Here is a 128,425-nt window from a genome sequence, read left to right as displayed (position 1 = left end):
CCCCCTGCTGTGCTCTTTGCTTCAGCGTGAGCTAGGAGGCAGGTTTCAACCCAACCCCCCCGCCCCGTGTGAAATTTTCAACCCCCCCCCCAATTTCAACCCCTCCCTTTTTTTTCTGGCTACAGCCCTGCACACAGCCTATTCTTTGAGAACATAGAAATGCTGCAACACTCTTTAACAACCACCATGGCGGGCTGACTACACAAGCCATTGGAAATTCACACAAGCCTGTGGACCATTTAGACAGAAATGAGAAAACCATGAAAATGATGAAAATCTGGCTGCCAGTATTTTTACAAAAGTAGATAAAGAGCAACACTCAGAAAAGGGGGCATTCCAGACAGGAAACAGTCAAGGCCAGCTAACACCTCCCAACAAAGGATTCCCCCATCAGGAAGAAGCCATGCTTTGAGCCTGCAAGGCTATTCAATGCTAATCAAGGTGGCCAATTGCAACATTCATACTTGCCTCAAACAGGCATGGCCATACAGCCCGAAAAACTCCATGTAATCCATGTTCTCATCCTTAGGAGGAGGAAAAAGAAGAACCAAAAAAGGAGGAAAAGAAGTAGAAGAGGGAGGGGAGGAGGAAGGATGAAGAGAGGAAGATGTAAAACAAGAAAAAGGAAAGAGGAAAAACAAAAAGAAGAAAAGAAAGACAAGAAGGAGGAAAAGGAGGAGAGGGAGAGGAGGAGAGGGGGGAAATGGGGAGAGGAGGAAGAAAAAAAGAGGAGCAGGGAGGGAAAGGAAAAGAAGAAGAAGGGAGGAGGAAGGATGTGGAGAGGAGGAGGAAGAACAAGGGGGACTGAGGAGGAAAAGGAGGGAGAGGAGAGGAGGAAGAGACAATGGGAGGAGGAGGAGGAGCAAGGAAAAAGTAGAAGAGGGCGAGGAAAAGGAAGAAGAGAGGAGGAGGAAGAACAAGAGGAAGGGAAGAGGAAGAACAAGAAAAGAGGAGGAGAAGATGGAGAAGGAAGAGAAGGATGAACAAGAAAAAGAGAGGAGGAGGAGGAGGAGTGAGGAGGAGGAGGACAATGAGGAAGAGCAAGTTGTGTTATTTGTTTCCTGCTTCTCCTCACCACATAATTAAACTTCAGTAGATTTTTATTTAACCAGAATTCAGTAAACTGGAATTCTCCAGCAACTTAGTATTCACATTAGCACTTTGAGATCAAGGGTTGTTTCCGAAGACAGACCCAGCCACAAGAGAAACAAGATGAATGAACTTATCCCATTCCAGATTGGCAACTTGAGGTCTTCAAATGTTGTTGAGTTGCAGCTCTCATCATTTCTTGCTTTGGCTTATGCTGATAACATCTGAATAGCCAGATGTTTCCTCATCCTGCCCTAAAGGGTCAAGTTTACAAGCTTGGGAAGCTCAATTAATCCAGCTGGTGTCATTAAAAATTGAAGCAACTGTGCAGCCTTTTAATAGCTTCACTTGATTTAACTTGGGTAGAGATGGCCTGTCCCAAATGATCCATGTTCTGCTAATGCCATACTTCCTATACTCTTGCACTTTGTTTTACATTGCACGGTCTTTAAAAACAGGTTTAAAACCGCAAGTAGGGTTCCTGTTTAATCATTGGAAGGGGGGGGGGAGTTAGCCCATCTTTTGATCTTTGTGTAAGGCTTTCTTGGACTACTGCCAGGTTTCATTCAGCATTTAAGACGACATCACCTGAAATATCACTGTCTCCTCTATGTACCTATCCAGAATTTAAGATTTTCTTCAGAGGTGCTATTAAATTGCACAAATTCATATATATATATATATATTGGCTAGTTAAAAATCCAGTTCTGTTTTTACTGTGGAGTAAATCTATGATGATTCAACTCAGCTTAGGGTTGCATCTACACTGTAGAATTAATGCAGTTTGACACTACTTTCATTGTCACAGCTCAATGCTATGGAAACCTTAGAGTTGTAGTCTGGTGGAGCATCACTACTCTATGGCAGAGAAGGTTAAAGACCCTGTAAAACTACAGCTCTCACCATTCCATAGCATTGAGTCATTATAGTCAAAAGTGTCAAACTGCATTAATTTTACAGTGTATATGCACCCTATGTCTTCCCCCATCTTTTTTATTACCTTGGAAGAAAAATTCACACACACCTTTTGAGTTTTCTCACCCACACACTTTGCTATTTTGCAGCCTCATAACTGATTTAATTATCATCGTTAACATTTGGTGTACAGAAGACACTTGAACACAGTGAATGTGCAAAATACTTTTTTCGTTGTGGCACAAAAATTAAATAAAGCAAAGTGCACTGTGCTTCATATCCCTTCTTTTGATGTGTTCTATTTGTATCTAAATTGTTTTTTTGCTTGTGTTATGATATGCAATGTGCAAATCTCATGAACAACCAAAACAAAACCAATGTTGTTTTTTTCTCAAAGTGCTCATTGTAGGACTTGCAATATGTGGCTTTCAGGCAAGTAGCAGACTAGGCACTATACAACATATAAACAAAAACCCAAAATATCTTACACACTGTAGCATATTGAAATGAGAGTAAGAGATGGAACAGTAGCAAAAGAAAGACCACCCTCACAATAGCCTTATTGTTTAACCCTTCCACTCCACATACCAGCAGTTCACAAACATTTTTGGCCATGGAACCCTTCAGAAGATTTTTTTTTCTCTTTCCCACGGAACCCTAACTTCATCCCTAAGTCTAGTGAACCCACAAAGTTCTCCCTTCTTTCATCTACTTCTATTACCTGGGTGTTTTGTATAATGTAGTAAGTCTTGAAATAAAGAAAAAAAAACATTTAAAATGTGATGACAGATCTTTATTTTAGTACCAGAAAACATTGGACAAACATGTTTGCAGAGAAAAAGTTACTTTTCAAGGAAAACAGTATATCCAGACAAAACCGGCTAGCTGGTAGCTAGTTAGAACTCCCAACTTTGAAACCCAATGAGAATGTGTATTCAATTTACTGCCAAAAATGATAAAAACTCTGCAGCACCATTGGGGGTTGCGATGAACCCTTTGATTGCATTCCTGTATTCATGTTTGTCAATATTGCTATGGTCAAGCAATAAAGCCTTTGTAGTAAGAATCCAACTTATGGCTTCCTCCTTACATGGCTACATTAGGCAGCCCCTACATTGGTGCTCCTTCATGAACAGCTTCAGGCCTGAGGCTGTTAGGAATGGTGGGAGTTGATGTCCAAAACAGCTGGAGGGCCCAAGTTGGTCCATGCCTGGTTCAGAGACAGCCTTCCTTGTGTTGATGCTGCAGCCATTGAATAACTGCATTTATCCACTGACAGAGATCTGTCAGAGGGGGAGCAGAGTAAAACCTAACAACAACAGAAGCCATTGAAATCCATAAGCATATGGACAATTTCAACAAAAAGGAGGAAACCATGAAAATGAACAAAATCTGGCTACTTTAAAATTATAACAGTAAAACAGTACTCAAACACAAGGGAAATCCAGAGGGGAAACAATCAGGGACAGCTAATCAGCTCTCAACAAAAGATTCCCCCAAGGACATAAGGCATGCCTCAACATTGGCAGTCTTTAGGAGGAGTCTGAAAACGTGGTTGTTCCAGTGTGCCTTCCCAGAATAAGGAAAATTCTCAGCAATATGTCCTCAGAATGTACTTTACTACTGGTTTAGAATTGACTGTGCTCCCTCATCTGTTAAAACCTTATATCAGATATATCCTACCTTGTTCGTGCCTAGTGGTTATTTATTTTTTAAAAAAATTAAACTATTACATTTGGCCTGGCCATAGGTTTTTAAATCCTTGTGTGTTGCTGTTTATTGGTTATTGTTTATATGTGATTTATATTAATTGTATTGTATTTATTGCTTTTTGTTTTTATTGATGTGTTGCTGGGCTTGGCCTCATGCAAACCACTCTGAGTCCCTTGGGGAGATGGTGATGGGGTATAAATAAAGTTTTTATTATTATTATTATTATTATTATTATTATTATTATTATTATTAACAAGCCACACCTAAAAACTGCCAGGCCATCAAATGCTAATCAAGGTGGCCAATTGAAACATTCACACCTACCTCCAACAGACAAGAGTTCTTTCTCCCAGCCTGGACTTTCCACAGATATATAAACCAAGTTTTCCTGAGAAGCCATTGAAATACACAAGCATGTGGACAATTTCAACAGAAAGGAGGAAACCATGAAAATGAACAATTATTTATTTATTTATTTATTTATTTACTTTACTTTACTTATATACCACCGTTCTCAGCCCGAAGGCGCCTCACAGTGGTTCACAACCAGTAAAAACAGCAATAATTCAATGCAGAATATAACAACCATTAACAACTTAACACATTACCCAAACAATAAACACAATAACCGATCACAATCGTCTCATTAACAAAAACATAATCCAGATTCGTCATCCATTGTTCCATTCCTATGTTCATTACCAATCATTACACTAGTTATTCGAACGCCTGCTTGAACAGCCAGGTCTTCACTTTTTTGCGGAATACCATTAGAGATCTGGCTACCAATATTTAAAAAAAAACTCTAAAATTACAACAGAAAAACAACAGGGAGGAAATAATCAGGGACATCTAATCACCTCTCAACAAAAGATTGCTCCAGGCACTGCCAGGCAATCAAATGCTAATCAAGGTGGTCAATTGAAACATTCACACCTAGCTCCAGCAGACAAGAGTCCTTTGTCTCACCCTGGTCATTCCACAGATATATAAACCAATTGTCCTAGTTCCAACAGATCTCACTACCTCTGAGGATGCTTGCCATAGATGCAGGCGAAACGTCAGGAGAGAATGCCTCTAGAACATGGCCATACAGCCTGAAAAAACCTACAACAACCCAAGTTTTCCTAGTTTCCAATAGACCTCACAACCTCTGAGGATGTTTGCCATAGATGCAGGCGAAACGTCAGGAGAGAATGCCTCTAGACCATGGCCATATAGCCTGAAAAAACCTACAACAACGCAAGTTTTCCTAGTTTCCAACAGACCTCACAACCTCTGAGGAGGTTTGCCATAGATGCAGGCGAAACGTCAGGAGAGAATGCTTCTAGAACATGGCCATATAACCTGAAAAACCTATAATAAATAATAATAGCTTATTAACCATCCCAGCCATGAAACCCGCTTCGTAGGGAATGGCACAGGACTAACTACTCCATGTAAAGCGGAGGAAAACACTTCCCTCCAAGCCCTTCTTGGAGGACTTCTTCTCAGAGCTTCCCGAGGCCAGCCTTTCAAGGTGGCACGCGCACGGACCCACTTCCGCCGGAAGTGCCCCTCTCCTGGAGTTCCGCCTCCACTCTCAGTCCCTCACGCGCTCGACGGAAGGAAGGAAGGAAGGAGCTCCCTGAGAGGCTGCCATGCTCCGTGAGGCGCCGCAAAGCTTGCTGGTGGCCAGGATGCTGCTTTTTCTGAGGGACGACGAGGAGGAGGAGGAAGGGGAGGAAGAAGGCAAAGGCCCCGGGGAGAGCGGCCACAGCATCCTCTGCTTCTGCAGCCGGGCCTTCGTCGAGTGAGTCGGGAAAACCTTGGCGTTTCCTTCGCCCGCATGGCTCTCTAATCGCGGCCTGTATTATGCACTCTTCATAGCGCTTTCATTCCGCTTTCCATGGTGACATTCTGTGGAATCCTGGGATTTGCAGTTTAGGAACTACAAGCCTCAGAATGTCACAGGAGGTTGCCATGGTAATTAAAGTGAAATAACGGCAGTATAACCATGCAGTGTGGAAAGTTGACTCTACAGTAAAGGACCGTGGTAGTTGAAGTGGAATTCGAATTCCTAGTGTGAAAATATCCTGGCTGGCGACTAATAAAATAATTTTGGTATAAAATAAGAAAATCCTATCGGTAGCTATTGGAGGATCTGCTGCATGTATATACAGCATGTCATGTTTACTGTTGTCTCCCTTCAGGTTTTTTTTTTTGTTGTTGTTGTTGTTGTGTCAGGAGTGACTTGAGAAACTGCAAGTTGCTTCTGGTGTGAGAGAATTGGCCGTCTGTAAGGACATTGCCCAGGGGACACCTGGATGTTTTGATGTTTTTACCATCCATGTGGGAGGCTTCTCTCATGTCCCCGCATGAGGAGCTGGAGCTGATGGAGGGAGCTCATCCGCGCTCTCCCCGGATTCAAACCTGCAACCTGTCGGTCTTCAGTCCTGCTGGCACAGGGGTTTAACCCACTGCGCCACCGGGGGCTCCTCCCTTCAGGTCACTTGTTGATTTATTGTAAGCCTATGCATTTCATAATATTTACTCACATAGAATCTAGCGGGTGAGCTTGTTTGTTTAGATCTGGCTTAAATTCCACTGGTTCCAATGGAAGTTCAGTTCAGCTACATCTGAATCCAAGATTGTGTATGAGATTTATTTTAATTGCTTCGTAGTAGTATTTTGCTTCGTATTGTAACTGTTATTGCTTGTATTGATGTATTGTGGGCTCGGCCTCATGTAAGCCACACCAAGTCCCTTGGGAGATGGTAGCGGGGTATAAATAAAGTCTTTTATTATATTATTATTATAAGATAAAATAGGAAATTGTATTTTAGGATCTGTGCCTTGCTAGCTTGCTTTGGAATAAAAACCTGGAGTTTACCTTCTCTTTTGAGGCTCTCTTGTCTCTTAGGCGATCCCTCAATGGTCCTCCTAGTGCAGTGTCTTGGCGGTGGGTCCGTAGATGGCTGTGGAGCCATATTCTTGATCCGCATGTTCTCCTGCAGTGAGGGGGAAGGTGGTCTCAATCAGGGTTGACTTGACGCGCCTTCCTCTTGGCACATTTCACCCTTTGACCCTCCATCTGTGCCTCTTTGAATTCTGCATCACTGCTGGTCACAGCTGACATCCAGTTAGAGCACTAAAGGGCCAGGGCTTCCCAGTTCTCAGTGTCTATGCCACAGTTTTTAAGGTTGGCTTTAAACCCACCTTTAAATCTTTTTTCTTTCCACCAACATTACATTTCCCGTTCTTGAGTTCCGCATATAGTAACTGCTTTGGGAGATGCTGATCGGGCATTCAAACAATGTGGCCAGTCCAGCCTTGATAGCATAGCGGCATCACTTCAGTGCTGATGTTATTTGCTTCTTCCAACACGCTGGCATTTGTCTGCCTGTCTTCCCAAGAGATTTGCAGGGTTTTAAAGAGGCAATGCTGATGGGATTGTTCCAGGAGTTGAGTGTGACGTCTGTAGATAGTCCACGTTTAGCAGGCATTAGGAGGACAATAGCTTTATAAACAAGCACCTGGTATCTCTATGGATGTCCTGGTCCTTAAACACTGTGCTTCATTTGGGAAAATGCTGCACTCGCAGAGCTCAGGCGATATTGTATTTCAGTGTTAGTGTTGATTTTTTGTGGAGAGGTGCCTGCCAAGATAGCGGATATGGTCAACATTTTCTAATGTTCCACCATTAAGCTGTATTTCTGGCATTGCAGAGGGATTGACTGGTGAGGAATTTGGAGGGAAATGGTGGTGTTGCCAGTCCATGACCTATACTGGTTGCTGAACTGTAGTGAGTTTCTGAGAGAGAAAGAAACAGATGTAGCAAGTGGCCACATATATCCATCTGTTACAATGCTTGGCATCAGATAATTTTTTTAAAAAAACTCTGTTATAAAGGATGTCACAACTTATCAGCAAGGCATCTCTATCTGCACTTGTCTGACGGACTGTGACACATTTACCAAAGGTTTTATGTGTTCTCCAAAGTTTGGGTAGTTATAGTACTTGTGAGAAGGTTTTGCTTCATGTTTATTTAAGTGATGGTGACTTAGCCTTCAGATATTCTAACTCACAGATTTATCTGGCACTTTCTCTGTATCTTTATGGTATTGGAATTTTTAAAATTCTAAATGATGTCAATCTCTTCTTAGTGTTTGTTTTGGAATTGAAGTTACTAGTAGGACATTATTTTCCTGTTTAGTGACAGCATTTACTCATTTTCTAAATTTAGCAGTCCTTTTTTTTTTCTTTAGAAAAGACACATTATAGAGTATTTGTTCCAAAGAATATTCATGTGAGTGGTGTAGTGAAGAACTAAGAGAATGCTAAGATGACAGTCTAAAAAATATATAACACTAGTGTGGAGAAGACTAGCATTTCATTACTGTATGGCATTTATACAAGTATATTTCCATTTTCTTCCAGGGATCGAAAACTATACAAGTTAGGTTTAAAAGGATTTTATGTCAAAGGGGAGGAAGACAGCACAGGTAAGTTGTTCCTGGGATTTAAAATACATATTTTTGCAGCCATATGATCTGTTACTGTAGCACCACTATACTTATAATAAATAATAATAAATAAAAAATTATTTATAGACTGCCTCCCTTTCCGAGGGGACTCTTTTCATATATGTTTTTACATGTATATTTTTAAATCCTCTATGTGACAGATTTAAATCCAATATGGTGTTTTTGTTAGTGTTAGGAATTTCATTCTCAGTCCCTTGCTTTTATAAAAAGCATGTCTTGCAGTTCCCCTCTAGAGCAAAGAAAGTAGAAGCTCAGTATTTGATACTATCCTTGCAATTATTTCCGATTGATGCCCAAGATTTTTTGAAATATTTAGTTTAAAAATAATTAAGTTAATCTGGAAAATGCTCTTGTATTCATTATGCATTTATTGTATATTGGCATGCTTAAATGAGATTTTTTTCAAACTTTTTAAAAACGAATACTACAGATTGCTTTCTGAGGAAAAAAAATCCTGGTATTGTTTGTCTGCTCCAAAAACTTCCCATAGATTAAAATTTATATTAAAATGTAACTCCATCATTTTTTATTAACAGGGGAAGATCAAGTATCTGAAGATGAGGAAAAAGAGCAAAAACATGATATTAATACTGCTGATTTACCATCAAACAGCCATGTCCCTGAGGTTGAAGACATTGAATTAGACTCAGAAACTGAACTTATGAAGAGTATGGGTTTGCCTTTACAATTTGGTGGAACAGCAGTCCATAAGACTATTGTGGTAAAAACTCAGCTTATTTTTATGCTGCTATATGTCTGTGGTATTTTTACATTTTTGAAGTTAAAAATAACCTGAGCAGTTAACAAAACAAGGCCTGAGAGATCCTCTGTATTCTTATTATGCTTAATTTTGATGATCTTATGAACTCACACTGAATTTTTGCACAGGCAACCCAGAGAGAAAAATGTCCCGCCCCCCTAAAATTTGTGGAATGGCTTTTACAACTTTCATGTGAGTTCATAAATTCTGTATGTCAGCTTCTGACATGACAGAGAAAATATAGATATTTCCCCCTTGAGCTAATGTGGAGTTAAAAAATGAAAGACTACTGAGATTTTTTTTTTCAAATGCAATATCCTTTAAGATATTCTGAATGAGGGTGAAATGGTGGGTTGATTTGATGACAGTTAAGAATTAATAAATAAACGCCATTTCAAAAGCCTCACAAGATTTAGTTTGTCATGGTTTTTACTGGCTAAATTAATCTCTCACTTCAAAAGGCCTGAAACCTTTCTAAATATCATAAAATAAGCTTTGAAAATCTATTCTAGAGAATTTAGAACATTTTTATTTATTTATTATTTACAGTATTATTTCTTACCCCTGGGGGAACTCAAAGCGGTTTACATACAGTAGAAATAATGGCAAATTTCAATGTCTTAGAAACGTAAACCAAATCACGAATCAACACCATGTAACTGAACATGAAAAGAATAGGACAAATCACTATAAAATAAGAAAAAATGAAATTTAGAACATGAAATATAAGAGTTAAAAACATATAATACACACATTAAAATAGGATTGGTATATTGTGCTACTCAATAAACAACAGAAACCATTCTTTGTCACATTTTGTTATTATTAAAGGAGTCTTCTATTCTTTCCTTTAAATAAATTGATACTATTTCTTAAAGAGCCCTGATTCAGTGTTACTTCCAGTGGGAATCATATAACCCTCCAAATGTTGTTGGGCCATAGCTCTCAGCCTTATTCCCTAGTGGCCAGGGCTGCTGTTTTTGAAATTTGTGATTTCCGTCCCTATTGTGCAATGACATCTGAAATTAAATGCTTGAATGGAAACATAGCTAAGAAGGAAATCATACTGGGCTGCTCAATTAAGATTGTATCAAGTTTCAGATGATGAGACTCACATGATATTGTGATCACCTGTTTGTTTTACAATCTAGCAATACTGTGAACCTCTATGACAGTGGTTCTCAACCTGTGGGGGCCCAATATTTTGGCTTACAACTCCCAGAAATCCCAGACAGTTTACCAGCTGTTAGGATTTCTGGGAGTTAAAGGCTACATCATCTGGGGACCCACAGGTTGAGAACCACTGCTGTATGAAATGAATGAAGCAGATATGTTGTATCAGAGCTTATTATGTTCTGTGTACAAATTCGTGTATTAATCTTTTTCAGGAATCTGGGAATACTTATAAAAGGGGTAACAAAGTAATGAAGAGGAAGAAGAAGAAGAACATGCTGCAAAAAGATATTCTTGAAATAATGAAGGATACTTTGGAAGAGGATTATGAGATTGAAGACAGCCACTCTCTAGCTGATGACCCATCCTTAATTAACAAGGAAGTTGATGAACAATGTGAAGATGGAGAAGTCAAACTCGATGAGCTGAATGAAAAATGGGAAACATATTGGGGCGAGTATGGAGAAGGACTTCTTTGGAAAAGTTGGCAGGAAAAGCAGGAGGATGTAGATTCTGAACTTTTATCTATTAGCGTACCCTGGGATAATCCTGAAATGAAGGAAAAATGGCAACAGCATTATAATGAACTGTACTGGTATTACTGGGAACAGTTTCAGTACTGGGCAAATCAAGGTTGGACTGTTGATGTGGCACATAGTAGTCTAGAAATAAATAAAAGTAACGTGGAAACAAAGGAAGAAAAAACACAGAATACTGAAATAGATAATGAGTGCAGAGAAGTTCTGGACTCAAATTTCTGTTCTCGTCCTTCTGTTGCTAGCTGCGAATGTAATCCCATTCTAAATGACAGTCAGTGTAATATTGACATTCTTACAGAGATCAATAAAATAAATTTGAACTCAGAAGAAGCAGAAGATAGCAAATTGGAAAGCATGGTTGATAGCAAAGATAGTCAAGGACTCTGTTTAACAAGCATGGAAAGGCATTGTCCTTGTGATTCAGACCAGTCTAAGAAATCTGATGAGGGACCAAAAGAAGAAAATACAACTTCTGAATATGGATGTTCAAACCAAGCAGGTTGGTATATCAGTGTCAAACTTTCCCTTATACCCGTTCATATACCTTTGAGGTTTTCCCTCAGATGAAAAGCCAACTCTATGGAAATGCACTGTTTCCTTGTGAAAGATTCATTCAGGCCAGAGATGACGACAGGTCACATCTTAGTGACAGCAATGAGAAAATTTGCTTGAAGCTCTGATACATTAAATGTATTGCTTCAACTAGGACTTGATAGGTGAATGCAGGAGGTGGAATTACCATGTAGTGACCAATTGATTGGATTAGACCATAGAGTTTTCAAGCAGGAAAAAGCTTAGAAATAATGTTTCTGTGGCCCTATCAACACTACCGTTATAATGCAGATTAACTGCATTGAACTGAATTATATGACCCTATAATGTAGTTCAGTCTGCATTATAATGTCAGTGTAGATGAGGTCTATGATTATTTCTCAAACAAAATACACTATCATGTTCTGTTTCCACTTCAGCTTCACTGGCACATTCCACAGGAGGTGGGGGATCATCGCACAGTAACAGTGATGGTGATGAACAGCCACCTGAACAGAAACCTATCAGATTAAAAAGAAGGCAGGTTATCAGTTTCACCATATGTTTTTAATATCTGGGTTTTTGTACAGTTCTGTACCATTTTAATATTTATATGTCTAACAATGTTGCTATTCTCATGTTCAGCCAGTAACATAGGTATTATGCTGAAAGCTCTTTTCTCCCATGGCATGCCTATTGACTCTGTTTGTAAAGAAAATAATTTACTTTCATTTAAAAGACTACAGCATGTTTTAAGTTCATAATTTATACTCTGTATCATTAAAAGGATAATCAAAACTGTTACAAAGGCTTGCTTTTTGAGATAAAAGGATCTGTGGCCATTTCATTGAAGATCAGAAGAACATTATCTGAGAAGATGTTAAAGATGATACTGAAGAACTTGAAGAGAGTTTTAAATACATTTAGCTTTGTATAATTATTTAATTATAAATTAAATATATAATTTAATATAATTATATATTATTGTTTACATTTAATTCAAAGAATGAATTAGGCAATGAAATTTACTGGGTTTTTTTCTCTCATCTTGCTATGAATTGTAATGCAAGGGTTGTGGTTTCTTTCAAGCCATGAATTAGATGCTGAAGAAGATCCTCAGGCAGATCCTGATGAAGTTTTTGGTCTCTTGGGGCTCAAGCGTGGCACAGGACAAAGGTGGAGTGAAGTTTCTCTATTTTTCTTAAACTGTGCTTTCACTAAAAAAAAAAATCATTGTTTTTAATGTATCATTTAACCTTTTCCTATGTGTGGAAATGAAATTGATGTTCAGTTTCTCCAGAAAAAAATTGATAATATTTACATTTTTCTTAGCTTATAAAAAAGCATTATATGTGCAGAGATATGTTGGTTCAGTGTAAACAAGAATTACGCACTTACAGTAGTTTGTAGAGATGGGATTAAGGATTGAATTGGGATGAAAGTCACCCCTTTTGGGAAAACAGTATTGGTACAAAGCTTATTAAATCATAAATATATCAAAGCACACCTAGCACTGTGACTTGGGATGCATGCTGATGTTTTTGTGATCCCCAACTACTCCGACCTTTTAAATAGATACGTTTTTCTATCTGTTGAGGGTCCTTGCCTCTTGTCAGCTAATTCTGGATTCTGTTTAGAGTTACCTTTATCAACTGCCAGTCATAAGAGTACTCGGCTCATGACAGCAATTAAACCAGAGAAGCCAAGTTAACATCAGTATTCTACTTAAGCATCCTTAAGTATTGGGATTCAGAATATTTATTTGGTACTCTAGTTATTATAGTCATTTCTAAATATATAAACATAACGTTTCTCTTAGAAAGAAAGACAAACTGAACACTTAGCTTAATTCAATTCAATTGCATTTCCTGTAGGGCGTCATGCATTACAGATAACCACATCACATGGATTTCTTGATGCTCACTGTCATAAGCATATTTCATAGGGAGATTAGCTCTCTATTTTTCTCTGTCTTGGTAATAATAAACACATGTAGAAACACAATCTTTTGGAGGCTTTAAAACAGAGGTTAGATGGCCATCTGTCGGGGATGCATGACTGTGCTTTTCTTGCATGGCAGGGGTAAAAACTGGATAGCCCATACCGTCTCTTCCAATTCTATGATTCTATAATCTTTCTAAACCATTTAACATAGCCTTTTATCCATCCTCATCATCATTAAGTTACTGATAATTCCATAATTCCTGCCAAGACACCATAAAGACATTTCATACAGGACTGTCACTTGTACCTATATAGAGTTTGGTCCCTTAGATTCTCCTTAACCATTTTAATGTATATATTGTATACCTTCAAGTGTCCATTATCATCAGAGGTTTTCAGTGTTTTTCTCCTTGTTAATCTTAACGGTATTTATTGTTATACAATCAGGTATCCATTCTTAGGATACCTTAACTTGCATAAATCAGCATTTTTGGCTTCCATTTTCTGGAAGTTTGAGTTTATTCATTAGAAAGAGTACAGTCTCATAAAACTGCTGCCCTCATTGGATACTGCAGGACATCCGTATTTTTGACTGTCTGAAAACTCAGATTGTTAGCTATCCAGTCAAAATAGCAGAGGAACACACTACTGTTATCTCTACCCAATTAGAACACATTTCTTTTCAATAAGCATACCTGGAGTCCAATAGAAATTGTTACTACCTCAACTCATGCACCTCAGAGGAGGTTCATTCCTGGATCAGGCTATTTTTGTCTTGAGTGCAATTGTGGAGATGTTTCTTATTTACTTTCTATCATTTATCCCCAGACTATAGCCATACCTAAATGATCCTGAATAATGTAGACAGACTCTCACTGATCTAATTGCCTGAATTAGTTATTTTGCCATAACTTAGTATCTCCTTTAAAGTTTAAGATTAAACCAAAAAGTTATTAACAAAATATGGCTTCCCCAAAACTGTAATGTCTTCGAAATCTAACTTCTCAACAGATTGTCCAAGGAGAGCGAGCATTGCATCATTTGTCAAAACTTGAAGTGGCCTCTAATTGTTATTTCTGAATTTTGGCATTTTTAGCAGCCTGGAGAGTTCTGAGACAGAAAAATGGGTTTTGAACCTGACCTAGTTAATTACTCCAATCTAAAACTAAAGATGGGTCCTGAAAAAACTATTACTTGGACCTGTTTTTGTGGAGACTCCCAAATGTAGAACACAGTACTGCTAAATGTCAATTAAATCTTTCCCCCTAAATATGTACAAATTGTTTCCCATATTGAAATGTTGTGTGTGCCTTTTTCAGATACAGAGAAATTCCTGGTTTCAGTGAAAGAAGAGTGACTCATTTCAATAGAAACATGAAATTTAAATCAAAGTTATTGGATATGCGCAGAACTATCAAGACCAAAAACAAGCATATCTTTTTTACAGAAGAACCTGAAGTGGGAGCATTTAAGAAAAGTAAAACTTTGAATAAGGTAATGGTTGCTTTTCTGTCATAAAAATAGACTCGATAGGAGACAGTGTAGCAAGCTTTCTTTTTCCTATTGTTTTCTAGACAGCTCTTTCATGGTGTCATATATTTGCTAACTTTCATGTTTCCCTGTACCTGCAAACAATTCACTTTGTAGCATATATTGTCTGAGATGACAGACATCCGTGTGTCTTATGGTTCTTAAATAGCATTGGTTTCATACTGCTTTGGTATTTACATAAAATGTATATTCTACCCTTTTTTGGCACCCATATCTCATGGCAGTTGACATTTTAAATCAGTTATGAATTAAAATACCTCCCTCCCCAATAAGAAAAAGTATAATTAAAAAACACAGTAGGTAAAACATAAAATATTACAAAATGTACCTACACAATTAAAAATGTCTCTCTAAATGGGAAACATTTAGCCATATGGTGTTATACCATAATAGAGCATGCAATCTGAGCATATTAAGCATTAATAGTCCCACAAAACAATTACAGATAGGGTGTCTGCAGTCATTGCATTCCTGTTCCAGAGGGGATACATACATACATACATAAATGAAAGTATTGCTGTGAGAAAATGACTCTACTTCCCAGTCACTACTTCTGATAATCAGGATATGAACTTTGTTTGAATCTTACACTGGTTCTGCAGAAGAGGGCAGTATTGGTCACTCCAAAGTTGGCAAACATATTTAAGAAAGTACTTTAAGGCAGTGCTTCCATGCCCTTGAACTACATTTTTTAAATTTCCTGTAAGCTCTGTAGTTGTTACTAGTTGCCATCAAATCATTTTCAGTATATGACAATTGCCTATCATCAATAGCCGCAGTTTACATCTTGCAGACTCAGGACTTTGGCTTTTCTGATTGATATCTACTGAAATGTGATCTTTCCATTTTCCTACTTCCTTGTACTTATCAAGCATTACTGTATTATCATATCCAAAGTACAACAGTCTCGATTTAGCCATGTTGGCCTCTAGGGTTTGATTTTCTCTAGAACCCATTTCTTTTTAGCAGTTCATGATGTCTGTGGCACTCTTCTCTAGCATGTTTCAGAGGAGTCGATATTCCTTCTATCAGCTTTTTTCACTGTCCAGCCTTCATAATCATACATAGAAATTGAACCATTATAACTTTAGTATTCAGTGATATATCTTTACTCTTCAGAATCTCATTTAATTATAACTACTCTTCCAAATCCTAGCAAGTTTCCCAATTTCTTGGCCATCTCTTCCATGACTTTCTTCAGTAATCATTCCAAGTCTTTGCAATTTTATGCTAATGATATGGTGTTATTAGAATGTTATATTACTTATGCCCCTTCCTCCAATGTTCACACTTCCTTCTTCTTGGTCTAACTCTACTTACGGCATGGTATGTGTACAAGTTATTGGTCAGTGTACAAGTTATTCAGATAGGGTGATAAAATGCAGCTCTCGCCTTGTGAACCCTTGTGAACTAATCTGTTTTTCTGTATTCTGTCCTGATTACACATTGTTATTAGTAGTACAAATTACATATCAGGACACAAATCAGTTCCATTTCTTTAACGGTGATGCATAGTTTTTCATGATCTACACCAGTGGTTCCCAATCTTTGGTCCGCCAGTTATTTTGAACTCATTTTCTCAGAAACCCAGCCAGCTTGCCAGCTGTTGGGAATTGTGGGAGCTGAAGTTCAAAACACCTGGAGGACAAAAGGTTGGGAACCACTGATCTACACAATAAAGGCTTTGCATGTTAATGACTTTACAGCCTTTTAGTTATGACTGGGTGACTTGGAAGGTGCTGAACAGACTGTGCTCTGGCAGCACAAGATGCAGAGCCAACCTTAAGAAATGGGGCCACAAAGTGGAGTCTACAACATGCGAGTGTGGAGAAGAGCAAACCACAGAACACCTATTACAATGCAGTCTGAGCCCTGCCACATGCACAATGGAGGACCTTCTTATAGCAACACCAGAGGCACTCCATGTGACCAGCTTCTGGTCAAAGGACATTTAGTATGATGCCAAGTTCTTAAACTTTGTGTTTGTTTTCTTGAAAACAATACAACTGTGCTCTTGGTCTGCTTCTGATACGATAAATAAAATAGATGAGTCCAGTTGCAGGATTCATGACAGCACTACTGTTGCCCTCTGCTGTATCCCAATAGGCTATTGAGTACCCTCTGCCATCTTCCACTCTTTTTTGGATTGTCTTCTCATAGGGGTTATGTGGTAAAAAGAGGTTATGTGTGACTTCCGGCACAGTAGCAACAAATGTTAGCTATGGATCCACTGCAGTTGTCTCTGAAAGATCCTTTGCCAGTATCACCACCATTCTGCCCACTCCTGTTGCTGCCCTTTGGCTCGCTAACAAATTTAATCTGATTTGTCAAAGAAGAATGCAGCCTTCCCAATACAGAAAGGTAGTGCCATTAGCAAATACTCTCTGTGGACTGGATGCTAATGTCTCAGGGACCAGCACTGAAGTTTAGATCACCACTTTGAGTAATTCTACTCTAAGGTAGGAGCTCAATAAGAACTAGCTCACCAATTCCTAACTGTTGACTTTTGTAAGAAAATAGAGAAATATGTGTGTGAAAACATTTTGAAGAGAGTTACTAGAATCCTGAACAGGGACAACATTTTGTTATAGGTCTCACTTATAAACATATAAGCATACATCCATGATCAAAGGTGATTTGATATGGTTTTTTTTAATATGACTGTATCATGCACATGACCTGATACTTTTAATCCGTTTGCATTGAAAAAAACATGCAAGATATATATCCAAGAACCACATACAAAACCATTATTTTCCTTGTGTTGTCATTGCTGTGTATATCAGGCTTCTAGTACAAACCATTATGTCAAACTGTCAGAAGCACTATAATAACAATTTTCCAACAATTTGGAGATACAGTAAACTATTGTCATACTGAAAATGGGAAGAAGTGATCCATTTGATGTGAGGGTGGTGCACATGAGTGCTTGCGTAGTCCTGATTGCAAGAGTATAGTTTACATTTTAAAAGTTCTTTGATAACAAAATTAACTTTGTATTATTTGAAAATTGAAGTAGCAGCGAGAAAGTGTTTTCTGTATTTTGTATTTTTTGTTCAAATGTGGGTTTCAAAATGCTTGGTCCTCTAGGTTGAAAGGTTCTTGAAGCAAGTAGATGAACCTCTGGAAGAGACATCTCAAGACCAAACAATTCATGCTTCCTCCAGCAGTGATTCAGAAGAACAGGAAAATGCTCTTTGCTCACAAAATAATCCAGATGTCCAAAACTGTGAACTGCTGCTCCCTGATTCTAATTCCACTAGACATAGAAGGAACAGCATTGAAGAGGAGAAGCTGATAATAGCAGCAAGGGACTGTAATTCTGAGGTGCCTGTTGAAGAGGTGGAAAAAGAAACATGTCCTTTGGGAAGAGAACTGGTTCCCCTGGATATTCCAGACTATCTCCAGATGGAAACAGAAGGTGAGAGATAAGGTATTAAAATAAATTATGTGTTTTATTCATACTCATAAAAACATACATTTTGGGAAGCAAAAATTGTTGTTTATATTTGTTGTGACGTATTGTGACAGTCATTGTATTGTGACAGTCCAAGGCAGTCATCCAAAATTACTTGATGTACTGAAAGTGAAGAAAGAAGATATATTTGTTGAAGAAAAGATAAAAATGGGAATTTTTCTAGATGAAGTTTATCTGTCCGAACATATCTCCCCCTGTTAACCACCTCGGAGATTAAGATCTTCTGGGTTGCACCTTATTGTTTTTTAGTATATATTTATTTTAATTCAATGGATTTTAAGCCTAATGTTGTATGTGTTTAAGGCACTGGATAAATGCCATATATTAGCCACCTTGAGCCCCCCTTTGGGTAGAGAAAGGCAGAGTATAAATAAAGTAAATTAATAAATAAGTGTATTAAGGTATTCCAAAAGTGATGGTCTTCTGGGGCATTGGGTTTTTCTCCATGCAGGTGAAGTAAAACCTATAAAAAAGAAGAAAAACAGAAAAAAGAAAAACAGAAATATACCATCCCTGCCCCCTGAAATAGCTGCCGACCCAGAATTGGCTAAATACTGGGCACAGAGATACAGGCTGTTTTCTCGGTTTGATGAGGGGATTCACTTAGACAGAGGTAAGTTCATTATAGTAATAGCCATACCTATGAATTAAAAGCTATATTATCTTGAAGTGATTAATAAGTTTGGCAATCAAGTATTTATAGGCATACATTGTTGAGTGGTACTACAGTCATTGGCCATGTTAACACATCACAGCAGCTAAGATTGTATTAGTTTACTGTGATTTAGCAGTACCCTAATGCATGTTGCCTATGTGATCCCTCTAGGCTCGAGGTAAAACTAAACAAGAAGGTGTAACTTATTCTGATATCTGACCCTGGGATTCTGAAACATTCCCCCAAACTGATTGCAAACTCTAACAACCCTTGGTTTGTTCGTGAGCAACAAACCAGGATCCATTCACACATTATTAAACTTCAGCTCCCATCAGCTTTTAGCCAGCATAGCCAGTGGTGAAGAATGATGGGATCTGAGTTAAGAAAAGTATATCAAGGAGCATCTATCTATCTCACATCCTAGGCTGTACATTTTGTAATATTCCACATCAGCATATTGATTTATTTTTGTTCAGATGCATTTCTTTTTGTAATTTAAAAATCTGACAAACTGGTTGTTTTTTTAAATCAGAGGGATGGTTTTCTGTTACACCTGAGAAAATTGCAGAGCACATTGCAGACCGCGTAATGCAGTCCTTCAAGTCTGACGTCATAGTGGATGCATTTTGTGGTGTGGGAGGAAATTCAATTCAGTTTGCCCTGGCAGGAAAAAGAGGTAAATGTTTTCCTTTTTCCCCCTCTTCGTGTGTGTGTGTCAGGAGCAATTTGAGAAGCTGTGAGTCGCTTCTGGTGTGAGAGAATTGGCCATCTGCAAGGACATTGGCTAGGGGACGCCCGGATGTTTTACCATCCTGTGGGAGGCTTCTCTCATGTCCTCGTATAGGAAGCTGGAGCTGACAGACGGGAGCTCACCCCGCTCCCCAGATTTGAACCGCCAACCTTTTGGTCAGCAGTCCTGCCAGCACAAGGGTTTAACCCATTGCGCCACTGAGAGCTCCTATTTTACTAGATATGTTGTGAATATTGTTGTCAATATTTTACTAGGTATGCTGTGACTATTGAAAAAGCTTGGATTATAGTTAAGAATTGTTACTACATAAATTGTTTTTTAAAATTAAATCTCCCTAAATTTAGCTTTGAATTTACATTGTAAATTGGTAAGATAACTATTCATATACAGAGAAAACGCAATGGTTAAAGCTAAGTAAGTTTCATTTGTCTTTAGAATAAGCATTAATTTTTCACTACATACCCTTTCTGTCTCTATCTATCTGTGCTTAAAATGCTTTGTTTTTCAGTAATTGCTATTGATATTGATCCTGTGAAGATCCGTCTCGCACACAATAATGCGGAAGTGTATGGAGTGGCTGACCAAATAGAATTCATATGTGGGGATTTCATGAAGCTTGCATCCCGTTTAAAAGGCGACGTTGTGTTTCTGAGTCCTCCGTGGGGTGGTCCTGAATATACCACTGCAGAAGTTTTTGATGTTAAAACAATGATTTGTCCTGATGGATATCCTTTTCCAAGTTGAGCAGTAACTGGTAATTTTTTACAAAATGAAGTTTAACGTTATATATCAGGTATGGGCCAACTTCGGCCCTCCAGTTGTTAGGAATTGGGGAGTTGAAGTCCAAAACATCTGGAGGACTGAAGCTGGCCCACACCTAATATGTATATTATGTATCCTGGGAATTGTTCTTGGTTTGGAATTCCAGGGTGCCAAGGTATTTTGAAAAAAATAGTTTTGGCTTCTTTTTTTCATTGTTACTGGAAACATAAAAAAAAATCTTAAATGAGATCAGATTTAAGATTTGGATAGTTGAAAGTATTAAGGTGCAGGCATACAGGTATTTTTCATTTTCAGCCTCCTATTAGAGACTGTCTCTCATAACAAAGTTACAGATCATGTTTTATAAAATAAGTTCTTTTCATTCTTAAGATATTTTATTATAATTTACAGAGATACAGTATACGATTATGAATAAACTCTGAGGCAAGTTGTCTTCTTTGGCAAATGAATCTTAGGCTACCTGGGAAGTTAAAGATATTTTGAAGATGTAATGAACAAGGGCCCCCTGGTGGTGCAGCGGGTTAAACCACTGAGCTGCTGAACTTGTTGACCAAAAGGTTGGCAGTTTAAATCCAGGGAGCAGGGTGATCTCCTGTTATTAGGCCCAGCTTCTGCCAACCTAGCAGTTCAAAAACATGCAAATGTTAGTAGATCAATAGGCACCGCTTCTGCAGGAAGGTAACAGCGCTCCATGCAGTCATGCTGGCCACATGACCTTGGGGGTGTCTATGGACAATGCTGGTTATTCAGCTTAGAAATTGAGATTAACATAACCCCCCCCCCCCCCCCCCAGAGTCGGACACGACTAGACTTAATGTCAGGGGAAACCTTTACTTTACCTTATGAACAAGTATTCAAATATCACCTTAAAATTCCAAAATACAGAACACTTCCAGTCCCAAGTATTTCAGAAAAGGGATATTCACTCTGTATATACCATATTAATAATTATTCTCTCTGGGTTCGTAATTATGAATTTTTGTGGAGTCATTGTGCACATAAGTCCCCATGTTTTTGTCATGCACCCAATATCATTGGACCAACAGGAACTTGATGGAGTAACATGAGGCCAGCATTTTAAATGGGTCCCTATTCCTGTGTTATTTAAAATACTGAAGCAATATGTATTTTTTGTCTTCCTTAACCTCTCTATACATTCGAAGTTTTCAAGCTGTCACAAAAGATTACCAACAACATTGTGTATTTTCTTCCCCGCAATGCAGACATAGATCAGGTAAGTTGTAATTTAAGGTGTAGTGTAGCACAGCGATTACAAGACTAATTCTTTAGTTCAAAACTCATTTCTGCCTGCTGGTCTTAATTTAGAGATAGATATAGCTGTGACAAACCTCCAACAGTTTGTATATACTAAAGTATTTTAAAGGTTTATTGATTTGGAAAGTATTTTTTTATTAAAATGAAATTCCATAACATTCTGATATATGAAAGATCTCATGGCAATTTGCCATTTTGTGATTGTGTATCTTGATGTGTTAATACCCTTTCTAATCAGAGATGAGAAAACCTTTGAATAGTTCTGATTTAGATCACAAAGGAGATACAGTAACACTGTATATTGTGCAAGTATGGTTTAAATAAATATTGATTCACATGCCTACATACATTAATTTGGAATGGGTCGTCTTATGGTCTTGAAAATGTGCATACTCACAGAACCACAGTTGCTGGTTCATATGAAGAATAAAAACACTCTTATCAGGATGCTGGAGGGATTAAAGACAGTGAATGTTATGATAAGTAGCAGGGGAACAAAAATAGTTTTCCTTTTAAATTCTAAGAGGTCTATGGACTAAATATAATCTGGTCCCCATAGGAGCAGCATGGTCCATCCATGTATGGAAGCATATCGCTAATTTCCACCTATGGCACTCTATGCTGTTAATCGGAATGAGACATTTTATGTGTTTCTCTGTGCCCATATACTGTAAGCTACATTCTGAAGCAAAGGAAAGAAGTGGAAATCTTCTATTCCCCCTTCAAAACTATTGCCCACTTGCATATAAATGGTTGGCAGTGGGGAACAGGTCCCTTTAACCTCTATGTATAGACAGTGTGACAGTAGTGAACTAGATTGTACCTAAATATGTCTGTAATTATAAACTCTACATTAGCATGATATTTGTATGTTTAAAAATGTACATTAATTTTTGTACTCTCTACTTAAATAAGATAAATAACTGAATGGAAATATATTGCAATGGACAGGAACTGAGTAAACGCAGAGAGCATTTGTTTTAAAAATTGTGCAATATAGTTATTCCCCTGATTCACTGTCAAAGTTCAGTAAACTTTGGAGAAATGTAGTTGCAAAAAAAAGCCAGTCTATAATTGGGTCTTGGCTCATTTTCACGTACACAGGAGCTGAAACTGCTGAGGCATGATTTTGCAGGCTATAGATAAGATAGCAATTTCTTAAACAGTATTTTGCCTCCCTGCCATCTTATTGGAGAACTCTTCTTTTATCTAGCAAGAATCTGAATAGCTGGAATGAGAAGAACTCATGACTTTTCAATGTCCACTTAAAAGTTTATAGCAAGGATGGCAGCCTACAGCAGTCAGCTTAATATCACTGGCTCCTCTACCCAATCTTAGACTTCTTATGCAGTTATCAGTTCAGGTCCTCTCACCAGAAGACTTATAGATGAAGAGAAAACAGGTTGAAAAGAGAAGATGGTCTGAAATAGGGGCGGGGGACTTGGGTATGTCAGGAGCAACTTGAGAAACTGCAAGTCACTTCTAGTGTAAGAGAATTGGCTGTCTGCAAGGACATTGCTCAGAGGACGCCCAGATGTTTGATTTTTTTTTTTACCATCCTGAGGGAGGCTTGTCTCATGCCCCACATGTGAAGCTAGAGATGAGACAGGGGCTCACCCCACTCCTCGGATTCAAATCGCCAACCTGTCGGTCTGCAGACCTGCCGGCGCAAGGGTTTAACCCATTGCGCCACTGGGGGCTCCTAGAAATAGAGTGAAAGTTAAGAAGTTGACTCACTTATTTTACTCTGGCACTTTCAGCTGCCTAGTTCATTCCTATCAATCCAAGTCTTTCCATGGGCTGTGATTATCTTAGGTATGAATTAGATCTTTGGTGAATATAAATTTATAACTAAACTTTCCAATCCATATCTCTATGGTATTTCTCTTAGAAACTCCATGGGTGTGCATTATCTTCATATAATAATGTAATTTTGCTGCCTTTATAACCAGCTTCTGATTTGTGGTTCCCAGTTTGTTTTCTTTTTTGTTCAATTTTTTTTCTTTTAAAAACATTTTATTTTATTTTTGAACACATTTTAAAAGAAAGGGAGCTTTTGGGTGTCTAATTTCACTTTGGCATACAAGAGGTTTGTCTCTTCAATGATTAATCCTACTTTACTTCCTCCCTTTTTACAGTAAGTGAAGAGTTTTTATTAATAGCTTAAAAATAGGGGAAGTGAAGTCTGTTTGGACTAGTGTTTTTGCAGCTGAAGTTTCAAAAGAAAACAGAAAGAAAATAGAGACAGTTTGATATACAATATGTAGGAACTGATCACTGATTTAAATATAGCAGTCAGCATAAACCATCCTTGATCTTTTCAAGACCTGCGTGTACTGATGCTACCAGGTACTATCAGTGCTGGCAAGGTAAATAAAGTCGCATTGTGGTTGTGGAATATAGTATCTGGTCTAACCAGTTCAATTCTTAAATAGAAATGTTAGTAGAGTTTGTTTAGGCAAGACTTGTGGTTCTTTCTCCATGACTTTAATGACAAATACATATGTAATCTTTTATTTGAATAAATCAGCCTTACTATCACTGATTAAAAACTAAACAATCAGTCATCAAATTAAATATTTTATGCTAATATGAACACAATATGAAAATACCTTTCCATGATTTCTTTTTAACTAAACTGCCCTAGAAATAATTATTGAATGGCAGCTTGTAGATTGTAAGACCATCCCAATGACTATTTCTTATTTTGTGGGGGAAAAGATGATATCTTTTCAAAGATAACTTTTCCATTATAAGAATGTTACATTATAAGGATGTTTACTTAATCAGCAAGTGCCTTGTATGTACATGATGAACATACATGACTGAGGAAATGTGGCTCCTTCTGTCATGCCCAGGGCTTTAAATAGACTGCAACAGTTTTGAATTGAAGCTGGAAGTTACTACCCTAAGACGGCTGCAAATCTGGACAACTGTAAAAGTAATAAAGTATATCAATGAGATATCATATTGTTACATGCTACTAATTGCAATAGCTATAGATTGTCTCTATTACAAGCGTCAGCACTACTGGAGGAGTTTTAGCATGCTTACCAAGGGAAGACTGGACTATATAGACTATTGGTCTGATCCAGCAAATAGGTTATTGATGGGGAATTCAAATATTAATCAACGGAGACCTTGTGGACAATGACGGTAATTGAGCAGGGAGAGAGGAGCATTTTTAAGGGCCAATATATTCTTTTGCACCTACAGGTAGTCCCCAAGTTTCGAACAAGATAGGTTCTGTAGGTTTGTTCTTAGAATCATAGAGTTGGAAGAGACCTTGTGTGCCATTCAGTCCAACCCGCTGCCAAGAAGCAGGAAAATGGCATTCAAAGCACCCCTGACAGATGGCCATCCAGCTTCTGTTTAAAAACCTTCAAAGAAGGAGCCTCCACCACCACCTCTTAAGTTGAATTTGTTTGTAAGTTGGAACAGGAGCATATTTTAAGTGTAAATCCAAGCAAAAATATATCTGCTTTAGCTATGGATAGCATAAGGAAGGGTTATCATCCGGTGGTGTTTTTTTTCTTTTTCTGTCTATGTCCCTGTTCAGAAAATTTCACCTCACTTTCTATCTCTGTGATAATTGGATTTTGAAAAGATTATTGTAGGTTGATGTGGAAATAAAGATTGGTGATAAAGCTTCACTGGCGGCACCATTTCCTCATGATTACTCTTCCAGGAGTGAGTTTCCGTTCCTCGGAGTAGATTTCTCTCACTTCCTGTTGTCTCACCCCCGTTCTTAACTGTGAGTTGGATGTTTGTAACTCAGAGACTGCCTGTATTATACTGCTGGTGGAAAGAGTAACATGAACTGTAAAAAACTTTGCTCACCAAACAGTAAACACTAATTTAGGATGTTGTTTATTATTACAGCTGTGCCTTTCTCTCAAATATAGCATAATATGGCGATATTACATTGGAATTCAAAATATATATTTGTGTTTATGTGTGCATTTTTTACTTTTTAGGTGGCTTCCTTAGCTGGACCAGGAGGCAAAGTTGAAATAGAACAAAATTTTCTGAACAACAGGTTGAAGACCATAACTGCTTATTTTGGAAACCTGATCAGAGAAAATGCATCATAATGGGTTTGGGTAAATGAATGACTTATCAAGGCAAAATTGATGGTCCGAAATTTCTGAATTTTATCCCTTCATCTGATTCTAAAATCAATGGCTGTCTTTTTTTTTTTTAAGAAGAGATCATTTGGAATATCTGTTGCAGTGCCAATAAAATGTTTTATAATAAAACATATTTTCTGTGGTGTTCGGTGAAGTGACAAAGACATAAATAGACTTTAGTTTATATAGAAAGTCTGTATTTTGAAATGTTTCTTAAATTGAGAGACTGACCTTTCTATGCCAACAATAGGTACTTTAGATTCTGATTTTGGCTTTTTAAAAAAGTTGAATATATTAATATTAAATACTAGTTTTGTCTATTTTAAAAAGTAGAATATGTTTCAGTAGAGTGGAATTCACGAGAGATTGAGATTAAAGGAAAGAGAATACTTATTAACTGAAGGGAGAAGCAAGAGCTGGAAAAGTTGAAATTACAAAAACTGAGAAAAAATGAAAATACACAAATAACAGTTGAAAAGGAAGACGGGAGTAGGGAAGAACGTCGATGGCTAAAGAAGAGGATTTTCTTAAACATTACCCCTTTTTCTGGATATATTTGATTTGCTGATTCTAAAAATGACACCAGGTTTCTCCTATCATTTCTAGTTTTTGAGATACAGAACATATACCATCTACCAGCTCACCCATAGAAAATCATGTTAACTATGTATAATAAACTAGAAGTGGTGCGGTCTATCCAATGCGACTTTCTGAATCAGTGCCCCAAATAACCCAAGGAACAGGCCTAAAAGCCAAGGCACCAAGAAAAGAAATGTTGGGCTGTGTAATCAAACTGCAAAAGTTGAACTCTAAAATGTGGAAGGCCAGTTGTACTTACTGGAGTGTCAGCCATTTTGCTCCAGTGACTCTGATTAGCATGTTGCTGTTCTCAACTGAGTGAAAATTCTTGGGAGTAATGTAATCTGGCATTTGGGGAGCAAAGTTAACAGTTAACGAAGAGATCAATTATTGTATATTGATGGTTATGTCCATCTTCCTTTCCAAAAACAAATTCAGAGAGTGGCTGCCAACAGCAACTTTTGCCAAAAAGACTGATGAGAAATCGAATGACTTTTTGATTAGCATGATCAGGGCAATTCCATTGTTCACAGAAGTGCAATATATATATATATATTTCACACTTCAAGGGATACATCCCCCCCCCCCCAAAACCAAGGTGGATTGAACATGTAGAAGAAAAGCTCCCAAACATTTAATGTTGGTGACACTTTTTAGACTTGGATCATTTTGTGATACAGTAATTCAGTTTTACTAGCAAACCAGAGGTTAAACCAAACCCGTATAAAGAGTTACAGACACATACATACATTGTCATAGTGAAATGTATGGGGACATAACATATCTCATGAAAATCTGTTTTAAAAATATGTGATTTGTGAGATAATGTGCATTTTCAAAATAGTTGTCATTTGTTGTTACATTCATGTGACACACCTGCTGGAATGTAGAATATGGTGGTAAGAGGGAAATTAGAAACCAAATATGAAGTAGAAATTAATTAGATGGTTCGGCTGGAGGAAATGCCAAACTTAAACCCAGAATAGAATCACTTCTTAGCGTATGGGTGATCTTTCAGCAGCATTATAATGCAGTTCAATTTGAAGCAATAATGATCCAGAAATAGATGCCTTTTTTGTAATGCTTCCTTCCTTTAGTAAACATCTGCTCAGTTCTCCCATCCGAGCAGGAATAAGGTTAAAAGGGGGAGTGTTGTCATAACACTGCCTTGTACAACCACATGGCACTAATTGGCTCCTACTGCAATTCTATGCTTGTGAAAGTCAAGGAAGTTACCTACTGACCATTATTACAAGTCATCATGTGAGTTTTAAACAACTGCATTGCTGTGTAATATTGGTATTAATCTTCATTGAACTTTGTCCTTCTGAAGATATGGAATTAGTAGACACTGCTAGATTTTATTGGCCTGAGAATTAAATATTGGCGGAGCCCAATATTTATTTTTGGGTTAGAAAACAACAGTGGTTTTGTTTTCTGAGTTCTAGCTTTTCATATGGTTTATAAAATAATGTTATACAAAATAGTGTTGCACAAAAATATTTAGATTAACTAAGCTATTGGGATAATAATTATCATCAACTAATCAGCTAAGGCACAAATGTAGATGTCTGTTGTGAACCCTCCAGGTTTATTAGTAAAGGTTTAATAGATTTAATGGATTTTCTAATTTGGGGGAGGAGCTGATACAGATTGGAAACAAGGCCATTCTGCTTGAGAAAACATCTCCATTGGGCTTCTTCCTTCCTCTTGTCACTTGCCAGCAGCTATTCCCTAGGACTGGAACAGAGAGAGAAAGATGGGAAGCCAGGCATTGGGTCTGTTGAGAGAAGAGCTCCACTTGGCTTCTTTCCCTGAACTGCATCAATTAGAAAGAATTTCATGTAAACGTCACAACCGGTGCCTAAGTTTATTTGCTTTCTATCATCGTCATTCTTTTTTGTTTTCCTTTTGTGTTTTGTCTTTGAAGCCTACAGGAAGGGGCTCTCTGTTGCATTTTTTAATCTTACGTAATCCACTCTGGGAAGCTTTTCAGCTGAAGGCTAGTCTGAATATGCAGTATGTAGAAAAGACATTTAAACAAGCAGAAGGGAAAACTGCCCAGTAGGTAGATAGTAGTTATTAAAACAGCCTGATGAGTCATGCATCTGACTTTGTTAGATAAATACAACAGGATATCCTGACACGACAGTCCAGCTTTTCTTTAGCTTCTTCACTCTCCAATCTGATCATGTGGATGGAAAACTATTGTGGTAAGGAAGGAGGCAACTTTTCCTACCAGACTCCCAACATATTTTTGGAAAGAAGAAAGTCATATTTGCAAGGCATTACAATATATAAATATACCCCAAATGCCTTAGATATGTTTTTCATTTAAGCTGGTTTTATAACTATATCAAATATTTAGAAAAGAACAGCACACTGATATTTCTCTTAACTAATATCAAAGTAAAACAGTGTAGCTGGGCACATTATACCAGATCTAACAGGGAAAACAAGGTGCACGTGGTATTCCTACAAAAAGAACAGCATGCTTATTTGTGTGCAAGAATCACAAAGTTATTTAGATGTTTCAACTCTTTCTGTCATCAGAGTAGTAAAGGGCTAGTGCAGCGGGTTAAACTGCTAAGCTGCAAAACTTGCTGATCAGAAGGCTGGTGGTTCTAATTCACGGACAGGGTGAGCTCCCATTAGCCCCAGCTTCTGCCAACCTAGCAGTTCAAAAACATGCAAATGTGAGTAGATTAATAGGTACTGCTACTGCAGCAAGGTAACTGTGCTCCATGAAGTCATGCTGGCCACATGACCTTGGAGGTGTCTACGGACAATGCCAGGTCTTCGGCTTAGAAATGGAGATGAGCACCACCCCACAAAGTCAGATATGACTAAACTTAATGTCAAGGGGACACCTTTACCTTTAGGTATCTAGCTTTTATACTATGCACTTCTGGTTTGAAGTTAAGATTATTTCAATGCTATTGAACACCGTAAATCAGGCCCGTAGCCAGGATTTCGATTCGGGGGGGGGGGGGGCTGAGTCTGAGTGAAAGAGGGTCTACACTAGCAAACCTTTTGTATCGTTACCTCAATACCCCCATGCATATGGGATATATTGAGTATGGTGATCAGATCATGATATGAATAAACATAACAGTTTAAATAATGCACCAGTAAGGCCTTTTCGCGAATCACCATGAGAATTTCGAGGGGGGGGGGCTGATTTCCAGAATCATCATCTTATATGTGCTCTTAAGATCATTCAGATAGTGGTTTTCTATTCATTATAGTATCATGATGAGTGATCAATATACAAACAAGATCAGCACAAGAGGAAGTATTGTATGTATTCCCATGATATCTGTTACAATGTTAACACCATGTAGTCCACTCTGCTACATGATGTTTGACATAACAAAGGGATTATTTTCTGAATGTGCTTGCTACATTGTCAGCTATTTTGGGTCATTTAAATTTTGTTAGTATTGATGTGTTGTTGTATTCGGGCATTGAATCATTGCTTTTTATGTTTGGAACCCATCCTGAGTCCCTCCAGGAAGATATAGTGGAATATAAAGTTTATTATTATTATTATGTAACAAATAATCTAGCAATTTCAATTTTAGATTTACTATTTGTATGTGCCTCCTTTGTGAATGGATGTGCTTCATCTTAAGTTGATCTTTTTGGTCTTTGGTCAACCATTTTTAAAAAAGGAAGTGCTCCTTTCCCATCCAAATGTCTATTTGCTGCAATTATAACTTCTTTACTTGATTTGTTTTTCATAATTTTGGGTATGTCCAACATAGCTATTTTTTCCCTTTTTTTTTCTCCTGAAACTGAGAAGACCAGAGTCATAAAAAGGCCAATTGCCACACATGAAGCAGTGTGTAGAGGTGAAGCAGGGGGAGAACACAAATGGCAAGATACAGCATCTCTTTGGGGAGATGGTTAGCGGGGTATAAAAATAAAGTTATTATAATATTATTATTAAACTAAAGACACAAGCAAATCAAGAAACAATAGAGTGATGTTGTTTTAGCAAAATATTACATGGAAGGAAAAGATATCCTTGGTCAGTTCTAAGGAAGTTCATAATTGTATGTGTTTCCTTAAAAACTGGATGAATACACATTTGACCGTCCTCTGAAAGGCATGTTTATATGTATTTCCATAAACTAATAACTTTTTTTAAATGCCATTATTAATTCCATAATAAATTTGTCAGGAGGATACAATGAAAAAGAGGAGAAAGAGAATAAGGAAGAAGAAAAAGAAAGAAGAATGCTGCATGTGCTTAGGCTGGGAGCACACAAAACTTCATGGGAATGCAGTTGATTCTAGGGGTAGCATGTGGATGAGATAAATGATGAATGAGGGAAAACATGAATGGTGAGCTATGATAAATACATGAAGCTGAGAGAAGATTCCCAATTGTTCTTTAAGGTGATTAAAATGCATCTATTATTATTGGTTTATTTGTTTGTTTGTTTACAGTATTTGTATTCTGCCCTTCTCACCCTGAAGGATGTCAACAACTTAAATCAAGAAATAGTTTTCTAAGATCTACAGAGACACTCGCTGGAACACCTCAGTAAGCAAGAGTCCAAAAGTGGCAGGCTCAAACCCAGAACCTCAACCAATGGCTGATACCAAATGAGAGACTCCCCCCTGGGCACACAATAGACTGGGCAACTTGGAAGGCGCTGAACAGACTGCGCTCTGGCACCACGAGATGCAGAGCCAATCTTAAGAAATGGGGCTACAAAGTAGAATCCACGACATGCGAGTGCGGAGAAGAGCAAACCACTGACCATCTGCTGCAATGTAACCTGAGCCCTGCTACAGGCACAATGGAGGACCTTCTTGTGGCAACACCAGAGGCACTCTTAAGTGGCCAGATACTGGTCAAAGGACATTTAATCAACTACCAAGTTTGCAAACTTCGTGGTTTTTTTATCTGTTTGTTTGTTTTGTTCTGTTAGAAATGTAATACAATGGTCTGGTTGTCCTGACACGATAAATAAATACCCTGACGGGGATTCAGGGCAGATCACAGAACACATATACGGCAACCATTCAATGTTCTTATACACTGACAAGACAGACAACAGTACGGATTTAGGTATATAGGCTTTTCCCATCTACGGCGTCTTGGAGGTTGTACTTCATTCCAACCACGGGGGGGGGGAGTGCTGTCACTCCATCCTCCATGCCGAAGAGCTCTGTTCATAGACTTCCTCCTTTTGATCAAATTGCTGGCATTTTCTGGTATTTCCTTATGGTGCCATTAAAATACCTCCCCGCTTAAGCAGTAACTATTTATCGACACACAGCTGTTTTCGATCTGCTAGGTGGGCTGTGAACTGGGCTGAAGGTTGGGTGCTCACCCCCGACCCAGGCTTCAAACTTTTGATTGGCAAGATTTATTGCAGCTGGTAGTTAATCTGCTGTGCTAATACCCGGCTTGATTCCATCCTAAGGCTGTACCTATTCCAAGTTAAGCCCCATCAGATGCCACTTATTTGAGCATGAGAGAAGATTAAACAAAGGTTCAACTTTCTCACTGACTCATAAATGTAGAACTTTGAATGATAACTAGATTAGGTCCAGGAAGTATTTTGAACATTTATCTCACCTCATAATACTGTAATCAATATGCAGGTCTTTATTTATTAGAGGTCTGGAAAATCTCTTTGGTTTACTTAGTTGGTTAGTTTCTAACATTTACTTTGGTTTCCCGTAATATCAGTCATCTATTATATTTTCATCATTTAGTCCACTTTAATCACCAACAACAGTCCTTTCCTTATACAAGAATACACCTCAAGAAACCAGTTCTGGAATGTTTGATTGACAGCTCTTAGTAGCAACCTACTGAAGAAAAATAAATGCACTTCCTTATTCCACAAGTCAAAAGATATCCAGGCTAAGATTTCATGTATGGCAGTTTGCTTTCCAAATAACTTGATCCTAAATACGAATGCTACCACACAACAATTAAATATCTACCTTTCTAAAATAATTTATGAATGAGCACCAAGTAATAGTAATTGATCAGATTAGCTTTACAGTGTTTGGTTCAAATCTCAGATTGATTATCAATGAGCAGTAGCTTTCCATCTCTCAGGTTATAGCAATGGGGCAAGAAGAAGAGAGTATGCTTCTCGAAAAGAGGCAAATAAGAAATAAAATTATTATTATTATTATTATTATTAAATAAGAATTCTTCCTCCTGTTGAACATTAAGAAATGCTGTTTAAATATCTGAAGAAAAGGAAAAGATAGTATTCTGCAGAGCTCAGGTAGATTTGACACTGAGTTTCAAATTTTCCTTCATTTAACATCATATATAGATCAGATTATAATAAAACACAATACTGAAATCCAAATAATTTCATTATATTCTGAAAAAATCAATCAAAATAATTATTAAAAATTGTTCTAATAATAAATAAGCAATGAACATTTAAAAACCTAGAGTTTAAAAAAATCACAGGATGAAAGAGGCCATTGTTGAAGTCCTATCTGAACGGAATGTCAACAGAAGGGCAACAAGGTGGATCAAGCCTATCCCAGCTCTCTTTGGAAGAGTTTGGTCACCAAGAAGGCTTCTTTTTGTATATGCATTTTATAGCTCTCTGAAATAATAGAATGAAAAGATAAGTCTCTCCTGGAGAACTCAAACTAAGCGTGGGCGAATATGGGAGAATATTCCACTGTTCACATAGTCTGGATCAATGTTGAATCAGTGGAATACATCCAACTATTTTCCTGTAGCTAGCTAGATGCACTGTTAGGGTGCAGGTTTCAGCAGATGTGGGTTGCAGTGAGTCCAACTACTCAAAATACCTGGATACTTCTCCACTGTTCCCTCTTCTCTCCAGTGGCACAAACATGTTGAATAGACTATATTATGTGAAAAGTGAGTTGCATAAATTGAATAATATAAAAAGAACAATCCTAATCTTTATTTCAAGAAAGCTAGAATGCATCTGCACTGTAGAATTAATGCAGTTTGACATCACTTTAACTGCTATATCTCAAGGGTATGGAATCCTGAGAGTTGTTGTTTATTGAATACCAGAACTCTGGAAGAGACTGTGTAAAACTACAACTCCCGTGATTTCATGGCATTGAGCCATGGCAATTAAAGTGGCAATCAAAATGCAATAATTCTACAATGTAAACTCATGACTCTGCACTTTGTATGTTTTTAATCAGTTTAAATGTTTTATATGTTTCTATGTTTTAACTATTTTATAATTTAATATGATATGTTTATTTTTATATGCATGATGCAGCATTGAATTTTGGCCATCATTTGTAAGCCACTCTTAGTCCCCTTCAGGGTGAGAAGAGTTGGGTATAAATATAGTAAAGAAAGAAAGAAACACACCCCTAATGTGATGTAATAGTTTGAGTGTTAGCCTAGGGGACTGGGAGACCAGGGTTCAAATCCTTAATCAGCCATGGAAACCCACTGTGGGAGGCTTTAAGCCTCAAAGGAAGACAATGACAAACCTTTAGAAAGAAATTTTGTCCAAAAAAACCCCAAGGATAGACTTGCCTCGGGGTCCCCGTCCAAAACAATCTGAAGACACATATCATTAGTTCAAAGATTCAGCCCCAATTCAGTCTAATTTCAACATTAGACATACATGTCCCACAAAGGACATCAAGGTGGCTGGTCTCTTAAGTTCAAACCTTGTTTCTTATCTCTTACTGTAACACAACAGGAGTAATTACGTTTTTAATATTATTTTATTCTCCCTGAAACAAACATTTGGCACAACTGGCCTATATTAGGCAGAAAGCTGTTCCTGCTAAGGCCAAACCTGCAAGAACTCTTGATGGAGGATGACTGTAATAAAGATCAATGTACACAATGTCTGTAAGGACATTGTGTACAGTGGGGGTTGAGAAGGGCGGGGTAGAAGCACTCCAAATAAATAAATAAATAAATAAATAAATAAGGAATGATTAGCATGTAATGTAAGAAGAAACTGAGAATTTATTCTGATGGATCAAATGTTTATACACATACACAAACATACACACATAGAGAGAGCTGGGAGTTGATTTTAGTAATGAGGAGAACCATTCCGTTGATATCCAACAACTGATCATTTGTGATCTGGAGGTTCCATTGCCAGCATTTTCTAGATCTGTACTTTATTAATATATCTAATCATTAAGAATACTTCCAAGTTAGTGACCATTAATGCCATATGTTAAATACTTACACCATGAAGTAGCTTTTTTGTCTGAAACAATTGCCATTCATCCTTATCTACACAACTGTTGCTATCGTCATATAATTCCAAAAGCAAACCTTTCTTTATCCCAAGTCATACTCATTGATTCATCCCCAGGAAAGTTTCTTTTCTATTCTTCAGCTTTACAATCTTAATTATATTTGCTTTCCTTGTAAAACAACACGATTGATGCTATTTTATATATAGCTAGGGAATAGAAATGGAAATAACATAATTTCCCCAAGGCTACAGGATTTGGGTTACTAGTGAGTGTTTTTAGGACAATTGAAATACCGAAGACCTTCAGTCTAAAGCAGTCTTAACTGAGAGTAACTGCTAGTGAACTCAGGCCTTCATTGACAAGTTTTTTTAAACGTGTGCAATCAGAGACACAAACTGCAGCTCCTGAGAGCGAGAAAGAAGGCACAGTATCAAATAAATACGGTGCTTGCACCCTAGCACTGGAATACCCCATTCACCCAGCACCACACCAGAGTCCAGTGATCCAATAAAACAATGTTTATTAAAGAAAACATATAAAATGGGGAAAGGGCAAATACAAAAGAGACAGGTTAGAAAATGCAATACACAAAAGAAGCCAAAGTTCAGTAGCAGTAATTCAAAATGCCAGGTTAAACACCAAAACCAAGGAATCTAAAATCACAGAAAAAATTCAAAAGTATATCCAGGAACATGAAAACAGAAGCCTCTCCAAGGTAAATTCTCCAAAGGTGCATAGGCATAAACAGGAACACGAAACAGGAATACTGACAATACAGGAACCATGAACTTAGAATCATGACCAGGAGACTGATCCCCATTAGCAACGTTGTTTCCTCTGAAAGGCCTGAAATCAGACCACTTAATTTAAGCCCGCCAAGACACACATGACATCATGCCTAACACATCTGGGGTTCAAGGTCTTAACTCGAATCCTCTGAGAATATCTAGTTTGCCTGCTTTTCACACCCTGTGTTCTCGGGTCTAATCTACACTCCCTTGAAAACTTCTCGGCTTTCCAAGGTCTTTTCTCAGGGGAACTGGTACTTTCAATTTCCCCTGTTGCCTGGGAATGAGGTAAAGAATTCAAAACATCAGCCTCGTTTTCCTGCAATTCCACCCCCCTCAAACACTCATAGACTCCCATAATCCCTCTCATCCTCTGAACATTCAGAAAAATCCTCTGATGCTTGCCAGACTACAATATACGGTAGTTGTTCATTTTTAAAAAATGAAATGCAAAAATAATAGCAGTGGTGGGACATGGTTGGTTGAAATTTGACCAAATAAAACAATCAATAAAACAATTTGGAAACTTAGTGGTGCCAGGCAATTTTTTTTTAAGCTGAGAGGCTTCTGAAAAATTATTTTTAAAAGGAAGGGGAAGATTTGAATGAGCATGTACTATTATTAGACTTTTATTATGTTTAATGTACTTTTCAAACAGTATTATTAATAATTTCATTCCTTTTTATTGGTGAGGGTATATTGTAACAATATTGTACTTGCTTCAATTTTTAACCTGAGTCCAGGTTTTGGAGGAAAGACTTAGTCAGCAGAAGAGAGAAGTTGATTTGCTAGCAAGTAACAACAAAAATCCAGAAAATGTATAGATGTATTAGAGAGGACTGTACATGGTATGTAAGATATTAGATACTAGATACAACTGTGCAGCTCAAAAATGTTTTTTTTAATCACTTGGATTTCTCCATTACATAGCTAGGGATGAGAAGCTAGAGTGTTGCAGTTAAACTATCTGATGAACATGAAAAAATACATTGAAATAATTAATGCCGCAATCCCAGGTGTACACCTTGATTTTGATGCAATGTGTATCAAATTTACTTTGCTTTAATATTGATCTTTTGATTGAATTTTTGTTTAATTTTTAATTGCATTAAGATGATTTCAGCTGCCTTTGATTTTTATTTGTTGAAACTCATCTTGTGTCCAGTGTTTGGAGAAAGGTGAGGCAACAAATTAAATAAACAAATAAAATACTGAATGAGGAAGCCTTTGTTGTTTTTGTGTGCCTTTGAGTTGTGGCTACCCCTGAGGTTTCTTGGCAACATTGGTTCAGAGGAGGTACACCTTTGTCTTCTAAAGCTTAGAGTAGTACTAAACCAAGCTCACCCAGTGAATTTATATGGCCTTCCTTCTGAGAAATATGTGTGTGGGACCAGCATCAATAAATCAATCTGCATGAGTGAGAAGGGAAACTGGAGTTGGAGTCAGCTGGCCAAGTAGTAGTTTGCCCTTGGTTACTGGAAAGAAACTGGTGTTGGGGTCAGCTGGCTGAATAGTAGGTCGCCCTTGGTTACTGAAGGAATCTGAAGTTGGAGTCAGCTGGCCAGTTAGTAGACTGCCCTTAGTTACTGGAAAGAAGCTGGTGTTGGGGTCGGTTGGCTGGCTGGTTGACTAGTAGATAAACCTTGATGACTGGAGGTAAATTTTGTTACTGGAAGGAAACCGGTATGAGATTGAGCTGGCTGATTAATAGATTAATTCTTGGTTATTGCAGGGAAACAGGAGTCTGAGTCAGATGGTTGATTAGTATATTGTTCTTGGTTATTGAAGGGAAAAAGGATAGTTCTACACTGACCCTTTATTCCAGGGCCAATATGGAGTATCAAATTCCAAATAAGGTCTGAGTTGGTTTTGAAACCAGCCTTTTGTCCCTGTTGCTGGGGAGGCAGAGAAGCATTTTCCCCATTGAGTGGTGCCGAACCCAGTTCAGTACCCAATATGACCCCACTTACCACCCCCTCCTGTTCGTGTAGTAGTGGTGGCCAGCAGACGGTGACGTGACTGGTGTCTGTCACTCATTACGTGAAGTAACGTTGGTTGGACATGATAGGGGAGGGAGAGATAGAATTGCTCACTCCTTCACCCTTTCTCCAGTCAACCTGGCCAACATCACTCCAAGAAACAAGCAATGGGCACCAGCCATTTTGCTCCTGCTAGCCACCATTACTATGAAAACAGAAGGGGATGTGAGTGGCATCCCGTATGCCTGGGCTACTGGAGCTGTGTAAATAATTGCAACAAGTTCCATCTTGGAACTGGCCCAACTACTTGGGGCCAGTATGTGGGGTTGCCTTTGAAGACAATAGTACAACAGGTGGCAGCTGTTGCTAACTGGAGTGGCGTAGAGGGAGCAGACAACTCCCCTGCTACGTTAGCTCCACTGGCTGCCGATTTGCTTTTGATCACAATTCAAAGTGCTGGCTTTAGCCTATAAAGCCCTGAACGGTTCTGGCCCACCTTACTTGTCCAAACGCACATGACCCTAAGAACCAGGAGGGACATTAAGATTTCCTGGGCAGGCCCTGCTCTCTGTTCCACCTCCTTCGCAGGTGCAGCTGGTGGGATGAGAGACAGGGCCTTCTCAGTGGTGGCCCTTCCTAGTCATGTGAGATTAGCCTCCTCCCTCCTGGCATTCAGAAAATAACTAAAATTTTGGCTTTGGAACCAGGTGTTCGGAGACTAACTACAATGGAATGGACAGGTGTTCAAAGATTAACTACAAAGGCTTCGAAATGGAGATGAGCACCAACCCCCAGAGTCAGACACGACTGGACTTAATGTCAGCAGCAAACTTTGCCTTAACCTAACTGGACTGGCTCATGGACTCTGATAATGGACTATGTGATTGTTTTAACTCCTATTTTAATTGTATTTATATGCTACTGTTTTATGTTTAATGACAGAATGTTTAATGTATTTATAATCTATATGTTTATGTTTCAATGTGGCACCGAATTATACCAAGCTGTAAGCCGCTCTGCGTCCCCCTTTGGGTGAGAAGGGCTGGACAGAAATAAGGTAAATAAATAAATACTTGCACAGGCCCAAAGTCACAGCTTGCTCCAGATTATTGAGGAGACGTAGTTTTGTTTTGTTAACGTAGTTTGCAGCCTTGGCCAGTGTTAGCCCAAATCAACTCCTTGCATTGTGCAGCTGCCAAGGAGCTGATTCACACTCACACAGCCTTCGGGATAATGGGTCAGCATAGATCTGCCTACTTTTACAGCTTTGTGTTGATCAGTGACTATAATAAAGTTTTGTATTGTATTGTACTGACTGGTTAGTTAGATACATTCTGGGTTACTGAAAAAAAATAAGAGTTATAGTTTGCCACCGGCATTATTGGGCAGAGAAGGCTAAAGACATTGTAAAATGACAAGTCCCATGATTCCATAGCATTGAGCCAAGGCAAAGTGGTGCCAAACTGCATTCATTCTACAGTGTAGATGCAGTCTTTGAAACAAAACAACAAAGTCCTGGGGTGCTTGTTATTCCAAGCTGGGTTCGAAAGTGGAGGAAAAGTCTGTCTTCCTTGGTAGCTTGTTCTTGCGATGCATCTACACCAATGTCTCTCAACCTGTGGGGTCCCTAGGTGTTTTGGCCTACAACTCCCAAAAATCTCAGCCAGTTTGCCAGCTGTTAGGATTTCTGGCCAAAGCATCTGGGGACACATAGGTTGAAAACCACTGATCTAGGGCCCTTCCACACAGCCTTATATCCCAGAATATCAAGGCAGAAAATCCCACAATATCTGCTTTGAACTGGGTTATCTGAGTCCACACTCAGATAATGTGGGAATTTCTCCCTTGATATTCTGGGATATAGGGCTCTCTGGAAGGGCCCCTACACTGTCAAATTCATGCAGTTTAACATTACCTTAACAGCCATGGCTCAAGGCTATGGAATCCCAGCTGTTGCAATTTCACAAGATCATTACCTTTCTCAATCAAAGATTGACCGTGCTTCACTAAACTAACATTCCCAGGATTCCATAGTACTGAGCCATGTGGAGCCCCCAGTGGTGCAGCGGGTTAAATCGCTGAGCTGCTGAACTTGTTGATTTAAAGGTCGCAGGTTTGAATCTGGGAAGCAGTGTGAGCTCCCGCTGTTAGCCCCAGCTCCCCCAACCTAGCAGTTCGAAAACATGCTAATGTGAGTAGATCAATAGGTACCACTTCGGTGGGATGCTAATGGTGCTCCATGCAGTCATACCAGCCACATGACCTAGGAGGCGTCTACAGACAACACTGGCTCTTCGGCTTAGAAATGAAGATGAGCACCAACCCCCCCCCCCCCCAGAAGTGGACACGACTGGACTTAATGTCATGGGAAAAACTTTACCTTTATCTGAGCTGTGGCAGTTGCAGTGGTATCATAGAATCTTAGAGTTGAAGAGACCTTGTGGGCCATCCAGTTCAACCCCCAGCGAAGAGTAGGACAATCATGTTCAAAGCACCCCCAACAGATGGCCATCCAGCCTCTGTTTAAAAGCCTCCATAGAAGGAACCTCCACCACACTTCGGGGTAGAGAATTCCACTGCTGAACAGTTCTCACAGTGAGAAAGTTCTTCCTAATATTCAGGTGGAATCTCCTTTCCTGTAGTTTGAAGCCATTGCTCTGCATCCTAGTCTCCAAGGCAATAGAAAACAAGCTTGCTCCCTCCTCCCTATGACATCCCCTCACATATTTATACATGGCTAATATCATGTCTCCTCTCAGTCTACTCTTCTGCAAGCTAAACATGCCCAGCTCTTTAAGCCACTCCTCATAGGCTTGTTCTCCAGATGAATGATCATTTTAGTTGCTCTCCTCTGGATACATTACAGCTTGTCAATATCTCTCTTCAATGGTGGTGCCCAAACTGCATTAACTCTGTAGTGTAGATGCACCCTAAGTTTCTGAAGGGAAACTGGAGTTAGGATGGGTCTTTTGGTGACTGTAGCCCATGCATAGACAAACTTCGACCCGCCAAGTGTTTTGGACTTCAACTCCCACCATTCCTAACAGCCAGTTACTTACTTAGGCGATCCCTCATGTCTGAATGGGATTGTCTTCCAAGATCAGTGTACTGGCAGTGGGTCCATAGGTGACTGTGGAGCCGTATTCTTGACCTGCATGTTCTCCTGCAGTGAGGGCATTGGTTTCCTGATCAGGGCTGGCTTGATGCACCTTCCACTTGGTACATTTATCTCTTTTGTCCTCCATTCGTGCCTCTTCAAATACTACAGCACTGCTGATCACAGCTGACCCCCAGTTGGAGTGCTCAAGGGCCAGGGCTTCCCAGTTCTCAGTGTCTATGCCAGAGTTTTAAGGTTGGCTTTGCGCCCATCTTTAAATCTCTTTTCCTGTCCTCCAACATTCTGTTTTCCGTTCTTGAGTTTGGAGTATAGCAACTGCTTTGGGAGATGGTGGTTGGGCATCCGGACAACGTGGCTGGTCCAGCAGAGTTGATGGCGGAGGACCATCGCTTCAATGCTGATGGTCTTTGCTTCTTCCGGCATGCTGACATTTGTCCGTTTGTCTTCCCAAGAGATTTGCAGAATTTTTCGGAGGCAACGCTGATTGAATTGTTCTAGGAGTTGCATGTGGCATCTGTCGACAGTCCAGGTTTCGCAGGTGTATAGCAGGGTTGGGAGGACAATAGCTTTATAAATAAACACCTTGGTATCCCTACGGATGTCCTGGTCCTCATTCGGAAAAATGCTGCACTCGCAAAGCTCAGGCAGTGCTGAATTTCAGTGTCAATGTTGACTTTTGTGGAGATGTGGCCGCCAAGGTAGCTGAAATGGTCCACATTTGCTAATGTTACACCATTAAGCTGTATTTCTGGCATTGGGGAGGGATTGGCTGGGGATTGGAGAGGGAGAGGCTGTTAAGAATGGTGGGAGTTGAAATCCAAAACACCTGGAGGGCCGAAGTTTGCCCAGGCCTGCTGTAGCCAGTCGCTTAGGTGTCTTGTCTTGGTTGCAACGTGACAATGCTTCCCTTATCTTAAGGAACAAGGAAGGTACGTGGTTCTATTTATCTTGAAACTAACCCCTGGCTAATAGATTACCGTAATTGCTAAGTCCTCTGCTCGCTGCCCAACCTCTCCGCTTGGTGATCAGAAGAGAGAGGCTGGGTTTGCTCAGTCGGGTTTTCCCCGGCGGAGTTACTCCGCTTTCTGTGCGGACGAGAGCGCTCCCTTTTCGACCTCCCCCCTCCTCCTCCCCTCCTGGTTGCCTTCCAGAAGAAGAGAACTATGCAAATCTCCCAGGACCAGGAAGTCCACCTCGGGGGCCTCAGCCTCAGCCGCCGCCACTGAAGCAACAGCCGGAGCCTGAGAAAGTCGCCCAAGTTCCTCTCTGCGCTGCTTGCCGCCGGGGTTTCGCTTCCTCTGCTGTTTGGAGAGACCCAACGTAGGCTTGCTCTTGCAAAGGACGAGTTGGGGTGCTCGGAGGGCCCATCAAGCCACCTTCGGGAAAGTAAGTCTCTCGTTTTGCCTCTTTGGGAAAGTTGGGGAGGGAAAGGGAGGGGCGGCGTGTATCTTCTGCGTCTCCCAAATGATATTGATTTAGGGTGCATCTGATCTACCCCAGGCATGGGCCAACTTTGGCCCTCCAGGGGTTTTGGACCCCAACTCCCGCAATTCCTAACAGCCTACGGCTGTTAGGAATTGCGGGAGTTGGAGTCCAAAACCCCTGGAGGGCCAAAGTTGGGCCCATGCCTGATCTACACCAAATGAATGCAGTTAAACACCACTCTAACTTACTACCTTGTGTTTTTATAATGCCTTTGCCCTTAGAATAATAGAATCAAAGAGTTGGAAGAGACCTCATGGGCCATCCAGTCCAACCCCCTGCCAAGAAGCAGGAATATTGCCTTCAAATCACCCCTGACAGATGGCCATCCAGCCTCTGTTTAAAAGCTTCCAAAGAAGGAGCCTCCACCACACTCCGGGGCAGAGAGTTCCACTGCTGAATGGCTCTCACAGTCAGGAAGTTCTTCCTCATGTTCAGATGGAATCTCCTTTCTTGTAGTTTGAAGCCATTGTTTCCCGTCCTAGTCTCCAGGGAAGCAGAAAACAAGCTTGCTCCCTCCTCCCTGTGGCTTCCTCTTACATATTTATACATGGCTATCATGTCTCCTCTCAGCCTTCTCTTCTTCAGGCTAAACATTCCCAGCTCCTTAAGCTGCTCCTCATAGGGCTTGTTCTCCAGACCTTTGATTATTTTAGTCGCCCTCCTCTGGACACATTCCAGCTTGTCAATATCTCTCTTGAATTGTGGTGCCCAGAATTGGACACAATATTCCAGATGTGGTCTAACCAAAGCAGAATAGAGGGGTAGCATGACTTCCCTAGATCTAGACACTATGCTCCTGTTGATGCAGGCCAAGATCCCATTGGCTTTTTTTTGCCGCCACATCACATTGTTGGCTCATGTTTAACTTGTTGTCCATGAGGACTCCAAGATCTTTTTCACACGTACTGCTCTCGAGCCAGGCATTGTCCCCCATTCTGTATCTTTGCATTTTGTTTTTTTCTGCCAAAGTGGAGTATCTTGCATTTGTCACTGTTGAACTTCATTTTGTTAGTTTTGGCCCATCTCTCTAATCTGTCAAGATTGTTTTGAATCCTGCTCCTGTCCTCTGGAGTATTGGCTATCCCTCCCAATTTGGTGTCATCTGCAAACTTGATGATCCTGCCTTCTAACCCTTCATCTAAGTCATTAATAAAGATGTTGAACAGGACCGGGCCCAGGACGGAACCCTGCGGCACTCCTTCTCTTTGCCAAGAGGAGAGCCATGGCACTTAATGGGTTGTCAAACTTAAAAGTGTGCCAAACTTAAAGGGGTGTCAAACTGCATTCATTCTACAGTGCAGATGCATCCTTCCTTAAGGCATCCTGCTTATTTCACACTCACCCCACCCCCATTTTTATTTTATTTTACCTAAGATGAAAGGAAACTAAACACAAAAACAAAGCCAGGGTAGTGTTTCTTTTTGCTATTATTGTTTTGTCCTTTTCCCTCCACCGCTTCCGGGCAAAAAGCCCAATTTCAAACCCAGCTCCCACCTGGCGCTGGAAGGACTTCGTTGTTTTAGTTCAAAGGCTGCATCTATACCTGTGGTTCTCAACCTTCCTAATGCCGTGACCCCTTAATATTTATTTATTTATTTATTTATTTATTTATTTATGACATTTATATGCTGCCCTTCTCACCCCGAAGGGGACTCAGAGCGACTCACAAGTCATATGTACATAAAACATACTACATTATTAGCATAGTACCAATACATCATTCATAATATTAGTATTATATAATATACTAGCTGCCCCCTGACACATGTTGCTGTAGCCCAGTTTGTTGATCTGGAAAATAAAGTAATGAGAAAGTTTTGATTTCTAATATAGGTAATTTCTTTATGCTTGTGTGTAAACAGTATTTCTTGCTGTTTCCTTGTCAGTGTTGATGTGGAGAGTGTCTGTTTTACCTACTCTGGAACACGCAACATATGATTGTCCTTCTTTAGGAGTCCCTTTCAAATCTATGATACTATATCTGTGTGTGAGTGTGAATCATATCAGGAGGACTTTGATTACTTTTTTTGCCCTAGTGAAGGGAGTTGGACTGGATGGCCTTGAGTACTTTCTGTGTGTCATGGGGATTCTGTGTGGGAAGTTTGGCCCAATTCTGTCGTTGGTGGGGTTCAGAACACTCTTTGATTGTAGGTGAACTATAATTCCCAGTAACTACAACTCCCAAATGTCAAGGTCTATTTCCCCCAAACTCTGTGTTTATATTTGGGCATATGGAATATTTGTGCTAAGTTTGGTTCAGATCCATCATTGTTTGAGTCCATGGTAGTCTCTGGATGTAGGTGAACTACAACTCCCAAACTCACGGTCAATGCTCACCAAATCCTTCTAGTGTTTTCTGTTGGTCATGGGAGTCCTGTATGCCCGGTTGGTTCAATTCTGTCATGCTATTTGATTGTAGGTGAACTATAAATCCCAGCAATTACAACTCCCTATCTATCTATCTATCTATCTATCTATCTATCTATCTATCTCTATGGCTGGATGGCTCTTTGTCAGGAGGACTTTGATTACATTTTCTTGCCCTAGTGAAGGGAGTTGGATTGGGTGGCCTTAAGTATTTTCTGTTGGTCATGGGGGTTCTGTGTGGGAAGTTTGCCCCGATTCTGTCATTCGTGAGGTTCAGAATGCTCTTTGATTGTAGGTGAACTGTGAATCCCAGTGGCTACAACTCCTAAATGTCAATGTCTATTTTCCCCAAACTCCATCTGTGTTCATATTTGGGCGTATTGAGTGCTTGTGCCAAGTTTGGTCCAGATCCATCATTGTTTGAGTCCACAGTGCTCTCTGGATGTAGGTGAACTACAACTCCCAAACTCAAGGTCAGTGCCCACCAAACCCTTCCAGTATTTTCTGTTGGTCATGGGAGTTCTTTGTGCCAAGTTTGGTTCAATTCCATTGTTGATGGAATTCAGAATGCTCTTTGATTGTAGGCGAACTATAAATCCCAGCAACTACAACTCCCAAATGGCATAATCAATCCCAAATGGCATAATCAAATAACAAAAATAGGCTTGACATTTGGGAGTTGTAGTTACTTTGATTTATAGTTCACCCACAATCAAAGAGCATTACAGGACCAGTACCTATTGTTCTACTCACGTTTGCATGTTTTCGAACTACTAAGTTGGCAGAAGCTGGACCTAACAGTGGGAGCTCCCCCCCCCCCCCCGGATTCAAACTGCCAACCTTCTGGTCAGCAGATTCTGCAGCTTGGTAGTTTATCCCCTTGGACCACTGAGTTATACAGCTTGACCCCTGCTTTAACTGCTATGGTGCAGTGCTATGGAAACATGGGAGCTGTAGTTTGATGAGGCACCAGCACTCTTATGCAGAGAAGGTTACAGACCTTGTAGAACTAAAACTCCCAGAATTCCATAGTGTTAAGCCATGGCAGTTAAAGTGGTGTCAAATTTAAATCTTTTTACTGTGTACATCAGGCATGGGCAAACTTTGACCCTCCAGATGTTTTGGACTTCAGCTCCCAGAAATCCCAGCCAGTTTACTGGCTGTTAGGAATTGTGAGAACTGAAGTCCAAAACACCTGGAAGGCCGAAGTTTGCCTGTGCCGGGTGTAGATTCACTCTTAATTTCTTCTTAGCTCTGAGTTTTCTGGGATGGTGTTGCACATATCCCTTTCTCTCACCTTCTACCTCTACTTCACAGGCTTTTATTGCAAAATGCTAATGTTCAACTTTACAAGTGGGAGATAGGAATCTCTCTCTCTCTTATTAGCTGGTTTTATCAAGCTCTGAAACCTGATAACTCACCCTCCTTTAGCATCCCATCTTTTCTTAATTTTTTTAAAGCAGTCTGAGCTAAACCAAGTAGAGAGCACATTTTTTAAAAAGAGGAAGTGTGACAATATGTGAACAGTTCATGTGTCTGACCCATAAAGGCATTATATGGCATTATCAGAATGCCATATAAACCACAATGTGCTACTTTAAAAAATGAAATCCTTGTTATTTTCAGTAGCTGACTTTTCCTTCAACCTCCTGGAAGGGTCATTGATCTAGTCCAGCCTCCCAAGGTTGAGGATTTGTTTTTTTAAAACCTATTGTTTTCAGTGCTTTGTAAGTATCTGGCTCACATTTTCCAGTCTTCCTGTTAAGATCAGAAAGCTTGACCAATGTTGACAATTTGTCACTTTTAAAGACAACCTTGTAAACACAGATAGTGATAGGCTTCTGCTTATCCATTCATTCAGACTTTGTCAGAAGCACAAATAACCCACCCAGATGCAGGTCTAGCTTCAACATTTTTAATAATACCATGTTCAATACACATGCTGTACAGATAACAAGAACATTGAATAAAGTTTGTGACTGCAGTTCTTCAGTGCCATGGAGTTGTATTTTAACAAGGTCTTTAGCCTTCTCTGCCAAAGAGTGCTGTTGCCTCATTTTTTTAAACATTTGGACACAGCAGTTAACCTGCATTAATTCAGCAGTATAGATGTTCCCTAAGAATAGCATTAAATGATCGATTAGACCAGTGTTTCTCAACCTGGGGGTCAGGATCCCTGGGTGGGTCGCAAGGTGGTGTCAGAGGGGTCACCAAAGACCATAAGCGCGCTTGGTGGGGACGCGAGACAGGGCCTTCTCCGTGGTGGCCCCCCGCCTCTGGAACGCCCTCCCGAAAGATCTCAGACAAGCCCCTACACTGGCAGTCTTCAGAAAGAATTTGAAAACCTGGCTGTTCCAATGTGCCTTTTCAGATTAGGAATCTCCCACTACCAAATCCCAGAAGCACACTGCACACCGCACTTATATCATAATCCCACACCCCTCTGATACATCAGCACTTTTAACCTTGTACCCCTACTCCGGCCGACTCAGTTTTTAATAATGTCTTGTCGTATTGCTATTGTTATTGTTTTTCTGCTTAACTGTTTTTATTTGCTAGATATTGTATTGTTGTATTGTGTTGGGCTTCGGCCTATTGTGAGCCGCATCGAATCCTTCGGGAGATGCTAGCGGGGTACAAATAAAGTTATAATAATAATAATAAGAAGAAGAAGAAAACACAATATTTTCTGTTGGGTATGTGGGTTCTATGTGGAAAGTTTATTGTTGGTGGGGTTCAGAATGCTCTTTGATTGTAGGTGAACTATAAATCCCAGCAACTACAGTTCCCAAATGGCAAGGTCTATTTTCCCCATACTCTACCAGTGTTCAAATTTGGGCACATTGAGTATTTGTGCCAAGTTTGGTCCAGATCTATCATTGTTTGAGTCCATAGTTCTCTCTGGATGTAGGTGAACTTCAACTCCCAGACTCAAATCAATGCCCACTAAACCCTTCCAGTATTTTCTCTTGGTTGTGGGAGTTCTGTGTGCCAAGTTTGGTTCAATTCCATCGTTGGAGTTTAGAATGCTCTGATTGTAGGTTAACTATAAAGCCCAGCAACTACAACTCCCAAATGACAAAATCAATCCCCCTCAACCCCACAAGTATTCATGTGGGCGTATTGGATATGTGTGCCACATTTCGTCCAGTGAATGAAAATACATCTTGCATATCAGATATTTACAATACGATTCATAGTAGCAAAATTACAATTATGAAGTAGCCACAAAAATAATTTTGTGGTTGGGGGTGGGGTTCACCACAACATGAGAAACTGTATTAAGGGATCGCGACATTAGGAAGGGTGAGAACCTCTGGATAACACCAAGTTAAAAATCGTAGTGTTGGAAGGCACTGCAGGGGTCATCCAGTCCAGCCCCTAGCCATGCAGTAATAGACAACCAATCCACTCATGAGAGATGGCTATCCAACATCTCTTTAAAGATCTCCAACAAAGGAGAGATGGCCATTGTTTGGGGAAGTCTATTCCTACTGTTGATAAGTTCTTACAGTAAAGAAGCTCTTCCTAACGTTTACATGGAATCTCTTCTCTTCTAATTTGAATCCATTGGATTGTTTCTAGTCTCTAAAAACATACTCACTCCACTCCCTTTTATCCATACAATAAAATAGGTAATACACTTATTATAATACACTTTCTTTATATTCCGCCCTAGGGGACTAAGAGCGGATTGCAGCTTTTACATAAGACAGGCAAACATTCAGTGCCTTTACAATCATATATAATGAGACACACAAACAAAAACAAAGGCAGCGGCTTCTCCTTTCATTTCCGGCTTCTGGAGGCGGTGCTTATCTTTGGCTCTGAGGAGGTGCTTTCTCCACTTTCAATCTGAGGAGCCTGCATTGTCACCTCCTGATTGTATGGCCGGCAAGATTGCTTGGAGTATCACTTTGTATTTTCCTGCCGAAGCTGTACCTATTTATCTACTCACATTTGCATGTTTTTGAACTGCTAGGTTGGCAGGAACTGGAGGTGACAGACAGGAGCTCACCCTGTGTCATGGATTCGAACTGCCAACCTTTAAGTCAGCAGTTCAGCCAACCTTCAGGTCAAGAGTTCAGCAGCACAAGGGTTTAACCCATTGCGCCACCGCAGCATTATGCTACCGTGGTAAAGATTTCTGAGAGGAGGTGACTTGCCCAAAATCATTCTGTGAGTTCATGACTGAATGGGGACTAAATCCCCCATGTCACAAGTCTAACTTCTACATCAGATGTGTTGTTTGTTTGTTTGTTTGTTTGTAAACAGTTATCTAGATACATAGATTTTTCCAAATTGTCTCAGCATTCTGAAGTGAATGCGATTTAAATGATTAATCAGAATGTATTGTTGAGCAGATGCATTGTGGGATAATTGAATTGCTTGGTTTATTCTTAATTTCCCAACTGTCAAAAAGCAATTTCTAAAACCCACTTCCTCTCTACTTAGCCACCCAAATGGAAACAAAGAAAGTTTGAAGCAGAGTTGGCACTTGACCATCACCTCCTCCTTCTTGTTTTCGTCTTCTGTTTTTTTGTTTTGTTTTTTGAGGTTTATTTTGACAACTGCTGCCTTGGGAAGTCACACTTACATAGAGGTGTTGACCAAAGCAGAAGAATTATAGAAGTTGTAATCCAATATCTGCAAGCCAGCCACCTTTGCTCTAAGACAGAGTTTCTCAAACTGTGATCCTAGTAATGTTATGGACTTCAGCTTCCACGGTTCCTAAGAGCTGGTAAACTGGCTGGGATTTCTGGGAGCTGAAGTCCAAAATAATTGGAGGAGCACAGTTTGAGAAACGCTGCTCTGTCTAAAGAATGAAAACAGGGAAATAATTAGGTGCATTTACACTGTATAATAAATGCAGTTTGACACCACTATAACTACCATGACTCAATGCTGTGGAATCCTGAATCTGAAGTTTTATAACGATCTTTTGTCTTCCCTGCCAAATACTTCCTCACCAAACTGCAGCACTGCATCATAGCACTTAAAGTTGTGTCAAGCTGCTTTATTTCTGAGTTATGGTGACTTTAAGGCAAACCAATCCCAGAATTTTCTTAGCAAGAATTGTTCAGAGTGGGTTTGCCTTCCTCTGAGGTTATGAGGGTCTGACTTGTCCAAGGTCACCCAATGGGGTTCTGTGTCTGAGCAAGGATTTGAACCTTGGTCTCTAGAATCATAGTCCAGTGTTCACACTGCCTCAGTTGTAATTTTATATTACTTTAAGCAAGACCCACTCAACTCAGTGGAATTTACTTCCGAGCAGACATGTATAGGATTGCATGGTTAATTTAATTCCCAGGTATCTCAGAAGCAAAATTGTCAGAACCACAGATTCCATTGGAATTATCTGGACTAATTGTATATAAATTTGTCTAGCTCATAATAATTTGGCTGTGTTAGAAAGGGGTGCTACTTTCCTCATAGTTTTCTTCAACTTGGCCTGTTAAATAAGATTTTCAGTATCTGTGGTCCCACCAAGAAGCCCCCGATGGTGCAATGGGTTAAACCCTTGTGCCAGCAGAACTGCTGACAGAAAGGTAGGCCGTTTGAATCTGGGGAGTGGGGTGAGCTCCTGTCTGTCAGCTCCAGCTTCTCATGCAGGAACTTGAGAGAAGCCTCCCACAGGATGGTAAAATATCTGGGTGTCCCCTGGGCAATATTCTTGCAGACAGCCAATTATTTCACACCAGAAGCGACTTGCAGTTTCTCAAGTCGCTCCTGACACGTAAAAGAAAACCCAAGAGACCACCCAAAGAAAAGAGCTTTATAGTGTTTATTGTGTATCTTCTAGTTGTTTCTGAGTTATGGCGTTCCTAAGGCAAGCCTTTTATGTAGCTTTCTTGCCCTGATTTGTTCAAGCGGGGTTGCTTTTGCCTGTCTCTGAGTCCGAGAGAGTGTGACTTCTACAAGGTCACAAACTGGTTTTCCATGACTGAGTAGACCATAATTTCCATAGTTTCCATGCACAAACCACTATATATGGCACACCAGCAATATAGTTGCATGCAGAAATATTTAATTTTGTCTGCTTATTCTTCATATTTCAAACAGAACAGATTTCTGTGAATTGTGTGACCAGACAGCTTACTTTTTCTTTAGAAAATGTTTTTTTTAATTAACTCAATTTTTCCTTTCTTTTCTTTTCTTTATCCATAAACAGCTTTTGTACAATCATGATCTTTCATCCCCATCTCAATTTTTCATGTTACTAGTTGCTAGTCTTTGGGGAGAAGGATTGTTAAACGAATAATTAGCTTTCTTTCATGAATCATGCCCTAAGATGTGTAGGATGAGTCGGACTAAACAACAGTTTTCAAGCAATGTGATAAATCAAATGCATGTGATGTCTGGCTGAACACATGTATATGCAAATAACTGTACAGCCTCAGAGAACTAATATATAAGCACAGTCTTTTTGCATGTGTGTGTGAATCATAGAATCATAGAGTGGAAGAGACCTCATGGCCCATCCAGTCCAACCCCCTGCCAAGAAGCAAGAAAATTGCATTCAAAGCATGCTGACAGATGGCCATCCAGCCTCTGCTTAAAAACCTTTAAAGAAGGAACTTCTACTTTGGGTGTGAAAAAGAATGTGGCACCCCTGAGGGGTATCCATACAATACCTCTTTAAAGACATCCAAGAAAGAAGGTCTTACGTTGACTAATGGCAACCCTGTGGATTTCATAAAGTTTTCTTGAGCAAGGAATACTCAGGACTGGCTTCACCAGTTCCTTTCTCTGAAATATAATCTATAGCAGGGGTCCTCAAACTTTTTAAACGGAGGGCCAGGTCATAGTCCCTCAAACTGTTGGAGGGCCGGATTACAATTTGAAAAAAATCATGAATGAATTCCTAAGCACACTGCACATATTTTATTTGTAATGCAAAAAACACTTAAAAGCAATACAATAATTAAAATAAAGAACAATTTTAACAAATATAAACTGATTAGTATTTCAATGGGAAGTGTGGGCCTGTTTTTGGCTGATGAGATAGGATTGTTGTTGTTGTTAAGTGCTTTCGAGTCATTTCACACTTAGGTTGACCATGAGTGAGGGCTGGCTAAATGATCTTGGAGGGCCGTATTCGGCCTCCGGGCCTTAGTTTGAGGACCCCTGATCTATAGCACCTGGTGTTCATTGTTGGTCTCCCATACAAGTACTAATTAGGGATTGACCCTGCTTAGCTTCAAAAATCAGATAGGATCTGATGTCCTTAGATCTTTAGAAAGCTTCCACAAATATAACAGACAGCCTAATTTGTCTAAGAAACTGTAACGCTTCTCCATGGCTAGAGTAGGTGGCCCTGGGTAATTGTTTTCACAGTTTCTCTTACTGACGTTTCATTATAATATGTCAATGCCAGAAGACTATTCAGTGTTTTACATCAGTGCTGCTGAAAGTAGTGGTCCTTGGACCTGTGGTGAGGTTTCAGGAAGGAAAGATGAGTTGAAACCCAAGGGCAGATTTTGAAGGATGGAATGTTTGTCCACTATATCGGATAGTTTCTGATAGTTTTCTTTGAACTTTTTTGATAATAAGATGCACTAAAGATTGGCTTACAATACAAAAAATAATAGCTTTTGGTTCTGATACCTCTTTAAATGTTACCATCATTTTGCTTAAATTAATGTTGCCGTTTTCTTTCTTTGGCTATAATGTCAACAGGGTCATTAAAGCCCAAACACAACTTGAGAAGATATTTGAGAGAATATTTATTCCCAAATAAAGCTCTAGTTCTGGGGTCTTATTATAGGTTCCACTGACAAGGAAGATCAGAATGTTTTTTTTATTAGAATACTACTTTTCTCGGTTGTGGCATCATAAAATTCCTCCCTGAGGCAAGTTTCCTAGATCTACTCACTTGGCTGTTACACAGAAATGGAAAGATGTTCATTTCATTAAGCCTTGTGTGTTTATACAAGCATTTTTGTTACGGTTGTTTGTAAAATCTGGGGATTTTTAAAATTGCTGGCTTAGTTTCACAGTACAGTGGGCTCTTGGCGTCCACTGGATAGCTTCAGGACCTCTGTACAAAAGTCAGTGGATGTTCATTCATTATATATGATGATGTAGTAAAACACTGTATCTTAAAAAAAATGCCAACACCAAGTTTTGCTTTTGCTTTTTATTTTTTTTAAATGATTATACCCATTGATATGGAGGGTTGGCTGTATTTGATTGGAAATATTGTATGTTATTATATGCCACTTGGAGAACTGTAATGCCAAAGAGCATAAATAAAAATAGTAACCATAATCAATATATGCTTATGACCTTATATCTTAGCATTGTCTACTCCAGTAAATTAACCATAGATTCTGATAGGTTAAACACCATCAAGAACTCACATACAGTTAGATTTATGTGGTAGATTTCTTGTACAGTAAGAAAAAACCACCTTGTTATAATGAATACTTTCCTTTGAAACTTTATTTATTTATTTACTGCATATCTATGCCGCCTTTCTCAGCCCGAAGGCGACTCAAGGCAGTTTACACTGGCATGATTCGATGCTACAATGAACATAAACAAAATTAAAACAAAATTAAAACAAAATTAAAAACTATTAACACACATCATAAAAACCCTGTAGAAAGCATTAAAAGTATAAAACACCAGTAACTTCCTATTAGCTCATTTTCCAAAGACATTGTCAAGCCGTTCCATGTTCATTCTTTCCTGGGTTCCATATTCATCCATTACATCGCATTTTCAAAGGCTTGTTCAAAAAGCCAGGTTTTTAATTTTTTCGGAATGTCAGTAGGGAGGGGGCTGATCTAATATCCCTAAGGAGGGAGTTCTTATAGCTGAGGAGCCATCACTGAGAAGGCCCTGGATTCATATTTGGAAGTGTGTTTGTAATAGGAAATTGCCAACTACATGCATTGCATCATCTAGTTTATGAGAACTAATGTTAGTTATTGGTAGCAAATAATGCAACAGATGGTATACAGCAGAGAAGCTGAGTCCTTTTGCAGAAGCTTTCCAGCAACTGTCACCACCCTAAATGACTAATTCCACCCAGACTGGACAGCTATCTCCCTGTGGTGGGCTATATTTGTGGACAGGAGTAGTGGTTAGCAAAGTTCTGCTGTTCCCCTTATACATGTGACAGAATGGAGTGAAGAAAAAAATATCCTAGAAATGCTAATGGGATATATAATACCTGACTATTAGTTCATACGCCTACTATGTTGATGGCCAGCATGCTGCTCTTTAGATACGCTGGTAGATTACACCATTCATTTGCCTTGATGGATTCAGTGTTGGTTGAACCAGTTATTTCTAATGATGTACCATTTCATGGTGGATTTTGTGATTAGAATGACAAGGTTTGATGCACAGTCAAAGAAGGAGGGAAACAGGTACATCTTCAAAGAGGCCTCATCATTATTCCCTCATTTTTTTTCTCTATTCTTCTGGCTCTGTGATTCAAGCATTTCTCCCTAATGCTAGTAACCTGGTTTCTAGTCCAGTTGCTTGTCTTCCTTCCATATGTTTGTTTCTAATATCATATCCAAAAGATGGGTTTGCTTTGTGGAGAACACATTCTTCTCTTTTCTTACCCACTGTGTAGCATTTTCCTACACAATTTTAATGATATTTTTGAAGTTGTCTCTTGTGATATTAGTGCTGAAGTTTCTAATGCATATGGCTCCTTTCCCTCTAGCTTGCAAAAAGCTTGTTCTGCTCACACAGACACTTAATAGCCATGCATCTTGAGCACTGTTGCAAAGCAGTGAATGTGTGAAATCAGACCTGTCTGGGATCTACTTTGATGCAATGCTATCAATTCCTGGGAGCACACTTGCATATTCTTAATATCCTATGGCATACCCCTTGTCGCCAAGGAATTATTGGTGTCCCATGTATGTATGTATGTATGTATGTATGTATGTGTATATATATATATATATATATATATATATATATATATATATATATATATAGTTAAGGAGGGACAGTCTTAGTGATTGGTAAGTGGCAGTGAAGGTGTAAGAATGTTTACAGGAGTCAGCTGTTTTGTTTGCTGCCATGAGTTCTTTGAACACTAGTGCTGGAGTAGCAGGTTGTTTTTTGTGTGTGTGTGTGTGTGTCAGGAGCGTTGCTTCTGTTGTGAGAGAATTGGCCGTCTGCAAGGACGTTGCCCAGGGGACGCCCGGATGATTTGATGTTTTATCCTTTTGGGAGGCTTCTTTCATGTCCCCACATAAGGAGCTGGAGCTGATAGAGGGAGCTCATCCACCTCTCCCCGGATTCGAACCTGCGACCTGTCAGTCTTCAGCCCTGCCGGCACAGGGGTTTAACCCACTGCGCCACCTGGGGCTCCAGAGTAGCAGGTGGGGAAGTGGAACTATAGAATGCCCATAGTTTGAATCAGAATACTCGGAGTTAAAATATTATTTAGCCATAAATGCTGAACATTATTATTTGCAATCTACTATGGATTTAATATTTGAGTTTTTAAAATAAGCTTTGATTCTCTTCTTTGCTAGTCCTCTACCAGTCTGCAGGGTAATCTGTTATGCTGCAGTATTTTGTGTTCCTCCAATTTAGAGTCTAAAGCAGGGGTGGTAAACATGTGGCTCTGCAGATGTTGTTGAACTGGGCTGGTTATAATCTATGCAATAAGGTGCAAAATGAGAAGTTCCAGATACATCTGGCAGACTGGCACACGTCTTCTGTGGTTTATGTGTGATTGACAATGGACAAACCTTGGATCATGACTCTGGACTTTTTAATTGAATGTTTTAATTTTGATGTTTTAACTAATGCTTACATGTGATTTTATTACAATTGTTGTTGGCATCTAATGAGCCGCCCTGAATCCCCCTCCCAGGATGGGAAAGACAGGATATGAATGTCTGAAATAAAAAAAAAATGGCTGCCTTTCACCTTATTGTAAATTAACATGTGTGACTTCCCACTACTAAAAACTATATTCATATAGTATGACCTCCATATTCATGGGAGATATATTCCTGTACTTACCGAAGAAACAGTAAACCATGGGAAATTGTGAACCCTATTGAAATGAACAACTTCAATCAGAAGTTGCCATAGAGTCACCCCAGAGGACCTAGAAAATTCCTAGAGAGGGTGCATTTTGTCACATACTGGTAGCTGAAACCAGAAGTGTTAGTTCCATGGGTAATGGGTACTATACTGCTATCCATCTGTCAGTGCAATGTGAAGGGGAACTTATATGGCTAATGAATTCAGAAATTGTTTTAACTGCTGTCAACTACACTTATTAAGATACATCTGTCATGAAACATATTTTCTTGGGCAGGGGAGGAATGCTGCATGCAGATTGTTCCATATCTCTGGAACCCTCTTTAAAAAGCACAATTTCCTGCACTGATGCAGTCGCAACAAAATTAGAAATTTTTCTGTGAGACCTGAAGCACAAATGACATGGCTATGAATCCTGTATGAATAGGGCTAATCAAAGCCAAACTCCATGGAAAAATTACACAAAACCAAATCGACATGGAACTTTCCCTTTACTTCTTGAAATGAATGGCGCTAGATCAATAAAATATGGGAGTTTTCAGTGTCTTCTGAATTGTTCATCAGGTAAGACAGTATAAATATGAGAGAAGGGGAAAAGAGTTCAGAAGTTTAAAAACCTCTGATCTTGTGTGTTGGCTATTGTGTGTTTCTGTAACTGTAAGAGTGAAAGTATATACTCAGTGTTGTTAAGATATCTATTTATGATTACTGGGTCTTCATCTCCATTCTAAAAGGCTGACAGTGATACAAGAAAAAACACTTTTTGTAACACTTCAGTCATCCTAATTAAGGTATTATTGAATTCTGATTATTATTATTATTATTATTATTATTATTACTGACCTATGGGCCCCTTATCCATTTTGTTGTTGTTTTTTGGAAGGGGGGGGGGTTAAGTGAGGAAATAGAACAAGGAAGCAGTCCTTGGATTTTCCTCTGCAATGTAAGAATTGATTTTTCTGTGCCAGCAGCTACTAGGAGCAAGAGGACTTTAGCTCATCAGTAGACTAATACATATATGATTTGAATGAGGAACAAACACCCTAGATTCAATGTCGCAAAAACATGGCAGGTACCCTAAAGCCATAAAATGGTATCCCAGTCTGATACCAAGACCACTTTGAACACATCTGATTGTGGAAGCGAAGTGGGGGTGACCCTTTGTTAATTCTTAGACAGAATAGGTAATACCATGAAATAAAGGTGTGAATAAAAAGGTGTCCTGTCTGAAAGCCTGGACTACCAGTCAGAAAAGGCAAAGTTGGGCTAGAGCCTGTGGGTCCCCAGGTATTTTGGCCTTCAACTTCCAGAAATCTTAACAGTTGGTAAACTGGCTGGGATTTATGGGAGTTGTAGGCCAAAACACCTGGGGATCCACAGGTTGAGAGCCACTGGGTTAGATGAACTAAATGCATAAGATTTTAGACATAGCATCTTAGGAAGTTGCCATGTAGTGATGTTTAACTTGAAATAATGCTGACATGAACCCACCTCAGTTGATTCTCCCAAATATTTTTCTCCAATAATAATGGGGATGGGAGGTAGTTTGGTGCTAATTTGTGGGTGGGGGGAAATTCATCCAAATGTTCAGGTATAGATCAGTACTGATTTTACTAGAGCCTTCGTCTAACTCTGCTTTCTGGAAGACTTTCTCTGATGCTGAGAAAGCATGACTGGTCCAATCTCAGCCTGTGGGTTTAATAGCCAAATGGGTATTTGAACAGTGGTGTCCCAGTGTCCTATAGTACACTGGCTTTTATAGAAATGGGAGACTGTCAATGAATACTTGATGCTGTAGGCTATATTTCAGAGGAAGGAACTGGCAAAATCACCTGGTACATGACCAAGGAGGGCACATTTTCCCATCCATTATCACTGAAACTTTCTTAAATATGGTATGAAGATTCTTATAAGCACAATGTACATTTGGAGTGTCCTTCATGTGTTCAGTGTAACTTCCTCACATGTAAATATGCATATGCTAGTTTTTAGGGAAACTTTATTATTTCCGGAAAGCTCAAGTGAAAACCTGTGTCTTAAATATTAATGTAGGAGCCCCCGGAGGCACAATGGATTAAACCCTTGTGCCAGCAGAACTGAAGACTGACAGGTTGGAGGTTCAAATCCAGGAAGAGTTTGGATGAGCTCCCTCTGTCAGTTCCAGGTCCCCATGCAGAGACATGAGAGAAGCCTCCTACAAGGATGGTAAAACATCAAAACATCTGTGTGTCCCCTAGGCAATGTCCTTACAGACGGCCAATTCTCTCACACCAGAAGTGACCTGCAGTTTTTCAAGTTGCTCCTGACATGAAAAAATAAAAATATTAGTGATTTAGTGTTTGATAATTTAGTGCACTTCTTCTGATTGGTAACTCTTGAGGAGGCCCAACTACATAGGGATCTCAGTGGCCCAATCATTTATTGGTTGGGGGGGAGTGGTTTGACACTTCTAGGTTTAGGATACATGAATAAATATGTAGTTGGGTTTTTTTTATATTAAATCTATAAGAGTCAAAACTATGCCCTAGAGACTCACTATGTTGGGGTTATTTTTCTTTCTCTATGTGTATTGTGTAAACTCCATGCTCATTAAACTCTATTGTTGAGTAGCTATTTCATTAAGGATTCCCTCCTTTGCTTGGTATGAATCATCTTCTACCAGGCAATTACCTTTGCGTCCCAAAATAGTGATGGGCCTTTGAGCCTGACCCAGAACATCTGATTCATGACATCACAACTCACGTCTTAATATTTCCTCTGTGAAAGAATGCAACATTTTCCCCCATGGGGAAGTACCAGCAGAAAGGAGAGGTGTTGCCTAAAGCTATAACAGAAGCAAAAAAAATGCTGTTGTGTGTACTGACTGAGAGTAAGATGAACTGCCTGGGGTGGATTGGTAATTTTTGTGCAACTGAAACTTTCCCTATTAGTATGCAGTCTTGAATATTACACATTCTTTGATCTGCCTTCTGGATGAGAATTTCTCTCCTGGAATAATGTTTTCAAGTGTCCATTATAATAATGGATGTCCTTTATTTGAGGGCCAGAAGGCTTTTGCCTTTAAGACTATGTCCCCTAGTTTAGCATGGGACACTTGGCATTAATCTTGTCCCCAGTTTTAATTTGATCTTCTGAGTAGAACCATAGTATATGTGTCATATCTTCTTGTACAGCTGTGTAGTCCTATATTTGTGCTAGGCAATACAGTAAGTGAGTGAGTTGTTTTCTTTTAGGACATGTGAACTTGCTTTGTGTTGAAAAGATGTATCTCTATATCTTCAACTGGCCCCTTTAAATGCTTTACTTTATATAGTAGCTTCTACCTGCTAAGCATGTGCTTGCTATGGAATCAAACCAATGCAGAGCACCTTTTTAGGAGAACTTGATGTAAGTATTTATGTTTTTTTACATCTTATGCTTCATATGTTCATTATACATGGGAATATTTATCTTTTGGAATGTTTTCTAGCCACCTGTGTATATTCCCTGTAGGTCCACTTCATCGTTGCAATTTCATACTTTTCCACCTGAGGAATATTTAATTTTGGAGAACTTGATGCCCATTGCATTCTGTGATTTTCATATTTTTCCACCTGAGGAAGACTTAATATAGTCGAAACCGGTCTGGGATCTGGAAATCTTCTTTGTGGAAATCCTCTACAAGGAAGCAGACACTCCATATAACAGTTTCATTAGATAATGATCTTTTCATAGATTTTTGGATTTATAAATGTCTACTTACAAGAAAGTAAGGAATCCACACCCTTAAGGAGAAATCTTCTCTAAAGTATTTATGGTTATAAACTTGTGACTTTTTTTGAATGATCTTTACACTGCTCTCCAGAAGGGAATCGTTGTGACAATATTCTATGTTTACAACAGCTTTATGTTCTTTGTATATATGTCAATTATTGTAGCATATAAGTTGTAAAAAATGATTACTATTGTGATTGGTGTACTATTGTTTGTAGTGGCTTTGTGTCTTTGTGATTCATGAAATCCATTTTCTGTTTACATAGATTAGAAACAGGACCTTTATGATCTTGATTCTGTCCTGTTCTGGTAAATCCAAAAACCTCTGGAAATGCCGGAGACAGAATGCAGTGCTTTCTGTATGCAAATAAATATACTTTAGCAATCATCTGTATTCACACTCATGTGATGATTATCCTACTGAGTGTGAAAGAAAAGTCTCCTAGTCCACTTTAAGCATGCCTTATCATTAGAGATGGGAGCAAATATTTCTGTCTCCTGACTTGAAGCTTAAAGCATTTAGGTGTAGATTTGCTGGTGTAAGAAAATCTCAGTGAAAAGACATGGCTGTGTTTCAGATAAGGAGGGGAGAATGTAATTCATAATTTGGAAAGAAAGAAAGAAAGAAAGAAAGGTATTAAGAGATACCTATATTTGTAGCTCAATCAAGTTAGTTGTTAGAAACTAAAATGATATGTGTGACCAGTATTTTAGCTGACAAAAAAGTATGCAGATGTAACCAAGTGAATGTTCTTTGTGTCATGGACTGATACTTTAGGGCAGGAGTGGAAAAACTGTCACTCTCCAGTAGTTGGACCTCAACTCCCAGTAGACCTAGACAATGTGGAAAGCTGCTGTCACTCCTTGAACTGCTCTCAGAAGGCAATCAGCTATGAAAAGAGGAAGCGAGTAGTAGTTTCCATAGATGTATCCAATTCTGTCACAGGCCAGCACATATTCTGTGTTACTTGCCCTGTTGTGATCTTACTTTCTTCTAGCATATAGAGAAGATGTATGGGCTGCCAAAAGTTGAACAGAAGCAGTTTGACTCTAAAACATAAAAAGGTAGTGTTCTTTATAGATGTTCTTTTCCTGGTTTTGTGTGTGTAGAGCTTTCCCAAAGTGAAAAAGACTATGTGGGCAGAGGTTTTTGTACTGCTTCATTTTTCCATCTCCACAATGTTTTGCTTAAACTACCCCCTTAGATCCTACCCCCATTTATGGTTTATTCCAGTGTTGGAGACAAGAAGGAAGAGAAGGAAGCAACTTATTTCAGAGAAGTATAAAGAGAACAGACATGTGAATGGCAGCCACATTGTGTCTAGCTCAATGTGACATGAGCAGATAGTTGCCCAATTGCCTGCTAACCTCTTTTCCCTTCCCCTTACTTTTTCCATGGTTTCTTCATCTGTCTCTTTTTGCTACATTTGCAGTTTTCGGTCTTCAGAAAGTTTCACTTCACTCCTCTTTAAAAGTGCAAGCTCTCTTCAGAGAAAACAACCCATAATGCCCAAAGTCTTCCTCTTTTGGGGGGGGGGGGTGCAATAAACTGATCATACTACCAGGAATTACTGGGAAGAGTGGAAAGGAAAAAAATAAGAACCCAAGAACTGCTGAATTAAGCAAAGGGTATTTGAAATTCACAATGAACATTTTAGTTGTGATGCTAGAAGTCACAAGACGTTGTGTCATGTCAGGCATTGGTTTCCGTCCTGGAGCAAAACCGTCCTAGGACGCTAAAAGCACCCTGTCTGATGAAGATGTAAATCTTGCCTTAATCAGGCATTCTGAAAGGCATGGTTTTCTAGCAATGTTAACTAAACTCTAGAGCAGAATTCATACAAATAGGCATCAGAAACACACAGTGGGTCCTCTGCATCCACTGGGCTTTGGTTCCAGGACCTACAGTGGATACCAAAATCAGCAGATGCTAAATTCCCATGATAAAAAAATGACATATTAAAATAGTGTCCCTAATATAAAATATTGGACAACTCAAATGAGTGCTGGAGAGACCTGAGGACCTGAAATGATGAGATACGATAGCAGCTGTGCATATCTACACCAGTACAATACTAGGAAAATTAAGGTTTGCTCTTTGGAATTTCATGGGTGAATATTATCAGGGCTGGTTTAATCCATGAATATGCCCATAGATATGGAGCACTGGTGATATTATTGTTATTTCTTACCTGCCTCTCTCCATGAATTGAGGCAGGAAACAGCAGGATATTAAAACGAACATCAGTGCAAACCACATAACACCTAAACCAATTAAAACATCAATTTAAAAGAATATATGAGATCGACACATTTAAACAATCAGTATGTGTGGATAGGCCAAACTCCACATTTTCTATAAATTAAAACACACAGGTACAGTATTACCAAGCATCATAATCATCATTGGCTATCACTTGTGGTCGAATATGATTGTCTTCCAAGTGTAGGGTCTTGGTAATGGGTCCGTAGGTGACTGTAGAAACCTATTATTGATCCACATGTTCCTTAACAATGAGGACATCAATTTCCAGATGGAAGGGTTGACTTGATGCGCCTTCCTCCTGGCATGAATTCCACAACACTGCTGGTCACAGCTGATTTCCATTTAGAGAGCTGTAGGGCCAGGGCTCTAGGGCCAGGGCTGTGTCTATGCCACAGTTTTTAAGGTTAACTTTAAGCCCATATTTAAATCTCTTTTCCTGTCCACCAACATTCCATTTTCTGTTCTTGAGTTGGGAGTATAGTAATTGCTTTGGGAGACAGTGATCGGGCACTCGGACAATGTGGCCAGTCCAGCAAAGTTGATGGCGGAAGATTATCACTTCAGTCTGGTGATATTTGCTTCTTCAAGAATACTGACATTTGTCCACCTGTCTTCCCAAGACATTTGCAGGATTTTTTAGTGGTAGCGCTGATGGAATTGTTTCAGGAGTTGAGTGTGATGTCTGTAGACAGTCCATGTTTTGTAGGCGTATAGCAGGGTTGGCAGGACAATAGCTTTATAAGCAAGCATCTTGGTATCCCTACAAATATCCCAATCCTCAAACACTCTTTGCTTTGTTCAAAAAAATGTTGCACTTGTAGAGCTCAGATGGCATTGTATTTTGGTGTCGATGTTGACTTTTGTGGAGAGGTGGCTGTCAAGGCAACAGAAATGGTCAACATTGTCTAACGTTGCACCATTAAACTGTATTTCTGGTATTGCAGAGGGATTGGCTGGTGCCTGCTGAAAGAGCACTTTGGTTTTCTCAATGTTCAGTGAAAAGCCGAGCTTTTTGTATGCTTCTGCAAAGGTATTTAAAGTAGCTTGTATGTCGTCTTCTGAATGAGCACAGACTACATTATCATCAGCGTATTGGAGTTCAATAGGCAACGTTGTTGTGACCTTGGTTTTGGCTTTCAGTCTGCAGAAGTTAAATAGCTTGCCATGTGTTTGGTAGGTGATTTGATTTCCATACCAGTGGGAAGCTTCCCATCACAAGGTGCAGTATCATAGCTATGAAGATGGAAATAAGGTTGAGGCAACAACACATCCCTGTTTGACACCTGATTCCACTTTAAAAGGGTCACTTTGGGATCCACAGGTTGTATTCAGACTCCAGAGGAAAACTAGAAGCTCATATATCACAAATATATCTCATATTTATATATGGCCAAGATCATTCATTTAGCAGGAAGGCCTTTATTTCCTGGAGAGTCATTATAGTTTCAAAACCAACACTAATGAGGAGATTTTAGAAACACTATTGAGAATCTTGCTGGAATAGACAGATTGACATATATGCCAGATGAAGGAGGGATCAAGCTTCAGGCATTGCTACTGGGAATGAATTAAGGTATTGTATATAATTGAGTATAAGCCGGCCTGAATATAAACTGGGGCACCTAATTTTATCATAGAAAATTTGGAAAACGTTTTGATTTGAGTGTAAGCCAAGGGTGGGAAATGCAGCAGCTACTGGTATATTTCAAAAAATTAAAAATAGATACCAATAAAATCACATTAATCAAGGCATCAGTAGGTTAAATTTAAGATAAGACTGTCCAGCTTTGATTAAATCCTTAGTCTAACCTTCTTCCATGTAAATGTTCTTATGTATCCTTCCAATAATAATAAAGAGAGTAAAATAATAAATGAAATAAAATCTCAATAATAGAGTAAAATAATGGACATGTAATAACAGTAATAATAGAGTACAAGAATAAATGTAATAATAATAAAGTAAAATAATAAATGTAATAATAATAATAATAATAATAATAATAATAACAGTAAAGGTTTCCTCTTGACATTAAGTCTAATTGTGTCAGATTCCGTGGGGTGGTGCTCACTCCAGTTCTAAGCCAAAGAGCCGCCGTTGTCCGTAGATGCCTCCAAGGTCATGTGGCTGGCATGACTGCATGGAGCACCAATATCTGCCTGTTGATCTATTCACATTTGCATGTTTTCGAATTGCTACGCTGGCAGAAGCTGGGGCTGACAGAGGGAGCTCATCCCTTTTGGTCAGCAAGTTCAGCAGCTCAGCAGTTTAACCCACTGCATGATTGAGGGCTCATATAACTATAATAAAGAGAGTAAATTATAAAGTTGTTGATAATAATAATAATAGAATAAAATAATGTAAATGTAATAATAATAATAATAATACAGAAAAATAATAAATGTAATTAATAATAATAATAATCATAATAATAATAATAATAATAGAGTAAAATAATGAATAACCTTGACTCAATAATAAGCTGAGGGGGGCTTTTTCAGCCTAAAGAAGGCTGAAAAAAATTGGCTTATACTCAAGTATATATGGTGCTGGAGATTTGATTTACTTTCTCTTATGTGTGTATGTGCGTGCATAAATTTCACAGGGTTTTCTTAGGCACGGAATACTCCAAGGAAGTTTTGCCAGTTCCTTTGTTTGAAATATAGACTGTAGCTCCTGGTATCACATACAGTGTCCCATTAAAGTATTAACTTGGGATGACCCTACTTAGCTTCCAAGATCAGAAGGCATTTGGTATCTTTGTGGTCTTTAGGCCCCTTTCCTTACCACAACAAGAAAAAAGTGTGATCAAGAGCACACAGTCCTGGCCATCATTTCCCAGAGGCCTGTAACTTCCATTTTCCTTGGTCAAGCTGGCCACAGTTCCCCAGCTTTGAACCTCAATACTTGTTAGCCCTCCTGAGCATGAACTATGTGTGAACTCACTTTACAGTAATTGACGTTAGCGGAGGACAAAAGGGGGAAAGTGGGAGGAGGAGAAAGAACTTGGAATAATTGTGAAAGCGGCGGAAAAAGTGGGAAGATAAAGAGTTTACGAGACTGCCCCTGTCATCTCAGCCCAGTTGGAGATTCTGCAGAAGTAATGTAGGCATAAGCATGTGGGCCAGTGAGATTTACATTCTAGTTGACCATCTATTCGTTGCAATCTTTGCTATTGCAACAGGATAATTGGGACTTGCTAACTATGCCTTTAAGGCAGGGAGTTGCCAGATAAGGGGAAATTACATAAGTAATGGTAACTTTTGAAAGAGAAGTACTTCAGCAAATGGCTAGATGGGCAATTTCCTTCCTTCTTCCCTCCCTCTCCTCATACATCATATCTACAGGTGAAATGGGCAACCCAATGTTTCAGGAAGTTCCATTCTGATTTCTTTTTCCGTCCTTCACTTTGGATCAAACTGGAATTGGCTATATGAATTGTTGACAATGTTTCAATAGGATTTTAATCTGTTTTACCTTGATATTTTGTTTACTGTTTTAAATTGATGTTTTATTTGTTATAGTGTTTTATCTTGTGGCATCGAATTGTTGCCTGTGTAAGCGCCCTGAATCCCCCCTCCATGGTTGAGAAGGGCGGGTTAGAAATGTTTGAAATAAGAAATAAATAATTCTCCAACAGAGTAATTTAAGCATTCCTTGACCACTGAGCACTCTTTAGTCATTGATCTTTAAAGTCCTTTCTTTCTCATTTGTTTTGTGTGTGTGTGTGTGTAAATCTTGAGTCTCCTGCTACCTCCCTCTGGGTTGGGCACATGGTTTTGTCTGCTTAATGAATGGCACTTGGAGACCTGAGATGATCTTAAGATGAGAAGGTTTGTGCCTCTTGCATATTGATACAACATGGATCAGTTTTGATAACATTGCCTACAGAAAGAGTCTGGTCACGAGAGTCTGGAGACCAGTCTTCATACAAACAAAAGAACACTGGTTAGAAAAGACATTAGATATAATGAACATGGACCATTTGACATTTTTATTAGCAAGATCACAGAACAAACAAACTGGACCCCCATCAAGGAATGGATAAAAGAAAATAACTTCAAGATGCTACTATGAACAGAGCTCAGGAGCTGAGAATTACTGAAGTTAAACAACCTAGAAAGGAAGAAGAAAGGAAATTCAAAAGTTTTTTTTACACCATTATAAAGAAGAATGGAAGTTTAATACATCTTTTTTTCTTTTCCCCCCCTCCTCAGTCCTTTTACTATCCCACCCACTCTTCTCCTTTCCCCCCTACCCCATATAGGACTCTATCCTTTTAAGGTTCACCCCTGTGAAAATTTACAGGGGTGAGCCTTAAAAGGATAGAGTCCTATATAGAGAGTCCTATATATATAGCTGATGAGAAAGACCTTGCTGCAAGAAGCGCGTTTATCACCTGATTCCTTAAAATGGTATTTACACCATGACATTTTTTATTTATATAAATAAAAATGTAATGTTCATTTGTGGGATTAACATAACTCAAAAACCACTGGATGAATTGCCGGCAAATTTGGCCACAAGACACCTACTAACCCAAACTAACAACCACTTAAAAAATTGATTTTGTCACTTGGGAGTTGTAGTTGCTGGGATTTATAGTTAACCTACAATCAAAGAGCATTCTAAACTCCACCAATGATGGAATTGAACCAAACATAGCACACAGGACTCCCATGACCAACAGAAAACACTAGAAGAGTTTGGTGGACATTGACCTTGAGTTTGGAAGTTGCAGTTCATCTACATCCAGAGAGCACTGTGGACTCAAACAATGATGGATCTTGACCAAACTTGGCATACATATTCCATATGCCCAAAAATGAATGCAGATGGAGTTTGGGGGAAATAGACCTTGACAATTAGTTGTAGTTACCAGGATTTATAGTTCACTTACAATCAAAGAGCATTCTGAACCCCGCAAATGACAGATTTGGGGCAAACTTCCCACAGAACCTCCATGACCAACAGAAAATACTTAAGGCCACCTAGTCCAACTCCCTTCACCAGGGCAAGAAAATGTAATCAAAGCCCTCCTGACAAAGAGCCATCCAGCCATAGATATAGATAGATGTATATGATTCACACGCATGCACACAGATATAGTATCATAGATTTGAAAGAAACTCCTAAAGAAGAACAATTAAATGTTGCATGTTCCAGAGTAGGCAAACCATACTATCTCCACATCAACACTGACACAGAAACAGCAAGAAATACTGTTTACCCACAAGCATAAAGAAATTACATATATTGGAAACCAACACTTTCTCATTACTTTATTTTCCAGATCACCAGACTGGGCTACAGCAACGCGTGGCAGGGGGATGGCTAGTAGTAAATAAAAGTGTTGACCTGCAGTTAACTAATAATCTATCTCTTTTAGCATGTTCAAGATTGTCTCTAATCAATTCCCTTGTCTCTTTTTCTCTTTCCTGTTCCTAGTTGACAATTTTCCTCTGATTGTGGGTATATTACAGTACCTAAAAACCAGTGTGGTGTTATGATTTGAATGTTAGAGAAAGATTTAAGGAGACTGTGTGAATCCCTTCTCAGCTGTAATAACTCAGTGGGTGACCTTGGGCAAATCCCATTCTCTTACAACTTCAACACACACAAGTTGTCCCCACCCCACCCCCGGAGGAGGGGAGACTGAAACCAGGGGGAAAACATCTTCTGAGGTCTGGATGCGTGTGGAAACAGGAGAAAGCGCCTAAAACATATGTGATGGGATCTGTCAGATTCAGTAATACGGAGGAATGGGCATTCTTAAGAATGGTGCCTTGGATCTCATCTAGAGTAGCGGGATTGAGAGGGAAAGTAAAAGAGCCTATAGAAATTGTGTCTAAGGAATGATGCCTTGGATCTCCTCTAAGCGGGTTGTTGTGCTAGAGGCAGTAGGAGGTGATCTTGTGAGATGGGGTAAGTAATTTCTCAATCTTCTTTAAAGATAAAATTTCACGCAAATAAGATGATTCTACCCCACCCCCACTTTCTCTCATTTCCCCCAGCTCCGTCTGATGCTGTCCTTACTCTAAGAGGACGGCAATGGTAAATCTCCCCAAATAAATCTTGCCATTAAAGCGTGTGCTGAGATTCTGTTAATTCAGCCTCGAAAACACCTAATTATTTATTCTTCCTTATCTGATTTCTTTGCATTCTTATACAAAGTAATTATTGATTTGAGTTTAGCTGGCTGTGTGCTAGTATGTGCATCTCTGACAGTTATAACATGTGTAGCTATAAAGAATTTTCCAGCCTTAGTTCTACATTGAGTGTCATTAAAGGCCTCAGCGGAGGTAAACTGTAATAGGAATAAAAATGTTTCCTGTTACACAGTCATACATATCTTTAAAACAATGAGAACAAGGAAGTGATAATTTTGTCCTCACACACAGAGAAGTGAAACATGAGCTTCTTGGGATTTTGATAAAATAACCACAGCAAGTGAATACAAGGACTCTGGTACTTGGCTGTGGGATTCCTTTACTGACAGCAAAGAAGTAATCTTAATTAAATTAGCAAGTGGCTGCTTAGCAAATTAAGACTTAGTGCTCTTTTAACTTAGGTTACATTTGTAACATACACAGTTATATCAAACACACTTAACCTGTTTCAGAAGCTTCACACAAATATCATCTAGAACAGTATTTCTCGACCTTCCTAATGCCATAACCCCTTAATACAGTTCCTCATGTGGAGATACCTGATACACCCAAAATCAGAATACTGGTGGGGTTGGCGGGTGGATTGATTTTGTTATTTGAGAGTTGTAGTTGCTGGGATTTATAGATCATCTACAATCAAAGAGCATTCTGAACTCCCAATAATGGAATTCAACCAAACTTGGCACACATAACTCCTATGACCAACAGAAAATACTGGAAGGGTTTGGTGAGCATTGACCTTGAGTTTTGGAGTTGTAGTTCACCTACATCCAAAGAGCACTGTGGACTCAAATAATGATAGATCTGGGTCAAACTGGGCATAAATACTTAATATGCTGAAATGTGAACACTGGTTGAGTTTGGGGAAAATAGACCTTGACATTTGGGAGTTGTAGTTGCTGGGATTTATAGTTCACCTACAATCAAAGAGCATCCTGAACACCACCAAGGATCAAATTGGGCCAGACCTTCCACACCGAACCCCCATGACTAACAGAAAACACTGTGTTTTCTGATGGTCTTTGGTGACCCATCTGGCAACCCCTCGCAACTCCCCCAGGGGTCCCGACCCCCAAGTTGAGAAACACTTATCTAGATAGCACATACATGAGAAGGATTTTCAGTACTGTGGCAACTCTGAATGTATTCATTCAGAATGCATTATATACTGCATTAATGTTCATGCCAGTTTAAGATTTGTATTAAGATTATCGGATGTTGTCTTGTACTCCATGACACCAAGGATTTGTAAGCTGATGTTTGTTCTCTGTGATTAGAAATGATGTTATGCAATTCCATATTCACAATATACCTATATTTTGCTTCCATCTTCCAGACCACTATCAAGACTAGGAAAGCGGCCTTTGACCAAACAAAAATTCCTTGCTTGTTCTGATCCTACATTGCTTCATGAGAACATGAGTCTTGCTGTGTGGTTTTGATGATGCCCTCTTGGGCATTGTTTCCCTTTCCTCAGTTATTCAACAAGACTAAAGCTGAAATACAACCAAACTTGGGGTTGGGGGAGGCAGTCATTCTGTCTCAGACCTTTTCAACATGCTGCAGTTCTGGGAATCTTGATTGGATCAATTTGGATCAGTTTGCACTTTTATAGACCTCGTTGATTAGCCTATCACATCATGGATGTGATAGGCTGAAAAGGCATACAATTTGAGACTGTAGTGAACTGAGTTCAGACAGCAGGCAAATGGATTTTGGAGTTCTTAGCAGCATCATACCCAAATGTTAACAGTTGTCCAGTAGTTTGAAAGAGATAGCTTGTGTTGGCTATCCAGTTGGTTACTTTTAGCTATGCATTCCTTGGGCTCTTTACCTGCTTCTGGCTTCGAGGTGCAATGCAGAAGTGGGCAGCTGATGGGCTCTTTGGAATCCAGTCCAAGCCACGCTTAACCTTTGTGCTCACGCTGTTCCACCATTGACTGGATGGAAGCAGAGTTTGGTGTGGATTAGCTGGGCAGCTGAAGCTTTTCAACATTCTCTGAGTCTACGGCAGCCTGAAGCATTTTGACTTTTCCCTCACTTCGTGTTTGCTTTGTACAGGGGCTTTGTGCAAGTCCAAGCCACAAGACCCAGAATCCTCCACCACTTCCTTTTCTGCCATAAAATTACTGTCAGTGGTGGAATAAGAGCTCCTTGAGAAAACTTAGTGGGCGCTGGATGTGTAACTAGCCCCATTTCCTCAAAGGAGGAAGTGGCAGTGGAAGCAAAAAAAGAGAGGTCCTTTTAGTCTTTTGGATTTCTGGAAAAGGTGGACTCCACTTTTATCCTGGAAAGTAATTAGTTGTTGCAATTAAATAATAATTATACAGATGCCAAACTACTTAACTACAATTTTATAAGGGGGTTGAAGAATCTCTTCCAACTCTGATTCTTTAACAAGTGATTAAACATGAGGGCATGTACAGCAAGTATACATATGACGTGATGGATTTTGAGTACTTCCTCCTTTCTTAGCTTCACAATAGCATTTAAGTTCCCCTTTCTCTTTGAGCAGCTCAAAACTTGGCAAAAATACTAGTGCTCTTTACTTTGGGGATTTTATTCTGAAATAGAAGAAAAGTTTGCAGTTATCCTACTGTTCTTGACTTCCCAGACCATGCTTTTCTGATGGTTGAGCATGCTAGGTAAAGCTTAAAATGGGAAAATAAATGACTAATTTCTATATAGATGTGTTTAATTTGTATTTGTCATTTATGGACTCTTTTATAGTCAAAAGGTAAAATAAAATTATGATAAAGAAAATCCCTAATTCAGTCTTTATCTCTGGTAGCCTTTTTTATTGTTGTGTGACTTCAAGTAAATTTTAATTTTAGAGATCCTAAGGTAAATGTATCAATTTTTATGGCACGATAAATTTGGAGAAAGTTGCCATTGCCTTTAATAGAGTATTTTTAGAGAGTACGTTGGTTCAGGCAGCCCTTTTGAACTTTAATTACGAATCAATAGTGTGTGCATGCGAAGTGGTTTGCTGCAATTTTAAAAATTTTGGACAGTATGTTTTAAATATATTTTAAGAGGTTTAAATTCTTTCAATTGTGTTTTGAAAAAAATATTGATATTTAATAGTTTTTTCAACTATTGTAAACTAAAGTTTTAATACTTTAAAAAATACTTTCTTTGCATGACATGGAGCCTGTAAAGGTGGGAAATCCAAGCCACCATATTTATGAATACATTCAGGAAATGCATTGGCTGGTTTTAACTAGGCTTGTCTAGTTTTTATCTTCAGGTGTCTAACAGTGGTTTTTCTTGATGCCTAAAATATGAAAGTGGTGACACAAGGCAGATTAGTTTAGGTTAATTATACTAGCATGAAGACTTCAGCAAGCGTTCACTATACAAAATTGTCAACATGTATGTGTGATAAAGCATTTTCTTTACATAATGTTGTTGTTGTTGTTTAACAGGGAAGTATGGGATGTATAAAATCCAAGCGAAAAGAGAGTCTGCATGGAGATGGAAATGATTCGAAGATTCACCCAGTACGTAAAACTGACCGAACTATTTATGTGAGGGATCCAACATCCAATAAACAGCCAAGGCCAGTAAGTAGATAGTTTCAGGGAAGATTTCAATCAGTGAGATCACAGCATGACTAGCATATTAATTTTTGTTTAAATAAGAAATAACATTTTAAAAAATATTTGGGTGGTACTGGGTTGCACAAATCAGAAAAATATGTCTGAATCTTTACATGCATTTTGAGTTCACACTGTCCTGGAGCACCTTGAATGTAGTGCCTGGCTGTTGGACAGTACAGTAATTGCAAAGTTTAACAGATTTTGTTCATTCTCTAATAAAAGTCGGTTAAAAAACACTTGGGAGATAATTTTCCTTACTGGTTTTAGCAACCTTTTTGGGCTTTCAACAATGGGCTTTCAGGACCTCCCATCTACCCTGGAACCTCTCTTCCATTTTTCTACTATAATACATGCTTGGTGCCTTCAAGTCATCTTTCATATTATGGTGCCCTATAAATTTCATAGGGTTTTCTTAGTCAGAAAATATTCTGAGGTGGTTTGGCTAGTTTCTCCCTCTCCCTGAAATATAGCCCACAGCACCTGATTTTCATAAGTGGCCTCAACCAAATACTAACGAGAACTGATCCTGCTTAGCTTCCAAAATGGGATCTGTTGCCTTTAACATAAGTATTCTTCAAATAGATTTCAGAAAAATCTTCCATCAGCTTCAGCATATGAGCAAACAAAAGTGCTTAGATCAATGGTTCCCAACCTGTGGTCCGTGGAGCACCAGTGGTCTGCAAAAACTAAAATATGGTCCGCAGCCTCTCCATTACTACAGTTTTTCTTTTCGTCATGTCAGGAGCAACTTGAGAAACTGCAAGTTGCTTCTGGTGTGAGAGAATTGGCTGTCTGTGAGGACGTTGCCCAGGGGACGCCCGGATGTTTTTGATGTTTTATCATCCTTGTGAGAGGCTTCTCTCATATCCCCGCATGAGGAGCTGGAGCTGATAGAGGGAACTCAGCTGTGCTCTCCCTGGATTCAAATCTGTGACCTGTCGGTCTTCAGCCCTGCCGGGACCAGGGTTTAACCCACTGCGCCACCAGGGGCTCCAACGAGAGCAACGAGACCAGTTGCAACAAGAGCAACTGGTTTCGCAAAACCCTCTTATAGTGCTTATTAAATATGACTTATTAAATATGTTTTTCTGTGGGCGAGCAGATGGTGACTACAGGATGGCATATGTTCTGTATCAGAAACTAGAGCTGATGTGGTCCATCCAATGTAATTTTCTGAATAAGCTCCCCAAATAACCAAACCCAATCTAAAGTTGACCAAAAACTGATCTGTAACCCTTTCGGTACTAATGTTGGAGATTGGTCCCTGGTCAAGTTGTCCCTGGTCAAGTGGTTCCTGGTCAAAAAAAAGGTTGTGAATTGCTGGCATAGAATGTATGCAGTTTAATCATCCTTCAGTAGTTTCAGAGGACTGTTCTTCATATGTATTATTTTTCACATGCTTTTTTAGGTGCATCTTTCAGAATATTGTAGTTTGTTGAAATTAGGTTGCTTAACATAAGGAGAAGTTCATTCTGGGCATGTGGATGAGGAAAATGCCATTGTTAAGCCTGCAGACTACCTCTCAGTAGCTCCCAATTTTTTAGGCAAAACGTAAAAAACATTTTTTAACAACACCCCCCCCCCAAAAAAAATCCTGTGATGTCATGCCACACCACCATAAGGATTTCTAGCCACAAATGATACTGGAAGTGAATTTCTGTTTTACTTCTCAGTTGAAAAAAGATTCAGAATGGCACTGCATGACATGGGACTTAGAGGGCATAGCACATCTTCTACATGCCTTCCACACACACAAAGGTCTTTTCGTAAAAAAAGTTAGGAGACATGACAGGGAATGAGCCATCCAAGATCCAGTGGGAGACTGGGGTGGACTCCAAAGCACCAGTGGTTAACTACACCTAGTCTAAAAAGGGAGGGGAATAGGCAACATGGAGTTGCATATACTTATGTGTTTATTCCACATACATTTAAACACCTTATTTTTTAAGTTAGAGACCATATTCCTTGCATCTCATCCTCAGACCATATTATGGGGCTAATATATTCTCGTGTTCTCTAAGCTCCTGAGCATATTTTCTTACTTGTGAATTTACTCTCGAAAATTTGATTTATTATCAACATCATAATATTTAAGGTGCAATAACATGATTGATTTTCTTTGATCCCTCCCCCCCCCCCAAAACAAACAAACAAGGAAACCCCACTAAGGCTGATTCTCTTAAATCTCTACGAACCGCCTACTAACATGAATTTCTAAATTACTCTCAGTCTTTTCCTGAATTACCTTCAGTGTTTTGAAACTAGAAGAGCAGAATCTATCAATTGCTTTTAAATTGCTTTTAAATCTTGACCAAGTCAACTTTTTTAAAAAAAGCAAAAACAAACAAAAATATGTTGCAAGTGCTGTTTAAAACTTTTAATTTTATACAAGTGACTTTATTGGAATGGTTTAATTGACTTCCTTGTTCTTATTCCAGACAAATGAGGATATACTTCTACCAGGTCAGAGATTCACTAAAGAAGGTATGTTTCTAATAGAAAATGGCTTCCTGACACAAATTGCCATATTAAGCATTTATCAATTTGTTAAATGATCAGGAATTACTTTTCTTCATTTTCTATATTAGAAGAAGATAGGGAGCATCGGTCTGTTGTAGTAGCCTTGTATCCTTATGATGGCATTCATGAAGATGATTTATCCTTCAAAAAAGGAGAGAGGATGACAATTCTGGAGGAGTAAGTATACAGAAGTATTCATTATTCTGCTTTTTAATTTTTTTTGGCTCTTAGAAAACCATTCCAAATTATATGTATGTTGCAGTTTAGTTAGGATTGTGTTGTTTGTACCAATCCCAACAGGTCAGAACTGTATATTTTTGTTGAATGAATGATTGTATTGTAGTGGATTGAAACCAATTCTGGTATGTGACTAAATTGTTTTGTTGTAAGATGTAGTGATGGCTGTTCACTTGGATGGCCATTAAAAGAGATAAGACAGTTATCACTGAAAGGTATCAGTGATATCTGTCTAATCTATCAGTATTTTCTAATTATGATGACTGTGTTTAGTCAATCCCTCACATTTGTTGGGATTAGGGGCACAGGAACCCCCCTTCCCAATTTAAGTGAAAACTGCAAATAAAGAAATTGCTATTTTTAAAGAGAATATCTCTTCAGTTCTTTAGTTTCTGAGACTTTCAGTATGATGGTCAACTTCTGGTGGAAGCTGAACATAAAATTGTGTTAGAGGTTGACTGTAAGAGTCACAATAGAGGGCTTAGAGAGAACATATCTAAGGAAATCCATAATCAAATCTGTATAAGTCAAAACCACAAATATGGATGTAGAACTATTTTCTTCCATTTCAGAGTCAGCATATAGTTGGTACAGAATGCAAGCTGAAGGGTACAACTATTGGCTGGCTTCCCATAGTGATTTGCTTGGCCTGATCAACTGCCATTCAGCGTTAGCTGTGGAAAGATAGAGTTCATCTGTTTAACCAGGACTGCTCTTAATATTTTTCTAACCAATTTAGAGGTAGATTCTCAATGTTTAGGGATATATCCAAGTGCTCAAAGCCCTTTTTACTGCTAGGCATATTTGAAACCATCAAATTGTTTCCTTTATTAAAACTCAAGTATTTTTGCTAAAGATGGCCAGTACTGGTTCACTTTACTCAGATGATGTGGCTTTTCTTTCCATCTTAGGCACGGAGAATGGTGGAGAGCAAAGTCCCTTGTGACTAAGAATGAAGGCTTCATCCCAAGCAACTATGTTGCAAAGGTCAATACTTTGGAGACTGAAGAGTAGGTGTATTTTAAGTGATTGTTCTTTATTCAATTTTTTTTCATATTCCAACAAAGGAAAAGGTGTAATTTATTTCCCCACAATGTTTTTCAGATGGTTCTTTAAAGATATCACCAGGAAAGATGCAGAACGGCAACTGCTAGCACCAGGAAATGCTCCCGGAGCATTCCTTATCAGAGAGAGCGAAACATTAAAAGGTACACTTTCAGGATTGCATTGGAGCCGAAAGTAAACTTAACTTCTGCCTTGATGTTTTTCCCCCTATAGTATAAATGAGTGTATTTACTGGTACATAAAACCTGTAGTAATGATCAGTTAATCTGAGTCTTTTAAATGCAGTCATATTCACCAAAAGAATGATAGGCATATCAAGTGGTTAAATTTGGCCCCCAAAATCATGTCTTGCTTGGTAAAATGCAGGTTTGGACTTCCAAATCCTAAATCATTGTAGAAAAGCAGGCAGGCTTTTAAACAGGAAACATCACTGTAGACAGTATAGTTACCTTAAACTGTATAATTGTTATGTCTAACTATATTTATTAGTTCCAACTAAAGTAAACCCACTGGATCATTTAAATCTGGACAAGTCAGAACTTATTTACATTCCATTGGTTCAAAGGACCTGCTCTAATTGGGAGTAACAATGATTTCGGGTTTAAAAAACCAAGACATCAAATCTATGACGATGTGTCTCTTAAGATCATTATCTATTATATTTCGTCGTTTTGTGCCTTCATGTCATTTTCAGTTTATGGCAAACCTAAGGTGAACCTATCATGAGGTTTTCTTGGGAAGATTTGTTCACAAGAGGTTTGTCAATGCCTTCCACTGAGGCTATTTACCAGTACTTATAGCCCACTCTTGTGTTGCTTTTGTTTGCTTTATTTATATTCCACCTTTCCCCCCAAACTGGGACCAAGGAAGCTTACAAATTAACATAATCACAATATAGTTAAAACTTACATAGATATAGAAGCAAACTGTTGATAATATTAAAAATATTTCAGTTATTCACTTTTAAAAGGACAGAAAAAAGTTTGAAAAGTACATTTGAAAACAATACCTCACCTTCTCAAAAGACTTTGAAACCTTTTGGAATAAAAGTCTTTGCCTCCCATTGGAAGGACAGCAAAGAGAAGTTCATTCTTGCCTCCACAGAAAGGAAGATCCCAGACCCAAGGGCAAACAGTATGAAGGCCTTGGCTCATGTCCCACCAGGCATCTATAATGGTGATGGGACTGAAAGAAAGCCCTCTGTTAAGAGTCTAAGGGTCCAGGCACTGAGATCAAAAGCATATCTTAGAACAGTGTTTCTCAACCTTCCTAATCCCACAACCCCTTAATACAGTTCCTCATGTTGTTGTGACCCCCAACCATAACATTATTTTTGTTGCTGCTTCATAACTGTAATTTTGTATCATAATGTATCATAATGTATTTTGAATCATAATGTATATATCTGATATGCAGAATGTAATTTTATTCAGTGGACCAAATGTGGCACAAATACCCAATATGCCCAAATTTGAATACCAGTGGGGTTGAGGGGGGATTGATTTTGTCATTTGGGAGTTATAGTTGCTGGGATTTATAGTTCATCTCCAATCAAAGAGCATTATGAACTACACCAATGATGAATGGAACCAATCTTGGCACAAAGAACTCCCATGACCAAGAGAAAGCACTGGAAGGGTCTGGTGGGCATTGATCTTGAGTTTTGGAGTTGTAGTTCACCTACATACAGAGAGCACTATGGACTTAAACAATGATGGAACTTGGACCAAACTTGACACGAATACTCAATATGACCAAATGTGAACACTGATGGAGTTTGGGGGTAATAGAGCTTGACATTTGGGAAGTGAGTTGCTGGGATTTATAGTTCACCTACTATCAAAGAGCATTCTGAACCCCACCAATGATAGAACTGGGCCAGACTTCCCACACAGACTTCATGACCAACAGAAAATTCTGTGTTTCCTGATGGTCTTTGGTGACTCCTCTGACACTCCCTCATGACCCCCCCCCCAGGAGTCTTGACCCCCAGGGGTCACAACCCCCAGGTTGAGAAACACTGTCTTAGAATAAGTTATTTCAGTAGGAGCAACATTTTCCCTAATCTTAGAGGTGCAGAGATAATAAGTAAACGGGGAAAGGAATTTGGAGGGGAGAAAGGAAAAATCTCACAGTTACAAGTTGTTTATAAGTACCTACTGTCATGATATGTTACATCTTACATAGTTTACATTAGCATATAAACCCTTACAATTTGTGCAGCTGAAATCAAATGGCAAATCAGATTAGTTGTATACTGCTCAGACAGGACTGGGCAAAATGAAACATTATGGGCCTCCAAAGAGGAGCCTCTAAAACCCTTCCAATTGCCACCCCAGTTCTGTGTTGATGACAGTTGCTATTTTAATAGGATAGACTGTATATCATAAATATTATTTTAGTATTAAAGTATTTGGGACATATCAACAAAAATAGTGATTCAGTGTATTTAATTTTGTCTACTTAATTAATAATCTTTTGCTTAAATCCATAGGTAGTTACTCTCTCTCCATCCGAGACCATGATGCACAACATGGTGATGTTGTCAAACACTACAAGATCAGAAGCCTAGATAATGGAGGGTATTACATATCTCCAAGAATTACTTTTCCCTGTATCAGCGACATGATCAAACATTATCAAAGTAAGACAGTAACATTACTCGATTATGTATCTGTTTGATTGCTGTTAATAAAAATAAAAACATTCCTCCATTTTGGATCTGTTTAGTCAAATGCATTTTGGACTTAGGGTGAAGCCTGTGCAAGGTGAACATTAATGAAAGTTGAGTGTAAAGGATGGGAATTGGAAGTAAATCATTTCTGATCAAAGGGCTTATATCAGTGTGGAACAAACCAACCTGTGAACAAAAGAGCCCATTAGCTGCAAACAAGAAGTCTTTGATTGCCAAGGATAAATAATATTTATAGAAATGTATGGACATAGCGATAAGGTGAAAACATTATCAGCTTTATTTGTGCTAATACTGTAACAGTGCTGGGAACATATTTGCTGTGGGAAAGAAAAATCACAACCACTGTTATAGCTTTGTTCATGTGGGTTTGTCATTCTTTTTGCATTCCACTAATTCCAGTAAACATAACCTTTTCACCAGTTTGGAAAAACCACACTTCTGTCAATCTTCTGACAAATCTTAGTCAGAATACTGTAGAGAAATAATTCTTTTAATGTGGGCTGCCAGTAAACAACCATGTTTAATTAAAAATATAAACTTTAATGTCATAAGTACATGAAAGTTACACTTGAATAGTTCCCTAGTGATCAAAATAAGCTTTCAGAGGACAGAGATCTAACAATGAGTTTCTGATAACAGTTAAACTATGGCTTTTGCTTCTACAGTTAAGTGGCCACCTGTTCATAGTAAATTAAAGCAAAGATGCCCGGAAAACTTGCCATGAATCACAGTTCAAATTTAAGTAGTGAAAGGTCACATAGTACCAATACTTCTATTATATAGCAACACTAGAGATATTCTCATGAGCTCTTACTATTGCAACATGTTAGAGCCAAACAGAAAAATCTGATGCAATAGAATCTGTGCCATAAATTCTACATTTTGGCAGCAAATAAAAATACAAACTTTAAACAATTGTCTTGCAGTCGTGTTGTCTTTGGGCTTTGAGAATTTCTTATCAGGGTAATGTTAGCAAGAAAAGATTAAATCCAAACCATAGGAAAGGCATTCTGCTAATTGTTGCCCATTTTGATATTGTATAAAGTACAAATGTAGGATGTTTGTTTTTTAAACAGAGCAGTCTGATGGATTATGCAGAAAGTTGGAGAAAGCATGTATCAGTCCCAAACCACAAAAGCCATGGGATAAAGATGCCTGGGAAATCCCCAGGGATTCAATAAAATTAGTGAAAAAGCTTGGAGGAGGTCAATTTGGAGAAGTCTGGATGGGTAAGATATTGATTTTATGTACTCGCTCCATAATACTGCTGTGTTAGGTTGCATACTGTGTTGTCCTTAGGATTGCCAGGTAAATGTAGCTTGAGGCTGTTGGAAGAGGATGAAGTACCATAAAGTTGCATCAAACAAGATGAAGATGCTAGACTTGGCTGCTTTCCAAACCCCAATTTCTCAGTGCAAAGTGAGAGGAGATGATATGAACAGGGCCGTAGCCAGAAAATTTTTTTGGGGAGGGTTGACAATTTCGGGGGGGGGTTGAAAATTTCAGGGGGGGTTTTTGAAAATTTGGGGGGGGTGAAACCTGCCTTCTAGCTCATGCTGAAGCAAAGAGCACAGCAGGGGGCAAAGCAGCCTTCAATAGCCTGCAGCTCCGCCCCTGTCAACCACCTCCACCAAGTCTGGCCTCCTTAATGAGAGCATTCAACACACACACACCCAACTTGGTTGCTTCACTACATTGCTGCAAGTAATGACAGTGTGAATAAATTGTCAATATTTGCTTGAGATAGTGCTTACAGTTCTGGGGGGACTCTTAATTCTTTGCATCTCATAGACTTAGCATGGGGATTTGGTTAACCAGTTAAAATTCATGAGTTAACCAGGTTTTTTTTAAACAAATCTGAAACATTTCGGGGGGGGGTTGAACCCCTAAAACCACCCCCTCGCTACAGGCCTGGATATGAAGGAGATCCTAGCCCTGCTCCTGTTGCCAGGTGCACAAGCCATATTACAGAATTGAAGTCCCAGGAGACCCATCCCAGATACAGTTTGGTAATTGTAGCTGTTCCAGAATTGTTACTGATTTTGCAGAGAACAGAAAAGTGATAGCTAGTGTTCAAAAAGCTGCAGTAGTCTAATCCAACTATTATTCCTGGTTATGGTTAATATGTACAACTGAAGGGCACAGTTGAGCAGAGAGAAACTGAAAGCAGAAAAGTAAAAATCATCTGTGGTTCCCTGTGTCATAGATAGCCCTAGACAGCTGCTGCTAAGACTAAACTAATGAGTGCAAGGAAAGCAGCAGCATTTCTCTAGTGCAACTCCTATTCCAGTATATAGCTGAGATTAAAATATTTTAGCTGTTCCCAGTTCTTTTAGTTCTTCGAGTTTAGGGGATTTTAACTTCCAAAACCCCTGGCCAGCTAGTCCAATTGTTGGGAATTCTGGGAACTGAAGTCCAAAATTTCTGAAGGACCAAAAGTTGGAAACTACTGTTTACTTAATGAAACCTGTTGTCTAGAGACAAAAGTCTGTTTTCTGGCACAAAACGGCTTCCCTACTCTGATAGTTGACTTCAGCTGTACTGCCTGCAGTCATTTCCTCTATCATCTCTTCAAAATTAATGAGTCCCTTGCCTCTTCCTTTTTTTATGATGGAATAGAAAAGGCATCTTTGTTCATAGAAATTCAAATTCAGTATCCTTTTTGGGATATCATCATCATGTGACATCATGATATTTAATAATCTCATATGAAAAGACTGCTTGTATCTTGCATTGACTTGCAGAGACTAGTGTAATATTATCTGCAGGAGAGAGAACTAATTTCAGGAAGTTCCTGCATGTGTGCATAGAAAAGTAGAAGGGAGTGTTTCTGGTTCAAGGTGTTTCCTCTTGTTTATATGATACTCTTTGACGTCTAAATTTGGCTTCACATGGTTATTCTTACGTTATGGGTAAAATTACTGCACTGTAAAACCCAAACTATACATTCCTTTCCTTGCTAATACACAAAAAAGTTGATTTGCATAGTAACAGACCTAGGTTCCAACTCTTTTTTAAGTCAAACAAACACAATTATGTGGAGTTTTATTGGATTTTCCTTCTCTCGATTCATTTCAATTGGTGCAGTTTGAGGATGTAGACAGGATCCTTGGGGAAGCGATACCCACCACATGTGCTCTAGACCTTTGCCCTTCTTGGTTAATTAAACAGGCTGGAGGGGGGGGGGTAGTTGTTTGGGTGAAGAGCTAATGCTTCCCTCAACCAAGACAAATTTCCATCTAGCCTAAAAATGGCAGTTGTAAAACCACTATTTAAAAGACCATCATCGGATGCCATGAAAATGGGTAATTATCGCCCAGTCTGTAATCTCCCCTTTTTGGATAAGGTTCTGGAATGGGTGATGGCTTCACAGCTTGAGGGATTCCTGGATAAAACTGATACATCACAGTTTGGGTTTAGGCCTGGTCACAGAACTGGGACAGCTTTGGTTGCCTTGGTAGATAAGCTCTGCAGAGAACTAGACAGGTGGAGTGTGTTCCTGCTGGTTCTCTTGGACCTCTCAGGGGTCTTCCCACCAACCATGGTATCCTTCTGGGTCACCTGGCTGGGATAAGACTCAAGGGAGGCACTATTTTGCAGTGGCTCCACTCCTTCCTGGAAGAACAGACCCAGATGGTGGTGTTGGGGGATGCCTGCTTGACCTCATGGCCGTTGTCCTGTGAGGACCTGCAGAGTTCAGTATTGTCCCCCATGTTGTTTAACATCTGCATGAAGAAACGAGGAGAGATCATACGGAGCTTTGGCATTCAGTGCCATCTGTACACAGATGACACCCAACTTTACTACTAATCCCACCAAAAGCCAAGGAAGCAGCCCACACCCTGAATTGGTGTCTGTCAGCTGTTGTGGACTGGATGAGGACAAATTGAAATTAAATCCAGACAAGATGGAGCTTAGTCTGGTCAGTCATAAGGCAGATCAGGGTATAGGGTGGCAACCTGTTCTGGATGGGGGTCACACTCTCCTGAAGTCATAGGTCTGCAGTTTGGGGGTCCTTCTGGGCTCACTGCTAAGCCTGGAGGCCCAGGTGTTGGCGGTAGCCAGGAGGGCCTTCACACAACTAAAACTTGTGCGACCCTACCTTGAGACCATACCTTGAGAAGCTTTAGTTACATCCTATTTAAACAACTGTAACGAGTTCCGTGTGGGGCCGCTCTTCAATTAGTACAAACAACTGCAGCCAGGTTACTTACAGGTGCTGGACTCAGGGAGCATGCTACCCCCTGCTACAACATCTGCACTGGCTACAAATATGTTTCTGGGCCCGATTCAAGGTGCTGGTTTTGACTTTTAAAGCCTAAATGGTTTAGGTCCAACTTACCTATCTGACCACAACTCCTCATACAAACCCTGAGTGCTAAGAGAGGCCCTCCTCTTGCTGCTGCCACCATTGCAAATGTGACAAAAGAGAGGGCCTTCTTGGTGGCCACCCCAACCCTCTGGAATTTCCTCCCCAAGGAAACTAAAGCAGCCTGTTCCCTGACATCTTTTTAAAAACAGCTGAAGATCTTCCTGTTTAAGCAAGCATTTAATGAATAGATTTAATTTGGAATAAAAGGAAGGCTGACTCTCAGTAAGTTGAGTGAAGTGTATTATCTGAACTGATATGTTCCCACAGCAATTGTATATGTTAAATGATTTTAAAATGTTTATTTATGTTTTATTTAATAGTAGGTTTATTGTTATCGTTATTTGTATGGTTGATGATCCCATCAGTTCTTTATTACTGAAATAATAATAATAATAATAATTATTATTATTATTATTATTATCTGAGACCAGTGGTTGCATTAGGTGCAAAAGTCTGGGTTTACTCAGGATTGTTTATGCCAGAGAGATTCTGTGGAACTGGGTAAGGAATGCAAGAAAGGCAGCATAAAAGAAGGGGCCCTAATATAGCTCTATGTTGGTTATGAGAAAAGTCCCTTGTGCTTTAAAAAGAACAAGAGTGGGAATTGTGTGACCTTCTGAAAGTTGCTGAACTGCAGTTCCCAGCATTACTCAGCCATTAGTTGAGAATCAGCAATATCTGAACCAATATCCAATTCTCATTACTGATTAAGAACAATTTCACATAGTTGCACAGATGTAAGTTCGGCTGAAGCTGAAAAGCGATTTTTTTTAAAAAAAAAATCCAGTACTAGCCAGTAGATTTCTACACAGAATTTAACTCCATTGAATTTAGTGTGTAGTTGTCTGCATCCTTTGTGTTGATCAGAAAAATAAAATCTAGTCATTCTAGGCCCAGCTAGTTCCATACAACTGCATGGGTAAGATTATTTCTATTCCAGCTATGAGCTCCTACACCATCATATCCCCCAGTATAATAAGTGCTATTATCTCAATATTTATCTTATATCTGTCTACAGTTCCTAAAACATCAAGATTTAACAATCTTTTTCCACATGTGTTCCTGTAAAAGGCGCTTGTGGTCCCCATATGGCCCCCAAAATTATTTTTGCAACCCAGGAACCCCCTAAATTGCCCTTTCCTCACCAGAAAAAGAGGAGTAGTATCCTACCTGGAAACCTTCAGGAACAGCAGTTCACAATTTAAATAGTCACAGCCTCCCTCCCCCAGGACTATTTAATACTGTATATATTTAATCCTTTTTTTGTTTTCAAAACCAGTAGCCTTCCTTATCTCCTAGACTTGCAGATATTGCCAATTCTGCTTTAAATCACAGTTGGGGCCACTTGTACCTGGTCTGGAGGCCACTTTACCATGAGTGGCCCTCCAAAGTGCACATGGACTATGAAAAAATAAGCCCCAAAACAATCTGAGGTGGCCAAAAGTCCATTTCTAATTCTCAAACATGGGTATTTTTTTTTAAAAAAAAAACATTAAACAGTACCAGGAAGCCTAACAACCTTTTAAAAGGTAACTTATTGAACCTGGAGGGTTTTGGGAGCAGTAATTTGCTGCCCTTTTTTGGTCAGCAAAAGGTCAGTGTTGGAGATACTGGAAACACTTAGGACCATAAAAACATTCTTGAAAGGGCCTCATGTAACCCCAGGGCTGCTCTTTGCCCACCCCTGTTTTAAATTAAGGTGTTACTCAGGGAACCCATTTATAGCATGTGTAGGGAAAAATTCAGAGAAAGGGTTCAAAGGACTGTAATTTTATGAAGGGTAGCTATTTTCATTTAGTTTCTGGGTATCCGAAAGAGACTTTACTTACATATCCCATTTTATTTAGTTTTCTACTCTGTAATCAGAAAAGGCATTTGGACTTGAAACTACCAGAAGCCTCATGTCATGAAATCCCATTCATGCCTCTTCATTTTCCCATCCCTTATTACTGAAAGATAGGGACCATATGTCAAAAAGAACCATTGTTAGTTGTTTTTAATTTAAAATATTTATATAATACCACATAACAAAGTTATCTCTGAGTTCCCAACCTTTTTTTTTACCATGGACCATTTGACCAGGGACCACTTTGACTAGGGACCACTTGTGCAGGGACATTTGTACAGGGGCCACTTTGACCAGGGGACCACTTTCCAACATTAGTGCCAAAAGGGTTACAAATCAGTTTTTGGTCAACTTTAGATTGTGTTTCATTATTTGGGGTGCTGATTCAGAAGATTGCATTGGATTGACCACATCAGCTCTAGTTTCTGATACAGAACATATGCCATCCAGTAGTTGCCATCTGCTCACCCACAGGAAACTATATTTAATAATCTAGAGTTGATGTTATAGTAGTAATCTTTGGTGGGTAGTCAGCCTCTCCCCTCCTGACATCCCTGTTGCCTCAGCACTATACGAGGGTTTTGCGAGACCAGTCTCTCTCGTTGCTGCATGGTTTCAAGGCAATTGTGTAGTAAGGGTGAGGCCACAGACTATATTTTCATTCTTGCAGACTACTGGTGGTCCATGGACCACAAGTTTGGAACCACTGCTGTAAACAAATATAAAAACAATTTAGATTCAAAATGGAATATAAAAGCCATGCTATCTGAATCAGTATGATGTCCTTGACCAACGTTACTTCAGCATATGGCCAGGTGTATGATCATGATGTTTATTTATACTCCATTTTTTCCTTTCTGCAACAGAGACTCAAAACAGCATAAGGTATATATGTCTTTAGACCTGTAATTCTTTGCTAAGGTTTTTTTAACCAAAGGAAGGAATTAGCAATTTTAGGAAATGAAGCAATTTGTTTGTGTCTATGAGAAACTCTGAAAACTGCACAGTTTTTGAAGGCAGTTTGTAGTCCCAAACTTACTCTGCAAAATCTGCATTTTTATGCAGAAAAAGTTTTACATAGCAACCAATGCTTTCTTTGCCAAAAAATGTTTCTCCAGAGAAATGTTTTTGTGCAAAAATGTTGTTTCCTTTATAGACATTCCCCTTTTCTGTATATAGAAGCGTGAATTGTATGCAGAATAAATCTCAAACTATAAAGATTTTCATCAGTCCAAGATTCTCTGGTTTTCCCAACATTTTAGGCAAACCTTTTCAAACAGTTTTTGAATATTTTTTAATCTTGCTTTCATCCTAGGTATGTTTTCTAAACTTATATAAAATAAAATGCATTAATATTTTAGCCATGTCCTACACATTCAGTGGCCTCTTTGAATACTAATGTCTAGACTTTTCCATATATTATTTCTCATAACAGACTTTGAATGACAGTTTAACATACTGGATTTTTCCCATACCAATCTCTTTCATTTCAGGTTACTACAATAATAATACCAAAGTGGCTGTAAAAACTCTGAAACCTGGCACTATGTCTGTGCAATCATTCCTAGAAGAAGCCAACCTCATGAAAACATTGCAACATGACAAGCTGGTCAGGCTATATGCTGTAGTCACCAAAGAAGAACCTATTTATATAATAACGGAATTAATGGCAAAAGGTGGGCATGTACTATTACACTCATTGCGTGATATCAACAAGTCAACAAGAAGCCATTTGGTAGCCACTTGCTATGGATTCTACTGACTTCATTTTATAGTATTATCTTGTTATCCTGGACAAAACTATTTTGCATAAATAGTGTCATATGGGTATCTCTTTTGCAACTTAAATTTTGTAAAAAAAATGTCTACAAATGCAGTCTAAATTATGGAATATTTTCACTACATTTGCGGGGGGAGGGGGGGGGAGATTCTGGCCCTTTGAAAGCTGAAATGAAGCCATTTTTAAAAACCAAATATAACTTCCAGGTACTTTTTGATCTTAAAAATGACCTCTCTTGGGGCTAAAATAACCCAAAGAATCCTAAAAGCATATTGCAAATGTATCTCATACTACCACATCTCCACATACAAACCAACATGAGCTTTGCAGCCCGTGGAGGAGGTCCTGCTCACAGTCCCATCCCCATCTCAAGCTCAGCTGGTAGGAACAAGAGAGGGGGCCTTCTCTGTGACCACTCCCTGCCTCTGGAACTCCCTCCCCAAAAAACGAGAAATGCCCCCCTCTCATTTAAAAAAGTCTTAAAGATCTATTTATGTCTTATTAGCTTACAGAGAGGAAGAGGATTAGCATGTCTTATACACGCTCTCACCTCATCATTGGATACTCACCCTAGCTTGTTGATGCAATATATTATAATATGCTTTTAAAGTTAGTTGTTTTAATTGATTTGATTCCTCATATCTGTTAAGTTTATTAAGCTTAGCACTCGGTTTCAGTTGTTTATAGGTTATATTGAGTTTGTTGTATCTTTGTTTATTTTGCTTTGGTTGTTTTGTTTTGGTTGCTGTTTATTCTGTCTTTTGTTATAGGGCATTAAATGTTTGCCATTTTGCTATTTCTGTAAACTGCCCTGAGTCCCCTTGGGGAGAGAGGGCAGATTATAAATAAAGTATTATTATTATTATTATTATTATTATTATTACCTAAAGGGTATTGTGGAGCATTGGAGGACAATTCAATTTTTTGTAAGAAGTGTGCCCCCCAGCCTCCCCTAGTTTTCCTCCATTGATATCAGCAGCATAAGAAGACTCCACTGTATAAAAATTAAATTGACAATTTCATATTGGGGTTGAATCCACAAAGATGTATTCAGATTTTAGAATCACATATGCATAAAATGAGCTTATATTATTGTGAGTTCTAATGTTTTTCCCCACAAAAGGGATAAAAGGAGCTTTTTGTTAACCCAACACTTAGTTATATTGTGAAGCTCTGTGCCATAAGATGTATTTAAAGTTGACTAGATAAATCCATGCGGTATTAGGCTATTAGTAGTTACTAGTCAGGGTGGCTAGTCAGGATCACCTGGTGGCACAATGGGTTAAACCCTTGTGCTGGCAGTACTGTTGACTGAAAGGTCAGCAGTTCGAATCCGAGAAGCAGAGTGAGTTCCTCGCTGTCAGCTCCAGCTTCTCATTAGAGAAGCCTTCCACAAGATGGTAAAATATCCAGGCATCCCCTGAGCAACGTCCTTGCAGATGGCCAATTCTCTCACACCAGAAGCGACTTGTAGTCACTCCTGACATTAAAGGGGGGGGGCTATATATTATTTCCAGTATCAAGGCAATATTGCTCATCATATCCTGCTGGCGGCTTTTCTACAGGCAACTGTTTGGACCTGTGTGAACAGAATTGGTCTGATCCAACCATGAGTACTTATTTGTTTTTATGCAATCTAAGCAGCAGGCCAGATAAATGCCATCTTTAACTATCAGCTAATTAGCTTGATTTAGTATTCCTTATTAGCATATTCAGTCCTACAGTGCGATACATTCCTCTTAAGGAGTGACCACCGTCATTTGTCAGCCTAGTTGACAAGTTTCATGTTCAAATACTATTTACAGTGCACTTCTACAGTGCATTTAACCACCAGAGATATAATAACCAGTCACCCTAAATCCAATTTAGTTCCAACTAGAGTAAACTCACTGCATCACTGGGAACTTGATAAGTCAATATTTATGTAAGTTCCATTGATTCAGTTTATCTACTCAAGTTGAAACTGACATTTGGATTTAGGCCAGTATTTCTATAAGTTGTTTTGAGATCTTATCTAAAACAATAGTATCTGCCCATTTGCGTAATATAACTCAGTCTTAGTAGAACAAAAATTTCACAAGCTTTATTTTAAAATTTAAATGGTCTTTTAATCAATGTTCTCCAGAACTGTGGACATATATTGCTAAAGTTCAGGTCCTGAAGCGTTGCTTTCTGCACACAGCTACAGATGGGATGACTTTAATTGCAGCACATTTTGATACTGGTTGCAGCAGGTTAAGCAGCTAATTTATTGAGTCTTCTTTATAGTAAATTGACGACATTTTCAGTAGATAAGCTTCCAATGAGTGCTCTTGAGATACTCTTGAGATTTCCCTTATCAAATCATAATTCAGATTTCTTTTTGATGTACTATTTCTTGAGTTTACTTAGTTCAGACCATGGTTTGTGTTAATCATAGGCCATGGAACCATGGATTTTGCTGCTGGATATACATGCAAATAGAGGGTTACTGCTGCTTGTTTTAATCCCTTTTCTGTCTGTTCAACAACCATGATTTAAAGGGTATGCTATACTTTGAGGAAAAGTGTTGTGTTTTAAAATGGTTTTTATTTCACTTACTATTTCAATATGATGGTTTATTTTTTAATAATATAGTTTACATTTAGTTATATTTGACAGCAGCTCCCAGCCAGCAACAAAAATCAGAATGTATGTTTTCAAGAAGGTTTGCAAATCAATAGCTTGATTCAAATTTGTTGATTTGGTTTGTATCCCATCTTTTTCCTAGAATTGGGACCCAAGTCATGTGCTGCACTTCCTTGAGTCTATCTGGGAGAAAGATGGAATACATTCCAAAATTACTCCTAGCTTAAAATACGCATAAATGAATGTATCTCTTTCCCTCAAACATTAGCACTATGTGCTGTGTTTGCATTTCCTACCAGATTGTTTTGTACTTTATCTCTATAGGCAGCTTACTGGATTTTCTGAAGAGCCCAGAGGGTGGAAAAGTACTGCTTCCAAAGCTCATTGACTTCTCTGCTCAGGTAAACACATGTTTGTGTGTATATATATTTCCAAAGTGTTGTTTCTCTGTGGCAAAAACATTTGGGAAAGTAACATTCTTATGTTGCAACATTAATATTGTATAATTAATTCACCACAAGAGGCATATAATTATTTTAAGTGGATGTTAAGTGTTTACACAGAGAGAGGGGATGGAGAGGGAGAGATACACTGAAACCCATTTTATACTTCTTGTGGGGAATTCTATTACCGATATATGATGCTGAAGTTGCAATGTTAGAATGTTACTTTCCTAAATATTTCTGCCTTGATGAAACAATGTTGGAAAAAGTAACCAAAAAAAAAATAACCTATTCCATACAAGCTCCAACTCTGAACTGAATCACATTCAAAATGAAACATGTGATATACATGTGGTTGGTCTGAAGCTATGACTCATTTTTACAGGTGCCCAGGTGCACTGAAGCAAGTATTGTTCTTAAAATCTTGGTTTGGTTTCCTTCTTTTGGATTCTGAAAGCTTGTTTTTAAATGGATTTCTCCTGTTGCTGCGGCCATTTAGAGAATTATTCCTGATTTATTTGAGTACATGGTATTATCTCCTACCAGTTATGGGTTAGTCAAGGAGAGTTTGAGAGGACAGTGGTGAGTCAGCTCTAGGTGGAATAATATAACCCACTAGACTGTGTAAATAGCCACTGAAGTGCACCTCATTGAGGAATATAATATACCCAAGATACCGTGTGCGTCTCTATACAGAGCAGGTTTTATTATGCGTAAACTCAATTTTAGTTAGGAATTTGCAGTTCCTTCACTCGCAGAGCTGTTGCCTGTCTGTCTGTCTCTGACTTCTCCGATTCTTGGCTCAGTTGATCTGATATCACAGAACAGTCTCAAACAGTGTCTGACTAGGAAGGGAGGGGAGAGAGAAAGCACAACCGCTATCCTTGGGAAAACAGTCTACTTCCTGTATCTGGTAGGTAGATCCCAAAATATCAAACTGTGAAAGCCTTGGGTTGCTGTGATTTTTCTGGGCTGTGTGGCCATGTTCTCTCCTGATGTTTCACCTGCATCTATGGTGCCCCCGATGGCGCAGTGGGTTAAACCCCTATGCTGGCAGGACTGAAGACCGACAGGTCGCAGGTTCAAATCCGGGGAGAGGCGGATGAGCTCCCTCTATCAGCTCCAGCTCCTCATACGGGGACATGAGAGAAGCCTCCCACAAGGATGATAAAAACATCAAATCATCTGGGTGTCCCCTGGGCAATGTTCTTGCAGATGGCCAATTCTCTCACACCAGAAGTGACTTGCAGTTTCTCAAGTTGCTCCTGACACGACAAAACAAAAACAAAAACCTGCATCTATGGCAGGCATCCTCAGAGGTTGTGAGGTCTGTTGGAAACTAGGCACGTGGGGTTTATATATCTGTGGAATGTCCAGGGTGAGAGAAAGAACTCTTGACTGTTGGAGGCAAGTGTGAATGTTGCAATTGGCTACTTTGATTAGCACAGAATAGCCTTTCAGCTTCAAAGACTGGCTGCTTCCTTCCTGTCCCAACACCTCCATAAGGGTAGGCTGGTCTGTAAACATGACAGGCTTTCTCTGTAGCAGTTCCCTGACTGTAAAACTGCATCTCTTCTGACCACTTGGCAGACTGCACCCTACAAAGATACATCTCTTCTTCTTTTTTCATGAGCTTGAGTAGCCTCTTCTGCAATGTCTGAGGAGTGGAAAGTCGTGAAATTTTAATTCAAAGATATACCAACTGTAGCAAGTTAGAATTGGACACATACCTCTCCTGTGATCTTCTGCTGACTGATGTCAGATTTGCTGACTAAGCAATCAGCTTATAGAATAGCTGTGCTGGCTGTTGTTGTTGTTGTTATGACAGAAAAACACAGTATGACACAGCAAATGAGATAGATCTGCAGGAATCACAAAATCACAAGTCAAACACTTCCCAAGCATTTAGGACTGTGTGATGTATTTTCAAATGATGCTCACAGATCCAAGTTGACAGATCATGATTTTATAAATGTTTATTGCTTTCAAATGCCGGTGAGATTTTTTGGGACAGCACCACTGGGACCACTTGTACTGGTTTATGCCAGAGCCTTTGCAGTTTGATTTTGAGGTTCTGATAACGGCTGAGTTTTTCCTGTTGTTTTTCGTCAATTTGACTGTCACCTGGTATGGCAACATCAATAATCCAGACTTTTTTCTTTTTCACAATTGTGATGTCTGGTTATTATGTCCCACAGCTTTGTCAGTCTGGATTCGAAAGTCCCACAGTATTTTTGTGTGCTTATTTTCCACTACCTTTGCAGGTGTATGATCCCACCAGTTCTTTACTACTGGCAGGTGGTACTTGTGACATAAGTTCCAATGAATCATTCGGGTCACACAGTTGTGCCTCTGTTTGTAGTCCATCTGTGAGATTTTCTTGCAGCAGCTGAGGATATGATCAATGGTTTCATCAGCTTCCTTGCATAGTCTGCATCTTGGGTCATCAGCTGATTTTTCCAATCCTGGCCTTAATTGTTGTTGTTGTTGTTATTATTATTATTATTTAATACATAACATGCCGCCGCGCTTGGGGGCTATTAGTCTTAATGAAGGAGGGATGGACGTGGCACCTTTCCCCCAAGGGATTGCTTCTTGCCCTCCTATAGAAAACTGGAACTCCCAAAAATCCAAAACACTGTAAATAGCTCAAGATAAGTTTTATTTATCACAAAGTCATTTCTTCAAAGCAATGAGCTGGAAAACTTTAGAGGGGTGAAGGGAAACATACGTTACAGTCTCAATCAGTCCTGGGTCCAAGGGGTTTGAAGCTGAGAAGCCTCACCAAGTTTCCTCTTTCCTCAATGGCTATGAATGCCGGAGCAAACCACAACCCCCGTTCAGATGGCCTATGTTTTGAAGACTCGGGATCTTCCTCTGGTGCCAAAAGAACCGGCTTGAAAGCGCTTGGGATCGCCTCAATGTTATCCAGGACGATCTGGACATAAAGCATGAGTCCCAAGGGTAAAAAACCTCAGAACTGGTGCTAAGAGGTAACTTAAATCAGGGTCCTTTAGAATCAAGTCTTTTACTCACGTCCATGTGGTATGAATTCTGATGGCAGAATGAACAGAAAAAGGAAGTTCTCCCCTCTTGCAGGAAAAGGTGGAGCCAAACAGTACTGATTGACAGCTACAAGCAACCAATCCATACAACTATACATAAGCAGGGTAAAAAGGGGCAGGATTAAGCATGATACAACAGTTTAAATCTTACAACTAACAGTTCTATACATAGGTGGCGCCACTCGCGCCGTCACAGTTATTATTATAATAATATTTATTTATACACCACTTTATTTCCCCAAAGGGGGCTAAGAACTGCCAGCCAAAGAGCAACTAAGGGGTGGAGCATAGTGAGCAAAGGAGGAGCTGGTTCGTAAGATCTCCACATGTCTTATAGTCTAGACTAGAGACACAGCCACAGTGCCATGCAAATTTAGGATAAAGTAGTCCTAAATAATGCCAACCATCACTAGGTAGGGAGGGATTGGGAAACCCTTAGGAATTAGATTTCCTTATTAAAATAAACTCCTTGAATATGTTTTTTCAGCCTAGTACAAATTAGGAAACATTATTCTTCATAATCCACACTTTATGGGGTCCTTGACCTTTTCTGCTGATACAGAGAAGGATTCAGACTATTTTGCCAAAGCAATTAAAGACCTCCAGAGAGGTGTGATCTTTACTACAGAGGAAAAATGCAAAGAGGCAGAAGGTGGGGAAGGAAAGAGCAAGAGGAAGCCATTATATCTGTGGTTGTTCAGCAAGCTGTTGTATCTTCCTTATTTTTGCAGATGCCTTTCATTTGCTTTAGAACAAATTGCAATTGTCAGAATACACCTACTCTCTTTTGTGTTGATCCTGAAAGCAAGCACAATGAAAAGGGAAAAAATATAAAGAGAAGAAAGGGAATACAGAGATCCTGGGCTTGGTTTTATAACAAAAAGAATCCTATTGAAACCAATGTTTACCACAGGGCATAAAGCTCCAGAGCAATATGTCCTGTAACAAATATCCTTTGAACATGACCTTAATTTCCTGTAGCAAACATTGACCCCATTTTGCCCTAAAATTGTTGTCATAGTAACAGAATCCTCTTCTTTAAAAAAAACTATTCCTCTCCCTCCCCCCCCCCCCCCCCCCTGTTCAGCTTTCTTCTTTTTACATTATGTTTTTGGTAAAATATACAGAGTAACTTACAATTATAAGCAATTGTTTTGAAATAGTCTAACTTTAATCATTTTCCAAACATAATTTACAGTAGTATTTTACTAACATTTAAATCCAAATCCACATTGCTCCTTTTTTTCTGTAGAGCCCTTATCATTTTCCTTATGGCCAGCTTTTACCATGAATATATTACTTATCCTCAAAAATATGGCAACTCATCTTTCGGCAGAATATTAGCATTCAGCGATCACGCACCAGTTTTGAATATATCCTCATTTCCAGGACACTCTACAGCTGTTGCTGTGCTTACTATCTGATATGTGAAATCTGCTAGAACAGAAGTGGAATGTGTGGTGGCTTGGTTTTTCTTGGATTGATGTACATTTATATCTTCAAACATTTTCCTTTTGTGAAGTGTTTTGAGGGTTAAGAATTAAAGCAATATACCCATATTTACTTGAGTCTAATGCACCATCAAATCTAATGCGCACCTCAACTTTCAAAACCCTGAAACCAAAAAAAGTATTTGCTGCCGAATGTAATGCGCACCCTCAAAAAGTGCACTCTTTGCAATTTAGAAGATGAAAGCTTTCTGCAATGGAAAGGAAAACTTTGGATGCATCTATGCTGTAGAATGAATCCACTTCAACTGCCTTGGTTCAATGCTGTGGAATCATGGGGGCTATCATTTTACAAGGTCTTGAGCTTTCTCTGCCAAAGATTTCTAATGCCTCACCAAACTACAAATCCCAGGATCCCATACTATTGAGCTGTTGTCCCTCGAAGAGGAGCTCCAGGGACTCCTGAACCAGCTTTCCTCTTGGCTTTCACTAAGATTACCATATTATGCTAATCTAATATGCACCTTAATTTTGGAGAGGTAATTCAGCCAAAAAAGGTGAGGATTAGAATTGAGTAAATATGGTAGTATACATTCATAAATGTTTGTCTAAACTGTTGTAGTAAGGAAGCTTCTACAAATGGCTGGACTGCTTGTACAGCCTCCAGTACCTTCTAGCATTCAGGTGGGTTTTATAACAGAAAGTTGGAGAGGAGAGGAAACTAGCAACTCTAATTGTAATTGTCCACTTCTGCAAAGAATGAACACTGTAATTAGTTTGATTCAAAGGGTAACTTCCTAAACTATGTTGTGAGAGTCACCATACCAGGGGGTGCTTTGAATGTGATTTTCCTACATTTTGGCTGGGGATTGGGCTGGATGGCCCTTGAGGTCTATGATTCTATGATTCTAGGTGTTAGTAGTTTATAGCATTGTGATGTTTTGTTTTAGGTAACAAAAAGCAATTCTTAACTGCTTTTAAATAATGATGCTGGAAATAGTTAATTTTGAAATTTTCTAGTTTCCAAATTTTCTAGTTTTGCAAAGCAGTGCAACTGAATTTCATAGAATCATAGAAATATAGAGTTGGAAGAGACCACATGGACCATCCAGTCCAACCCCCTGCCATACAGGAAAAGCACAATGAAAGTACCCCTGACAAATGGCCATCCAGCCTCTGTTTAAAAGCTTCCAAAGGAGGAACTTCTACCACACTTGGAGACAGAGAGTTCCACTGTTGAGCATCTCTTCTTACTGTCGGGAAGTTCTTCCTAATGTGCGGGTGGAATCATTATTTTCTGTAATTTGAACCCATTGCTCCAAATTTGTTTTGAAGAGTAATATTTCAAATTTCTCCTGTTGTCTTATGCTTTTGAGTTAATCTCCCTACAGTGTCCAGTCAGGTGCTTGTGGCCCATAAGCATGAGATCAGTGTAAGGGTAACCTTCTAATCCTGTTCAACAACAAATAGATATTCAGAGAGATACAGTTCAGATTATGTAAATAGACAAGCTCATTGGTTCTCATCTTTAAACTACGGTAGCTGTGAACGAAATACTAGTCCATAGGACTGTCCTCTGTAAAATAGGACACATGGCTATCCTGTTTCAGATAGATACTGGTAGTCACATTCCAGGTTTATGCAATGGTTTTGTGCAATACATCTCCTTGCAAAAGACATGGTACAAAAGATGTGCTACTTTGACTGTGTGGTAGGAAGTGCCACAGTTCCTCCCCAAAAAGAGGAACAAGGAGAGTGTGCAGTTCCTTTCTTTTAGATGCTGATCTGCATATAAAATAACAAGGGGATGTTTTAAAGAGTGTGCAGATATTTATAGTATTTATTTATAGTATTTAACTCTACAATTTCCAAACTTGTTCAGCTCAGTTAAAAACCAGATTAGACTTACTTTTACAAAAAAACCATGACATTGATTTTTTTTGTATGCAGGTACTTCAAATTAATTTTGTAGCTAACTAAGGTCTAAATCACCCACTATCCATAACAAAAATGGTTGAAGCTATTGAACTTACCTAAGTTTTGATATAGGAATTCCTCATTAATTTATAAGGTCAAGGCTATTTGAGATTAACAGTTGGATTTAGTTCCAATCTTAGTTGGGTTGTAACTTGACCAGCTTGCTGAGTTCAGTGGTAAAGCTTAACTGAAATATTTGTGCTGTTACATGTCTCTCGATCATCAATCTAATCTCTGGATTAGATTATATCCTTCTTGTCAATCACAGAACTATAGAGTTAGATGGGCTCCAAGAGTCATCTAGTCTAACCCCCAAAGTCAAAGCATTCCTGAAAGATGACTATCCAAAATCTATGTTAAAACATCCAGGGAAGGAAAACTCGTCACCACAAGCTTTCTCCATTTTCATTGGAAGGGGTCAACCAACTTCACTGCATGTTATATGTTCCTTCACAATGACACAAAATTATGAAAGTGTCTCCTGACAAATACATTAGGAACCATCACATTGGGGAAATCAGGGCAATACTGTGAAATAAACTGCCTTTGTGCTATCCATTAGGCCTGGGTAACAATGGAAAAATTTGTTTCTAAAATCGATTCGTTTTTTGGGGGGTTTTGCGTTTCGATTTTAAAAAGAATTCCGAATTTTTTCTTTTAAAAAGTTCGATATTTACGAAATTTCGTAAATGTTAAAAAGTTTACAAAACAATAACGAATCGATTTCGAAACAATAACGAATCGATTCGTTAATGGCGGACGTGACTGCGAAATACGCTAAAAAACCTCCAAATGGGACAGGGGGAACTTCTGAAGCTTCCCTCTCCCTCTGTTGTTGACTGTTGGTGTGATATTATAATTTTTTTTCACTAATTAAACAAAAAACAACTATAAAACTTGCCCCGGACATGCGGAAATAATAACGAAACGACTTCAAAATGATAACGAAACGAATACATAACGAATCCAAAACAATTACGAAACGAATTTAAAAATTCGTTTCATTTTTAAGTTGCTCCAGAATGGTTCGTTATCGCTTCGTTATCAAAAAAAATAACGATTTTTTAACAAATTACAAATTAATGAAACGAAACCGCCCAGCCCTACTATCCATTGCAGCATTCTTAGACTGCAGTTCCTTTTACGCCATTCTTTTTTGTCTTATCTTCTCTGCCACAAGTGACACATACACCATTTTGAATCAGGGGTGAACAGGAAAAAGAACAAGAAAATATTTAAAAAGTTAACTTTTTGGACTACAACTCCAGAATCTTTGAGCTAGCAGTAACCATATTGGTCTGAGAATTCTCAGAATTAGGGTCCAAAAGGGATTCCACCCCTCTTCTCATACTTAAGCGTGTGTGTGTGTGCGTGTGTACACACACACACACATAGAATGTAATCACCCCCTCCAATTTCTCCACACTTCTAAACAATTCATAGACAAAATACCACAGAGCCCATCATATGTTGCAGGCAGACTTCCAGCTGTCATCCATGGTGTTTTGTCAGTGAACTGTGTCAAAAGTGAGGAGAAAGGAGGGGGGGCTGAAGTCAGGGAGAAATTGTATTCTGAGCTTCTAATGTGCGTGGAAACACGAGAAAGTGCTTAAAAACATGTGGGGTGGGATCTGTCAGATTTGCCCATGTTGAATTGTTTAAGTGATGTGGAGGAATCGGCGTTCCTACGTATGGTCTCCTATGCTCCACTTTTACAAAATCCCTTTGCATGAGCCTTGAACAGTAATTTTTTAATTAATGTAAGATAATTTAATTTAAGATACCACCACTTTGTTTTTGCTGCATTTTCTCCTTCATAGTAATCTCGGCTTTCAAAATGGCACTTTTGCTAGCTTTCTTTGTTATTTTTTTTTAAACCACTATAGGAGATTAGAATGGTGCCTTGGGTCTCCTTGACAATCAAGGGCTTGAGAGGAAAAGCAAGGAAACCCCCATAGTGGTGTCTTTCTTAAGAATGGGTGCTTTGTGTCTCCTCTAGAGTAATGGTATTGAGGGAAAGTAAAGGAGGCAATAGGAGTGGTATCTTTAGAACAATGCCTTGTGTCTCCTCTAAGCTGATGGTTGAGCTAGAGGTGGGAGGAGACAATCCTTTGTGTTGGGGATAAATAAATTCCCGCACAAAGAAGAAGATTCTGTATGCAAAGAAGACGATTTCCCCTGCTTTCCCCATTTTTCCCAGCTCCGCCTGGTGAAGTCCATAGTGAATAATAGAAGGGGAGCAGGTGGTAGTCACACATCCAATACCTTCTGATTTTTTTTTCTCAAGGAGCTCTGGTTGGGAAAATGAGAAGAGATCAGAGGAGACCTCTATAAAAAGGAGGTGTCCCTCCTGTCAACACATTCTCGCCTCTTCTAGCAATGTAACCAGGAAGGGTGTGGAAAACTCTCTGCCTCGGTCTTTTTCATTCTCTCAGAGCGGTATCCAATGGGATCCACTCAGCACATAACCTCACAGCAATTTCCAAAGTGCCTACTCTACTGCACACTGCCATTTACCAGGTAAAAGGCAAGCACAAATGTGTATGAGACAACTTTTTTACAAGGGCCTTGAATAAGTAGAGTGTGCATCCCACTTGCTCTTCTTTTCTTTTCCTTTCTTGAAGGAAAAACTCAGTGAGCTCTGTTTGTGTGACAAATTCCCTTTTCTCAAAGGCAGGAATGAGTGGGTGGTGGCAAAAAGTTTGAACTTTTGAAGTATTTCATATTTTGAATTTGTGGACAATACTGTTAGTAATGTTAATATTATCAAATATTTTCCTTTATCTGTATCCATTCTTCACGGCATAATTTTCCATAATTTTGTGGCTTATTTTTCTTACAGCAGGGGGTTCAAAATGGATATAACCATTCCCTATCCTGGCACCATATCATATCTAATCTTGTCAGCTAATCAGAGTCAGGCCTGGTTAATATGTATTTTGGTAGAAGACCCCCAACAGATACCTGGCATTGTGGGCAATATTTCAGAGGAAGACTGTTGCAAATCAACTCTGACCATTTCTTGTCCTCCAAAATCTTGTGAAATGCATGGGGTCACCATAACTTGACACACTACTTTAAGATTCACAGATAGACACATACACACTGACATAAGTGTGGGTTGTGTTTTCACATTGAATGGCCATGAATATTTGTATGTGATGTTAACAGCCTGCCATTGGGTAGTAATTCTTCATGGGAGAAATAGGGTGTCATTATCATTTTTCAGCTTATTGGAGGATAATCATATCACAGCTTATGTGTAAAAAATAGAAAGTAATATGTTGGCAGAGCAAATTATATGTGGAAATGTGAAAGTAGCGAGAAAATACATTAATATTTAAGATTCTTCATTTGTTATTACAGATTGCAGAGGGGATGGCATATATCGAAAGAAAAAACTACATACACCGGGATCTCAGAGCAGCTAATGTTCTAGTTTCAGAATCACTGATGTGCAAAATTGCTGATTTTGGGCTTGCTAGAGTAATTGAAGACAATGAATATACAGCCAGGGAAGGTTTGTAGCTCTTCATACTACATAAAATAATTGTATCTCCATAATAATAATTATATTAGTTGACACTTAGTTAATTATTTGTAATGAAATGTGTGTCTATCTCTATTTATAATGAAATGCAGCTCCATTTCTATTGTACTTGGCAGTTTGGAGGCAGTTCACACTTTCCATGATAGGATAAGAAACCAAAACTACCATAAGAGTCCACCCTCTGCTTCCATATATAGAAGATGATCAAATTAGGAGCTGGAAATTAGTTTAATACTTGTGAACAGACAATATGCTCCATTGTACCAGAAAGTGATAGACTTATTTAAGGGATGGAATCCATCCTGTGCTGTATACATAATTCCATCTTCTAACACAGGGGTAGGAAAACTAGTTCAGTCAAAGGATGAAGTTAGTTTCAGGTAAGTTGTCAGGGACCACATTTCAATGATTGATGTGACCAAAGAAAATATAATGGTATCAAAAATCCCATTATATTTTTAGTGAAAGCTCTTACTGCCAGGATTTAAGCCTTGAGAGAAGTATTGGCTTTTTAGAGTATGAAAGCTAGGAAACTGTAATATATGTAATATATAATAATATTATAATGTAATACAATATAATACTAATAATAATACAATATAATAATTATCTATTTATATTACATGTATTATTACTAATAATAGTGGTATAGTACACTATAATATACTAATATTGTGCTATGCTAATAATATAATATATTGTATGTACAAATAACTTGTAAACCACTCTGAGTCCCCTTCGGGGTGAGAAGGGCAGCATATAAATGTTGTAAATAAATAAAATAAACTGTTGAGCAATTGTGTCATGGTGAAGATAGTGGTGCTGTCTGGGACATCCAGAGAATCAGACTGGGAAACCAGTTCTTCAGGTTCACTTACTTATCCTAATACCCCTCTGGTTTTCCTTATCCCCTAGCAATTGTCTGATGTTGTCACTTCACTCAAAGTCAGTCAAAGTAAGACTAGGTTGGCCCTGAGGAGGGAAAAATACAGAAATCCCCCATCTTCTTACTAGCCCCATATGCACTAGTTCTTTCATAAATATCCTTTTGAATTGCTCAACTATTGTGATGTATAAATCATTTTAAATGACTTCATAAATTAAACCTATTTTTCTCTCTCCCTTTAGGTGCAAAATTTCCTATTAAGTGGACAGCACCAGAAGCCATTAATTATGGTTCTTTTACTATTAAGTCTGATGTGTGGTCCTTTGGTGTTCTTCTGTATGAAATAATTACTTATGGAAAAATTCCTTATCCAGGTATGCTCTCTTTTTGGTTTAATTCTCTACTATGTATAGTCACAGTATTCATACAGGTACCAAAGCATTAAAAGTTGCTTCCTTTTGGTGAAAAGAACAGGTACATTGGAAGAAAAAGGATGCATGCAAGGGAAATACTATCCTGTTAGTATTATACACAGTATAAATCCACCGGAAGCTTTTGTGTGTGGGTGTGTGCTACACATATCCATACGTAGACATATATGTTGGCCATTGCAGAAGTTGTTATTCCCTTCCTCCCTCTGTAATGATATCCTTAGTGTCTAACCCTCACAGACATTCTGTTACTAGAAAAGATTAGACAAGCATCTGACAGCGTTCCAGTAGCCAGATGCAAAATGATTGTATCATCTGTTGAGACCTCTGGAGGAACCCAGTAGATCTTCATGAAAGATGTTCTTGGTATACATCTGACTTTGGGCACAGATGCTTCTTTGATGCTTCTGACTGTTCACCAGCAACAGAACGTCCATGTAATAGTGTACTATCATAATGCATAGGTAGATCCTGGGTGTTGCAGCAGAATTCTGCATGTGGAAACCTTATGCTGTGGACCATGTAGGTAGGATCCCATCATATATGGACTTATTGCACATGGATATATTAAAATAAATAAATAAAAAGGTACTTTCAGATGGATAACTTCCTATTATTGCCAGTCAAGAGATAGTGTCATATGATGGTTTAAGCTTGATGCCCAGTTCATCAGTTAAAACAAACTTTTGCTGGGGGGGGGGGGGGGGAGAGAGATCCTTGGCTCCTTGCTCTTGTGAAAAACTGATCCCAGATAAGATTTCTCTGCTTATTAACGGGCCTTGGAAACCATTGAATCTCTGTGGGTGGTCCTTCTTTGGTGAACAATCAAGGATAGTGAAGATTAGGTAGTTAATAGACCAAAGTTAAAGGGATATATGTCATGAAAATATAGGCAAAGAGTTTGTGTACTTGTTGAGTCTGTTAAGAGGAATAGATCTCAAGTACAATTATACTACTCTTTGATAAAAAAAAAATACTTCAGAGTCATAAAAGGAGAAGCAGAGAAGTTCAGTCATAATACTGTCCTCCCTAAGTCCAGACCTGCAAGTATTGCTCGTTCATCTACCCATGTGCTCTAACACAACCAAATCCACCAGATTAAAGACTTATTAACTTTATTGTTTCAGGTATGAGTAATTCTGATGTAATGGTAGCTCTTCAGCGTGGGTACCGCATGCCACGCATGGAAGTCTGCCCAGTTGAGCTCTATGATATCATGAAAACATGCTGGAAAGATAAAGCAGAAGAGAGACCAACATTTGAATATTTACAGAGTGTCCTTGATGACTTCTACACAGCTACAGAAGGACAATATCAGCAACAGCCATAGAAAGAACTCCTGTGTTTGCCTCCACTTGGCATAAACCTCTTGATAGGACAATATGGTTGAGCCAGTAACTTTTGTTCATTCAAATTTCCTCACTGTTTGTGATTCTTGGAGTTGAAGAATGCATCTCAAGCGAACAATGCAAATCATCAATGTCCTGCTTCAGGATTGCGGTTTCCTATTGACGTTTTCTTTGCATTTTATGTAAATAGCTGGACAAAATAGCCTTTGACATATTACAAAACGAAAAAGCCGCTTTAGTTCCAGCAAATGTATAGACAGCTACAAATGTAATGAACTGGGGAAAAAAGATTCTCAGAATTCACACTATATCAGTGAATTCTACGCTTGCTGTAGGGACAAACTAGATGCTACACAAAAGATGCAAACACATCCAAGTCCTCCTGAGAAAAAGTGTTCTGAACTGAAGTCGATAAAGTCACAAAAAGGAAAAAGCACTGAATAACACCTTAGTCTTTCTGGCATCTCTTTGCACTAAAATCTCCTGCAGTCTACTTGTCCATTTGGAGAACAAAGGATTTTGGGTAGCAAACCAGATTGGAGGATGAACCTTCCTTTCTCTTCAGTTTGTTAAAACTAGCTACTGCAGCAACTTTTTCATATAAAATAGTATTCATATACCTCTTCTCGGTAGCATCTAATTTGGAAGGCAGATTTAAGACAGTTCTCATCTGTTGTTCCTACCAAAATGAGTTAAGTGAAGGGGGCTGCTGCAGTGTCTAAGGACCTCATCACATTGATGAGATCCTGCGGGGTGATTCATCAGCCTCCGTGGCGAATCGGTGGGGCAGCAGGGCAATCTTGGTGGCCCACATTACTGTGCTGCTTCCCCTATGCTGGCCCCATGATTTTCAATGAAACATGGACACCTCATGTGTTCTGGATGCAGCACTGTAGAATGCTTGCATCCCACTTGATCCATGAATCCCCACCAGAAATGAACCTGCATTGTCTGATAGGCGTTGTGGGGCTACGTGACTCAACTGGGGCAAAAGTGTCCTTCGACACTGCCAAAAATTTGTGTGATGATGTCGTAAGTTAGTGTAAGACGTTTGTTTTATATGAGTAATAGAAAAACCCACCTCTGATGTGGGATGCTAAATGGTCATCAGAAAAAATCCTTAAGCAATCATGATTTTATGCATAGAACAGCTAGTTTTGCATCACCTCTTTTGCTCTTTAATGCCAAAGCACTTTACTATTCAGAGGCCCCATGTGAAGATCCAAAAAGCATTTATCAGCAGTAACAGATGATATCAAAGGAATATGTATATGCTTTAGCTTTTTAAAATAGGAAATTTAAAATGGTTACAGAAGTGTTAATGGTCTTTTCTGCCAACGTTCTCTAAGGCTGCTTTCTAAAGGAAATATTTTGAAATCCATAGTACTTAATATGCTGAAATTGACAGTGCCAAAGAGGATAGTTTAACTTTAGAATGGACCTTGACAATATTCCCTGAATTTCCGGCTACTTTTGATTTGCCTGTATCATCTTGTCAAATGCAGTGTTCTGTAAAACACAACTGTGATTATATTCTGCATAAATGTACAAGAAGCTATTACAACCAAAGTCTTCTGTTGTGTCTATATATTACTTAGGACAAGGAAGAAATATACTTGAAAATCAGGCTAAGAAGCATTGGTTGTAGTTAAACAGGACTCAGGTATTTTTTTTCCTTGATCATACTAATGACTGAATATGCTACTGAAGAATTTGTCTGAAATGCTTACTCACAAATTGGTTATAGGAGCATTATGATCCTAAGAGTGTCCAGCTTTAAAAAACATTTTGTGTACTATTTCTAAATAGAGAGTTCTAGTTAGCAAACTGGTAACCAGATTGCTAACATGTAAATACTTTTATTCTGATTTTAATAAATATGCATTCTTGAAAAAATAAAACAAATACATTTGATGGTGTCTTAAGTTGTTAATATGTAAAAGTGCATCTACTACAAATGAAAGTGTTTTGGAGTTAATCCTCCCTTACTCCACAGATACCCATGTGTAGAATAGCTCTGAAAATAATGTAAATAAACATATTCTTCATAATCCCAAAACAATTTGTTAACAGTGGGTAGTATCCTGTCGGTGAATTTCAATGGTGTAAGTTGGAAACGGCCAACATCTCAGTCACAGCCCCACAAACCCAGCAAGTTGGTGGTAAGTGAGAGACAAGCATCAAGTTGTTAACTTATAGTTGGCTGCAGAAAAATGACTTCCTCCTTAGAGATTTCCTGAGGACCAGCACCAGCTCACAGAGCATCACTTTTTAGTAGTTATCTCTCAGAAAATGCAACTTTTTTTCCTGAGTCTCTATCATGCTACAAAATTCTAGCACTTTCATTTAACTTTAACTCTGTTGGGCCTGGGAGTGCCCTGGCTGACCTCATGCATCTAAGGAAGGAGGAGGCTGCTGTTTCTTTTCCAAGGGTAGCCAGAATGTACCTGGGTGAACCAATAGGATCAATTGGTGACCCAAAGGATGGATCTGTGCCTCCCAGTATCCCTGGTTGCTATGATCGAGTTGGAGAAGAAATGAGAGGGAGGGAGGTGCCTTCTTGCCCACTCCAAACAACATAATTATGCTGGCAGAGATCTAACCTTCACTTATTAAAATGTGCCAACTCAGTTTTTTGTAAACAGACTAATTTGATTGCCTTCATTCTGTAGGAAGGTTTTTGTGGACATTCCAACTTAAGTTATTAAATGACATGTCGTTCCTCTCCCCTCCTGCAAAGTGGGACAACATTAGGAGTTTTTGCATCCAGAGGGTGTTTCTGGGAACAACACTGGAAATCCCATAAATGTACCTCACCTTTCCTAGAAATTTAGTTTTGAAGTGCTAATATACCGTAAATGTAATCAACCATCTCCCCCCCCCCCCAGCTTAATGGTTAACTTAAATGCATTAACTCCTTTCTGTTAACTTTTTCCTAGCCTTACCAAAAATGTGTGGATGCCCTTTAAAAACTAATCCAGCCCACATCCTGTGGCTTTCCTATCCATGATATATAACAATGCTACTCAAAGTGCTTGATCAGTTGTAAGTGATCAGTTGCCAGACTGCAAAGTGTGTCGGGGGGAAATGTTTGATCCAAGGGGCCAAAATATGGGACCCAACTCTGGCACACTAGACATGGTGGGTGTGCTGAAAAACAACTTCTTTGCTCTGATGTATACAGTACAATTTGAAATAAATAATTGAAGCATGAACATTGTAAAAATAATTACTGATTTTTCAGTAATTATGTGCCTGTGACCTAATTTGTTGGAGGTGTGGAGAAATGGACTAACTGTTTAGAGTACATCATCAATACTTTAATAGGCTGTTAGTGGAAAACAAGAATGTTAAAACTATCTTTGTTAACCTATCCTCAACATTTTACTTTAACTCTGCCCATCTCAGAATAGACTTATTGCCACTTGTCAAATATTAGAAAACAATTTTATTTAAAAATATATGAAATAGCTGGTCCGAATATTTCCAGTCAATTCATTCTCAAAGAAAGCATTTTAGTTTCAGAATTGAGCAACACACTTGCATACATTTTTGCAACTTCGTTACAACCCAAAACATGCATTTTCATTATCTGACTAGTCATCTGCATTAACAGTCAAAATTTCCAGAATGTGGGTGAGTGCAAAAATAACAAGTCAACAAAGGTTCATTAAAAAGTGGTCTTGATGTTGTCATCATCAAGCACTGTGAAGCAGAAAAGAATACCCCTGGCGGAGTAATCTAGGGCTCTGTACTCTTAAAGAATCAGTGGCCATGCTAATTTGGCTGAACTTATTTCCCTTCACATTACAGACATTTAAATTGTCTTTTTATGTTTGCACCTTTGGAAAACAAGCTGTGATAGACAAGTCAGTCCAGTGCCTTGGTTAATTAAGTAGCTATATTAACATATCCAAAAATAATCAATTTAATTCTTTATTTTATGAGTTGATATCAGTTTGTATAAAGCAGGAAGTGAACTCTCAGATTTCCCTGGATCTTTACTTCTGAATGTGTTAGGAACATCGGTAGTGGTTTATTTCAGATTGGCAAAGAAGCCTTTCTTGACTTTCCGGTACTTAAGATCTTCGGTGTTTAAGCATCTTTTGTGTTCTTCTACTTGTTCCTGCAGGCGAGTCACTGTAGCTTCAAGCTCATGGCCACGTTCAGCCCAGTTTTTGAGGCCTTTTACTTCTAGTTCCTATCCAAGAAATACCACAAATAGAATGAGTCATGGAATTTACCACAAATAGAATGAGTCATGGAATTTAGGTATCCTAAATGAATGGTTTTTCCAAACAGCTTTTCCAAAAATAGAGCACAGCCAAAATACAAGATTTTCTTATTATTTGCAATACTGCATACTATTATTTGCATATAGTGCACTAGGATGGGCAACTGTAGTAGATATGTGCATCCCTCAGTGTTCCACCAAAGGAGAAATGGGAGACCCTCCTCACCGAAGAGAGTGAGGGAGGTAAAGCCAGCTGGTGATAATATAAAAATCATGCTTATCCACATGACATAGAGTGTCATGTGGATAAGCATGATTCTAAGAAATTGAAATGAAATAGAAATAATTTTGACAAGCAAATCCATTGTGGAATAGTGCATGATTGGGAGATATTGGTGGGTTTTACCCGTCAATTAAAAAGCGGAGCTCCAGGAACAGGTGGGATACTAAGCTGATACAGAACTGACATGACATTGTGTGGTGATATTACAATATCACATGGTAATATCACTTCACAAACCTAGTGATAAAATCCTTACCTTCTTGCAGCATAAAAAGGAGGAAAGGAGTAGAAGGAAAAAGCAACGTGGCAGGCAGCACCTCTAAGACTTGGTTTATATGTTAACACAGACTTACTTGAATATAAACCCACTTCTTCAGATGCACCACAGAATGATATTAAGTACTCTGGATATCATCCATGGGTTACAGCCCATTATGGAGAGTAACAGCTCTCTCAAAAGACAGACCTTTGCTGGTCTACAGGAAGTCTCTAAATCTTAAACAACTATTTACTCACATGCCCTGGAAATACAGGAACAAGACCTTACCACAAGCTTTGACCATCTGTCTCCACATCTACTCTGAATGCAATATTACAGGAGCCATTAAAATAATTCACAACATTCAAAATGCATCATGTACATTTCCTCCAATGTGATACAGGCTAGCCTATACCAGCAGTGTCCCTCACTCTACATTGAATAAACAGATCTGTCATCCTTTATGCAAGAGGATAGTAAATGTAAAGGTTTCCCCTGACATTGTCTAGTCATGTCCAACTTGGGGGGGGGGGGGTGCTCATCTCCATTTCTAAGCCGAAGAGTCGCTGTTGTCTGTAGACACCTCCCAAGGTCATGTGGCCAGCATGACTGCATGAAGCACTGTTACCTTCCCACAGAAGTAGTACCTATTGATCTACTCACCCCGCTCTCTGGATTCAAACAAAGTTCAGCGGCTCAGCAGCTTAACCTGCTTAACCTGCTCTGTCACCAGGAGGTCTTACACAAGAGGATAAGTGGAAGCAAATCAGACATTAGAAGTGGCAGTCCCCAATTAAACCAATCTTAATTGGCACAATCCACTTCAGCAGTCTGCCAGATCCGTTGCACATTCCTGGTCATCATTTTGAACTCATTAATCATTGCCAAGAGATACAGGACAGTTAACAAGAGTCTCGCAATGTAGAAGAGATGCAAATAACTCTACAAATGTATTACACTTGCAACCAACCTTAAGGATTAACTCCTGCTTCAAGCTATTATTCTCCTCTCCTGCTTTTCTGTAGGCCGTGTTTGCTTCTTGCAACATTTCATTTGACTTTTGTATTTTCAACTTCAGTGATTTAATTAACTGCAAAACAAGTTTCCAGTTACATTATATATAAACATCAATTGATAAAGCTGTTGGAATAACTACAACTTGCAATTTAGAGGAGAAATAGAAAAAATGTTTGTAAACAAACTACTAAACACAATACATTACCTTAAAAACACATAGTCTACACCATTGCAATACTGTACTTATTCTCCCATGAGCATAAACTGATTGTACTCCCTAAAACACAAGAAGGTTATCTAGGAAGACAAGGGTTTTTTTCCATTTCTTTCTTTTCCTGAAACTTTTACATCAGTAAAGCTGCAATATACCATTGTGTTTCTTTCCTGACCCACAAGAATGGAATTATATAGATACGCATACATACACACTGTTATAAGATGCAACAAACTCACCAAGTTAATATGTAGATAAATTAAAATTACCTCATCCTTTTCTTCACACTGCTTCTGTAAAACCTCCAAAGCTCTCTGCATTGCCTTGGATTTAATATCTGTGTGCAACAAAGATAAAAAAAATATCTAGGCCACATTCCGGAGAACAGTTGAAATAATGAATATAGAATTTTTTTTCTTACCTGAATTAAATTCTCCTTCTGTAGTGTTTGATTTAGGATTTTTGGAAGGCAAACACTTTTGTTCTCCAAGTTTTAGTTCCATCTGCATTATTCTCATGTCTCTGTCCTAAGCAATGGAATAAGCTATAATATTTTGAATTTTTATACAAGTGCATTTTTACCCCACCGAAACCCACTTTGTAGTGATTAAAACAGCTACTTTTCCCTCACCATTCTGTCCTCTAAGATCTGTATAAGTGATGTGTTCTTAATGACATTTTCCTTAGAAAATGAAGCACTGTCAAAAAGAGAGATGTGATATCATATGTCACATGCTTCTCTGCAGTCTGCACCAATTTTAAAGAAACTTCATCAGCTTTTTAGATTTTAGTGGGGGTTTTTGGCAGTTCGTGGCATCTACTACAACATATTTATTATTCGCACTCTCACATGGGTTTCTTATTTGTCTGATAAGACAAGTCAGGACAATATGTTCTTTGTCTTCTCTTTTATTGATTTTTTTTGTTTTTATTGCTTTGATGTTCTTTATTTTTATTTTTATTGGAGTTACACTGATCCATTTGATCAATGAAGTGGAACTTTTCATTATAACTGTAGTGCATCCGTGAAATTTTACTTTTACATTATTTTAAATCTACCAGCTTCTTCAAAAACAACAACACATCAACCTTTACGTTTTCTATTTCCAAGATTTACATTTTATCAAAATTGGTGACAACGTCTCTGAAAGAAGGCTATTTGCGAAGAAGGCATTAAGGTAAGACATACCTCAACTTTGGCTTGTTCAGCTAGAAACTCTTCTATTGGAACATAATGTTCCTCAATTTGCTGCATTGCAGACATATACGCATGCTTCTTTATGGCCTCCTTGTACATTTCAAATTTACTTTCCAGTTTTTCTTCATAACATTCTTTCAGATCTTCTAAGCGTTTACTGCATTAGGATATAAAGGCGGGAAAGGGAAGCAAAAAATAAATCTAGCATTACACTTAAGACTGGACTGGTTTTCATCTCTAGTTTGAATGTTACTTAATTGGACTCTAAACACACATTTATGGTATCCTCCTGTTTTGTTTTGGTTTTTCCTTGTTTATTTGACATAACATACCCACCCTTTTTGCCACATTACTGTAATTTACAGCCATTTTTCTCCTTCTTCTATTAGATCATGTATTTTATTCTGCACCAATTCTAATTTTATATGCTTGACAAAGAAGATTAAACTTGTTCCTTTTCCCTCTACTGGATCTTGTGGGTGAATGGGCTTGGGACTATTTGTTGTCCAGGTTCTGGCTTGCCAACTGGATTATTTTGCTTGAGAGTTCTGCTACCAATTATCACATTTCCGAACAATCAGTATCATCATACATGCTCTACAGTTTGTCACATACATTTTCCACATAGCAATTGAGTTGCTGCCTGAGCCCCCTTGGATATCCATTCCTTTCTGGCATATAAAACCCCATATGGGACCCTCAGTATTAGATATTTTGACATGTAGAAATTCATTCATGTTTAAACAATGAGCTAGAAAGCTATAACAAGATGTCAGAAACAATAAGACAGCTTCCAGATAATTGCTTTGAAATAGTCATACACAAAACAAGTCTCATGAAAGACCAGAAGCCTGTTTGGGTTCCAATACTATATTGATCCATAATCTACACTATTCTAAAAATCTATATAGAATTGATGTTTATCAAGTCTTATCTGAAGTAGATGCTTGTGGCCATTTTGACCCTTGTCACTACGCGGTCACAAAACTTACCTCCATGCTTTTTCTGTTTCCATCAGTTGTTGAAACATTGCTTCAGCCATCTCTTTGCGTATTTGCACTTCAAGTTGTAGTTTACTCTGTCTTTCTGCAATCAGTTTATCTTTTAAGATCTCTGTCGTTTTCAATAGGTCCTGTAGTTTTCAAGAGACCATGAGCCAAATGTAGAACAACATGAAAATAAAGAATGGGAGCCAGCCATAGATGGCACATAAACTATAACTCCCCCTCCTTAAAGAAGGAGTGGGCAAAATCTGGTAAAGAGAGAGCAAAATAATTCAAAGTTAAAAAATCAGGAGCCTTCTGGGTACTTTTTAAAAATCCCAGAATGGTTCCTAAGGTATCGAACATTATCAGTTTAGCTTGTGCATCCCAGAACCTCGCTACACACAAACGCCAGCCAACAGTAACCAAAAATGGCAACTAGAAGTAACATAATGTCACTTTTGGTGTGCCAGACATGTACCATAGGAAGATTGTGGCTAAAAAACCTAGTTTTTGCCATCCTCACAGCCATCTGCTCCTGTATTAAAGTTTTATTTAAAAATGATATAGTATCTCAAATATATGAGAACTTTGTTATGCAACTGAATAAACACTTCTACTAAACATAGTCTAGCTACCAATATCTATCTGTTTGCTAAACTGATTTAAATATTATTCCCTTACTGCTTAGCCTATTGAATTAGTTAATTCTTTTTAAGTAAAGGGATGAAATATTGGTCAATGAGAAATCAACAGAGTTTGAAATTACCTCATGGCTCAGAATAGTAATATCTATTTCTTCTTCTGCTTCAAAGAAGGATACGCCCGTATCTTCTGGCAGCTGCTCACTAGCTATGTCGTCAAAGTGTACTGCAGAATTCCCCTCCCTCCCAAAATGCTTTTTGGGGAAATAATCAAACATTTTGTGTTGAAATGTCTGAATAACCTGATAAAAGTAAAAAAAAAAAAAAAGGAAAGTGGTTAAACATAAAAAACACAATTAGCAGTTTCTCCTTGAATTTTAACTTCAGGTTGTGTGGTTCTGGAAGGCCACAAAATCATAGAATCATAGAGTTGGAAGAGACTGCATGAGCCATCTATTCCAATACCCTGCCATTCATGCTTGGTAAAAGGGAATTTTATAAGTTGTGGATGGTATTTATTCGGTGATACAAGACTGACAATTCCATCAGACAGTTTTTATTAAGTGAATTAATGGCATACGGAACATGAGAATTTTTTTAAAGATAATCAAAATATGCATAATACAGGTATGCCATTCCTTCAAACCACTCACCTCTTCCCCCATCCGTGAACCACTAAGTGTAAAACTAATGTCTAAAAAAAAACCCTACACTTTTCCTACATTAATAATTTTCCCTTGTGACTACTTTAAAATCTATTTAGTCTTCTTTTCTAGATATCCAAATGTAAGCCTCCATTTCTTAACAAAATCTTCATTGCTTCCTCCCCATATGTCATTGGATAACTTGACCATTTGGATATATTCTATTTTTTTCTCTCCAGTCCTTTAGCAATAGTTCCTTTTCTCCTTTCCAAGATTTTGTGATTATTATTCTGGCTGCAATAAAACTGTATTGATATATTTCTACGTCTTCTTTACTATTTTTTTCACCAAATAGTCCCAAGAGGCACATCTCTGGATTTTTCTAACCATTTTAGTGATCATATTATTTGTTTCTTTAATCACTTTTCCCCCAAAAGTTTGTGCCAACTTACAGGTCCACCAGGTATGAAAAAAGGTTCTTTTCTGTACTTTACATCTCCATCAATCTCCCCGGTGAGATTTGTTTATTTTAGCTATTATCTCAGGTGTTAAATAGCTTAAGTAAAACATTTTATACATGTTATCTCTAATAAAACTTGCTATTGAGAATTTAAATCCTCTTTCTCATAAATATTTCCAATTATCTAACTCAATATTTTACCCTAAATCTTTAATCCACAAAATCATTACTGTTTTTATTCAATCATCTTCTAGGTTGTACTCTAATATGTACCTACATAATCTGGAAATTAATCCCTTATTTCTCTTCTCTAAAATATTCTCCAGTTCAGATTATGGCTACAACCCCTGAAAGCAAGATAAGCCAAGATAAGCCAAAATTTTCACTAGATTTTTTAAAATGGATATAGTACTCGTTACTTGGCTTTCCAAATGAAAATCTTATTCTTCCTCATTCTTCTGAGAGGCAGTTCAATGGCATGTTTGTCCTCCTTTTAAGGCTGACATGCTGATCTATTTAAGAAAATATTCTTTAAAAAGCAAACAAACTTTCAATTAAGAGCTATTAGCTATAGCATTGGAATAAGGGCTCTTGTGAAGCTAATGCCTTACCTCTATTTACACAAACACAAAGAAACAGATGGAACTTCCTTCTCCCAACCAGCTTAGCACTAGTTCATTTGCCCAAGCCTTGTTTACATTGATGGACAGTGGCTTCTCATGGTCTCAAGCAAGTTTCCATCAGCCCTACCCAAAAATACCAGTGTTAAATCTGGGAAGCTCAGCTGAAGAATACTCTGTCACCAAGTTACAGCATATTTGGACATCAGGGCAGCAAACCCAGTACTTGGTTATTTGAGTTATGTTATGAAGCAGGTTGATTTCAATAAACCCAAGGACAGGAGCAATTCAGAGTCCAAAAAAATGCATTTCTATTTTTTGTTTCACTTCCGCTGTGATTGTGACTTATGAGCATGCACCATTTTGCCCAGGAAAAGCTAAAGTATCACATCTCTGAAGATTATGAACTAAAGTGTGTCATGTTAATTTGGACAAAGAAAGAGAATATTGGATTCTTATTTTACTGGAATTTTAAACAGCATGGAGTATTTAGCATGGCATGGAGTTGGCGCAATCAGCAAAAGACTAGCATGCAAACTTAATTTTTCTCAAACAGTATTTGATGGACACAGTGACAGAATATAAAGCACTTCTGGTACATTGTGAAGAGTAGAGAATCTTTCTTACTTGTTTGGCAATAGCAGAGAATTTCATTACATGCAGCGTCTCATCGTATGTGGAGGCGCACTGGTTAATGTTGACAATCATGCAAGCTTTGCCTTTACCGCAGAAGAAGGGTTGAAATAAGCGTGTCAATTTACTCTCTCGGAAGGGAATATATGCTGCCCTTAATCTTGGAGAGAAAGTTATATGAATAAATGTCCATGATCTCTAAAAGTAAACTATACTGTGTTATTTTACTTCCATTAAAATTCTCATCTCTCATTTCTTTCTTTCAACTGTAAATTGAGAGTGTAGTAATCCCAATTTGGAATGCAAAGAATTCCTTTCAGAGAAAAAGCTAAAAAATGTGGCCATGTGTTTGTGTGTGGTGGGAAGGAGAATGGCACAATGGCTAAGAAAGTAACCAGGGAATAAGTTCTTAAACTGCTGGCAAAGGCCAGAAGATTCTCAGCAACTGTAATGCTAACATTTCCATACAAATAGCATTTTTAAAAATCCCAAACTAGAGCTTCTTTGGGTGGCATAACAAATCAACCCTGCCTATAAAACGGGTGCAATGAAATTGCCAAAGTTTCCCCAAAATTTAAGATATTAGTTTTTGAGATGTAGTGTCGAAAGCTTTCATGGTCTGAATCACTGGGTTGTTGTAAGTTTTTTTGCCAACCTCTGAGGACGCCTGCCATAGATGCAGGCGAAACATCAGGAGAGAATGCTTCTGGAACATGTCTATACAGACCGAAAAACTTACAACAACTGAGTTTTTGAGATCCATAGACCTATCTAAACAGGTAGATCTTATAATGCCTTTGAAAAATGTGAGAAAAGTGTTAGTATAGAGAGGTCTCTAGGGGGTGAAGGGTATTATATTAGATTTATTTGTGATTAAATTGGGATAGACCAGAGGTCATCTATCTTCTCCCTTTTCTTTCCCCCTGTTTTTCTTTTTTCCTTTCCCCACTTTTTAATGAAAAGGATGTATAAAAAGAAGGTGCAGATAAAAACAATGTTCCATGGAAGTTTGTATAGATATGAACACCAATGGAAACTAAGTATAAGCAAGATATTGTAAAGTTGAAACAATAAAAATATTGTTAAAAGAAAAATCTTGGACTGGGAAAAGCTAGTAGCAATATAAATAAAGTAGTTGCTAATAGTTTACCTCTCTCTCTTGTCTCTTAGACATGTAAAACATCTAGAATTATTTGGTGATCTTTTAGTGGTGGCAGCTTAAGAACTGATATTTTTTGCTGACAGAATTATGTTTTGAAATGCAACATTTATTTGAGCTTGAGGTGGCAATTCCTTGGAATTGGGTGTGGGAAACTAGAAGTAGAGAATAGTAGAGAAGTGGGAGAAGATTGAAGTTGTGTGCAGTTTAAGGGTGAAGTACATATCTTGATGTATATTGGGGTGGAAATCAGGTGGTCCTCCAGATGCGGTTGCAGTACCAATCCCATCAGCCCTATCAACAACCAATGATGAGAGATACTGGGAATTCAATTTTGAGGGCCCCATTGTTCCTTCCCCTGATGCCTGTGCAGATAGTTTAGCAATCTGCTGTTGGCTTTGTTGTCTGCTGCTCATATGCTTACTTTCACCATGTTTTCCAGACAGAAATTGAACTATATATATTTAGATATGTGCCACAAGATATGATTTTCCAGTACTTTTATATTCAAAAAAAGCCTGGATCCTTGCCCTTGGATTTCTTGCTGTTATGGGAAGATGAAAAATAAAGTTAATTAACAATGTTAAACTTCACTAATGGCATTGGTCACTTACTTTGAATTCTGATTTTGTTTCAGAGCTGCAATGCACTTTCCAAGAATGAGAAGAGAATTATTAATATTCCCTGCTTCTTTAAGTCTGTCTCCAAAGGTTTGGGTTTTATGACATCGTTCTGACCCAGCCAAGTCACAAAGAGAAAGTCTGTTCAAAGTAATAAGTACAGTTGATTTTTGGTCAATTGTAAATAGACTGATTTAACTGGGTTTTTTTATGAACACAGCTAAAATGCCCAAGTGGCACATCACTTTTCAGCATCCTTGGAAACTGTGAAGTGAAGGAAAAAAAATGTTTGATCTAGTCTTAGAATAGACTCAATCTGACTGATCCAATGCAACATTCTTAAATTCCATCTTTAGGTAAAGGTGCTTCCATTGATTTCAGTACTGATCCTACCTGGTGATTAATGAAATTCACTACAATTAGAAAGGCAGAATCAGAAACATAGTACAGATATATTTACCAAGAACTTTCTGATAACAGCATTCCATTCACATTGGTGTTTTACACAAAAATTTGCATAAAGCAGTTTTATAACTTTCATCTTTTAGATATCTAAGACTTCGACTCACAGAAATGATTGCAAATATTGGCAGTTTAAGTCTCAAACATCTTCAGGATCAAAATTTTAGAGGCACTACACTATATGAGTGCGAAAACTGCAGCAAGCCACCTAGGATACCCAAGGTCATTTTGAAGACCTCAACACATTGTTTGTATCACACAAACACACACACCGCACCCAACACATTCTCCTACACTGGTATTATTGTAAGTTCATGAGATACCAGCTTTTAAGTTTTGAGTTAAATTCTAGGTTGTTCTTTTTTAAATAAAGGCCACTCTCTGAGGAGGCCAGAATCATGTCACAACATCCCGCTGGAAGACTGAGACAGATCATTTTTACTGCAATCTTCCTGGCTACTGCAGAGGCAAAAAAGAATCCTGACTATCTAGTAGTGCCAAACCAAATGGAGCACCACCATACAGCCTCGCTTAATGTCGCCTCCCATTCATGTTGTAGCAGTGGCCATTAGGTACAACACGACTAGTGACATCAACCAAGAGGGAAGGGACTGAATCACCACCACCTCCTATCCCTTCCCCTTTCTCCGCTCTTGTGCCCCAACTGCCATTACTCAAGGCAACAAGTAACTTACAAACCACACCGTGTTTGCTGATGAGAACAGAAGGGGTATGGTGGCCATATCAGAAGGCCACCCAAAGCCAGGGAATATATGATGCTGTGGTTGGTTCTGTCACAGAAGTATGTGGGCCCAAAGTTGTTGTTTGCTCCAGGTTCTCAGGAAGAATTTGGAGCAAATCTTTGCTTTTGTTAATGCATTTCAAAGCATGTTAATCAATATCAGTACCCATGTGCCACGTAGGTGTCACAGGGTGGAGTGTCCTTCCACCCCACTTTTTGGTATAACTGGTAAGTCCAGATGTGCCCTGTGTCCTTAGCAATTTTTGTTAGAATTTCACAACCAAGTGGAACTTGTGCATGGCATGTATTGTGTGGTACATTCAGCAGAATTGTAAAGATACTTACTCAGAGACTCCAAGAATATTTGGCACATCCTCATCACTCAAGCTGAGCAGTCGGATAGAAAATATGCTATGACTGGCAAAAACAAACAAAAAAACCAATCACACATTTAAGTTTTATGATGTTATTTATATACTTTGTGTTATGTTCACTGGTTTTTGACTGAAGGAGTTGTTAAGTGATTCATCCAAACATGTATTGGACTTAATCAAAAATTATATCAAGATACATTTTTTCTTTTTTTGGTTCTTTTCTTTCTCCTTTTTCTATTCCTTTTTTCCTAGAATATACACTATTTTCCTTTTTCTTCTTTTTTCTATTTTTTCTTTATCCAATTGTTTTTTAAGCCATGTATGTAAAAACCACAATAAAGAATACAGAATTATATCAAGATACCGACATTTTGAAATATTCAAAAACGTTTGCCATTTACAGTGCACACAAATATGTGCCTTGTGGTATCAGGGCAGCTGTTTGCATGAAACAAACTGAAAAGTCCTATAATGACTTTTCTAGATTGTGGCATTACTAACATCATTAGCTTCAAAGAGGAGGGACATCTCTATAATTAAAGGCAGCAAACCTTCTGCTCGATTGCTGATTCATCCGAGTACATGCCAAGCTTTTGTTCTTATTTCCTATTTTAAGTATTTTACAAGCCTCATCAGGATTCTTTATGTTGATCCACTTTAGGTCTGGGAAAAGAAAATATTTTATAAAAGTTAGAATATTTAGAACTTTTAAAAGGATGATTATTAAAGCAAGACATTTTTAAATGTTCCTGTTTCACATTTTACAGGGTCCTATATATGTCTTCAGGCCTGTAGCAAGGGGGGGGGGGGGTTTTAGGAGTTCAACCCCCCCCCAAAATGTTTCAGATTTTTTTAAAAAAAAACTGGTTTACTCATGAATTTTAACTGGTTAACCAAATTCCCATGCTAAGTCTATGAGATGCAAAAAATTAAGAGTCCCTCCAGAACTGCAAGCAGTATCTCAAGCAAATATTGACAATTTATTCACACTGTCATTACTTGCAGCAATAGCGGATGTAGCGAAGCAACCAAGTTGTGTGTGTGTGTGTTGAATGCTCTCATTAAGGAGGCCAGTCTTGGTGGAGGTGGTTGACAGGGGCAGAGCTGCAGGCTATTGAAGGCTGCTCTGCCCCCTGCTGTGTTCTTTGCTTCAGCGTGAGGTAGGAAGCAGGTTTCAACCCCCCCCCCGCAAAAATTTCAACCCCCCCCCCCAAATTTCAACCCCTCCCGAAAATTTTTTCTGGCTACGGCCCTGTATGTCTTGTCTACCCAAAGTCCAGTCTCACTGAGTTCAAAACTCCTCATGTGCTGAATCTTATTAATAAAACACTAATCTCAAACATGGACCATTCTCATACCTGGGAAGACCCAAAGATTATGTCGAGGAGAAACCGAAGTCAGGGACACCAAAATTACAACAAAGGGATATTCCAGCTCGATCTGAATGAGTATGAGTTTTCATGATATTATTTCCTAGGTTTTGTCTATTGCTGTTACCTCTGATTCCACTCATTCCATTACTTGTTGATACCATTTGCAGCAATTTCTTGGATTTATATTATGGGTTTTCAAAGACTGCTTAGGTAGTCCTATGGTTTGAAGAGCAAATTTATTCTCTCTCTCTCTTTATCTATCTATCTATCTGTCTATCTATCTATCTATCTATCTATCTATCTATCTCTTTTCTCATTTCGAAAGAATTATAGAATTATCACACAAAAGTGCTATTTCACTGAAAGCACTATAGCTTTCAAAAATTCTAAAGAAAAATAAAAACAAATGATAACATGTCCCTCTGATACTTCTTCGAATTAAAAAAACACTTCAGAGTGGGAATAAATAATGCTGTTGGTAAGGAAAGTCCCAGTAATAGAAATGCTTTTTCATGTTAAAAATATGAGAATTAAAGCAAAAAATAGCACACATTCCTGACACATTTTTCATGTCTAGAGGAGCCTAAAATGATTGATAGGACAGGAATGTTATGGTCTCTTAAGGAAACACTGATAAAGTCCAATACACTGTTTTTATTCATGGCATGCATGAAAATGTATTTGTTTACATTAAGAATGTTGACTTCAAAGCTTCCAGAAGGGTATATGAAAGTCCAATAAAACAAAGATACTACATGATTATTGGAAAACAATGTAAGAAACAAAAGAGAAAAAAATAAACAGTGAGGAAAAAAGCAAGTAGGTCAAGTTGGATACATTAGTCATGGGTTCAGACTTTGGGGGGGGGGACCTGGTATAATGAGCCAATTCAGACAAGCATAGCATTAGTGGGTTAAAATCCTTTGCAATTTGTTGAGGCCGAGCTCTCAGTTTCTCAAAACACCTGTTATTTGCTAGTAAAAATTCAATCCTTCCTCCATGCGAATATAGAGGGCTCTTGGTATCCACTGGGGTTTGGTTCCAGGACCCCAGTATAAATACCAAAATTTGTAGAAGCTTAAGTCACTTTATTTATTTATTTATTTATTAGATGCACTTATTGACCGCCATTCTCAGCCCTTACGGGCGACTCATGGCGGTGTACAGTACACATAAAAAGACAGTTACAGAGGCCAGTATCAACAACATATGACTATACAACAAATACAAACTACATAAAAATCCGCTTCGTCTCTTAGTAGAATCATAGCCAGTCTCATTTTCCTTATACCATTCCAGTTCTCATTACCGTAATGTTGTTGCTTAGCACTTAATTAAATGCCCTCTCGAACAGCCAGGTCTTAAGGCTTTTTCGAAAGGACATGAGGGAGGGCGCCTGTCTGATGTGTGCCGGGAGAGTGTTCCACAGCCGGGGGGCCACCACCGAGAAGGCCCTCTCCCTCGTCCCCGCCAGCCGTGCCTGTGATGCAGGCGGGATCGAGAGAAGGGCCTCCCCAGACGATCTCAAGGTCCTCGTGGGCTCGTAGGCCAAGATGCGGTCAGAAAGGTATTTTGGGCCGGAACCGTTTAGGGCTTTGTAGGCCAAGACCAGCACCTTGAATTGGGTCCGGTAGCAAATCGGCAGCCAGTGAAGCTGGGACAACAAGGGCGTTGTGTGCTCCCTGCTACCCGCTCCAGTTAGTAACATGGCTGCCGCACGCTGGATCAGCTGAAGCTTCCGGGCCGTCTTCAAGGGCAGCCCCACGTAGAGAGCGTTGCAGTAATCCAGGCGGGATGTGACAAGAGCGTGTACCACCGTGGCCAAGTCAGACTTCCCGAGATACGGGCGCAGCTGGCGCACGAGCCTAAGCTGTGCAAATGCTCCCCTGGTCACCGCTGAAACCTGGGGATCCAGGCTCAACGATGAGTCCAGGGTCACACCCAAGCTGCGAACCTGCGCCTTCAAGGGGAGTGCGACCCCGTCCAGCACAGGCTGTAACCCTATATCCCGTTCGGCCTTGCGACTGACCAGGAGTACCTCTGTCTTGTCTGGATTTAGTTTCAGTTTGTTCGCCCTCATCCAGACCGTTACAGCGGCCAGGCACCGGTTCAGGACCTCGACAGCCTCCTTAGTAGCAGGTGGGAAGGAGTGACAGAGTTGGACATCATCTGCGTACAGATGACACCGCACCCCGAAACTCCGGATGATCTCACCCAGCGGCTTCATGTAGATGTTAAATAGCATGGGGGACAGTATGGAACCCTGTGGCACCCCACAAGTCAAAGGTTGTGGTGCGGAACAGGAGTCCCCCAATGACACCTTCTGGGTGCGACCCTCCAGAAATGACCGGAGCCACCGCAAAGCAATGCCTCCAAGACCCATTTCCGCAAGGCGCCCCAGAAGGATACCGTGGTCGACGGTATCGAAGGCCGCTGAGAGGTCCAGGAGCACCAACAGGGACACACTCCCCCTGTCTAGCTCCCGGCGCAGATCATCCACTAAGGCGACCAAGACCGTCTCGGTACCATGCCCCGGTCTGAAACCAGACTGTGCCGGATCCAGATAATCCGTGTCTCTCAAGAATACCTGGAGTTGTGAGGCCACCACGCTTTCCATGACTTTGCCCAAAAAGGGGAGATTGGAAACAGGCCGAAAGTTGTCCAATTTAGTGGGGTCCAGTGATGGCTTCTTCAACAGCGGCTTTATAATAGCCTGTTTTAGGCTCGCTGGAATCTTGCCTTCCCGAAGGGAGGCATTCACCACCACTGTTACCCACTCGGCCAATCCCCCTCTGGCCTCTCTCAGAAGCCAGGATGGGCAGGGGTCTAGGATGGACGTGGTGGGCCTCATTCCTCCAAGTATCTTGTCCACATCCTCGGGTTTCACAAACTGAAAAGAATCCAACAAAATAGGACAAGCAGGTGCTCTCGTTACATCCACAGAGTCTGCATCTAACGCGGCGTCCAGCCCAGAACGGATCAAGGCGACTTTGTCTGCGAAGAACCGAGCAAATGCTTCACAGCGCGCGACCGAATTGTCAGGGCTCCCACCTGCAGAGGCGGGAGTTAAAAGACCTCTGGCAATCCGAAACAGCTCCGCCGGACGGTTCTTTGCAGACGCAATAGTGGCCGCAAAGAAAGTTTTCTTTGCGGTCTTTATTGCCGCGGCATATGCCCTAAGAAAGGACACAAACCGTGCTCGGTTTGACTCGCTCGGTTCCGAACGCCACACGCTCTCTAGTTCCCTCTTCCTTCGCTTCATAGCTGCCAGCTCCTCAGTAAACCAAGGGGCTGGTTTAGCTCGGCTACTTGAGAGGGGACGTTCCGGAGCAATCATGTCAATAGCCCTGGTCATCTCCCCATTCCAGAGAGCCACCAAGGCTTCGACATGGTCACCTACCGAGGTGGCGGGAAAATCCCCAAGAGCCGTCAGGAAGCCATTCGGATCCATCAGTCTCCTGGGGCGGACCATCTTAATGGGTCCTCCACCTTTGCAGAGGTTAGGGGGCGCAGTGAGCCTAAATCTGATCAGGAAGTGGTCGGTCCATGGCAACGGAGAGATGGACAACTCCTCCACACCGCCACCCTGTTCCCATCCCTGACAGAAAACCAAATCCAATGTGTGTCCAGCACAGTGGGTGGGGCCAGATATTTGTTGGGACAGCCCCATGGTTGCCATGGCAGACATGAAGTCCTGAGCCGCGCCTGTGAGGGTCGTCTCGGCATGGACGTTGAAGTCTCCCAGCACAAGAAGCCGTTGAGACTTCAATGCCAGGCTCGAGACCACCCCCGCTAGCTCAGGTAGGGAGACTGTAGTGCAGCGAGGTGGACGGTACACTACTAGAATCCCTATACTGTCCCGGTCACCCACCCTCAGGTAGACGCTTTCGAAATTTGCGGTCTGCGGGATGGGGCACCTGGTCAGATGGATGGAGTCCCTATAGACCACTGCGACCCCGCCTCCCCGCCCTCCGGATCTAGGTTGGTGCTGCACGGAGAAACCCGGAGGACAAAGCTGGGTCAGATTTACTCCTCCAGCTTCATCCAACCAGGTCTCCGTGATGCACGCCAGATCTGCCCGTTCGTCCAGGATTAAGTCCTGGATCCAGGTCGTTTTTCCGTTGACTTTCTATACAATGGCATAGTAAAATTGTGTCTTATATAAAACATGTCTTAAATAAAATGGCAACATCAAGGATTGCATTTTGTAATATTTTTGAATATTTTCAAGTCCTAGATGGTTGAAGCCATGCACACAGAAAGCTGACTATGGCATACACTGATTTCCCAATCTGAATTGGCACTGCAGCTGACGCCAATGGTGGAAACCATCCTACCAGGGTACTGATCTGGATCGTTCCCCACTACCCTGAGACTAACTTTAACAAGACTGAAAGGCTGAAAACCTTACTACAATGCCTAACTAGGGCAAATGTTGGCTTAAAGTGGCCTGCAGACATTAGTTCTTAAAGCAATGGTTCTCAAACTTTGGGCCCCCAGATGTTTTGGTCTTCAAATCCCAGAAATCCTAACAGCTGGTAAACTGGCTGGGATTTCTGGGAGTTGTAGGCCAAAACACATGGGAACCCACAGGTTGAGAACCACAGCCTTAAAATAATGGATCTCTCAGCAGAACTAATAGAAGAGGCTCTCTATATGCATCATCCAGATGCTGCACAGCCCTCCAAATCTTGTTGGACTAAAACTCCAGCAAACTCAGCCAGGGAGACGATGGCAAATGTAATCTAACAATATATGGAGAACTACATTGCCACTATAGGACTGGGAGTAAACATTTGGCAAAATGTAGCAGAGAGTAAGCAATGAGCAGCTTCTACAACAGGAACAGTTCAGGTATTTTTTTTTAATGACAGTTTTTCATATTTGTTTTTGTTTGTATTTGAAAGCTATCTTAAACTAGTTATGGTAAACAAGTTAAATATTCTGTAAAATAAGGGGGATTTGTTTTAATTGTATGCAATCCAAAAAAACAGCACAATTCACTGTTTATTCAATATCAGATTCTGAAGGATTTCATATTAAACTCACAATAATGAGGGGAAAAAGACATGGAAAATAATTTGTACATATTAGATATTCTTAATTTCCAAAGTAGTTCTTACTAGAAGAGATGCAAATGTTAGCACATACATATTGCATTGAGTGTGTCTATGAGCCTTCAGGCTGCCTGTTGGCTTATGGTGACCCTGTGAATTTCATAAGGCTTTTTGAGCTGTCAATGACAGAGTAACTTGAAAGTCTCTCATTCATAGGTTCACCATATTTTGAAGCTGATTTGATAACTGTTAACAACAAACCTATAATTCAATATAAATGAATTGAACATGGGAAAAAGCATAAGTAGAATGCCCATTGCAAGTCAAGAACTTTCTTGTACATCTACAATGGACACTAGTCCAAGAACAATAACGCAGTGAAGGAAGTTATTTAAATTTGTTCTTTGATTCAATAAATTAAAAATCCATCAAACAGCTAGCAATACAAAGAGTGTTACCTTTAATATAGGAATTTCCTCCCTGATCTTCACAAATCCTTAAAATTTTGCGCTTCTGACTTTTCAATGCTGGTAATACATCCAGTAGATCATAAATATATTCATTGTAGATTTCAAAAAACGAAACCCATACAGAAGCCAGGGTTCTCTGACACTTGTCCAAGTGCTGAGCACCCACAAATTTTGGGCCTGTCCACCAAATTTGAAGGAACAGCAAAGGAAATAATTAATCAATTGTTTAGTACTTAAAAAGAACACAGCAAAGATCACTCAACAGTTTTCTCTTATTTTATTTGGTTGAGTCTACATTCTAAAAATACTGATGTATTTCTGTGGATTAGTGATTAGCATTCAATTCCAAGATTCTTCAAGCACTGTGGTGCAAAGATTTTTTTGTGCTTTCACCAGTCTTTCCCTTCTTTGTTACAGAAATCAATCCATCATTTTATGCATTTGAATACTGGGCTTTATGACAGCAGAAGTCTTGTCATTTTTTAAAAAAATAATAAATTACCTAAAAGGTCTGAAGCAAAAGCTGGTGAATTACAGCTACCAGAAGTCATGTCAGATGCATCCAAAGTCTGCCAAGTACTTTCTGCCTCCTAAATAAACAATAAAAAGTCCATAAGAATTTCCTTATAGTGTTTTTCTGCACACTTATGTTCTGTAAGACGTAAGATCTGTGTCAATTAGATCTTTTACCCACAAATCTAGTTTCTAATTCATTATAATTTTCAAATGATTGTCCTAGTTATATCAATACAGGCATTTTTCTAAGAATACTGAAGAAACTGCAAGACATCTGATACATTTTACAGTAGCTTCAACTCTGTACTTAAAAAGACATAGGCATTTTCCTACTACAGGAACATGAGAATTTACAAATACTGGTAAATGATTAGGATTAGGGCTCAAGTATTCAAATAAAACCAACAAAACTTTAGGGCATTTTATAAGACATATGCAAACATTTTCAATCTGCAAAGGCAATCGAACACGAGATTTCCCCAAATATATTCAGCCACAATGTGTGATTGGATATGGTACAAATATACAAATGCTCATACAATATCTGTAGTATCGTGTAGCAAGAGATTGCTGCTCTGTATGAGCACTTGCATATTTTAGTTGCTTCTTGAAGAGTGAAAAGTAGAAGTACTTACAGGAATACACAACAAGTGTTTGCAGAAAAGCAATGACAAATGTTGGTGGAACCTTTCCATGTCTGCCATTAGTACCAGGACAGTTAGGTTCATTTGCAGGGAAAAATTGGTTGAAAAGGTCAGGTTTGAATATTGTCTTCCAGTCACGAATTCTTCTTGCCAGTCACCCCTTTTTACTACATTAGCATTCAAAGATCAACATACATTTTCCAAGGGGTGTTCTCTCTCATTATGTAACTTTTAATTGTAGTTTGGAAACACTACTTCTTTTGGACTACAACTCCCATAATCCTCTATTTAGCAATCCAAGTGCCAAGGTGTGGCCCCAAAAAACTTCTCCAAGCTCTGCTTTTAATAGGTGGTAAAATCAAAGAAAAATAAAAGAGAATATTTCCTACTGACCTCTTTCAAAGAAGCAAAAAGTACAGCTTTTATGGATTCTTCTTGCTTCACCTGAATATCATTGAGCTCTTTGATCGTATTACTGAAGCACGGTTTTAAGTTCATCTTTGTATATTGTCTTCCTTTGATATGGTTAAAGATCATGTCAAGAGAACGAGGAAGGATGCCACCATCTTTTGGACAACCTATCGAAACAATGGTCTCAATGGCATTATCTGCCACTTTCACCTAAATATTGCATTTTTCCTTCCAATGAAAAAAGTATACCTTGCATGGTGAAACTTTTGCCCGAATTTGTAACACCGTAGGCGAACACAAGCCCATTCATCCCATCAATGTAAGCTTTTACTATCTCGCTCATGGTACCTTCAAAAAAATCATGTTGAGAAGTATCTGGTCCAAAAACCTAATAGAGGAAGTGGGAGAGTAAGATCTTAAAAGTTTTGGAGAAAAAAATATAATTGCCTGATATGCCAACACAAATTGATAGCTTGGTGTTTGAGGAAAAGATTAACATCATTCCTTCAATAATTACATGTCATAATTGCTATTTGCCCTCTTAAAGGAGAATGATACATTTGTAGTTTTCTTCCAAAAGACAAAAAAAAAAAATCCTTAGGAAAAGGATAATTTTAACTGGAACATGTCTTCAGTTACTATGATTTAGATTCCAATCTGTCCTTCCTGCAGATGTTTAAAAAATAAGAAGCAATTATATACATAGCTTCCATATCTAGTTCATCTTTGGGGGATAACTTAATTATTTACATTATGTCTGCATGTTGATTCATTCAATGCCAATCTAATGGTCAGAACAATGTGCACAGTGTCAACTTAAGCCATTTGGGGTTGAGATAGAGCGGGGTAAAAATACAGTAAATAAATAAATTTATTACTCAGACCATTAGAATTGGTAGCAGACACACAAGTGGATTTGTGTGAAGATAGTTGGAGCATCTAAAATCAGTTAGTGAGTAACTGAAAAATTCAAAGCATGAAGCTGATTGGTTGGGCTGTGCCCGGGATGCTAGCTCAGCCTGGGAGTTTTGGCAACAGTTACATGTTTAGGTTTTCTGTGCAGGAGCTTGCCAAGACAAGTTAGTATATTTTCTGCTTCTGAGCTGCTGGAAGAAAATCCTTTACATGGACACCCAAGGGACATTTGAATCTGTCTCAAAGGACATTGTGTGAGTCAATGCAATTGTTTACATGACTGTATATATATATTGCTCTGCATAACAAAAAGTAAGTACCTTATTCTTTACAGATCATCTGCAAGACAGTGTGTGGATTGGTAAAGACGTGAACTATGTGTGATTTTCATTCCACCACAAAGATTGCTGCTTACATGCAATTAAAAGAAAAAATACTAAAGAATATTCACAAAATATTTCTATCTTGATGAAGAAAGGTGTTAAGATGTGAAGGGTTTTCTTGTTTTGTTTAATTGTCAGTTGCCACAATATATTCTTTTCCAGAGGGAAAGACCAATACTTCTTTTGTCAACAGCAGCAATATCTAAAAAGTTTTGTTTTTTTACAAAAGAAGCTCTAAAACATTAAAAGTGAATGCAAATGGAATGAAGTACTCATAATAATTCCGAAAGGGGATAAAACTTTTGACTTCTTCCCCGTTCACATACAAGAATAGTAATAGTGGAAATAACAATAACAAAAGGTTGCCCTTGTACATTTAGAAGACTGAAGTTCTGTTCAATGTAACTGGAAAGAAGCTGTTTCGAAAGATTTTACTTTTTCCATATATAAACTTATACAGTACAAAGGGTCTTTATAGAGTACCACAAGTGACTTTTTTAAAAGTCCTCAATAGTAAGAAAGGGAACTTACTTGTGTGAAAGTGAACTGGTGTGCAGATTGTCCAATCCCCTTGTCACTGTTCCTCATCGCAGCTGATTCTTTAGGTGCTTGAAAAGTTACTGTCTCTTCATTTTCAATAATTAAACAACCCTTAACAGAAAATGAATTATTGTAGTACATTTCCTAAAGAATTCTTAGATTTCAAATTGCAAAACTATTTTACATCTTCCAATATTTATGTGCCTTAAATTGATTATGCAGTTCCTAAACTTCATTGTGTGCTTCTTCTTTCTTTCTTTCTTTCTTTCTTTTTTCTTTTTGGTCATGTCAAGAGCAACTTGAGAAACTGCAAGTCGCTTCTGGTGTGAGAGAATTGGCTGTCTGCAAGGACATTGCCCAGGGGATGCCCAGATGTTCTGATGTTACCATCTTTGTGGGAAGCTTCTCTCGTGTCCCTACATGAGGAGCTGGAGTTGATAGAGGGAGCTCATCTGCGCTCTCCCCGGATTCAAACCTGCGACCTGTTGGTCTTCAGTCCTGCTGGCACAAGGGGTTTAACCCACTGCGCCACCGGGGGCTCCCATTGTGTGCTGGCTGTACAAGACACATTTTGGTATGATATACCATTTTAAACTTTACTGCAGAAGTTCTCTTCTCTGACAGAACATTTTTCTTAAATATTCTCCCTCACTTGAATAGGGAACTATGGCCTTCTAAAAGCCTCAGCCAGGAAGAAGCAACCCATGACCCTCCAGACCTTTTGGGTGACATTTCTCATCATAATTTACAACCAGCCATTGTGTTTAGGACTGATGGGAACTGTAAAAATTACCAGCTTTGGTAGTTTTATCTCTTCATCTTCGACAGCAGATTTAGTTCCAAAGTCTTTGTGATGAGAGATTAATTATGCAAATTCAGCTGACCCCTGTCTCACATCAGAAAAAACACTCATGTCCCATAACTAACCTGGTTTTCATCATTTTCAAGTTCTGCCTTTGAAAAAGGTCGCACTCTCAGATACACTTTCAGAGGCTGGTATCTCTCCTTAAAAATAAAATAAAGGATGAGAGCATTAAAGAGGACTCTTACGGTTGTGCATCACTGCGATTCAATATTTCCTTTCTTCAGTATCCTGTTACTTGTCTTCCTTCTCTCTCTGGTCTTTTCTCTGAAAGATTATTCCTCCATTTTCAAAAGTTTTTTCTCTGAAAGCAGAGACAAGCAACCATGGAGGTTTTGAGGGCCATGTAGGCTTGCTATTGCACTTTGGAGTTCTGCAACAGTTCCTGCCATACATCCTGAATTTTTAAAACTATATTCCCCCCACTAAAATGTCATGCCATCTCCTTGAGACCATGGGCAACAATTCTGCTGGATTTCTTTTAGGTCTCCTGTGGTCTCATTTGGACTTTAAACACCCAGACACATTTAGTCTATTTACAGCAGACTCCTATGTATGTTACTCAAAAGTAAAGCCCACTGTGTTCAAAAAGGCACACATCAAATTGGACATGTGCAGGATTATAATGCTATTGCTTTTTGCAGATATTAATTACAATGCAATTGCATTTTCAGTTTTTGTACAAAAACTACTATTTGAATGTAAGAGTTTATTTTTCATACTACTTTTATACTTAGGCAAGACGAAGCCATGTTTAAGTAGTATGTTGCCTACCTGCATTTCCTGATGCTGTTCACTGTGGGATGTTTCTGACAACTCCATGGGTGAAGGTAAAACATCATGAGACATTGACTTTGCCATTTCATGTGCCACCACTGAGAGTATTAAAAAAAATTAATTAGTATTACCATGATGTAAAACCCGATTGACTTCAATTAGCGTTAAAGTCTGTCAGCTTCCTCAGGATCCAACCCAATGTTTTAATACTCATAAATTTAGAACCTTTGATGTTCAATAAGTTGCTCTTAATTTTACAGTTGCAGAACACCATATGCTGTAATACTAGAGACAAAAATAATTCATTCAGACCTACAGAATAAGAACAAGATGCTTGAAATGGGATATGGGCTTCAAAGGAGTACCTATTCAGCATTTCGAAGAATGACTCTGCTCATGTACTTTTAAGCCAATCAGTAACAAATACTTTTCCTTTTCCCACTATTTAGAAGAGGAAATGTGTGTAGATAGTGCTTTTGACCCATTAAACAACA

The 128,425-nt window shown here is 39.0% G+C and overlaps 3 protein-coding genes across 5 annotated transcripts; 2 read left to right on the top strand and 1 right to left on the bottom strand.

Annotated features, from left to right (window-relative positions):
* Positions 1–5,278: 5,278 nt before the first annotated feature.
* Positions 5,279–25,944, top strand: TGS1 (trimethylguanosine synthase 1). Its single transcript, XM_067467419.1, has 13 exons — positions 5,279–5,509; positions 8,137–8,201; positions 8,780–8,964; positions 10,392–11,214; positions 11,687–11,786; positions 12,336–12,422; positions 14,510–14,684; positions 17,832–18,162; positions 18,671–18,832; positions 19,407–19,550; positions 20,134–20,352; positions 21,566–21,642; positions 25,661–25,944. The coding sequence occupies exons 1-13, from the start codon at positions 5,358–5,360 to the stop codon at positions 25,775–25,777; spliced, it is 2,637 nt and encodes an 878-aa protein (XP_067323520.1). The 5' UTR covers positions 5,279–5,357; the 3' UTR covers positions 25,778–25,944.
* A 15,579-nt stretch (positions 25,945–41,523) lies between these two features.
* Positions 41,524–103,351, top strand: LYN (LYN proto-oncogene, Src family tyrosine kinase). 3 transcript variants are annotated; one of them, XM_060775338.2, is made up of 13 exons: positions 41,524–41,880; positions 70,993–71,067; positions 73,605–73,650; positions 73,755–73,863; positions 74,835–74,933; positions 75,028–75,131; positions 77,483–77,632; positions 78,760–78,912; positions 85,395–85,577; positions 88,613–88,689; positions 98,588–98,741; positions 99,900–100,031; positions 101,216–103,351. In XM_060775338.2, exons 2-13 carry the CDS (start codon positions 70,999–71,001, stop codon positions 101,416–101,418), a joined length of 1,479 nt encoding a protein of 492 aa, XP_060631321.2. In that variant the 5' UTR covers positions 41,524–41,880; positions 70,993–70,998; the 3' UTR covers positions 101,419–103,351. The 3 variants fall into 3 exon arrangements, with proteins under 3 accessions (XP_060631321.2, XP_060631318.2, XP_060631320.2); XM_060775335.2 differs by having other exon boundaries at positions 41,525–41,880; positions 70,993–71,130; XM_060775337.2 differs by lacking the exon at positions 41,524–41,880 and adding an exon at positions 70,118–70,209 and having other exon boundaries at positions 70,993–71,130.
* Positions 103,352–104,872: 1,521 nt separating this feature from the next.
* LOC132774849 (kinesin-like protein KIF20A) lies at positions 104,873–128,015 on the bottom strand. Its single transcript, XM_060775339.2, has 18 exons — positions 127,929–128,015; positions 127,220–127,297; positions 126,284–126,403; positions 124,704–124,842; positions 124,437–124,621; positions 123,386–123,473; positions 122,872–123,060; positions 116,535–116,646; positions 115,955–116,026; positions 114,400–114,546; positions 112,621–112,786; positions 110,395–110,571; positions 109,635–109,774; positions 108,634–108,799; positions 107,866–107,971; positions 107,714–107,781; positions 107,184–107,303; positions 104,873–105,638 (listed from the first exon to the last, which is right to left on the bottom strand). Exons 1-18 carry the CDS (start codon positions 128,013–128,015, stop codon positions 105,474–105,476), a joined length of 2,325 nt encoding a protein of 774 aa, XP_060631322.2. The 3' UTR covers positions 104,873–105,473.
* Between the last annotated feature and the right edge of the window lie 410 nt (positions 128,016–128,425).

The sequence above is a fragment of the Anolis sagrei genome, chromosome 4, assembly GCF_037176765.1.
Source record: "Anolis sagrei isolate rAnoSag1 chromosome 4, rAnoSag1.mat, whole genome shotgun sequence".
In the NCBI taxonomy this organism is placed as follows: Eukaryota; Metazoa; Chordata; class Lepidosauria; order Squamata; family Dactyloidae; genus Anolis; species Anolis sagrei.
Note: the sequence above shows the minus strand (reverse complement) of the source record. Positions and strands in the feature narration are given on the sequence as shown.

What these genes read in the sequence shown, in the direction of transcription:
- TGS1 (XM_067467419.1), top strand. Translation starts at nt 5,358, where the DNA reads ATGCTCCGTGAGGCGCCGCAAAGCTTGCTGGTGGCCAGGATGCTGCTT. An exon ending in CAGTCCATAAGACTATTGTG is followed by an intron (nt 8,965 to 10,391) that starts GTAAAAACTCAG and finishes AATCTTTTTCAG; the next exon opens with GAATCTGGGAATACTTATAA. An exon ending in TCTCCAGATGGAAACAGAAG is followed by an intron (nt 18,163 to 18,670) that starts GTGAGAGATAAG and finishes TTCTCCATGCAG; the next exon opens with GTGAAGTAAAACCTATAAAA.
- LYN (XM_060775335.2), top strand. Translation starts at nt 70,999, where the DNA reads ATGGGATGTATAAAATCCAAGCGAAAAGAGAGTCTGCATGGAGATGGA. An exon ending in AGGATGACAATTCTGGAGGA is followed by an intron (nt 73,864 to 74,834) that starts GTAAGTATACAG and finishes TTTCCATCTTAG; the next exon opens with GCACGGAGAATGGTGGAGAG. An exon ending in ATTTGGAGAAGTCTGGATGG is followed by an intron (nt 78,913 to 85,394) that starts GTAAGATATTGA and finishes CTTTCATTTCAG; the next exon opens with GTTACTACAATAATAATACC.
- LOC132774849 (XM_060775339.2), bottom strand. Translation starts at nt 128,015, where the DNA reads ATGGCAAAGTCAATGTCTCATGATGTTTTACCTTCACCCATGGAGTTG. An exon ending in AGAAGGAGAATTTAATTCAG is followed by an intron (nt 107,782 to 107,865) that starts GTAAGAAAAAAA and finishes TGTTGCACACAG; the next exon opens with ATATTAAATCCAAGGCAATG. An exon ending in AGCAGGAGTTAATCCTTAAG is followed by an intron (nt 105,639 to 107,183) that starts GTTGGTTGCAAG and finishes TTTCTTGGATAG; the next exon opens with GAACTAGAAGTAAAAGGCCT.